Genomic DNA, 106,175 nt, shown 5'->3' on the forward strand with positions numbered 1-106,175 from the left:
CCGGGGAGATCTTCGAGTTTGGGGCTGCCTGCAGATGCCGGCGACGGGGAACGAGCATGGATGCCTGCTCCTGAGGCATGGACGTGGCGATGGGAACGTGCAGGCTGGGCCAATGCCTAGTTTTTTTTTAATGTGAAAAATGATATCAGTGTCGGTCCCTACAAGGCCTGCCATTGATGTGCATAACATCAGCAACGGGCTAACCGCCCGTCACTGATGTACCCCACATTACTAGCAGGAAGTTAGTGACGGACGGTCTGCCCGTTACTGATAGCCATTTTTGATTTTTACTGATAAACGTTTTTGTAGTAGTGATGAGAGCAGCTTCTCGGAGAAGCCGGTACATGAAGCCGAAAATAACTGGCCCGAATTTAGTTCCACTTCCATCCCTGGCTAATGGCGATAGCAATAGTTGCCGCCTCAAACAACTCACATGATTTCTTCCGTATTTGAAGATCAAATTGTTGCCAAGGATTGCAACCAGCTCCACCTGGTTCTCACGGCCCAGGTTAGGAATATCAAGTCCCCCAATCCTTCTTGGAGAGCAGACCGAATTCCAAGCAATCAGACAATTTCCTCCGTTGATATTCCTATTGCCCTTCCACAAAAACCCTCGACAAATCTTTTCAATGTTGACATGGATCATTAAAGAGGGCCTCATTAATCATTATCTTCATTACCGATTAATCATCATCTTCATTATCAACTAATGGCATTCTAGTTTTGCCCAAACATATTGACATACGCTTCGTCGCAAAAAAAAAAACATACGCCTCTCCCGGCGTCACGGGAGCTATGTACGTTCATGTTGTACATGGATCTTATTCGAAATTAACTCTACATGCAACAATGCAATGATATGCTCTCCGGAGCCGCAATCTCAGATGGAGATGCTGTTGGGGATGCCCCTCCCGGTGACCCCTGGCCCCGAGAACGGCTTGAGCAGCTCATATGGCACGATCCCGGCGCCACACCTGTTCTTGTTGTCCTGGTTATTGTTTCGCTCGTCGATGGTGCCTTCCACCTCCTTGAGCCTTCCATTGAACTTCTCGAACGCCGCCTTGATCATGGGCTCCGCCAACCACGCCGATTCCGCGTACTCTCCCATGTACTCCTCGTCGGGGGAGTGCGAGGAGAGGATGTCAAGCGTCGCCATCACCTTGATAGCCTGCATCTGCGAGGGAAGGCTCTCCAGCAGCACCTCCTCCGGCTTGGCCATGAACCTCCTCATCTCGTCCTCCTTGTTCTCCTCCACCGGTATGTTCTTCCGCACCACCGTGGGCCGGTTCGGGAAGTACCCGCCGTAGTGGTACTGCCCGAAGTTGACGGCGGCGTGGTGCCCTGACGTGACCCACATGATGATGGTAAGGATCTGCACGAGGTTGTCCCGGGAGTCGCACACCGGCCACCACTGCTCGTCCTTCTTGTCGGCGTGTCCCTTGGTGCGCACCTCCTCCCACCAAGCCTGCACCTCCTTGTCTCCGGTGACATCCTTGTCGGACTTGTAGTAGAACTTGACGTAGTCGGACGCCCATTGCTTGATGGAGTTCCAGATGAGGAGCCCGTCATTGGCGTACGGGTAGTCCTTGATGGTGAGCTCGAGCTCCCCGTCGTTCCCACGCACGGCGAGGCCCCGTGAGACGAGGTCCTCCGGCAGGGCCTCCGTGTCGAATCGCCAAGTGGCGGCGTAGGCAACGGAGCTGAGCTCGATGGAGTACTTCCCTGGCCAAAAGGCGTCCTCGATGATGCCGTCGGCGTTTACGAGGGCCTCCCTGGCCAGCGCGTTGATCTCCATTGTGTAGCGGAAGTGCGGGTGCAGGAGGCGGTACACCGGGTGCATCCGGCTGAGCTGCCGGTTGGCGGCGATGATGTAGGGCTCCACGGAGGCGTGCGTGCGCAGCCAGTGGCTGACCAGCTGGTGGTAGCCCGTGTCGTGGGTGAGCACGTGCGCCTTGGCCAGCTTCCACAACCACGAGTCGGTGGCGTCGTGGCCGTGCGTGAAGGCACGCTTCCACTGTGGCTTGGTGGGGGACTGCGGGCGAGTCAGCTCGATGGCGAGCGGCATCAGTGTGCCTTGGTCGGTGAGGAAGAAGACGGTACGGGAGCCGTAGAGCGTGGTGTCGGGAAGCTCCCGGACCCTGTGCACGTATGGCAGGAACACGTCGTGGTAGTCCAGGATGAAGAGCCTCTTCCGCTCCACCGCCTCCTCCACCGTCATGGGGTTTAGGCCGCTCATCATCTTCTCCAGGAGCTCCTTGGTAAGCGCCGACTCTGCCGGCCCGTACACCGCCGGGTCCAGCTTGCTCATGATGGGGAATTCCTGTATGCACACACATCACGATGATTAATAACTTGAAATTAATCCTGTATTCCTTCAGTTACTAAATTCTTGTCATGTTTTTTAGTTTAAATTTAAACTAAATCCACGACAAGAATTTAAAAATCGAGTGAGTAGTACTTAATCAATCCTAGCAAATTAATTAGTTACCGTGAGGAGGCGGATGCAGATAGGGTTGAGGCCTGCGAGCGTCTGCCTGGCGAACTCCTCGTCTCTGAACCACGAGAACCTGTCCCCTGCAAATGAAGCCCCATATATGTTATGCTTAACCCGGGCCATGCTAGCTAGGCATGGGCCGCATGGAAGAGCTAATTACTGGACAGTGGTGCTCACTCTCGACCATCTGGGGGACCTCGAAGCGGAGTACGTGCTCGGTGGTGTCCTCGATCATGCGCACGACGCGCGGGATGACGCTGGCGAAGGAGGAGGCGCCGGCGACGTCGCCGGGCAGCGGGATGCCGTCGTCGTAGAGCGCGTCGATGGCCGGGAAGTGCGAGAACGTCGGGGAGTTGTTGATGAGCGGGCTGAGGGCCGGCAGGACGGCGTGCAGCCCCGACCGGAGCGTCGTCGCGCTGAACGTCAGCCCCTTGATGCCCGAGAACTGCTCGTCCCTCGGCACGTATACCGACGAGCTCCTCTTCTCCGTCTCCGGGCCTGCCAATCAAATTGCATCTTCGATCATTATCTCCGTCCGGAATCCCGATTGTAGTAAGTAATTCTGCTTCTTAGATTTGATTTTCTGTGCTGTGCGTATATACTGCGAAGGGTCTTGGGGCGTCCTGTGCGGCAGCGGCGAGGGTAGGGGTGCTCTTTGCCGCCCAGAACTGGCCGCAGGTGCTCGATGTTCTTGTCCGGGTCACCCAGGTCGTTGTACGTGTCATAGTCGTAGACCCGCTCATGGAACTTGCGCTCGCCGGTCCCGTCGCCACGCAGCGTCTCCAGCTCCTTCCTCCGCAACGCCTCGATCCCTGGCGGCGTCTGCGACGGCAGGTACGACTGCATGCACATACACGCCCATGCATGCTAAGCTAATTAGTGGAGTGTGCCATGCATGGGAATGGGGGATTGGCTCTGGCTGAATTAGTCATGTACCCTGACGGAGAAGAAAACGCGTGGGTCAGGGTTGTCGAACTTGGAGTGGACCCAGGAGCCGACGTGGAAGGCGACGGCAGAGCTCTCGTCGCCGCCGGTGACGAGTTTGATGTCCTTTATGAACATCTCCTTGTGGTGCTCGTTCTCCACCACCACCGCCCCCACCGGGCCGAAAGACGCCGGCACCGACATCTTCGTCTCGTAGACCCCATCCTTGATGGTCATGTGCGCGAAACCCTTCACCCTCTCCTTCTCCATCCCCGTCTCTGCGCTCCCAAAAGTTATTTATTCATCAAAACTCAATAACGTAATGAATATGGTACATTTAATTGATATATATTATATGAATGTATATTTAAAAATTTTGTCAAAGTTAAGACATCCTTTGTTGGACGGACTGGACAGAGGGAGTATATGATATATGAACGATACATTTAATTAATTGGTATATCGATCAAAAACATGTGAGTCCCATTGGACGCCACTTGACACTGCGTGGCTGGCTGCATGGTGCCGGCAGATGACGGACCCGGTAGCCGGTACACTAGAAAAGAGATTTCGGAGCTGCTTGCCACTGTTAGATAGTAGAGAGAAATTTAACTTACTGGGGTCGAGGTCGGAGCTGACAAGTTGGAGCAGGAGCGTCTTGCCGAAGAGGTCCTTTAGGTCGTCGAGGCCGCGGGCGATGTACATGGAGCCGATGGGCGCCAACGCCGTCACGGTAGCCGTCACCGTCAGAGCCCTCTCCCTCTCCCTCTCCGCCGCCGGCGTCGTTGTCGTCGTCACGGTACTGACGGCCTGCTCGGTCGCCGCGCAGCGGATCGTCCTGCGCGCTCGTCTGATTTGCTGGCCGCTCGTCGCCGCCGGCGTGGCGAAGAGCGGCATGGGGCCGACATTGCCGCTCTGCGCGGAGAGCGTCAGAGGCTGCTTCAGATGGATCATGGCTAGAGCTACTTGGCTAGCTAGCCGCTTTAGACTAAAATAGATCGAGCTGCTAATATAAGTGTACGTGTTAATTATATGTCCTTGCTTGGTGATTGATCGATCAGCTAGCTAGCTAGCTGCTGGCACAGAGCATAGCAGCTAGCAGAAGAGATTGAAGGAGGGAAATGGCCAGAGGATTTCTCTGCCTCTCTGGTTGTGCTGTGTTGTGTGGATGTGCATATGTGCCTCTATGCTGGAGTATATATATGGTGCCCGGCCAGTGGTTGATGATCACTCAGAATCTCCTACATGGCGTCGTGTTTCACGCGTACGCGCATGTGTCTGACTGCCTGTGTGTTTCTGAAGCAGTGTACAGTTAAACGATACAAAACGGCTTTTTTCACCGGTGCTAGTGCGCCACGTGGCGCCCATCCGTCTCCTGCTTCTCTGCGGATTAACACATTGAGGAATGGTATATGAATGATATATCGGTGAAATAACAACGGTATTAAATTTTGATAACACACCAATGAATATGCAAATGGAATTTCAATGATATATCGGTGAAATTTCATTAAAAATCGTAATTTTATTGATACATTTGATGATGTTTTGTTAATATATCATTGACATTTTGTTAATATATCATTCCTAAGATCAGATGGGCCTGGTTGGCCGTCACGTACTCACGTGGAGACGCATCAGTGTGTGGGTTGATCCGCACCGGTAAAAAAAGTTACTTTCGCAGATAACAAGGCCATGATGTTCTGTTGCCTAGAAGGGTTGAGAAGAAATATTAAGGACCAAGCGGTACCAAGAAAAACAGTAACACTACACAGCTTGGGTGCATATCTGTTTTCTCCTCCACAACAACGCCTTCACGAAGGTTTTTTTTTTCCGAAAATGAAAGCTTTTATTGATCTCAAAATTATATCAAATGATACGACCAAAGAGTATCACACCCCCGGCCTCTGTGCCGAACCACACACAGCCACACGAGTACGGAACAAAACTCAATTATTATAACGAAAATAAAATAAAAACTCTAAGCGGGCTCAATCCGTAAACTAGACCGCCATCTATAATGGGTAAAAAAGTTCCTGACGACTTGCTCCAAACTGCCACACGCCATCAAAGCCAGCTGGTGATCCATAGGCTTGAGGAGAGTAGACCAAGTACGGAGCCAATGAGTGCACGAATATAAGACCTGTATAGGAGAAGTTAAGTTCTTTTTATTAAAAACAATATCATTTCTGCATAGCCAAATTGCCCAACATAAAGCAGCAGTCCCAACCATTAGGAGCGCTCAACCTTTTATTAACCCCTCGTAATCAGGACCCAAACATGTGAGTAGCATCACGAGGGAGAAAAAGATTGGATGCTATTTGGACCATTGACCACACAGAGCGAGAGACACGAGAACGGAAAAAAAGATATGCAATAGTCTCATCTTCATGACAAAAAACGTATTTTGAACTGCACTTCCAATTCCGCTTTAACAGGTTGTCTTTAGTTAAAGTGACCCCCGCAGCAAGAACCAAAGGAAAATTTTAATCTTGAGAGGAACCTTTAGTTTCCACAAGCTATTGCTGGCAATTGGAACATCATGATGAACCAAAGCCTGGTACATGGATTTGACTGAAAACACGCCACTGGCATGAAGATTCCATCGGAACTCGTCAAGCCCAGGGGATAGGTTCACATTAATAAGGCGATCAAGTAGCTCAGTCCAGGCGATCAATTTGGGTGCAACAAGGCTACGCCTGAAAGACACATTCGGGGGAAAGGCAGCGAGAACCTGAGCCAAAGTGTCACGCTTATTACGCACAATGAGAAACAGAGACGGATATTGCTCTCGGAGGGGGCGTCCCCCGAGCCAAGAGTCCTCCCAGAATCTCACTTGAGAGCCGTCCTTAATTGAGAAAGATTCGAAACGGAAAAAAAAAACCGTTTGGCTTTCATCAGACCTCCCCAGAAATGAGAGTCACCTGGTCTCCATTCAACCTGAGACAAAGCCTGAGAACCAATGTATTTATTTCGTATCAAGTCCTGTCACATACCATCCTCAGACAAAAGTTTGAATAACCATTTGCTGAGAAGTGCGGTATTTTTGGCATCAAGATCCTGAATACCTAACCCCCCTTGGTCATTTGGCCTGCACAGGACACTCCATTTAGCAAGTCTATATTTCTTCTGATGACTATCATTCTGCCAGAAAAATCTGGACCGAAAATGAAGCCTCTTGAGGACTCCACGTGGAATCTCAAAGAAAAACATCATAAAAATGACCATACTACTAAGGAACTGAGTTGATGAGCACAAGGCGCCCCCCCATCGAGAGGTGCTTGCCCTTCCAACTCGCAAGTTGCTTTTCAAGGCTCTCTTCCACACCCTTCCATTCGGCATTTGTCAATTTCCGATGATGGACTGGGATGCCCAAGTAACGAAGGCCTGCTTGCCATCCACACCAGAATAGATAGAGTTTTCCGAAGAAACCTGCTAGTGGAGGAAGGCCTCCTAGGGATAAGAGACATAGGGCTAAAGAGAGAGCGACCCCATCGCGCAACCAAACAACTCAGAGTATTGTTGGGCAGAGTTCGACGCCTCGCCGAAGCAATAGAGTTCATTCTTGTGAAAATTGATTTTTAATCCCGACAGCTGCTCGAAAATACAAAGCACCAGTTTGAGATTTCAGGCTTTATCCAAATCATGGTTCATGAAGAGGATCGTGTCATCTGCATATTGCAAAATAGACAAACCACCATCAACAAGATGAGGGGCCACTCCACAAATTAGGCCGTCATCACGTGCTCTCTCAATCAAAATTGCAAGCATACCTGCAACAATGTTGAAGAGAATAGGAGACAGAGGATCCCCTGCCGCAGACCTTTCTGAGTTTGGAAAAAATTGCCGGTGACGTCATTGAGCTTGAGAGCCACACTTTCCCCCGAGACGAAGCTCTCGATCCAAGAACATCACTTGGAGAAGAAATCTTTCATCGGTAGGGTCTGTAAAATAAATGATCAATTCACCTTATCATAGACCCTTCTCAAAATCAATCTTAAAAATCACAGACTTTTTTTTTCCATGGAGCTCGTGGACGGTCTCACGTGAAACTACTACCCATCAAGAATAGAACGACCTTGTACTACCGCCGTTGTCACCCAACAATCTCGCTGGCCTGGTTGGACACCACGTGGCTGCGGCGCGTGGGCGGGCGGGCAGTGTATGGAAGAGAAGGCCGGTGACCCGAGTTTGTCACTTCCCGCTGCTGCACGCGACTGCCAAAAGAATACGTACCACGTGGTAAACGTAGCGAGTTTTACTGTATCGTCCAAACACAAATGTGAAGACTGCTCACAGAACACTCGCGGTTCGTATATACCTCTCCCCGATGTGTACGTACGATCTCTCTCTTTGCGCCACACGCAGGCAGGCGCATGTGGATGTGATGTGCCAATGCAACGTGACAGAGACGTACGGCCGGCCGCCAGCCCACGCCCGCTGGATCCGAGTGTACCTTATCTCCACAGGCTTTTCATCTGCGGACGGGCCGCGGTCTGTGGATATTTGTGTTGTTTTACACACAAAAAAAACGAGATTCCCATGCATATATGTATAGACTCGTCTACGGCCAAGGAAAAATATACACACATTTGTTGAGAAATTAACTAAATCTTTCTTCTTGTTTTGCACGGGGGCTCATATATCACAATAGCTACCGCGAAATATGTACAGTAATGGAACCGGGAGGCGCCTCCTGTCGATAAAAAAAAAAGAAAAAATATATCTACAGTAGCTTGGAAAGCTGCGGGTACTCCAAGCTTGGATCAGAGGGAGTACAAAGTAGAAGCTGTTTTGAAACAACAGACAAATTTCTTCCGAGCTTCCTCAGGCCGGAGCTTCTTTCCACTTTTAAGCTAAACCAGTTTCTATTTTCTCTTTTTTTCTTTCTTTTTTTTTGCGGAGCCAGTTTCTGCACAAGCCTTAGCTGCGTAGACGGGGGCAGCCAAATACCGTATAGGACCGCTGCAAAATTAAGCACGCACACTTGCGAAGGATCCGCTGGAAACTGTAGCTAGCTAGCACCCTCTCGTCAAGCAACGACACCGTGTACTGATCTATATGCATCTTTGTTGCTTTCCAGTGTGCCCACCGTGCCACCGTGTACTGATAGCTACATATGTGGCAGCTAGCTAGTCGACGTACGCCCAAATCAACCCATGCATCTAATACTTCCATCAGTGATGGTTGTTCTGTCAATGCCAAAGCATGCAAAAGCCAGAGAGGGAGGAGGAAAGAATCCTATTGTGTCGCGACAGGCGAAAAGATGGATGGATTTCGCCATCGGCCCTTTGCCCCTTTCTCCAGGCCGCCGCCAGAACTTATCTGTAGGAGCTGATTCTGTGGCTGCCAATCAGGATCAGCTAATAGCTGCTGGCCCGGCATGGGTTGCTTTTCAATCTAGGGAGTACCCCATCGGGATCTCTGTACTGTAACCGTTCCCGTGAAGTACACGTCAGCAGGACCACTTTAGTCTGTGCTGTGGTGGTGATATGACTTTCTCGATCTGCGCCAATGGTGAGAAGCTGTCTTCTCGTAAACAAAACACAACAAAACACGTTGTACAATGGATCTCACATCACTTATGGGACAAACATTGCATTTTCAATATTAGGTTGGGTAAATATACTGTAATTTGTTTAATAATTTTTACTATCTCTGATCCATAAAAATGTCATCCACTTAATAAAAAATGGGCGACATTTTTTATGAATCGAAGAGAGTAATAAATAAGGATTTTAAAACTATTGGATGGCTACTAAATATTTTTATATATTTAAATAACTGTGGCTCAAAATTTCTTCTTCTTTTCGAAATGTACCTGGACGTATTACATGTTTTTATATGAAATTATACGCAGAAAGAATATGACCATTTTTTGTATTTTGCACATCAGACCGGAAAATGGCTAATGATCTAATATAGCACTATACACATACAATTTTTTCCTCTTTTTGGACGTTTTAACAAACGGCCATATTTTTTTGAAAGCCTGGTTTCAAGCGCTCATACTAAAAGCATACATTTCTACATCTATGAATTTATTCACACTAGCAGGTGTGCCCGCGCGTTGCTATGGGTCAATAAAATCACAAACTATTTATTTTCATTTTCTGTGTAGGCAACTCGTGACGCTATCGAGGTCGGCATGCGGGTGTGGTGGCGTCGTTTGTAAGATGGAGTAGAAAAATCATGAAAAAACTAGAAGAAAAGAAAATAACGGACAGTGGCATATTGGTTGTAATTTTAACCGGAAGAAAAGTGTAATTTTAACGAAGTTAACCATCACCACCAATTCCAATTTAATAGATAATATATAATATAATAGATTATTTTCCGAAAACACACAGAATGGGTTAAGGTGCCCTGGTTGCGGGTTCTGGCTCAGGAGTCAGAAACACCCGGCTTGGTCCATCCCTTGCTCATGCACGTGCTACGGGCCTACGGCAAATCAGCAATGGGCTGGAAATATAACAAATTTGGATTGGATATTAATGTTGGAATACAGTAGGAATGCGACGATAAGAAATAAAATGTTTATTCGTTTTCCAAAGTCGAGTGATTGACAATCCGTGTTACATATTCGTGGAACTTCTGGAGGGGCAAAAAAAAAAAACACTGCAACTACCGGAAAACCCAGATCAGCATCCTAACGACTGACCTCACAGCAAAGGGAAAAAACTGGTGGACAGAGATGAAGCTACTTTGAAAAAAAAAAAAAAAGGTAACACGTTCTTTTTTACATTCTTCTTTTGGTACTACTACAGGGCTGAAGAGCTAGCAGAAACCACTCCTGGGAGTAAGGTCAGCTTCAACGACACGTCGTCGAATGTTTTGGGAGTCGCACCGGTGGTTGGCAAAGGATGAACAATCTCGTGTACACATTCGTTGTCGAAGCAGCTCGTCGCATGGTTAGTCGCCTTGCAGACAGTAAAGCTGGCGGATATTGCCTGTGGCTGAAGCCATGGACCGAAAGTGTTTCCAGTTACACAGTGCACAAGATAGAACAGAACTGAGTTTAAAGCAAAACAAAAACAAATCTGTGCTTCACAAAAGATTGGGAGCTGCCTACAGTATCAAGTAAATTATGCTTCTAGCTATTGTAGGCACAAAATTGAAGCCATACCAACGTGGAATTGGAAATCGCTAGGTATTAGTGCTACCTAGCTACCTAGGATGTTAAATGCCAGTCATCTTTATAAAACCAGGCGGTCGTTTGGTTGGCATCAACCACCAGTAGATTATCCTTATACTACCGATAAAAGATGGTAACAGCCAATGTTTTGACTAGAGATGAATAAACACGAGAAGATTTCAAACGAATTTTGGCATTCAAATTTTTCCTATGTTGGTTGCTTGATTTGAAGGACTGTATTCCATAGGAACTTTTCCTATAGGGTCTTCTGTATTCTACTCCCTCCATTCCTAAATTCTTGTCGCTGTTTTAGTACAAATTTGAACTAAAACAACAACAAGAATTTAGGAACAGAGGGAGTACTTCGAAGGAGCATTTTCCAATGCTGCATTTTGGAATCCTGTGAATCAAAGAGGCCCTAAAAGTGGCTATGTTACTAAATCTCAGTCCTGGTCTATTTTCACCTGTTATCATGCTCACCTGGCCCCAATTTTCAAAATAACTATTTAAATAAACTGCACAAATGATGTCAGGACCTTCCAGGTCAGAATCCTGTTTGGAACACCGAAGCAACAAAGCAGACTAAATAAAGTTAGGCCTTCTTTAGTTCAAAGCAACAAAGCAGACTAAATGGTTACATCTGGGACGTTACTAGAGCACGAGGAGAGCAGCTGCAAGCAATAAATCTAGTATTAGATGCAAATAATTACTATTTTCCTTCTCGTTGCATTTCATGGGCATTAAGGAACTTAGTTGACACAAGACTTGCTGCATTCAATTAGTTAAATTATATTGGATTGCATCCTAATCTTTAGTTCAAGTTGTCCTATCTCTCTCTACAGAAGGGTAGGTAAGAACTCTCCAGGCGGTGTTTACCCTGTAACTGCAATCTATCCGGCACCGATACAGATCCGTGTATCGGTATTGGACAGATGCAGATACGGGGATTCACCAATTTTCCAAAATGCAGATACACGTATACGTTTGAGTACTTTAAAGCTATAAACTAATAATTCAATACAAACATGAAACTGTGAAATGATCAAATGAAGTTCAAGTTCAGCATACAAGCACAAGATAGCAAAGTAGCAAACAGGTCTACTTAACTACTTATCATTATTATACTGTTATACAACATAGTAAGTGATTGGATACTCTAGAGAAGCTACTCGAGGTAACCATTCAACAACACTTGCATTTCCATTTGGTAGTTCCTCCCCTACTCAAGCTTTCGCTAAAACAGTAACATGGTCCCATAATGGACCATGAGAGTGAGGCAGGGGCATTGGGCAATAATGGCCACTGCCTCATTGGTATTAATGTAATGAGGGGTAGAGTTTCTTATTGGGCTGGGCCGTATCATAAAAGCATCTCATATGTATCCACCAAGTATCCATCTTTATAAATCATTTTTTCCTTATTCAACCGATACTCCAGGGGTACGTATGAATTGAAGTGTATCGGATACATATCGATATCGGATACTGATATGCAACCTAAGTGAAGTATCGGTGTTTTTTAGACTACAATATGTATTCTAAAAGACTGATGGAGATAAAAGCACCAACTATAAGCATCAACATACAAAAAGGAGGGGTATAGATGATTTTTTTACCGTATAGCCAATCTTTGAATTGTGCATGAAGGGCATTTGCTAATTCCTTTTTCCTGTTTTCATCAATTTGCAGCTCCCGGATAGTTTTTTGAGTATCTTCCAGAACAGCATGCTGAAGATAATATGCATGTTTATGAATGTGTGACTTTTAGGAATAACTAAACAGTAAAATATACATAAGTGAACAAACTGCACCCAAACAACTTCAACAAATCAATATGATTTGCATTATGGCCCTAGGTAGTGTGATTTACACTAGATAGCTTTAGGATTAAACTGCAAGAGAGGCATCTTTCTAAGAAGGTCAAGCTCAATTGAATTTAATCATGTAATATACCTTCTTGATTTGCGATGCCTGATACAATTCAGGCAACGGGAAAGGATTGCATTTTGTAGGTTCTTGTACTTCATCCTCAAACCAATTAGGAATCTGCAGGAGATAAAAGCATGCTTTAAAACTTATACAAGAGAAAATTATTGTGAAAATGTTGAATAGTTGTTGCTGGACAGTTAGTGGGCTGTGTAGTTGGCCCGTGTGGCCCATATACCTTTCCCTGTACTACTATATATATATCCCACTGAGGGAACCCTAGAGGTGTGAGAGAATAGAAGGTTAGCCCCCATCTCTTGTACTTCATGGTATCAGAGCTTGTGGAGACAGAGGTGGTGGTGCTGCTGGTGAAGATTACCACCATGGAGTGACTAGATCTGCTTCAAGGGGTGGCAGATCCGGGCGTCCTGCTGCAAGGGGTGGCAGATCCGGGCGTCCTGCTTCTAGGAGTCCAAGGGGAGAGCTGTGGTGAGAGTGAGGCATGGCGGAAGACCTGGCAAAGGCGCTGGACACGCTGGCAGAACTGATAACCAGCAAGAGTGCGGAAACTGCTGCTGCTGCTGTAGCGGTGGCTCTGGCCAAGACAGCAGATGGAACACTTCCATCTGCTTTGGGAGCTAGTTCTGCACAGACAGAAGGGCTGCAGAAACTTGAGTTGCCACCAAATGAAGTGAAGTTGGAAGGGGTAAACAACTACCTGAGCTGGTCAAGGAGAGGATTGCTTCTGTTGAAGATGAAGGCCTTGGAGGGATATGTTCTGGGCGAGGTTAGTGAACCTGAAGACAAGAAAGGGGGTGAATGGAAGAAGTGGAGCACTACAGATTCGGGTATTCTTGCGTGGCTCCTGAATTCTTTAACCCCATCTGTGGCTGCGTCAGTTGAAGCTCTTACAACTGCTCGTGAGGTGTGGGATGCTCTGTCCCAGATGTACTCAGGCAAAGAAAACGTGATGCTTGTTTCTCGGCTTGAAGATAAGGTTCATGACCTAACTCAGGGGGAGAGGATGGTGATGACTTATGTGGGAGAGTTGAAGCAACTGTGGGCTGATCTTGATTTTTTAAATCCTCTGGTATTAGCTCATCCTGAATGTGTGGCGGCAGCAAAGAAGTGGATTGAAGGCAAGCGAGTTCTGAAATTTTTGAAGGGATTAAATTCAGAATTTGAAAATAGAAGAGCATCCTTGATGCAGAATCATGCACAATTACCATCACTTGAGGAAGCTATTGCAGCCATTGCTCAAGAGGAAACAAGGTTGAAGAGCACTGGAAAAGGAGAATCTGCCCCTAGACCCACATGCTTTGTGTCTGAGAAACCCGAAACTAGAGACTGTTACAATTGTGTGCTGCAAGGGCATCTTAGTTGGCAATGTCCTGGTCCACCACGTCAAGTCAGGGGAGGTTATAGAGGAGGCAGACCAGGCAGAGGTGGTTACAGAGGTGTTAGAGGCCGAACAGGGGGGGAGATACAATCAGAATTACAACCAGAATCAGAATTTTTCACAAGGGGGAAATAGAGCAAACATGACTGTTGAAGACCAGGGAGGACAATCAAATGCATCTCAAGGCGAAGCAAAGAAAAATGAGAAGCAGGGGGAGAGTTCCTTCGGTCAGTTTGCCCATTTTGTCTACACCAATGAAGGTAATTCTGAAAATGTCTCTCTCACCACTCACCAGCTTGAATCTGAGTGGGTTTTGGATTCAGGTGCCTCTAAGCATGTTACTGGTAACATTAGAGAATTTGAAACATATAACCAGTATTCTCTTAATTGTCAACAAACCCTGCGGATGGAACTGCTCAACTAGTAAAAGGTGTTGGAACTGTGAAATGTTCTCCAGGCATACAACTACTGTGTTACATGTACCTGCTTTCCCAGTTAACTTAATATCCCTGAGCAGTCTTATTGATCAGATTGATTGTTCTGTCACTCTTAACAAGAAAGGATGTTTGATTCAGGAGGGGGAAACTGGCAGGAAGATTGGGGAAGGAACGTAGGGGGCTATGGTACCTGGACCGAGAGAAGAATGGAGGGCAAGAATCATCATTGATACTTGCAGCGGTCCAGGGTGATAAGGAGACAACGGGACATGTTTCTTTTGATAAAATGAACAAAGTTTATCCTGCTGTAATGAGTAAGGTAGATTTGAGTAAACTAAAGTGTGATGCGTGCGAGTATGCAAAACACACTAGGATCTCTTATGTGAGCAGAGGACTAAGGAGTATAACTCCCTTTATGTTGGTGCATTCTGATGTTTGGACATGTCCTGTTCTGTCCATTAACGGAATGAAGTATTTTGTGACTTTCATTGATTGCTATACTCGTATGACTTGGATATATCTCTTGCGTCACAAGGATGAAGTGTTTGAATGCTTCCAAAACTTTTATGCATATGTGAGTACTCAATTCAAGGTGCAGGTATAGATGCTTAGAACTGATAATGGGACTGAATATGTGAACAAGAGGTTTGGAACATTCCTGTCAGAAAAGGGCATTATGCATCAGACCTCCTGCCCTAATACTCCTCAAAATGGTGTGGCTGAAAGGAAAAATCGTCACATTTTAGAGGTAACTCGCTCTCTCATGTATACGATGAATGTTCCAAAAATTTTGTGGGGAGAAGCTGTTCTAACTGCTACTTTCCTTATTAATCGCATGCCATCTCGAATTCTGAATATGAAATCCCCATGTGAGCTCTTGTTTGGTGAAAACAAGTTTCCTGTTGCTCCCAAGATGTTTGGCTGCACTTGCTTCGTCCGGGATCACCGCCTTTCAGTGAATAAGCTTGACCCAAGAGCAGTAAAGTGCATTTTTATAGGCTATCCGTCTGGGCAGCAAGGGTATAAGTGTTGGAATCCAGCCGAGAGAAGGACTTTTGTCAGCATGGATGTTACCTTTCGTGAAGCCGAGCCTTTCTATGGGGAACCAACAGATTTGAGTGTGCTATTTGAAGGTCTTGATCATCAATTGTGTTTGCTTGATGCTCAAGAGGGGGAGAATGTGAGTCGATCAGGTGCTCAAGCTCAAGCTCAACCTCGTGTTCAAAATGTGAGTCAATCAGGTGCTCAAGCTCAAGCTCAACCTCGTGTTCAAGCTCAAGCTCAACCTCAACCTGTATTAATTGGTTCCATCCCTATTTCTGTTCCTTGTCCACCGGCTTTAGAATCTGAACATCGCATGATTGCTCGGCAACAAAGGGATCAAGAGGGTGAGAGGCCATTACGGGTTTACTCATGGAGGAGGAAAATAGATGTAAATGAGGCACAAGGGGAGCAAGCTGAACAGGGGGAGAATGATATTCAGGTGCAAGGGGAGCCACATGTGCATGAGGAACATTCATCTGGAGATAGCACGTCAGATGCTTTGGATGTGCAATCTGATGCTAGCAAAGAATCTATAGACTGGCCAATTGCTTTGAGGAAAGGGAGACAAGCGGCTGCATCAAAACCTGTGAACAGATATGGCTTTGAACATAACATAGCTAACTATTTGTCATATGATGGACTCTCATTCTCATACAAGGCATTTATAGCATCACTTCAAAGTGTTTCTGTACCAACTAATTGGAAGATAGCAAAACAAGACCCAAAATGGTGTGAGGCCATGAGAGAAGAATTGGAAGCACTGAAGAAGAATCAAACTTGGGAGATGACTGAACTTCCAACAGGGAAGAAAGCTGTTGGGTGCAAGTGGATTTTTACAGTCAAACAAAGTCCAGAAGGAAAGATAGAGAGATATAAGGCACGATTGGTTGCAAGGGGATATAGTCAGACATATGGAATTGACTATGATGAGACGTTTGCTCCCGTGGCAAAGATGAGCACTGTTAGAATCTTGATATCATCTTGATATCTTGTGCAGCAAACTTTGGATGGCCTCTCCATCAGTTGGATGTGAAGAATGCTTTTCTGCATGGAGATCTTCAGGAGGAGGTATACATGGAGGTACCACCAGGAATGGCTGCAGCTGGAAATGAAGGAAAAGTATGTAGACTGAAGAAATCTCTTTATGGACTGAAACAATCTCCTAGAGCTTGGTTTGATAGATTCAGACGTGCCGTTTGTGACATAGGGTATAGACAGTGTAATGGAGACAACATTGTGTTCTATAGGCATTCAAACAAGAAGATCACCATCTTGGCGGTTTATGTGGATGATATTATAATTACAGGTGATGATGAGGCAGAAATAGTCGAGTTGAAAAAATGTTTGAGAAATGCCTTTGAAGTAAAAGATCTTGGACAGCTAAAGTACTTTCTTGGCATTGAGATAGCTCGATCGAGGAAGGGAATTGTGTTGTGTCAACGCAAGTATATTCTGGATCTCCTAGATAAAACAGGAATGACACAATGTCATGCAGCTGCAATCCCCATAGACCAGAATAATAAGATAACTGCGGAGACTGGTGAACTGGTTGACAAAGAAAGATATCAGAAGTTGGTGGGAAAACTTTTGTATCTTTGCCATACTAGACCTGATATTGCATATGCAGTAAGCATTGTCAGCAGGTATATGCAGGAGCCTAGAACGGGTCATTTGGATGCTGTGTATAGAATTTTGAGATATCTAAAAGGAAGCCCAAGAAAGGGATTGTGGTTTAGGAGCAATGGTCATCTTGAGATTGATGGATACAGCGACGCAGATTGGGGAAGCTGCCTTGATGATAGGAGGTCAACTTCTGGGTATTGTGTATTTGTGGGAGGAAATCTTGTGTCATGGAGAAGCAAGAAACAATCTGTTGTATCAAAATCTACAGCAGCGGCAGAGTACCGAGCTATGTCACAAGGTCTGAGTGACATGTTATGGGTAAGGCATCTTTTAGGAGAGTTAAAGGTACTAAGGGAAGGCTGTCTAAATGTCTGGTGTGATAATAAGTCAGCCATATGCATAGCAAATAATCCAGTTCAGCATGACCGAACCAAACATGTGGAGATTGACAGATTTTTCATCAAAGAAAAATTGGATGCAGGAATTATTCAGATTGGATATGTAAGTACTGGACGACAGATTGCGGACTGCTTAACAAAGGGGTTGGGAGCTAAGGAATGCAAGTTGGCATGTGACAAGATGGGAATGATAGACATCTATCATCCATCTTGAGGGGGAGTGTTGAATAGTTATTGCTGGACAGTTAGTGGGCTGTGTAGTTGGCCCATGTGGCCCATATACCTTTCCCTGTACTACTATATATATATATATATATATCCCACTGAGGGAACCCTAGAGGTGTGAGAGAATAGAAGGTTAGCCCCCATCTCTTGTACTTCAGAAAACGACAGCCAAGGCCCAATTTCAGCAGCCAAGGCCCGACTTCAGCATACTATAATGCATTCATGTTATTGCCTCATATTCCGACCACAGGCTGGCAGCTATGATCAACATGAGATTGCATAATAACCTCTATATCTCAATTTTCAAGTGGAAGGAGATGGAAAATACAAGAAAGATCAATGAATAAGTACAGTGTGTGACAGTTGCCATACACAATTCCATCAAGACAGGCAATCTAAAATGGTAAGGTGATTAGGTGACAGACTGATGCTCTACATAGCTAAAAGCTTCCAATATAGTTGACGTACCAAAAAGTTCGTGAATAGATCAGGATCTACACAAGTAGCAGATTCAGCTTGAACATCAGAAACCCCAGCAGGATGGGACAATGAATCATGTGGATCAACAACACCCAATACAAAAGGTTGATCCCATTTGTTTGTAGAGGGATCTACACCAACTTGCATCATGTGCTCACCCAATCTTGGATAGTAAGTATTAAATGGAGCAATCTGTTGATGCATGAAAGGAGAAATTTCACAATATTGAAATTTTAAACATTAAAAGCATTGTTTTTACTCTATCGTAGTATCGTGTCAATAAGTTCAACGTTGAACATACATTTTCCAACTGTAAGCTGCATATGATGATATATTCAGTGGCCATGAATGGTTACCAGTCCATTAGGCGATTAATCTTCTGTTTTTCAGTTAAATGTAACAAGAGATGTTCACTTGCAAATACAGTTTACTGATCCTAGTCCTAGGTGTAATGACATACATAATATGTACCGCATATGTGATGTGTGAACAATGGAATATAGTCCCCTCCTTTTCTCAAAGCACGGCATAAAAATGTATAGAAAAACAAATCAACATCTTCAATACCAAATGAAAAGAAATAGATCCACCACGAAATATGTTTTCATAGTGTATTTATTTGGTATTTTAGATGCTGGTATCTTTATCCATAAACATGGTCAAAGTTTAAAAATGTTTTACTTAGGACAAAACTTATATGGCCAATTTTGAGAAAAGGAGGGAGTACATATGGTCTAACACTCTAAATATATATATCTATATGCTAGTCATATGTAGCGATACAACATATCACAGTCCTCATAAAATGATTATTCTAACACTCTAAATATATATATGTATATCAATGTGTTATTAAGAATTTACAACTGTCCATTAATGTCTAGGCAGCAATCAGTGAGTCCATATGTGCAACCAGTATATACCTTCTATTATACTGTTTACAACCAAAAGAGTAACAGAACCTCACATGTAATTTATGGTTATCCCCCACAATAAGAGGCTGGTGATTTACTCCCAAGTAGAAGATGCACTCACGGCAGTTGGCAATACATATTCGTTTTGCAGCTGCAATAATATGCACTCTTTCACAATGCTCCACCTTTACAACCTGACAACACGAAACATTATGTATTTGCCAAGTGTAATTAGCAGAGTACAGGCATAAAAACAGCAAAATGGAAATGACCAGACCAGCCTTTATCTATCTTCAAGCAGAGGGTTTCTCATTTCCCTCTTCACTAATATATAGCATATCCAGGATCACATTCTGTAAATTAACTCGGAGCACTTTTTATATATGCCACAAGACTTTTCCAGCAATGCAGATAAAGAAGAATATCAGGTCTATTTATGGTCCATGTAACTATATATGTATGAACCACCACTAGGTAACATGTAGGCTGCAGTCACGCTTTCTTGTTGCATCTGAACATTATCAAATCTAATATCTTTCATATAATAAAAGCTGGCAATGTGTGACTTACATCTGTTTGCTGGAACACATCATGTCCCCAAAAGACTCCTCGGCTCACTACTCTAATTATATGGGCCAACACACACTAAGTTCTATGCATGGAGTTACCATTAGCCCCATGTAACATGCAAAGACTTAAAGAACTTACACAGTCAAGATTACTTCCAACATTCTCCACCCTAATCTTGACTTGTCGATTCTTGTTTAGCATCGGCAATGCGACATCACACTGGCCCTCACTCTAACAATGGTGTCGGATAGCATCACATCACCATTGGTTGCGTCACGTGAACTCTCATGTGACAAATGGCATCATACCACCATCATTGGCATCACACCAACAGTCGGTGTGATACCATCGTCAGAAGGAAGGCCGGCATGATGCTGATGTCAAGCAAGAATCGACGGGTCAAGATTAGGAGAGAGAATGTACAAACTAATATTGATTGTCTAAGTATTTCGAGTAGATTGTGTTGCATGTGGCTAATGGTTAGGTGCATTAACAGAAGTTAGCGTATGTTGGACCAAATAACTACTTGCCTAGATTAGTGTAAGTGTTGCACGAGAAGACTAACGGACCAAGGAGCTTTGGAAATATGCCGTGCATCAGGGAGGTAATTCTTGATTTGGAGTAGACATGCTGTCAAATTTAGATTGATTGTAGCAGCTGAGTCTGTGAGCGCGGCAGGAGTTGTGTGATGCAACTTTAACAATCATAATATTTAAGACAACTATCCTGGAAAATAGAAAGCATCTGGCCCTGAATTGGTGGACCAAAATATTAAAGGCTTAGGTTTGATAGTAGGATTAGAGAGAGATATTCTTGCAGTACAAATATAATACAAAGGTTGGAAGTGAGTAAATTAGCTAGACAGACCTACCTCCTAATCTTCTCTTCCATAAAAGAGACAGATTTCAAATGTATCTATTTGGAAAATAGGTGTTTCAAATTCTGAAGCTGTGGAAGATAACTTTAGACGTCATACTATACAGCACTACTTCAATGGCAAGTTGTATGCTACTTAGCTGGTACCAAGACCAAACTGTAAATTATCAACAAAGTCCGTGCAGCTCAAATAGACATGTTGCAATTTCAAGTATAGAAAAAGCTGTAGAATCTATCTACAAAAATCTACGTTGGAATGATTAGTAAGACAACAACAAAGAAAATCTAATCTACAAAACAGAGGGTATGGGGAACAACAGAATGACATGCATACCTTACCAACAGCACCCAGAACAACAGTAGTATCAGAACATCCATAGACGGTAGCATACTTCAACGGTGCTAAGATGTAGATAACAGAATCATGGCAGTTCAAAACCTACAAACACAGTTTGCAGCTTGTGTTAAACAATACTGACAATATCCAGCTCTGAGGTTCCATTATTGAACAAACAAAAAAGCTACTTGGTTAGATCATTAGGACACAGAGGTGGGAGTTCCTTGAAACAACATTAAACATTAACACTGACAGTAAGAGAGGTAGATGTGTTCCAAAGTGTCCAGCATGACAAGTGGTTTCATATTGGTTCCCCCCAGATCAGATCAATGGCCTGCACATTTCTGTTCTGCATTAACCTTCTACATACCCTGACCCAAGTATGCTACTTTGCATGATTATCTCCTTAATTATGCAGATGTTGCTCCATAGTATTTTTTTCCCTTCTAAGAAGCAGGAATGCTCCACTGCATATACAATGATCAAACGATTGTTTACTATGCTTACAGTGGCACATTAGCACCAGCAAGACTAAATTCAAGCACCCAATGACTCATGGAACTAGATTTTGCATAAACAATTTCTTAATATCATGCGACATTACATTGCATATTGAGTGGGGGCAATGCAAACATGTTGGGAACTTAGTACAAGAGAGTCAAACCTCTTTGTTCCTATCAACATGCAAGTTGGCTAAGTAAGGAATTTCAGTACTAATACTAATATAACTATGATCCATACCTTCACTGAATGTCCTTTGACATCAGATGCATGCTTGACAACAGAAGTTTTGGAGAAACCCTCCACAAATGTAGAATTTCTATGGAATGCAGGATTGACACCAGTAGGTGTGGTGTTCCTTGAATGACTTGTATTGGCATCAGCCATGGTAACATCGAGATCAGATGCGATCTGCTGGCTCCCTTCCTTTGCTATGGATTTCTCAGTATAAAACTCCAATGAAGAAGCGATATTCTGCAAAATCCAATCATGGACCTGAGCCGCGGATACCGGAGCAGCAGGCATGTCTGGATCAGAATTTGCAAAAAATGTTGCTGCCTGGCTTAGAGATGTTCCTTGTGAGAAATGCAATAGAAATCCAAGGTGCTCAAAAGTCTCCATTGTCAGTACCTGTACAAAAGTGGGTGTAATGTAGACTTCAGAGCTTAATTGAAAGCATACATATCATGATAATTTTTCATGTTTCCTACGTCAAAGAGAAAAGCAGCTAATTGGTTCTGTGGAATCCAAACTGAGTTATTTTGTTAAGTTCAAAGAGATAATTACCTTCAGAAAATGCCCTCAAATGTAAGGACGCATCTATTCTCAGTTCCATACAAAGACAAGATCTCACTTGAGTAATATCTATTTAACTGGATCAGCTAAGCATTATCCTTTATTTTTTGTTTTTATTTGTTTCATACAATTTGTTTGTAGACATATATGTCTGCGTTGTTCCCACAATCCCACCTTGATCTTATGTTTTATTTGCTTGACACGAGTTGTTTAGACATATCAATCCATGTATGGTTCTCACCTTTGGATACAATTAACACCTAACATGTCAAAACTCATAGTTCGCAATCCATTTGTAGGTATATAACTATCAACAAACTCCACTGTTTAAAACAAATACTGTGTTTATATCACATTATCTCCCATATATACATTCACTCAACTAGGACAATAAGGTGGAGAATGAGGAATAGCCAACACATAATGAATAGGAATAAGTTGAGTAACTTTGTGACATACCAGAGAATCATCCCCCTCCCCCTCAACAGAATCAGCCAATAGAGTAAGAATATTAGCCATATGCTTTTGAAGATAAGATAACTGGTGAATTTCTTCATCTGCTTGAGAAGGTATAAACCGACGGCTATTACTGCGTACAAGCTACAAAAAATATAAATAGAATTACTAAGCGAAAAGATGATGTAAAAAACTATAGATATGCTACCTAGTTGTAACTGCATTACAAGAACACTTATATGGTAATTAGTGATCTGGGTTAATAAAAAATGGAACATGCCCTGATAACCCAAATGGAACATATATCAAACAAAGACAATACATAACATAAGCCAAGGTTGCTAAAAGACACCAAATATGCAAGTAGAACAGATAAGAAACCCGTCAAATCCAATTACAGATGTATTATATAAAAATGCAGGTGTATAGAGTCTATGCATGTAGCTTTGAGAATGCAAAGGAACATCTATAAGTAGCATACCATGGAGTAGCGCATAGCAAACATATACTTGATTAAATCCCAAACAAAGAGGTCATTAGTTCATAGTAAGGCATTTAAAGTTTTAATTTTATAATGAACATGCAAATTTCAGTCTCACAAACAACCCGATAGTTCTATTTATGCAGTCACTCGTTCACAATGGCCACCACAGAAGACAGAGAGCCTGGATTTACTAGTCAAGAAATGACCATGTTCAGAGTATGAATCCAGCAGCAACTTTACAGATCAGTATACTTTTATCATTTATTATGAAACCAAGTAATGTCAGGCTCTCTGGCTGCACGGAATGAACAGAAGCAACAGGATGTCGTCTGGAGGACAGGGTTCCCACAGCACCAACCCCAATTGGCCACCTAATTAAGGTTATGCAATGAGAATATGTGCTTCAGAGATTTATGGTGATCGCGCAAAATCACAATGTTACAAAGTCTCAGAAGTTTTTGGGTCATGGAGTTCCAAGTCCCCATCTATATGGGGACGGTTTACTAGCCCAGTAAATAGGTCAGGGATACAATTGCTGGAGCACTTGAGGTTATGAAAGAAATGCTTGACAAAACAGGTTACCTGCTTCGTCTAAAAGCATGTCAGTTCGCTTCATATGAGCAGTAGAAAGCCAAGCGAGTAATTTGGCAGATCATGTAGCAGGAATTTCGATAATAGGTTTCCCATGGCACCAGCGCCATTTGAGTTTGCCAATACATGTTTGCCCGCATTAAACAGCTTCGGCGCAGTCAAAAAAATACATCCATGGAAAGGTAAGGTACAGTTGTTTCATTTATTTAATGCCCCAGTTCCGCTGTCAATAGTATTGCCATATAGAGTTTCCAAATGGATGGCAATTGGTAACTTAAGTGCTTTAATCGTTCCAGCCCCTAGCTATTCTTTTCTTACACGGAGTAGTATATAGGAGCAGCAATACCCTAGCAGAAGCATTAGAATCAGCGGGGCCATATCCTGACCTGGATCGGGGAGAGGGCGGACAGGTAGCCGTCGAACGCGGAGGTGGAGGGCCAGACGTCGGCGACGGCCGGCGAGTCCTTGTGCGGGCGCGGGACGAGGCGCTTGTACGACTGGATGTAGAGGAAGAGCAGCACGTCGCGGAGGTCCGCGCTGCCGTCCCCGCCGGCGCCCAGCGCGGGGTCATCGGCGGGGTGGACCGCCGCGAGCATGCCGAGCGCGAGCGCCGCCTGGTCGGGCGGGATCTGCAGCGCGTCCGCGAGCGCCGCGGCGCTCACGCGCCCGTCGACGGCGGCGGGCGCGAGCTTGTCCTTGAGCTGGGAGAGGGTCTGCGCCAGCGCGCCCTCCGGGAAGATGAGCTTGGGGATGGGCAGGAGGCCGTGCTCGAACGCCACGCGCCGCGGGCGGAGGAGGGGCGCGGGGGCCGCCACCGCCGATGCCGGCGTCGGCGGCGGCGGGTCGAGGGGCTCGTCAGCCATCGCCGCGAGAGAGGCGGGGAAGGAGATCTGGGAGAGGGACGATGCGAGACTGAGGAAGTGCGATTCAACCGTGGAAACGGTGAAAGGGCTCTCCTCCGTGTGCCTCGGCCGTGTATTTTAAAAAAAAAATTACTGCTATTTTCATTTTTTATTGGTACGTATAATATATTTCAGTGTATATTTTCTAATTTCAGACTATTCCAAACATGATGGAAATATACACATCGTTGTCACATTTCTGCATCAGGTGGTGGATTAAGAAGATAGTTTGGTCTCCACAAGAAAAGAATGTAAAGTTAGTGTTTTGTTTAAGCCTCTTAAATATGGATGTAAGCCATGTAGGACACTTGGACAATGTTCCAACCAAGCAGTTAAAAAGTCCCTTTTACCTTGTAGCGGGTAATCATGGTATATCTAATAATTGTTCATATATAAAAATTATGGGCTATGAGCCTGTAGTATAACCCACAAACCGATCTGAACGGCGACATTTTTTAACCAAGCAGAAACTGCTTGGATACAATATCAATATTAAAAAATCATGGATTATACCGCTATAGTTTACAAAAACGTCAAAAACGATGATTTTTTTGGTAACCGTGAATCGAGAGGTCACGATACGTGAAAAATGACCGCAGCCTCAAAAGTCATGTACTTTAGTCACAAAAGATAATGGCAATAATTTTGTCAATTGGCCAAAAATTGTTTATAATAGTACATTGCACTGGTGTTCTCGATATCCAGGAATCCCCGGTATTAAAAAGTCGAACAACGATATTTTCTAATCATGCGGAAACTGCTTGTAGGGGGTTAACAATATCCAAAAAAGTTATTTGAATATCCAAAAATCGTGGGCTACAGTCTATGAAAACGCACAGAGCGGTGATATTTTCTCATCGTAGACGTGTACCAAGGATCACGAATTCACGATACATGAAAATCGTCCGGCGACCTGAAAATCTTGGGCTATACCGTACAAAGAAAGACGAATTTTTCAAGAGGGCAAAACCTGTCCATAACCGTAACCGTGTACCGAGGGTCACGAAACATGAAATAGTCCATGAAACGTTCTAACGGCGATCATCTAGGTAACCAAAAATCGTAGGCTATATTCCATCGAAACACACTGAAGCGATATTTTTCGACCGGACAATGACCGTCCGTAATAAACGTGTTTGTAACAATGTGGATTTTCCGGCACCTCGTCTTCAGAAGCCTTTCGACATGACAGCTCGCGATCAAGGTTTGTGTTTGTGATCTGTCTAGTCTCGGTATTGCAACGCCCTTTGATAGCGTCCGTGGACCAACTCCCAGTGTCAGCAACTCTCTCCAGCCATCAAGGATGGTGTATGTGGCGTAGTCTCGATGGCATGATACCCTGATAACATTCGTTGACTTGTTGATGTTTGGATACCCTTTGCCGCCAAGCAAGCGGGTGGAGCATGTGCATATGGTGTTAATTCGGCAATGGCATGCCCTTGCACGATATCGGAAGCACTCCTCTCGTGGGTGTCGGAGATATGGTGGGGGAGCTGTACGGGGAAACTATAGCCGCGAGCTGTGACTCGTTCTGCTAACAAATGTGTTAGTTGTTGATCTAAAAATGCCAGGTCCCACATCTGCATATCGTACGGCCGGCCGTGCGGTGATGGTCAAACGGTCCGAGATTGAAGGCGTGGTACGGCCGAGCTCAGCTGAGCTTTTTCCCTAAAATAAACCTCCTTGCTCTTCGATCATGGATTCATGCGAGCAACATGCATGCAAGGACTAGCTAGACCTGTTGTAGTCGGAGGAGTCCATGTGGGAGCTGTACGAGAGTCAGAGGAATTCAGGAAGAACCGTGTAGTTCTTAGTTCTTAGTACAAAATTCCCGCGATAAGCCTCTAGCGTAGACACGGAAGTACGGAACCATTTATATTACTACGTAACATTTTGCGCTGACTATTAATCAACATTTTTTGTATGGACTTCTGAACCTAGCTTTTAGACTTGACTCGAGTGAAAGACTGCAACACCTTCCTCTGACCTCCTACTGCCTTCTTGGTGCTTTCGCTTCCGACATTTTCCGCAGTTCTCGTTGCTTTAACTTCTGACATCAACGGGCCACCCTTCGTCTTGTAGGCAACCAGGACGACAGCATCGCAGATCTTGAGATAATCTGAAACGATTGGTTTTTCCTGCCGTTGACATTAATTGTTTTATTATATTCGCACAATGGTGCTTGCTTTTCTTTCTCAAACTTGGCTCCATGCGTTTGATGGAAGAATATTAATTGGAAGAAGAAGAAAACAACTCGGTGGGGATCTTCTGGTAAGACTAGGCACCGGTCGTTTTATTAAAAAAGAAAACAGCATAGGCATCGGTTCATGACTCCGTGCATAAAGATCAACAGTTATGATTGTGTGCATCAATCGGTGTAGAACTGCGGACGATGATTATCCTCCTTTCCAAAAAAAAAACAGAGATCAGTAGCGGGAGTGAGGAGTTAATAGTAAAACTAATCCAAAGTTGTAAATGTTGGTATCTTTTTATGATTTTCAAATTTCAAAAAGGTTGGGGTTAGGAAAAATCTGGCTGTAATAATATACTCCTTCCGTTTCAAATAAGTGTACTTCTAGGTTTGTTTTAAGTCAAAGATAATAAAAGTTTGACTGGCTTTATTGAAAAATGTATCAACACTATGACACTAAATTGGTATCATTAGATCCGTTTTTGAAATGTAATTTCATAATATACTGATTTGATGACATGCTACATTTTTCAACAAAGCTGGTCGAACCTAAAAAAGTTTGACTTAGGACAAAACCTAAAGTACACTTATTTGTGGACATAGCGAGTATGCATCGGTCGATGTAGAGGGTGAGGTTTATCCTCATTTCCGAAAAAGTGACAAATCTAGAAAATTTTATATTTAGGAATGAGAAAGTACTAAATAGTGTGCTGTCAAGTGCCCCTCGGGTTTCGCCAATACTACAAAATACTCGATGTCTATAAGTTACATATTGTAGTTATCAGTTAATGTGATTTTTTAAATACTTTTCAACCATCTGGACATAGCCGCAATTGGTTAGTACGTGACGTCATGATTATGTTTGGCGAACAAATGAATAGTTGCGGTCATGCTTTGCAGATTATGATGCGTTTGGTTCAGGACCAAAGCCAATCTTATTAATATTTTGTCCATGACTAATTTTTTACCCTCCTTTGGATGGTTGCCAATATTTTGACAAGCCATTGCTTTATAACCATCTGTAGATTATTTTACTACCATTTGTAGTTTATTTTATTTTTGTCAATATTGCCAAATGTTGGACAACTAAAACCTTGGCCAAAATATGGCTAGCTAATTTTTTTTTGTTAGGTATACTTGTGGTAAACAAACATGCCCATAAAGGAAAGGCCAAGCCGAAAACGTCGAATGGAGCTCCGGAGTACTATCTCCTAAAAATTGTTCTCTCAAAATGTTTCTAGCTAGAAATTCTCATTAATTAGATTCTCACATGTAGACATGACTCAGTATTATTTGCAATTTTCAAGTTTCCTGAAAACGAAAAGATCCTTTTGGCCTATTAAAAAGACATAAAGCTCACAATTTGTTTTCTATGCAAGCTATAAATCAATAATTTAGGATTGGAGGGAGTAGTATCTATGTGCATGCCAGATCTTTATTTTATTTTCTCGTTTAATTTAACCCATTATTGAATCTCTTGAAGAACACATGAGCCAAAGCTAGCGAGTACGCAACACGGGGGTTAGGGTAGTAGGTTTTGTTTTGTGTTGCAGAATTTGGTAAGTCGTGTCTGGAATCTGGATTAATAGTGGAGTCGTTAACAGTTTTTGTGCATATATGATTAACCAAAGTAAAGTGACAGGTAGCTGTCAAACAAATAACAATTCAACAGGTAAAAGGACGAAGCGATCGACTAGCCGATGGTGACAGGTGGGCTAGCGTAGTTTGCATCGTCAGCCTGACGTCATTTGATCCATTCGGCCTTCGTGTCCGTCGATCGATCAGTCTTGATCATAGATCTGATCTGCCCAAACTAGCCGCCCTTTACAATTTATTTTAGCTTAATTCGTACCATATCATGTCATATCATTCGTTCCTTTGCTGGTTGAATTTTAATGATATCTAATCAAGCTGATCTTCCATTTCCTTGCTTTGTGTTTTAAGAAGAGAGGATGGATGAAGAATGCGCGTAGATGCAGTGCATCATCCGAGGTCAACTAGCTTAGTTGGACATATGTATATGCATGAGTATTATTTGACTCCGACAACACGCAGAACGAAGAACTATATATGTGCATGGCGATTAATAATGCGCCGATGACTCTAGTGGGCCGGAGAACTCAGAACGCAGTTCTTTTTTATGCTTAACATACCGCAGAAAAACCCCTGTTCCTAATTGTCTGGAATATGATTACTTGAAAGAGCTAACGGGTGACACGTCCGTTTTGCGTCAGACAAGAGTGTTTTGACGTGTCAGAAATAAGTGATTATGTAGCAGTGTGACGTGGCAAAAAAAAGGCCCACCTGGCCACCTGTCATATGACCTGCGGGACTCACATGTCAGAAACTCTGTCAAAAGACCTAAACTGGTTCATTTGGATTGTTCGAGAATGCCTGCCTGAAGATCAGTGATTCTGTTTGAAGATTAGCAACAAGTGTTGTTCCGTGAAACCATAGTCACAAAAGGTGTGGTTTTATGAAATTCAACTCGTTTGGCAACCTTTGTTTCATTTGGTATAAATGAAATGCTATCAACTTCAGATATGGTTTTCATTTTATTGTTGAATTCTAGATTAAAGTCATGTTTGTCTGCACATGGATTTATAGATTGTCTCGAGAGAAATAATGTCTTTTAGAGAGTAATATTAAGATTAAGTATAGGTGTGATAATGGTTCATGTATCCAATTTCGTGTCAGCCAAACAAATTGGTTCTTGAATCCAAAATAAATTCCAAAACCAAATAATGAGAGCCAAACGAGTTATATAATAGTTGTAATATATGCCTTCGGTAAACACACATCTCTGCACAACCCCAAAAAAAATATATGCAGTGTCAATCGTCGTCGAATGTTGATTGATTCATTGTTGCTGTCCAATCCATGGTTGATTCGTTTTCAAGGACCCAACTAATCCCCAAACACATCATGGTCCTGACAAAATAGTAAGTCGAAAAAAAGGATAAGTTTCTCGATCACTCCATCCAAACAAATCAAACAACGGCTAAAATAGTACTAATCCACTATTCCAAACATTTGACAAAGCAAGTACACGAAACCAGCCATCGATCCCTACCGACTCGATCCAATTAATCACACATCGTATTCTTGTGCCCACCCCTTTAATAAAAAAAGTCTAATTATTGTCTGCCTTTTTCCAAGGTTTGCAACCACTCCCCTTATATTTCTTGTGCAAGCACTCCACCTCATGCTACAAGTCCTCCTCCTCCCCTTTGCCAGCTTCCGGTCAGAGGAATAAGCGACGAATCCTTCTAGTAACAAGCTAGGGGATGATCGAGAAGCTATAGCTACGAAGTGAGAAAAGGAATTGCGGCGAATCGCGGTTACTGGTGATTAATTATATTTCCGCTGGGTCGATCGGGGGCGGCGCTCTACATGTGAAGAACAAGAACAAGGAGCCGGTTCGTGGATAGGTTTTGCTGGCGGATTGAGGTGATTAGTTGAGAAGACAGTAGCTAGCTTGGAGAGTTTTGCATGGGGGATAGGCCATGGCAGCAGCCTCATGAGCAGCTGGCTGCTTCCTGTTCAGCACACACCGGGATGATCCAAGCTTCTTCTGCTGCTGCTGCTACCTCCTCCATCCATGGAAACATCATGTAAACCCTAACACGCCATGAAGAGTCCTTCCTTTTCTTTGCAAGTAATTAATTAAAGTTCTCCTGATACCATTTATGTTACTTTTGTTCTTGGTGGAAAAAAGAATCTTGAGCTTTGGAGTTGCTCATGTATTGGAGTAGTTATGATATGCCTGCATGAGTAACTTAAGATGGTCTAATATGGAGGCTTGGGGATGAAGTAATTAAGCATCTTTGATTGAAGGCTATAGTACTTCAGGGTTTGTTGACTTATTTTGATATTGTTTGGTCCAAATTTAAAGAAGGCGATGGTACAACTAAATAGCTAGACTTGGTACCATAAGAAACTTTCGTTTCCTTGATGATCTCTCTCCCAAGAATTTTAGCCTTTCTCTTCAGTTAACTAGACTGAAATGAATTGAAGGTGTCATAGCAGAACATTCTGGTGGATTTGTTAATTAAGAATCTCAAAGCTTGATTGATCCAGCATTTTATCCTCTTAATATCTTGGAGTGTTGCTTCTCTCTGATTGACACCTTAAAATATGTGTGGGCTAGCAACTAACTTAACAATGATGATCGGTAATCATTTTGTAATTCTCGGCTATATTAATTTGTGCAAGTGCAGCAGAAAGGACCCTGGCGGAGGATACGACGACATGGCAGAACTTGATCAAGCCCTCTTCCTCTATCTCAACAGCCAGGATCAAACATCGGTTCAAGAACAACCACGTACGTAAGACATGCTTACATAATTAATTGCATCTTTCATGGAACTTCAGAAAATATCATAAATTATCAAAATGAATTAATGTAGCGCGCCCTGAATAACTAGTATTGATTTGAGAAGGCTATATATATAGCCGATAAATTAATATCATTTCTATATATATACATTATGTACTGTAAAGTTTAGCTCTTTCTTTAGCGATACCTAAACTTTACTTCTTGAACCATAAGTTTCATACATGGCATATGTCTACTGCGATTTGACATGCATGCATGTCTGGTTGAGTTTCGGCATAGGCAAATAATGAAATCTTATGTTCTTTTTTCCTTCTTTTCGCTCAAAGGCTTCTGTTCTCCGACATGTCAACTGTTCCCCCCCAGAAAAACCTATTTGGAGGAGAGTGACGTGTAACAAACACCTGCTGATCGATGTTCTTGTATTCTTGCAAAAAGGATGATCTTACTTTGCCAGAAGAAGGCTGCAGAAACATTTTTTCTCTTGGCTTTCTTTGCCCATCACATTATATATTTCCATGCTTACAAATTAACTATACATACCCATGAGTGTGAAACCATATTACATTGGGAATCTAACATTTCACCGTGTGCATGCGCAGTCATGCACACGTGTGAACGTTCCGTATGCACGTCGAAAATATACGTGTTATCTACGTAACTTCAGAAACGCGACGAGCAGATAGACTTATACTCAGTTCTTCCTCTTAATTCTTCTTTCACTTGTGCATGCAGAGACTCTGAACATCTTCCCTTCCCGGCCGATGCACGTCGTCGTCGAACCTTCTCCGAGGGCCGCAGCTAACCCGCCGCCGAACGTCGCCGCCGGTTCATCGAAGCAGCAGCCGTCGAGGCCGGCGGCTCCGGCGCCGGGGAAGAACGGCAAGGCAGCCGTCAAGGTTAATTAACTATAGTACTCCCTTATAGTGCTACTATACTCGACTGCTTTGTGACACCGTCAAAGAGTATAATTAGTCAGTTTACAAGCTAGCTTGTGATATTGTGTTGTAAGTGACGAATTGTGGTATGGCTATATGATTAATCAGAGAGAAGGAAGCGGCGGCGGGGGCGGCACGCCGTCGACCTCGGAGCAGGAGGGCCCCAGAACGCCCAACGCCAAGACTCTCAGGAGGCTTGCCCAGAACCGGGAGGCCGCCAGGAAGAGCAGGCTCAGGAAGAAGGTACTTATTGCAGTAATCTATAGTTAGTTTCTGCTAATTGCAGTCATTAACTTTATGATTAAAACATGGAGTAGTAGCTGTTTGGTGCTTATATAGGAGCATACAATTAGGCTGATTGATGAAGTTAACCTGCCACCTAAAAGTGCATATGTGTGTGTTTGTACATGTCTTATTGCTAGCTAGCTAGGGCCGGCCGGCCCCAAAAGGTTTTCACATTTTTGTACGACAAGTCGACAAGTACATTTTCCCTAAGACTTTGGTGCATGTATGATGATTGGTGTTTGATTTGTCTTGTCTGCCAACGTGTAGGCTTACATTCAAAACTTGGAGACGAGCAGGATCAGGCTGTCCCAGATGGAACAGGAGATGCAAAGATGCAGCGCTCAGGTAAGCATACAAGCCGTGACTCATGAATATCATGTACTACTTCGTCTGATTCATAATAAGTGTTTCAAATTTAATACAAAGTTAGTACAAAGCTGTACCAAACATGAGACACTTATTATGAATCGGAGGGAGTATTAGAGATAATTAAGTTAGGAGATTGAGATTTTTCTACAATGCAACAATATATTTAGAACATAAGAGGGGGGCAAATCCCCTTTACGGAACTTGGAACCCTAACGATCGACCACCAAAGCTACCCTCTCTCTTCGCCTCTTCCCCTTAATTCATCGTTGCTGGAAGACTCCACGGACATGCACGACGGACGGCAACAGTGGGATCATATATACCCTTGCGTGACAGCAAGGTCGCTTCCCCTTGCATGATCATCATGGAGGGCTGGCATGACAACGGTTGCACGGTGGGCATGGTGTGTGTCACCATTGGTAGTGTTGCGGTACAAGGCGATAGTGGATTGGGGCGGTAGCTGATCTGGCGTTCTCTGGTGCTTGAAGATTGTGGTGGTGTGTGTGTGTGTGCCCCTGCCATGGCTCTCTTATTCGTGGGGCTTGCGACTACAACACGGGATGCGGCTTAATTCGAGAATCAATGTCGTCGATTGCATGACTTATGGTTCTAGGTGTGGCTCCTCCACGGCTTCGTTGATCTACGACAGCCATTGTGGTTGGCTGGACCTGTAGGGGTTGGGTTCGAGGCTCGGTGTGTTCGCCATGGACGAGGTCGGTACTTCCTGATCTTTGGTCCATGGAATGTGTGCACATACATACATGGCAATCTGGCTTTTGTGGCGGCGTTTTATTCCCTAATCACATCATCTTAATTGACTAATCAGACCGCTGGTAAGGTCATGCCTTCCTAGACATACCTTCGCTTGAACGACAGTAGTCACTCATACTTTAGCGACCCCTAGATGATCTTGTTTAGACATGTCACACGAATGTCATGTGCGAGGCCTATGACTTTATTGTTCCCGACTAGTTCCTAGAAAGACGGGTCTCTATAGGCATATGGGGCATTATGTTGTGTTTGGCTGCTAGCCATCAAGGTTGGAGGCATGGCAATGTTGTCTCGACAAGAGTGATGGCGGCTTTACATGGTGACTTCTGTCTGGTGGCGCTCGATGTTCGAGTATTGGGTCTTGAGCTCTTGAGGAAAATCTCTTGCGTCTAGCTAGTATAAAAGTTACGAAGAATTGGTCGCGTCATCCATCCCAATAGGTGAGAACCTTAGATCGGTAGACATGCAGTGGGTAGGGACACATAGTACTGTTGAAAACCCGAATCCCTTGTATAGTAACATCCCTTGCAAAGGTAGGCTGTCAAACCGATGATTCATTCCCCGTAGTACTGTTGAAGAACCTTGTGGTTATGAGTAGTTTACTGAGAAATAATTATTTCCAAATCGACCGATATATATAGTCATTCTTATTGGATCTAGTATCTTGAGAGAAACTACTTATAAATGTGCATGCTACACTTGAACAAGAAGCTGTATACAAGCCTAAGAGAAAAACATGATTGTATTATCTTTTTTTATTCTAGTACTGGCTAATTAGTTTGTTTCATTTCCGTATTTCTGCAACAAAAGGGTGCAATCTTGGGCGGTGGAGCTGGCATCGGAGGACTAAGCCCAGGCACGCACTGAACCAGCTACTGAACCTAAACTCTTCAACACCATGCATCATCACAAACAAATTATAAACTGCTTCCTTATTCAACTTAGTAGCTAGTCACAGAATTCCCTGTTTATATAATGATATGTTTATGCAAAAATGGAATGAATGACAATTAGCAGAGGCGGCGTGGTTCGACGGGGAGCACGCTCGGTGGGTGGAGGAGCACGAGAGGATGATGCGGCACCTGCGGGCGGCCGTGGAGCTGGACGATAACAACCTGCAGCATCAGCAGGGTCATCAGGACGATGGAGGGCAGCTGCGGCAGCTGGTGGACGCGGCGGCGGCGCACCACGTGGTGCTGGCGGAGCTCAAGTCGGCCGTGGCCAGGGCCGACGTCTTCCACCTCGTCTCCGGGACGTGGCTCCCCGCCGCAGAGCGCTGCTTCCTCTGGATCGGCGGCTCCCGCCCCTCCGACCTCGTCAAGGTACGTATATTTGCCCTTATTACCTCGTAGTGTGCACGCATGCAATGTAACCTCTCTTATTCTTTTACTTTGTTGGATAAATAATGAATGCTTAGGATTGAAACAGAACTAAAAACTTCTTGGCCCGTTTTGAAATAGCTAGACATTCTAAAAAGGATATTTCCCTAGCTAAATGGTGCAATACTTGTTTTGGATACATTGATACGGTCTCTAATATAACACTTTAACCATTAACTGATTTTCTCACAAAAAACTTTTCAAAAAAAGTAAACTGCACAAAAACACACCTTCGAGCTATTGAGTACTCTCTACAATTCATAATAAGTGTCTGAAATTAGTATAATTTTGTATTAAATTCCAGACACTTGTTATGGATCGGAGGGAGTAACTAAAAACAAAACAAGTACTTCAAGATATTTTAACAAAAGAAACACAACTTTTATATGCAAACTATAATTGTCAAGGTGAACGGAGAAACCACGTTTTTTTCTAGAACATTAGGTAGAGAGAGAGAGACATATATGCGATGGATTAGCTAGCTATCTCACTAGCTAATCTTAAGTAGGTGAAAGGTCCCCAGAACGTTGATGGAACAGTTAGGCTTTTGCAAGTCTTTGGCTAAGATTGATTACTAGAGATGCTTGTAGTTGTTATTTTCTCTGTGGGAAGGTGTACGTGGTGATGTGCAAGAGAAAGTTGGTGAAGGAGGGAAGTACGTTAGATATAGGATGTAGACGGGGGATGGATCAGGACGTGTGTACATAAGGTTAGCCAATGAATAATTTCTAGACGGAACTGATGGGGCGACTAAAGCTGAGGCGAAATATTAATTAGGTTCGTTGGACTGCATGAATGACAATCCTAAATATGAGACAAATAAGCTTAGAGGAGACATTAATTGAAACTTGTACAAACAATCTAATTCAAAAGTTTTGCCTATTCATGTGTCTCAGATATATATGATGCTATGTCCTTCGTTTCTAAATATAAGAAGTCATATCTTCTTGCTTCATGCTCCATAGACATATTATGTATCATCTTTTTCGCTAGTTGATTTTTGTATCCACGTTATGTGATCCATGAATTGTAATATGTTAATACTTTAATACGAACTTCGTAATAAAGATGGTTATGCGCATCGATTGATGCATGCAGAGGCTGGGGCTTATCCCTTTTCGAAAAAGGAGAAGTCATATCTTTGATTTAAGCCGAACTTCTTCATATTTTGATCAAGTTTATAAAAAATCTACCAACATTTAGAACCCAAATTAGTTTTATTACTGTCCTTGTAACACATTTTAAAAATATACTCATTTGATATTGATGATCTTAGTAGATTTTTCTATCATCTTGTGAAATTTTGACTAAGCACAAAACTATTTTTTTTTGAAAATTTAGGACAACATTATGACTTCTTATATTTAAGAACGGAGTACTCATTGTTCTTTTTTATAAAATTCTAGTCGTTTATTCAACCTTTTTTTAAGTATGACCAAAAATATATACAGGTTGTTTTGCGACACGTGGAGCCGCTGACGGAGCAACAGGTGGCGAGCGTGTGCGACGTGCAGCGGTGGGTGCGGGAGCGGGAGGAGGCGCTGGACCAGGAGCTGCAGGCGGCGCGCCTCTCCCTCTCCGACGTCGTCTGCTCCGACGCCCTGCTGTCCCCTTACCCCGACATGGCCGCCTACATGGCCCACATGTCACTCGCCATCGCCAACCTCTCCTCCCTCGAAGCCTTCGTCAGACAGGTAGAGTAACAAGACAACAGCCACCCATGCACTGCAAATGCAGCTGCTACGCTACATTGGCTAGCTATCTGTATATTGATTCTTCTTCTTCGTTTGATATGATGATCGCAGGCAGACACGCTGAGGCTGCAGATGCTGCACAGGCTGCCGCAGATCCTGACGGCGAGGCAGGCGGCGCGGTGCTTCCTCGCCATCGCCGACTACTCGCAGCGCCTCCGGGCTCTCAGCTCCCTCTGGCTCGCGCGGCCGCGCCAGGGCCAGGGTGGCCAGCCCACCCCGCCCGGCGCCGGCGGCCGGATCCACCCATAAATTTCTACATCCCCCTTAGCTAGCTGCATACACACACACCTAGAACAGATTGTTTAGATTCACAGTATATAGAGATGATCAGATGATGATCCATTTCTTGCTGCTTTGACGAGAGCTTGGTTAGTTTGTGTAATTGTGTATATATATCAAGAGTAAGTTCCAATGCGTACTAGCTGATAACTAGCTAGGCAGTATAAAAATAAGAGCTGCTTCATCCAGACACGATGGAGTTGGCTTTGTGAATGATCTTATTGCCAGTTAAAAGAATCAACAGGACACACTGTATTGCTGTTACATGTTACAATTGTGATCTACAACCATTGTCCCAACCTGAGGGAAACATATTAATTAAGTTACAACAACTAATTAATGTGCCATTTCTCAGCTCTCTTTAAAAAAAATATGAACAAGAGATGCATGCGTCATGAGCTCACGGAGTTCAACTGGTGTAATATCCCTCCTGGGTACACAAGAATCACAAAGAAACAGGGATGAGCAGCCTCCACTGCCGCTATAACCTGTCAAGGCCGTCGACGATGGCCTTGCGAAACGAGTCATTGTGGAGTAAAAAAGAGGACACGTGGCCTCCTGTTACCCACCGGACCTCTGAGCCCGGCCATGCCTTCTGGAGCTGCATGACGGAGTGTCTGGGGATGTAACCGTCGTCCTGAACGAGAATATTGCTTTAGACCCGAAACAAGTTCCAATGGTAGAAATTCTGATATCTGATATTAGCAAAAAGGTTTCAGCTTCGAAACACTAATGACACAGAAAAGACATCTATTCTCACTTTTCAAGTAATGGAGAAATATGGTATGCTGCTGGAATAGTAGTAATAAAGCCCATATTGAACTAGTAATGTAAGCTGATGGTGAGTTACTCCTACTTCGGAAGGAATCTACCAAGTAGGTTGAGACTAGAAGTCCCAGTTGGCATTATCATATGTGGATGTGGATCATATATATGTGATAAATAAACTGTAGAGTGGAACTAACCGTTGCACCAACAAAAATGACAGCCTGTGGTTTCTTTGGTACTGGAAATCGAGTGACGTCAGTCAGAGAGAGCACCGACCGTAACCTGTCTTTTACTTGCTCAATAGTGATTCCAGATTTCTGTGCCGCATCTTCTGTCAAAGAAGTTGCATCTTGAGCTAATGCTGCTGCATCTTCCATCAATGCATCCCAAGCAGTGGCATGCCTGTAAAGTCCTTCACAAAAAGGTACCACAGCAGAATGTGGAGCAAGAAATGGTAGTGTGGCAATTGGTGTAGGATGCAAGGATCCAACCATTGCAGCATGTACGCCACCTGTTATTAATAAACAATGCTTATGAGCATAAACGGCAAAACATTTCATATATAGTTTCTGTAAGCTCAGGATAAAGTTTCTGAAGTAAAAACAACGCTCATATCATATTATTCATATGACACTTTTTTCTAATAGAGATAGGAGATAGGAGATTTCTTTAAGCAAACTCATATTTATTGCCAGTTTGCCACCACTTTGTAAGGTGAATTTTAGAAGGTAAAAAGTACATGAATCTTGGAAAACCAGGTTAAGCCACTGCAGATCCTTTGTACATACCCATGCTGAGGCCGCATATGCCCATCTTGCCATAACCAGCCTCAGACTGCAACCAGTACAATAGACTGCGAGCTTCATCGATAGTGGCTTTTCCTAAGAGTAGCAAATCACTCACACATTGAAGCTTTGACCCATGCTGCATGCTAGGACGTCGTTGTCCATAATATGGGCTGCATTTCATTTGAGATGTCAGCCCCTGCAAGTTACTTGGGATGATTCGGTATCAGAGGAAAAATGTTAGATAACCCTACTACACAAACCTCACCTCTCAAGAACCATAGTTGCAATGTTGTCCTTCAAAAGAGGTGCACCAAGCCGCAACCTTCTCTCAAATGAGTGATCACCAGTGCCTACATTATTGAATTTTTTTTACCTAGATTAATAATTACGAGTCTCTGATCAAATTTCTTTGTAAGTAGAGATAATCAGTGTGCAAAACTCCAGGAAAAACAAAGAACATCATTATCTTGCTTGTGAGTTAGAAGTGAATCTGATCGTGCAAACAGGAGTTCTAGGACCAGAAAGATTGCTAGTCATTTAACTCAAGTAATTGTAAGACGGAAACGTTGGATCTGCTACATTTTAGAAGTCTACTTATCCTGATTTGAGTAAATGAGGTGAGGGGAACTAAATGCCTCAGAACTACATAGGCATCAGATATTACCAATCAATCTAGTGTCCAACCAGTAATATGTAAATGCCAAAGGCACGAAAAGTAAATTCTCTCATTGGAAGGAGATTTATCTAGCGAGATGACAGTGGTACATCACCCCGGGCAGCTGCCAGGTCTCCTGGTTGAATTTTTGTGTAAACTAGAGTAAATATGATGTTTAAATTAGTAAAAATGTATGGGCAAATGCTAGCTTAGGCTTAGATATTGCCCAGGCTTCACAAATTGGCTGGCTTCGACACTGGGTACATCAAGATAAATTAGGATGGAAATAAAAACTCTGTACCTGCCAGATGGACCACGCACGCCATCTTCTCTGGCGAGACAGACTTGGGTGTAAGAAAAGCAACTCTTGCATTGTGACTCTCAGGAGGCAATGCGTCGATTAGTCGCTCATCACATGTGGTCCTGAAAACACCCTCTCGTAGAGAAGAATTCTTTGTCTCCCAAACTGTTTTCCATATGGGCTGCACCGCAGTTGGTGGCCAGTTTTGACTAGGTGCTTCTGGGAATAGCTGCTTGACCATCCTCTCTAACAAAACAAGTCTGGTACCTCCCCATCCTTTTGAGAAAAACGGTGTCCCTAATTTCGTGCGATGAAGGACAGTCCCATATATGTGGTCCAAAACATAATGTACCAACCCAAGATTCACTGATACCATATTCAATGGATGTCTGCTAATGTTGATTACTGATACTTTATTAGTTGACACTGAGAGATGCCTGCACCAAAAATATTTAACAGTAACCAAAGTCAGCATATCCTAAGAAATTTGACGTATGAGGGACATTTCACAATTAATGGCAAAAGAGTGGCTTTCAGCATATTAAGCATCACATGCTCACTTATTTGGATAAAACTTGATGCAAGCACAGAACAAAGCAAATAAACCCACTAGTTTGGAATTTGGATAAAGCATAGCAACAACATGGAGGCATTTGGCGCATATACACAACACAATAGTTTGACAGTATCAATTCAGAAACTATGGCCAGAATTGAGAACTGTCAAAGAAGAGTTGCGGATTATGAAACTAGACTCACAAGCACACATTTAAAGTTGACGTTCACCTTTTCCTTACACAAAAAAACATAACAGGACCATAAGGATGGAAATAAAAGCCCCAGGAGATGAGGATTTTCATTTATACACTACGAGTAGCATTCCCCAGATCAATGTATCATCATATCCAGGCGTAGCCACACCATATATCGAGGACAGCAAAAAAAACGACGACGTCTGCACAGGAACGCACCTAATCGAGGCAGATCTGGAAGAAATTTGCCTGACCTCCGGGACGTTCAATGCAGGTACGCCATATGCTCTCTACCGCGTACAAGGCATCATCGCATCTAACTATATAAAGTTTCAGACCAGGAATCCGCCTCGCAATCCAACACTGCGTCCCTCAGCCAAGCAGACGCCGAATCGCTTAAGAAACCACCGAAACACACAACACACGGGCGGTTCGGACACAATCCGCGGTGGAAGGAGACGCGAACCCGTGGGGGAAATCAAATCCCCCCTCGTGAGGAATCGGCGCAGATTCGCACCGAGATCCACGGGCGGCGAGAGGAGGAGGGGGGAGTGGAGAGAGGGGAGGGTTAGGGGAATGGAGGAGACCCGCGCGCGCGGCGACGCGCCGAGAATTACCTCGTTGGATCCGCGGCGCCGCGAGGAAGACGGCGGGAGGGTCGGATGCGGCTCTGTCGCTGGCGTCGGGATTGAACTTTTGGCCGGGGCGGATGGATTGGATTTGGAGGAACGCTTTTGGTTGCGTTGTCGGGCGCGAGACGGTGGGCGACGGCCGGGGCCGGCCGTGCCGAAAGTTTTGACGTTGCACGTGGTTTGTTTTGGTTTGGGTCCGGACGGTACGCAGGGGGTTGATTACGTGGCGGATAAGATGGGGGTACAAACCTCTTTACGCTTATCCAGTCCATCTTAAAAGCCCCGACAGTAAAAAATTAGGTTGCTTGTAAAAGAAAAAAGTTGCTACACATGTTGAGTTTATATTGTAATCTGACATCATAAATGGTAAAAATGGATGGGGCAAAAGCAAATATGAGACCCCAGTGCAATACCAGACACGACCTTAGTTAAGGTGATCGAAATATATGCACAATTTAGCCTTTGTACTTGCAACGGGAGGGAGGAATGCTCGTTCTTTATGTTGTGACATCATTGCGGCCAAGCTGTTGATGTGCCTTCCGATCGAACCACTCTGATCACCCTATTTAGGGGCGGAGACAAGCCCCGGGCAACCAGGGTTGTGGCCTGGGGCGTGAAAAGTTTTTCTTTGATAAATTTTAAAGGATTTTAAATTTGGAATGGGGTTTTCTTGTTTGATTTGTTCTTTTCAGAACTATTATATATATCTGGCCTTCGTCTTCATTACATCCTTGCTCTGTCACTGGCGCAATTCGCCTCGTTGCGAATGAGAGAGATGGGATGCTATTTTGTTCACGATGTGATGGGTTTCAGGCCAAAGCGTGAAAAATTCCTAACCCTTGCTCGAGTTTGACTATACTGGGTGTCTGAACCAGCGCTCATGCCGATTCAAGAAGTCACGGTGTTAAAAAAAACTAAATTGTCAAACAAATTACAAGTTTAGGTACTTGTTATATATAAGAAGGGGGTGGGGTGGGGGGGAGCTAGATGGAAGAAGGTTAATGACACATGGAAAAGGGCAAGGATCCATGACCAACCATGAACCACCCTCTCTCTCATTTGGTATCCCATGATAGCATGGACCAAGTTCTTCACATTGTGCTCATTTTCCACTCCCGTAAGGTGAAATTTGTCATTTGCCGAGTACCACTAGTTGTATAAACCTCATATCTCACCATATAGAATTAACTCAAGGAGAAAGCATATCATTTTCTTGAGTTCTTAGCCTACATACTTAGAAAGACAACTCACCATCTCAGGTCGATGGCCGAGTCTATAGCACCTTCCAGCTCTAGCATCAACATCTGAAAATACTCTATACCTCCTCGTCTTCATTTACTATTTGTATCTTTGTGGTTGTGTACTATCAGTTACTTATGTTTCAGTTATCATCTGATATATAATCACAGGATTGGACGACCATCAGAGGTTAGTGTTTTTTTTTACAGCATGTCAAAGGTTAGTGGTTGTACAACAGTTCAAAACACATTCATGCCCATGTGAGTGTTCGTCTGTCTTTGAAAGAAAAACTAGACGAGCAAGCGTGCTTCGTTATGCCGTATTTTTAATGTGTCAAAGCAATTTGGAAGCAAAGTTAACGAACACAACAGTTGGTCTTTCACGTAACAAAGTTTCAGCAGCTACATGATAAGCAACGTTATTGGTTGACATGTGTCAACCATTGCTATAAACTCGTATCCTCGTCCGGATTCTAAACAATGACAAGTCTGAACCATACCCAAAAACTCTTGTTGTACTGTCAAAAGGAACATACCACAGATGACGAGAGTTCGTTGACAGCACTCTACTGTACGAGCCCCAACTACTGTATACGTTCTCATCCAGAACGGTGAACACGGCCGGTACCGGAGGAGGAGGAGATCACAGGCTCACGGCCGTGGTCCGTTCTGAATTTGCGCTGTTTATCGTCAGTCTTTTATCACTTTTTTCTTTGACGGAACGGTTTATCCTGGGTTTGTGAATCCAAGAACAGGGTTAGCAGTGGGGAATCTGCCGCTCAAGTGAATCTGCGACCGCGATTTGCGAAAGCTGACATCGACCGCTGCCGTTGGACGATCGTCGTCAGATAGACACCGTTTGTCCAACGAACGCTCCGACGTGCAAGCAAGCGGAAGCTGTTAGCGGCCGCTGCCATGCCGTAGGATGCTTCTTGCGGCCCGTAGGATGCAAGAATCTCTCCCTGCCACCATCAACCGTCGCTCTCATGCCTCCCCCTCGATGCGTATCTCTCGCGTCTTCCCCGATGATGATGATCCGTCCACGGGCTCGCGCACGAACGGAAGCAAACAACGATAATTCCATCTCTCGTTCGCTCGCCTAGTCGCCTCCCGGCTCTCGGAGTGAGTGGCTGACGGCTGACCTGTGATTTGGGCTTGCTTAGCGTGCAATTCTCGGCTAATCTTGGCGATTATCCGCCTCTCTGATTGCCCTTGTTGCCGTCGCTTGGTAGTTAATCCTGCCGCCGACGCCGTGGTGTCCGGTCATAATTAAAGCGGTGGGGATTCTTGTAAATTCCCCTTCTTCCCCTATGCGCTGTCGCCGCGGTGGTAGTCGAGTGGGGACTAAAGAGTGAGCGAGATTTCTCGGCGAGGCGAGAGGAGAGATGGCGCTGGCGGCGTTTGGGGTGGTGGCGGTGCTTCTGGCCACCGCCGTCCTCCGTGGCGCGGAGGCGAAGGTCTGCACCAACACGTTCCCGGCGTCGGGGTCGGCGTCGCACACGGAGCGTGCGGCGGCGCAGCTGCGGGCAGCGGAGTCGGAGGACGCCGCGCTGCGGCTGCCAGGGCTCGTTGACCATGGCCACGGACACGAGCAGCACCTCATCCCTACCGACGAGTCCGCCTGGATGGCGCTCATGCCGCGGAGGCTCCTAGCCGGCGGAGCCGGCGGCAACGGGGCCCCGCCGCGCGAGGCGTTCGACTGGCTGATGCTCTACCGCAAGCTCCGCGGCGGAGGCGACGGGGCCATTGACGGCCCGGCGGCGGCGGCGGCGGGGCCGTTCCTCTCGGAGGCGTCGCTGCACGACGTGCGGCTGCAGCCGGGCACCGTGTACTGGCAGGCCCAGCAGACCAACCTGGAGTACCTGCTCCTCCTGGACGCCGACCGCCTAGTCTGGAGCTTCCGGACCCAGGCCGGCCTGCCGGCCACAGGGACGCCCTACGGCGGATGGGAGGGCCCCTCCGTCGAGCTCCGAGGACACTTTGTCGGTGCGCCGTCGCACATTCTTACAGTGCTGCTCATTCAACTGAATTTCTGTTGGCCTGACCCTGATGATGGTCTTTGCATTGCAGGGCACTACCTGACTGCCGCCGCCAAGATGTGGGCGAGCACTCACAATGACACCCTCCGCACCAAGATGTCGTCGGTCATTGACACGCTCTATGACTGCCAGAAGAAGATGGGCATGGGGTACCTGTCGGCCTTCCCGACCGAGTTCTTTGACCGCGCCGAGGCCCTCACCACTGTTTGGGCTCCTTACTACACAATCCACAAGGTATAGAAATTCAGTCTTTTAATTGTGTCAGGCTGTGATCCAAAATTCCAAATCATTGTTTGCCATCATGTTTTCTGTGTCATCCTCGATTCCCTGTGATTCTAACACGTTGTCCTACTGCTTGAGTGCGAATTTTGGTCTGCAGATTATGCAAGGGCTTCTTGATCAGTATACAGTGGCTGGAAGCTCCAAGGCCCTTGAGATGGTTGTGGGGATGGCTGATTACTTCAGTGGCCGTGTGAAGAATGTCATACAGAAATACAGCATCGAGAGGCACTGGGCATCGCTGAATGAGGAGACTGGGGGCATGAATGATGTGCTATACCAACTCTACGCGATAACGGTGATATTTGCCGATTATGTGTAGTTTGCTGTCTGCTTTAGAAGCATGTTTTGGATGTAGTTCTGACTTGCTTGTTTCTCTAACTTGGGCAGAATGATTTGAAGCACCTGACACTGGCTCACCTCTTTGACAAACCATGCTTTCTTGGCTTGCTTGCAGTTCAGGTCTGCTGATTTGTTCTCCTAGCCGTGACTCCTCTGATAATTTGAGTAACAGTAAGGACTGTGTGTTAGTTCATTGTAAATGATTCACCATCCTTTTGTCTCGTTTACACCTAGCATTATGTCCATGTTATATCATAGCTTAATATGTCAAATATTTGGATGAGTTCATGCTTGGTTTAATTTAATTGTTGTCAGCATACCAAATAGATCGCTGCTGCAATGAAGTGTTTATTGAATATGTAGAATATAGTAAACTCACAATTTTTCAATGCGTACCTACATAAAAATTGAAATTGGCCTCCTTTTGTCTGACTCTTAATTCACAGAATACAAGAATACTATTGCTAATCCTATTGCAGGAGTTTCTTGGGATTGAGAGTTATCGAGTGTTATGTTTCTGTTTCAGGCTGACAGTATTTCTGGCTTCCATTCTAATACGCACATTCCAGTTGTCATTGGTGCACAAATGAGATATGAAGTTACTGGTGATGTTCTTTACAAGGTAAAAGAATGCAAACCTTAATTTCTGGAGAGCTGAAGTACTTCACAATGTTGATGGAGAAAATTTTGTCCAGAGATATGATCACAAGTATATAGTTCAATATTGGCAACTCTTTCGGAATGAAAACAATATCTTGTTTCACTTCTAGTGTGTGTAGGCCTCTCGCCAGTAATGGTAAATATGCAAATGGGTCTGGGAAGTTGGGATAGCTTAACCTGGTGTAGAAGATATTAAATGCTAGACTGTGTCCACTTGGTATAATTCTTTGGGGTGTGGCGGGCTGAAGGAAGGAATGCTTGATTATGCTGCTTTATTTACTTCTTCGTGTCATTTTTGTGTCAGCTTCATGTCAAAGATTCTGTTGGTATTTTACTGAAGTTGTGTCATCTGCTTTCTTCTTCTCTCATTTTGGCTCCATTTGGGTGAAGCTAAACTGACCGTAATCCTAATGCTTGAAACAGCAAATTGCGTCATCCTTTATGGACATGATAAATTCTTCTCATAGCTATGCAACTGGTGGGACATCTGCAGGCGAATTCTGGTGCTATTACTCAGATGCTTGATTTCAATACTAAATGACCACAGTTATCTTTGGGATATGAGCTTATAGCCTAACCGTTTTTCAGGTATGATCCAAAACGTTTAGCTGCGACTCTGAGTACCGAGAACGAGGAATCTTGCACTACCTACAACATGCTCAAGGTTTACAATTATCAAATCGTTCCGTGAAACTTTTTTCTCTCTCCCATAAACATGTAATATGCAAACGGTATGCAGGTTTCCCGCAACCTTTTCAGATGGACAAAGGAAATATCATATGCGGACTATTATGAAAGGGCACTGATAAATGGTGTGTTAAGCATCCAGAGAGGGACGGATCCGGGTGTGATGATTTACATGCTACCACAGGCTCCTGGACGATCTAAAGCAGTGGGCTATCATGGTTGGGGAACACTGTATGATTCATTCTGGTGTTGTTATGGGACAGGTAATGCTGTAAATCTGCTGACTACTGCTTACTATGACATTGCTGCCTTCATGTGAAATGAAGCAACTATGGCATTTTTCTAATTTTGACTTCTCTGCTATATCTTTTTTTTTTTTTTGCATTTTGTTCTAAGTTGTAATTCGAAATTACGAAGTCCTTGTGAGTTTTCGTTTTGCATTTGCAGGTATAGAATCATTTTCGAAACTTGGCGACTCCATTTACTTTGAGGAGAAAGGACATGCGCCAGCACTCAACATCATTCAGTACATACCAAGCACTTTTAACTGGAAAACAGCTGGGCTTACCGTTACTCAACAACTTGAATCCCTTAGCTCTTCGGACCCGTATCTTCGAGTTTCACTCTCTGTCTCTGCAAAGGTAAATTCTTCTCAAACTTCTTTACATGAAATTTTTATGAAAGCATAATAACTTAGCTAGTTAGCTTTCTTATTTCTATTGGATAAAGGGTCAATCTGCAACATTGAATGTAAGAATACCAACATGGACATCTGCCAATGGGACAAAAGCAACTTTAACTGGCAAAGATTTGGGATTAGTAACTCCAGGTATAATCATTTGAATGAAGGAATCTCAAAATTACCAGTTCAGTTACTTAGTATCACTTTCCATTTGGAAACAAGTGTTTTATTTGATATTATTGTTTGGACAGGAACTTTGCTCTCAATAAGCAAACAATGGAACTCAGATGAACACTTGTCACTGCAATTCCCCATCTCCCTAAGGACGGAAGCAATAAAAGGTAAAAAGAAAGTAGAAAATTTCAACTACTATGAAATACTATATTCGTCGCTATATATTGGAAGTTAAAGCAGCATGTAGCTAGTTTTTCTGATGCAGTTTAGCACGATAACTCGTCATGTCAACCAATGACAATGGAAAACTGCTGTGTTGCTGTACGATAACTACTGTGTTTTATTTTAGCTGAAATCTTTGATCAGTTACTAATTGCCAACCATGCTACAGATGATCGACCGCAGTATGCATCTCTTCAAGCAATTCTATTTGGTCCGTTTGTTCTTGCGGGTCTCTCCTCTGGTGATTGGGATGCGAAAGCGAGCAGTGCAGTTTCAGACTGGATCACTGCAGTACCTTCATCGTACAACTCACAACTGATGACCTTCACGCAAGAATCAAATGGAAAGACATTTGTTCTGTCAAGCTCAAATGGCTCTCTGACAATGCAAGAACGACCTTCAATTGACGGCACCGACACTGCTGTCCATGCGACATTTAGAGTACACTCTCAGGACTCTACAAGCCAGCAGGGCACGTACAACGCAGCCCTGAAAGGCACCCCTGTGCAGATTGAACCATTCGACCTGCCAGGAACGGTGATCACCAACAACCTTACCTTCTCTGCGCAGAAGAGCTCAGCTTCCTTCTTCGACATAGTACCTGGGCTCGATGGGAAGCCGAACTCAGTTTCACTCGAGCTCGGGACAAAATCGGGATGCTTCATGGTGTCTGGAGCAGATTACTCTGCTGGGACAAAAATTCAGGTCAGCTGCAAGAGTTCTCTTCAGAGCATCGGCGGGATATTTGAGCAGGCGGCAAGCTTTGTGCAGGCCACTCCACTTCGGCAGTACCATCCGATCAGCTTTGTCGCGAAGGGGGTGAGGAGGAACTTCCTCTTGGAGCCATTGTACAGCTTGAGGGACGAATTCTACACGGTTTACTTCAACCTTGTGGCCTGAGCCTGCAAGATTACTTACTAGAAACTGTCAAGAATGAGACACGACCTCTTTCTTCTCGTGTGTGTATATATAATGTAGTTTAGAACAACACCATAAGAGGAACTGAGTTGTTTCTGCTGAAATAATAATCTTATATGAGATTACAGTTGAGTGCAATACTGGGAATTTCTTCAGCGAGTCGGTTACTTCTGATTTGTCTGAATTTTATTGTTTGCAGGAGGAACATATCCCTGAGTTGCTCAATACTGCCATGATCTTTTTTCTTTTTCCTTTTTTTCGGTTTCTGTATGTTGGCAACTGAAGCTGCTGCTGAATATATGCTACTGTCTATCCTGGTAATAGATAGATAAATAATGGGAGCAGGTAACAACGCCTAATCCAGCCCATGCGCCTAATCATCATCTAATTAGAATACATCTCCAGCTATTGGGAGGAGAGCAAAGTCTAGGATCCTATCCGCTCTCATAAACAAATACAGGAGAATCTCAACTGATCAGAGCTCCTCGTCAGTGCCTGCATTGTTTAACACATCTCTGCTCAACACCCGGCAAAAGAGTTGATCAATGTGCACATCATGGCCCTAAAACCACAAATCAAGCAAAAGAAAATTCATCTCCTGCAGAGAATATTTTGGCACAACTAATTGGCTTCTTTACTAGAGACAATCATGCCATGCCACGACGGCTCCGTAATGATGTCAACCCATGTGTTAAGCAATTGTGTAGAGATGTTAGGGCGCAAGATTTGGCATTAGACAACTGAATTTGTGGAATGTCCCTTTGCATCACAACGGGAAAAAAATGCAAAATGAATTTTCAGTGCATTGTATACATGTACTGCAACGAAGAACCAATCGGCATCCCCAACAAACAAAGTTGAACCATGATTCGAACGAAGAAAGAAAATTATCAGGAGTCTTAATTCACGGCATCCTGGATTACTTATGCAGATGCCAATAGCTTGGAATGTCAAACATTCAGGTGTATTTGCTTCAGCTTCATAGGATCCCGGATTACTAAAAGCAGAGGTCCATTTAGGTGTATATGCATCAGTTCTAACCCACGGTGCAAAAGGGCATAGATCGATATCCTGAGAACCACAATCATACTCCCTTTTCTCTCTGAATTGGGCAATCTAGAGCACGAAGCTAACCGTCTGCAAATGCAAAACAACACACACATGCAGCCATAAACATTATATAACACATTTGATTTGAACGCTTGTCAGATAATGGTGCATATTGAACATTAGAGTGAAATCAAGAAATGAACTCATGAGCAATATAATGAACCATTGCTGATTACTATTACTGATTGGAATGTAACACACATGGGACAATAGAAGTACATTACAGCGCTAGCTATATGAGACGCCACAATACTGACCAAGAAACCACCATGAATAAAGTTACACAACACGCAAACCATTCAGAATCGACTGACAGGACTGAGTTCTTGCAGCTGCCAAGATGCAGTATGCACCACAATGCTGAACACCTTGAGAAATGTAGCAGCCAACAAGAAAGAGGAGCAAGGATGACACCGCAAAGGCAGATGATGAAATTTCATAGATTTGCAACCCATTTCTTCCATGTAGGCCACTTAGATCTTGTCAAGCTTCTCTGCCTTCACCACTGGATTGGCCTTGGCGATGGCATCCCTAGCTGCAGTCCGGTAGTCGAACTGGCAGTCATGCTTGTCAGAGTAGCGGTGCATTGAACAGTACATGTTACCGCATCGGCAGTTGAATCCTGTCAGCCCAACCCTCTTCCTGCAGGTAGAACACCGATTCGGCCCCTCCTTCCTCTTGGGGCGTACAGCAACAGCCTCGCTGGTGCCTGCTACATCGGTAGACTGCACAACGAGCTTCTCCACCTCAACCTGAGCAACCGCCACCTCCACAGTTGCAGCAACAACAGGGCCTTTCCCACTGTCGCTACCATTGACAATGCTATCGAAGGAGGAGGCAGCTTGCTTGGCCTGCTCCTCCTTCATGACCATCTCCTTATGGCACTTAGAGCACATGTTCATGGTGGCCGCACTACCAAAGAAGCCACAGTTATTGACGCATAGGATTGGGCCCTCTGGCTGCTGGCAACCTGCCTCCTTGTGTTCCATTTTGAATGACTGTAAGCTGCAGACACAAAAGAAAAATCACTACACAGAGTAAGGAAGAATTATAATCTTCATAGAACAAGCGCCAAACCAAATCAAGCCACGCAACCATCTAACAGGCATCAGGTAGTTAAACTTCCAGGCTAAAATTATACTACGGCTTGTATATTTCCATACTATAATCAACAATCGTTGCAGGGAGCTCACCGCTATGAAACGAGATCCTGATTTCCAGGAAGATGGACACAATCAATACCTCAAAAGCGACTTTTTCCTGACAAACTGCTAATAATCAGACGGACAAATTATTTTCATTTCGCCGACAGTTACACGAAGAACAGGGCACCGAATTCGAATCACAAAAACTGCGAATTTATGCCGAGGGATTGTAAATCGAACACACCACGCACCAAATCTGCCGCGTGATTCGACTAATCCCAACAACCACGACTCGACAAAACGCAAATCTAATCATTTCGCACAGACCGAAAGGAAAAAAACCGACGCCCAGAGATTTCTGCCGGAACCGGACCCAACCACCAAATCGAACCACGGAAACACGCCCCGCTGCGCACCGCCCTCCCGCCGATCCCTGCGCGGGGCGAAATAATCACCCAACAGGACCACCCAAAAGTCCCATCCCAGGAACAAAACCCAAACGGATCGACCGGGGACGCGGAATCAAAGCGCCTAACCCAACAGATCAAACCAGGCAAGGAGAGAGAGGGAGGAAGGGAGAGAACCCTAACCCTGTGCGCGGCGGCGGCGGCGGCTGGGCACAAGGAGGCGGAGGAGGAGGCGTGCGGGGATTGGGAATCGCGAGGAGCTCGGCTCGATTGGGGGCGTCACCAGGGGCGAGGACCGGGAGGTGGGGGAGAGAGAGATAAAAGAGAGCGAGGCGCCGACGGGAAAGTACCATCCTGCCCCTCCTGGCTGCGGAGCATTTACGCGTAACGTGTCTGGCAGATCCTGGCTGCGTGTCGGTGCCTCAGCCGTCGGATCGCAGCGGGAGTAGACAGGTGGGCGGCTGGGATCGCGGTGGGTGCGGTTTTGCGTCCGGGTCCCCGGAAGATGGCCGGCTCGTAAAGGGAGGCTTTTCTTTCGTGTTCGGGAAGAAGAAGAAAGGATCGTGTCGCTTTCTCATCTTTATGGTGTGAATACTTGCTCTTGTTGATGGCGCTGCGTCGTTTGTTGCGTTTCCTCTTTTGAATCGTGGAGCGGATCTTGTGGTCGTACTAATGCTTTTCCTTGTGTGTGAGCACAAAAATCTGTTTTCAGTTTGATTTTGGTACCAACTCTAACATCGTTCAAATTAGATCATCGAAGTATGAAATGGATGGGGATTGTGTTCAAATCCAACCGGCTCCGGTTTCGATCATCGACGGTTTTGACTTTGATCATGAATAAGTTGTCATCCCTCGACCATTTTGTGTGTGTAAAAAATATACTTGCCTTATTCTCCGGCCACTACTTTTCCTGAGTTCGTTCTTCCATTTATCATGTCTTTGAAATTGTTGTTGTTGACGTGAGAAAAGTACATCGTGTGCCTTTTTTCACAAGTCCATTGCATCGTCAAAAGTTACTTTTTGTGGATCTTGGTAATTTGCACCCTTGAATGAAAGAGAGGGGTCATATACCCACTTCTCCCATCGTGTAGACAGAATGACCCGGAGGCAAACGCATACATCTTGGTTATAGGACGAGAGTTTCTGAGCATACCCCCCCCCCCCCCCCGCCATGGCTGGTAAGTGCTAACGTCCAGTGCAAACATGCCATCATGATCATTCTCGACAACGGAATTATGACCCGCATACCTATGCCTGATACACAACACAAATAGGCAATAGTGTGAGGATGGATGTTAACATGTGCAATATGTATAGTATGATGATGTGAGTTAACTTGTCATAGTGAGCTAATGTACTAATATGTAGGGTTGCACATTTAAATATGTCGTGCAACTTATACAGACAATTTAAGAGCTTGGGCCAATCTAAAACATTTAAATAAGTTTGTAACCCACTATACTCTGACTAAGGAAACAATTTGGCTCCATCTTTTACTATATAAATGTTTGGATTGGGGCCAGTAGATATAAGTATTGTCCTGTGACGTGTCATATGTGTCTCGAGTATCATCACTCCATTGCTTGATGAACATCACGTCCCATTGGTGTGTGGCTACTCATCTTCCGAGGATCAATGGGATAGGCTTCTACAAGCTCTTTATGCAACGGCAAAACCAGACAGGGCTACTGAGGTCATTTTACTTGTCTACGTTACGACTCTTCACGAACAACAAGACAAAGACGATATTAATGAGGTATTTATATATTCCAATGGGTTCATTCGAACCCAACCGTTGTATTCCAGTTTCGCTCGTGCATTTTCATGTCAATCATCATAAGTGCATCAACCGCTCCATACCGTAATGCACGGTATTAATGACTGGCACAAGTGTCCAATGTACAAGGAGAATTTTTAAATGTAATTTCCGAAAGGCGATGGATTTCTCCATCAATTTGCACCAACTATTTATTCAAGTCAACAAATGTGTTATATTTTTTTCCACAACCTATCCTACTTGTCATACTCATATTTGTATGCGATTTGGTGCGATAGATTTTGGCTTATAATGACATATGTGCCGTATTCTATACCAATATATTAAACTCGAGTTGGTGGTGATGGTACGGTCGTCGCGGTACGTCAATTCATTAAAATTACGCTAAATATGCCACCGCACATCCTCGGTCCCGAAAAACATCCGTCTGACCCCCGAGCCCTAGCCGCTGCGAGCTTCCTCGAACTCTATCCCTCTCGCTCTCGTCCCCTCTTCTTGTCCTGCCCTTGTCTCGCCCGCACACTCCGTGTTGTGCCTCTCTCCTCCCGGTCGAGCCACCCCGTCGCTGGGCCAGCCGCGCCTGTGCGCTGCCGCCTGTCCCACGCCACCTTTGCCGCCGCCGCGCCCCGCTTCTGCCGCACGCTGGCGTCCTACAGTTTCGGCCACCGTCGCTCCTGCTGGCCGCCGCATGGGGAAGAGGAGGTAGGGGGCAGCACTGCATGCATGGAAAGTGCCGAAGAGGAGGTAGGGAGCCGTCAGCGCACTGGCAAGATGAGGTCGGGGCGCTGTCGATGGAATATTTCGACCAAGGAAGGGCTGCCGCTGACGGGGGAGATGGAGAAGGGAAGGGGCCACTGCTGCTGCTCGTGCTGAGGAAGAAGAAGATGGGACGCTGCTGCTTCTTGTGCTGAGAAAAAAAAAGGGATTGGCGCGGCGTTGCTGCTGCTCGTGTTGAGGAAGGAGGGGATGGGTAGCTGCTGCTGCTCGTGCTGAGAGAGAGGAGGATGGAGGGGAGGGGAAGGGATGCCGTATTTGGCCCTCGCCAGTAAGGAGCTGGAGCCTGAGAAGGGGAATTGATGTCGAAGTCGGAGCACGTCCGACATCGCTGCACGGGCACAACCACCGCGTGGCCTCAAGTCCATCTTCGATATGAATTCCTGGGCCTCCCCGGCCACGCTCAAGGACGTACAGTTTGAGCCCAAGGTAAGTATGCACTTTGTCGGATGCTGCTGCTTGATCTGGTTCGGGGTTAGTAGGTTACAGCCATGTTGCGGTGTTAGTTTACTCGGCCAAATGGCGAAGATAAATTTCTAGATCCTAATAATCAGTTTGGCATTTTCCTTCGTTGATGTATACTTGCATTCAATTCAATGACCTTCAAGTTGCTACAAGCAGAACACTGCATTTGCAGCTCATTTTTTTTCTTCATATTTTTATACAGTTCTCTTTTCTTATTTATTGTACGACTCAAACAAATCGAAAAGATAATTTTGACCTTCGAGTGTACTTTTTTTTGTTGCTCCGTTGCAATGCACGGACACTTTCAGCTAGTAATCATAATATGGGTACTTTCAAAACATTTATACACGATCAAAACTATTTTTTCATAATTGGAATGCAATGCTTCTGCCTGTACGTTGAAATGTTTCGCAATCTCTCCGCAAAAAGAAAGAAACGAAAAAGTCCTTTAATCCACACCAACACAGTTCTCTCAACGAACAAAAACAGCATATCCGACGTGGCAGATTTCATCTCTGCTCAGCCCCGGCAGGGCAGCAGCACAACATTCTGATCGCTGCCACCACGCCACGCGACGGGAGTTCGCCAATTTCCGGCGCGCGGGAAAACTTCCCGCTCTCGCGGCTCGGCTCGCCGGCCTCTATAAGGTACCCATCACCACGGGCCTCCGCTTGTTCCACTTCGCATTTTCCCCAATTCGCCTCACACCAAATGGGCCGCAAGAGAAAGGCTAGGGTTTCCGACGACTGCGACGGCGCCGACATGAACGGGGAAGAGGCGGCCGCCGGCCCCGCTGACGCGCAGAGCAAGAGCCTCTACGAGGTAAAGACCGCTCAAACCCTAGTTTAGTTTGACCCACGGCGTCCGGTTCTAGTGTTCGGTCGAATCCTGTATGGGAGGAGGGCATGGGATTCCTCCATGAGCCGCAAGGGCGTGTTGGATAGTGCGCTGGTTCGATGCCGCGGTTTTGTGTTTAGTTCATCCGCGGTTTTGTCAGCTGGTTTCCGATAGTGATTTCTCTGGATCTCCACTGCGAATCACTCGGGAGTTTAATCGATCTGGTTACTTGCTTGATGAGACGGAGCTGACTACGAGTCATTGGGTTCACCAATTGCAAATTATTTGATAAGCTAGTGATGATTACTATTCCTCAATGAATATGTCACCAGTCCAATAGAGGTAAATCCAGGGCATATTTCGGCTGCTGCCATGTTGTGTGTAATCTGCACATGCATCTGCCGCATTTTCGTCCCTTTTCAACATGGAAAACAGTAGAATTGTAAGGTTATACAGCTAGCAAACCCAAATTACTCGTGTATCTGGGATGTGAGGTATGCAATTGCAGGGAAAGGATTAAAGGGTCACCTTTTTGCATGTGAAGATGACAGCGCCAGATGAATACACTGTAGCGAGGGTGCTTAATGACTTAATTGTCTTCTGCATCTGCCCTCTACCCACCTTGGCAGCATCCTTGGCTTGAAGCAGTCCTGTCTTAGGGGATTCTTCTTAGTTCTCGCTCTATTTCAGCTGAGCTACCAGTGGAAGCTATGAAGGCCCATTCAACGGTTAACTTTTATTCTGGAAGCTACAAATACCCATTTGATGGTTAAATTTTATCCTTGCCCTGTTTTTGGAGTTAAACAATTGTGTGGCTGGATGTGAAATGGTAGATGGTTGCTTGGGAGTTAGGATTTGCTAGGCTGATCTATGTATGTTGATTCAGTAACATATGATCTGAGTTTAAGGTGGTTCTTCTCATGTAAATCATATGCTATCACATAGGACAAGGTCTGTCCAGTCGATAGATCAGACATCACCTGAGTAGCGTGTTTAGGAGGCACAATGAGTTCGTGGTTGATGGTTCATGCCTAGTTTTTTCAGTACAACAAAAGCTGTAGTGCTGAACCTTATTTGCACCCACATTTTTTTTACTATTTCTTCACAGTTCTTAAAAGGTCTATGCTAGTTTTTTTTTACTTAGCGTAGTAGAAAGCCTAAGCTCAAATAATGTGCTGAAGAGCTGAAATGGTACATGCGGTCCATGGCATCAACTCAAATGGGACCAAGTCTGATTTTTTAAAGAGCAGAACTAACTTGACTTTCCTGGTCCCTCTTCCATAGAACAGATAACTAATTGGATATGAATTTTTTTCCTTCATTCTCAGATCTTAGGGGTTGAGAGGACAGCTTCACAACAGGAGATAAAAAAGGCATATCACAAGTTGGCCTTGCGCCTTCACCCAGATAAGAATCCTGGAGATGAGGTAGGATCTCAACTACAAACCTTTGTTTTGGAGCAAGTAAGTGCAGGTATCTCAATTGGAAAATGATGTGATTTCAGGAAGCCAACGAAAAATTTCAGCAGCTGCAGAAGGTGATATCTATTCTTGGAGACGAGGAGAAAAGGGCATTGTATGATGAGACTGGCATCACTGATGATGATGTGAGCACCTAGTCCTAGTAGTTTGGTTTTGACCTTCAAGTTTCTGTTATTCTAAAATCTAATGTTTCCTCTCAGGCACTGGTTGGAGAAGCTGCAGACAATCTTCAAGAGTTCTTCAGAACACTGTATAAAAAAGTATGTGTTTTCTTTATCAATGGGAAGCTTGTTGTCCTTTCTCATGTTCAATATGTGATGATAGCTTTACTCTGTAAATAATTCCCAGTTTACTGAGGCTGACATTGAAGATTTTGAAGCTAAGTACAGAGGGTCAGATTCTGAGAAAAAGGATTTGAAGGACCTCTATACAAAATTTAAGGGCAAGATGAACAGGTGAGTGTTGCAAATTTGTTGTGCTTTTAGACTCGATAAAATTTTGTTTCCAAAAGCTTGTAAACTGCCAGCGGATATTTCATATGTACTTTTAACTCACTGTCATGTTGGGCAGGCTTTTCTGTTCAATGATTTGCTCAGATGCCAAGCTTGATTCCCACCGCTTTAAGGACATAATTGATCAGGCAATTGCTGGAGGTAGTAATAATATGCTGTTGTCATATATTCTAACTGATTGCTTGTTCCATTTCATTCCTGATGAATTGCTGGCAGAGTTCTTAGCTAATGCATGTTTCACTAAACCTGCTCCTTGAACTTCTGTATGGGCAACAAATCTTACCATTTGCTTCCTTTCGCAGGTGAGCTGAAGTCCACCAAATCATATGAGAAATGGGCTAAAAAGATATCTGAGATAGAGCCACCCACAAATCCACTAAAACGGAGAGTGAAGTAAGTTCTCACCATTACCCCTGTTCGACACTTATCCCCAGTTTGACCCTTTCAAGATGGGAGTATTACTTGCCATCACCTGCTTACTAGTTATAATTGCTTCTTTTTTGCCTAAACTGTAACAGGAAAAAGAAAAGCGAGGAGAGCGATCTCATACTGGCGATCTCACAGCGCAGGGCGGAAAGGAAGGATCGGTTCGACTCTGTTCTCTCATCCATAATGTCCAAATGCGACTCCAAGGCGAGCAGCAGCTCAGAGCCCACTGAGGAAGAGTTTGAGCGTGCGCGGCAGAGGCTGGAGAAGAAGCGTGCCAAAGGGCGCAAATGATGCAGATGTGCCGAAGGTTATGGTTGGGCTGATGACCCTGTTTTGAGGAAAACAAGCAGTGGAGTGGAGCGAGGCGCAGTACTACAAACTCGTACTAGCAAGTAGATGTTCTCTGAATCTCTGATGTGATCCCCATGAATGGAATCCTCGTCATACCGGTAGGATGGTATGGCTTGATACTTGCTTTGTGATTCATGTCGTAATGGAAGATGATGATGGGTCGGTCTATTGAGACGCGTCTCTTTTCTTTACGAATCTACTCTTGGTACCTGCTGTCGTAACAAATGGCAAATACAAGCTACATTTCTTTTGTGGCAAAGACAGTTCGATTTGCCATGATGCCATATGTTTCAAACAGAAGAAATGAAGCTAACGGCCGCTTGTTTTTTTCCCTTGGCAAGAACACAATTTTAAATTCATTTTTATGTGCAATGCGGAAGGACAACCGTTGGATAACTCAAATCGTCAGGCTTTAATCTGATTCATCACCAAATCCGCGCTCGATCACAAGCTTCTCATTTTCTTTAATCGTCCCACAGGCCACAAGACAAGGTTCCAATCATCACCGGCCATTGGTGCCAGATTTCCAGCGAAGGCCTAATCATCAACCCCGCCGCGCGCTAATGGCGGCCAGGCCAACCGGAGCCAGCCAGCGACTGTCCACCCTAATTTCGGCAAAGCGCCCCAACCGACGGCCACCCGAGCTCCTCTCCCCGCCGCTCCCCCGCCCTACAAATCGCCGCCCCGCGCCTCGCCACCCTCTACCAGGCCCCGCATAAGCGATCGAGAGATCATCCCCCACCCCACCTTCCCCCGCTCCGATCCGCCAGAATAAACCACGCCATCCTCGCCGCCGGCCCCCTCCGATCGACTCTGACCTCCTCCTCGAGCGGTGAGTAGTATTTTTCTCGCGCAGGCTCGTCGCAAGGAGTCGACCAACGGTATCCGAGGAGAGAGAGCCGGAGAGCCAGGGGGGCGTAGAAGAGATGGAGATGGAGATGAAGAAGATCGCCTGCGCCGCGCTCGTCGCCGTGGCGGCCTCCGCGTCCGCGGTCGCGGCGTCCGAGGGCCCCGCCGGCGCGCCGGGGCCGTCCACTAGCGGCGCCGCGTTCGGGGCCGCGCCCGCCGCCGCCGCGCTCCTCCTCTCCCTCCTCGCATACTACCTCCACTGAGACGGGAGACGGAACACAGAGAGGCCGCCGGCTTCCTTCAACCGAGGGCGCGACGTAATGCGTTGGTTAATTAATCTATTAATTAATTAATTATTACGATTAATTATGAATTTTATGCGTATGTAATTTTTTCTTCTTCTTCTTCTTCTTTTTGATTGATTCGTTTGGTACGTCCAATGATCCAATTCACATTTTGTAACCGTACGTGTCCGATGGCGCAGTCTTATTATTTGACTTGAATTGGTATCTGCTGCAACTCGTTCAGTTCGTTCTGGTTTCTCTGTGAAAATTGTTTGTGCTGGTTCGTTTGGCTAATTATCTTCCTAGTGCTCTAATGGATAATTCGTCAGGCTGCTTCCAACTCGTCGTCACTCTGACTTGTATATATACTCTAAATGTATACGTTTACGAGTTCTTTCGGTTTGCAGGCTGGACCATAAATTGGTACAAATGACCTATCGCTTTATTTAATTTTTTTGCTGTTTCAAATTTTATACACCATGAAAATTATATACAAATTCCGTTCAGAATAAAAAATGGATGCGATGATTGTGCGTTGAGCATCATGATTCATGCCGCTCGGATCAGTGGAATCCACGGCAAGACCAGCGCCTGCTGCCGTGATCAGAGAAAAAAATGGGAAGTGTGGTTTCACCACTAATTGCCTTGCTTATTAAATATCTCCAAAATTTGTGACTGGATAAACATACCACAAGACCAAATTTGCCATCGGCGAAAAGAAGAGAAGGAAAGTCAAGCCAAGACAAATCCGCCTTGTTTTGATTTGTTTCAACCGCTCCTCGTGATAACTCCCCCCATTCCTCTTCCCCTCCCGGCTCCCACCTCGCTCCCCAAACCCTAGCGGGAGCACTGAGCCGCGGCGGAATGGAGTCGCACGTGTGGGTGGCGCTCGCCCTCTCCTTCGTCGGCGGCCTGAGCACCTCCCTTGGTAAGCGCCTCCCGCCATAGATTCCTCACTCCCCCCCAACTCGGTTGCTCGCTGGCTTCTTCCTGCCTGCCTGCCTGCCGCCAGCATCCGGTGTCCAGGGGATTCGTCGGTCGCTCTGCTGCTTGCACTCTCACTCCTTGGCTTGCCCAACTTGATTGGTTCTTAGTGTTTCTGTAGCTTGTTTTCATTGAAATGGACGAAAAAGAATCCAGCGCCTTGCACTCTTGCTATTTGTTTGGTGATGGAATTCCTTGCCATTTAAGCTAAGGTTGCCATGAGCCGAATGCTACGTAGTATCGTTTTTTCAGCAGCATTGCCGGATACTGGAATTCAGCAGCATTGCCGGATACTGGAATCATATCGTAGGATCATGGTAACGCTTTTTTTTAATTTTAAGAATATAATTAATTTATGTATTACTCCAAATACCTCAAATGGACTTAGTAACACAATTTTGTCGGAAACCATAGCATATGTTTGTACTTAGATCAAAATAATAATTAACTGCCTGCAAAATAAAAGGATAATAATTAATTCAAAGTGAATGCATAAGTTCTAGACAAATGAAAGACATAGCGCACTGCTCACCTTGCAGCCATTCAAAAATGCCATGGGCTTTTTCTTGTTAGCTGATAAGAAAAAGATTCGGCCCAATGCCGCATAAATGAAACCGAAACAATGGATCAAGGGTTTAGTACCAAATCGTCCAATAACATACGCATTGCCTGCCTTATAAGCTTCCGTGTGACCATGCCTCCAGGAAGTTGTAATAATCGACCTGAATGGAGTAGGTTGTGGCTCTTTATTTTTTCTGGTATCTCCTAAAAAAATTGTATCAAAATCCACATGATTTTACCTATAGGATCGCTGTCTGATAAAGATACCACCAAACTGCAATCCAAGATGTGATACTTGTTGTTTGATTCTAGTAGGGTTGTCGAATTGTACGGTGAGTAGTGCTATACGTACGGAATTTTTAGTACGATTTTCATACGATGGCAGTCTTTTGCACCTGCCTGAGCAGCAGCTTCTATCAGGTGGCAGGTGCAACCAACAGATCGTAAGAAAATCGAAACTCTAATATCGTACGTGAAGCACTTTCATTGTACGATACTACAATCTGTATCGTGACACTAACAATTGCCTGCACCTGGCGTTCATCAGAATGTGTAGCACAAGCAACTCTAGTGACCTATCAGGCAAATATTCAAGGTTGACCTGAGTCTCAAAGTTAGTTCCACAGTTTTAGGGACTACTGGACTAGGGATGTGGTTTCCTCTTGTTTTTAGGGACGAGGGATGCGGTTTACATAATACATTTAGGTTATTCGCTTCCACATCGTACTAGTTCAGTTTTAGTTAACAAATCGCAATTCACACCTGTGAAACAATTCAAGATGTTGCATAAATTGTTTTTCAAGTTGGTTCCTAAAGGTTCTGATGCTTCTACTAGATATACTGCAAGGCTTCTTTGCAAACGTGTGACCGCTTCAGCTAAGCTCAGATTTTGTATTTTCAGGCGCGCTGCTTGTGATCTTGAATCCTACTCCTGACCTTAAGAGGCTCGGGCTCCTCCAGGTTAACAACTTATTCTTTTCTGAGTTATTGAGTAACTTTACTGTCATCTATGCAAGTAATTATCTAATTACTCATGCTCTGTATATTGCCCATACTGCTTACAGGGTTTTGCTGCCGGACTTATGTTGAGCATTTCGTTTCTAGACTTGGCACACAATGCACTCAATTCTATTGGCTTCTTGAAGGCCAACCTTTGGGTGAGTCAGATTTTGTTGTAACTCTAGAATCCATGCCATGCAATGTTGTTCTACCTCAGATAACAAATTACGAACTTCTGCAGTTTTTTGCAGGAGTTCTTTTCTTTGGTTTCATTGTCAAGTTTATTCCAGAGCCAACCTTTGTGCCAACAGACGATGTGATTAGGAAAAAGGTTGGAATGAACAACCCTTCCCTTGGGGATGTTTACAGCATCATACCAATCTGTTTTCTTACTAAATCCGGAGGGCTGAATATAATTTAGTTCATTTTTGAGAAAAGCAGACTGACGATGATGGCTCGGGTAAAGATATGATGAAAAAGCATCGTCGGCAAGTCTTGTTCAGTGGTATCATCACTGCTGTTGGTAAGAAACTAAGAATGCTTCTAAATAATTAAGCTCCTTTGTTTTATCGGGCCTGCACTCTATATAACTTGCTTTCAGGAGACATGGTTATTTGAACTGAGGTTCCTTGAGAAATCTTGTGAAGATTTGATTACTTGAAGCTACAACCATTTGACTTCATACTTATTCTGAACTGCAGGAATTAGCTTGCACAATTTTCCTGAGGGAATAGCTGTATTTCTTGGATCCGTGAAGGTAATGCCTTTGTGATTCATGTCATTATAGTGGCATCATGATCTGCTAAAGAGGGGTTGGCTCTGCACCTTGCATTTTGTTCTAATAGAGAAGTTACTGAGGTTTAGCTTGGTCATTTGGTTTGCCAAGTGTCCATTTACCATGTATGGCCATTTAGCTTGCACTGATTGTATTTGGTTATAATGAAACAAAAAATGCAGGGTCTTCGCGTGGGAATTAACTTGGCTATTGCTATTGCTTTACACAACATACCCGAGGTACAGAAATCAACTTATCAGCTGTTCTTTCTGTTTAAGTAACCTCAGAGTTCTTATCTGCAGTTGCATTCTTCCACTTAGGATAGCCCTTCCACGCTCTTTGCAATAAGATTCAACTGTCAGCAAAAATTTGCATTGTTTATAAGGCCAGGGAGTCCATATATGAGTAATATGAAAGCCCAGTTCATGGCAAACTAATTTACTAATTCATGACAAGGCAAAATGGTCTTGATGATTCTCATCAGTGCTTATGCCTTTCAGCTTTGGTCATTTTGATATTTACTAGCTCTCACACTATCCAACTTATATACTCCTTTTAATCCGTCTATTTCAGTGTGACGCTGAGTGGTCATAACAGAATTGGGTGGCATCAAACATATTAGTACATCAAGGGAGAAATTTGCAAATTGTGTTATCAGGATCTCCAATTTTGAATACAAAATATTGCAGGAAAAATTTAAGTATTTAATTTACAGAGAAACTTTTAGGGAAGCTATAGTTTTACAAATCATATATCTGAGAGACTGCTGACATATTTCCGATTTATCATTTAGGTTCATTTAGCATGTGCAGTAATTATGTTAATTTTTCATCAATGTTGACTGAAATAACTGCAAGTCTTCAAAACATCAATTAACTTTACAAAGTATTGTTCATTTTGTGCAACTTACTATCCTAGCTTTTCCAATCCAGTATCCTAACTAGGTGGCACTTTGTTACCTTCTCAGGGTGTTGCTGTAGCCCTGCCACTCTATTTTGCTACAAAAAGGTACATGTTCTCCTCACTTAGAGATGAATAATAGATGAAATTTGTTGTTCACGTCAGCCTTCAATAATGACCACTAACGTATATGTTATGGATTCTTAGGTTTTCTATAACAGAAGATTATAGTTGGGTTATACAAATATACCTTGTGGATGTATTATTTTATGGCATACAATTTTAGAACTTCCCATAGATGGAACCATTCTTATCTTGGCTATGTGAGCTTCACCTGTTTCTCCTGTCTTAAAGTGTGAGAACAACTATTGGGGGTTCCAGTGTCATACAAAGCGTGAAATGTTTGTACTTCAGAAATAAGGCAAATTAACATTTCCCTTTTTGGCTCATTATTTCCTAATGTCATTGTTGAACCTACTTTTCTTTTTGCAGTGGATAATATCTATGTTTTTCCTTTTCTTTTGCATATCTAAGCAAATGGCAAGCATTTAAGTATGCAACACTCTCTGGTTTTGCTGAGCCACTAGGAGTGGTTTTTGTAGGTATGCTATTTCTTATGAGCTTTTTCTGTATTTTTTTAATTTATGTCTAATTATCTATTGAGACTGATATAAATGTGGTACTGCAGCTGTCTTTTTTCCGAGCAACTTAAACCCTGAAATTCTTGAAGGCCTACTTGCATCAGGTTGGTCTGTTACTACTTACTACTCCCTCCGATCCATATTACTTGTCGAAATATTACATGTGTCTAGATGCTTTTTAAACATGGATACATCCACATTTGGGCAAATTTGGGACAAGTACTCCCTCCGTTTAAGTTGGAACGGAGGGAGTAATATGGATCGGAGGGAGTAGTACTTTAGGCTCAGTTTGGCATTGCTGAACTGCGTTGCGCTGAACTTATTTTATAATCTACTGTGAAACAATACACACAAAAGCATGGATAAGTTGGTTAGCCAAACACAAAAATAGGCAAAAACTGGTTGGAAAAACTGGATTATCATAATCCACTTCAATGCCAAACTCACCCTTAGGCTCAGTTTGTCATTGCTGAACTGTGCTGCGCTGAACTTATTTTATAATCTGCTGCGGAGAAATACACACAAAAGTAGGAAAAATTTGGTTAGCCAAACACGAAAATAGTGAAAAGCGGGTGAAAAAACAGGATTATGATAATCTACCGCAATGCCAAACAGAGCCTTAGTAGAGCTAAAAACTGATATCCATGCTTAGCAATGTATTAACTTCCTGTTTGCTTATATGCAGTTGGTGGTGTTATGGCTTTCCTCACTTTGCATGAATTGTTACCGCTAGCATTTGACTATGCTGGTCAGAAGCAAGCTGTCAAAGCAGTCTTTGTTGGCATGGCCATCATGTCTGCAAGGTTTGTTGATGTTTCAAACTAAATACTCTAATATGTTTCCATGGTGATCAATGTGGACTTGTTTCTCAATAGAAGACTTGATGGTACAGTTTTGATGCACATTTATACTGGGATTTGAGAAAATTAAGCAAAATCAATGTTCATAGGGTACTAATGGAGATATCATATCTAGACATGATTTAGGATAGTACCACAGCAAATTGACGTCATATGTTGGCTGTTAGGACATCAAAGAGAATATCATGTTAGTTCTATCATCTATAGGGTGATTTTATGGCATGGTGGTTGCAATAGCACAATAATATGTTTGCTTTTGACTATAAATTTTAAATTACTGACCTTTCACCCAGTCAAAAATATCAACCTGAGTGTTGTTACCATCAATGATCATTTGTCAAATGCATCAGTGTCACATGAATATTCGCATTATTGGAATGCATGAAGTGTCATATGCATTCACAATAGAAATGCATAACCTGTCATATGCCTTTACAGAATCACAATACATTTTTTTTTGCGGGGATACAGAATCACAATACTAATTTTGACAAAAGCACTATTTCATATTACGCTGTTATGCATGGCTTTCTCTTTATACCTAATTCGTGACTCCGCATTGGCAGCTTGTATTTCCTGGAGATCAGCCTGCCAGAGGAGATCGGCTTGTAGCATATGACTACACCACTGTAACCATACCAGTTTTTCACAGTATCTCTGAAGAGCGAGAGCTTTGCCGTAGATGTTCCTTAATCATGGGGACGGAGCACTCGTCGTTCAGAAACAAGAATTATGGCTAGATTGTTGCACTGGCCATGCGTATGCAATTACTTCTGGTCATGGCGTCTGACCATTTTACAATGTATACAAACGACAGTACTGCCACCCATTTGGGGTGGCGTGAGAAAAGAACAGAATCAAAATGCGTCCACCAGATAATTAGTTGTCAGGTAACAGGGTGCAGATTCACCGTCTGCCACTAATTGACGGTGTGGTTAAAAACATCAATGTTTGCCCATTCGGCTTCTCATTTCCTGACGAGCCTTCTCTTGCCTAGTTTTTCTTTTGGCGGGAAATTTTTGCATTTGCCATGGATGGGGCACTACCGCACTAGCCTGTTGGGACTTCAAGGAGGCTGCTGTTAGAAATACCACTTGAAAAGATATTTTGTGCCACCGTGGGTTGTGATGCTATCGTGCTATCATTAGCACGATCATTTTTTCCAGAAAATCTGCAACTTTTTAGTTCATTGCCATAATAGACATATGTACGAAATAAAAGAGAAATCCTATGGCGACTAGTAGCATCTCCTGCGAACAGTATTTTTCACTAATTTCTGTTTCTCGCTCAAATTTCATATCTCGCTCTGATGTACCAGCTGGAAGCTCTTTTCTCTGATTCAGCTTCCAGGAACGTTTATACAGAAAAAGAAGAAAAAAGCTATATATTACAACAAGGCATTCTGGGCTGAACAAAATTTGCTTTGCAAGACTTGTATCAACATTGCAAAGATAGGAGGAAGAAAGAAATGACACTACCTCTACCAGGCGCCAAATCTCAGACAATCAAATGTAGGATCGCAGATTAAAGCTGCTTGGATAGGTCAATTTCTGTGGCCAACCCCAAAGTGAAATCGTCTTGCTTGTTTATCATTGAAGGCGTACTCAAGTCTAAGAGGTCCAAGTGGGGAATCCACACGGATGCCGACACCATACCCATAACCACTTCCTGGCTTCCCTCGGGCTCCTGCTGGGTCACCTATAGAACAAAACCACCAGAGATTGCAAACATGACAAGGGGCAAAAGCAATATAGTAGTAATTCTTTATTCTGAACCGGAACAGGAGATTATTCTTCAAACCAAATACGAGGCTTACAGAATTTTGAGTACTATACATGTAGCTTCAGAACTAAACGTCAAATATATGGACTACAAATATATTGCAGCAAAATGACAGCACAACATGACTTACCAGGAACCTTTGGACCAGATCCAAGATCACTGCCATAGTCACCAAAGACCACACCTTCCAATGGACCAAACTACACAGAAACGACTACTGTGAGCAATCAAAACAATGGTTTATAAGGCATATTTTTTTTCTTTAATGCCTATTCATACAGCAAGCACCACATTAGAGTAGCACAGTAATTAGTAAAATGCATTGATGCCATTGCAGGTAGATATCACCAGTAGTACACAGATACAGTACTAATTTTTCAGCCATACATCGTGCATGATAAGCAACAAAGTCACACTAATCGTTAAAAAATAAATGGAAGTCACTTGAAATAGTTATTATTGAAACAAGCCGAAAACGAAGATAAATAATGTTAACGTTTGCATCAGGTGGGTGAGGGGAACAATACTAGGAAAGGAGAACCACAAATAGAGGCAAGTTAGTGAGGGTTATGAAATTTCTTTAGTTAATTCTTCAAGTACCCTTCTAGGCATGGCTAAGCAGGCCCATACAAGCACAGACACCAGGTTATGCTTGTATGAAACGATTAATATATGTCCACCATGGATTGGATATGTTACACTGATCTGACATGTATATATTTAGAGTCGGTTGATCTGTATGTTTTGTCTTGAACAAAATAATTGATTCATTGATACAACTGGCATATTTCATATTTGGCAGTATATCAACAAACATACATAACCACATTCTTAAATACACAGAATCCATCAACACCAATCTTTAAATTTCAAGCTAATTCAAATACTACAATCTTAGTTTTTTCTGGATATATGTGTGACTGTATATTGATGTTGTCGGCCAGGTATTTCTGAGAAAATTAGCATCAGGTTGTGTCTAGGTTTTCTACAGGAGTTTCACGTCAATGTTATTTAATGAAGACATATAACTTAATATTGCAGAAAAAAGAGGCAAAGCCTACCATGCGGCAAGAGACTTCTCCACTACCAACTGCATATGAACGGCCAGAACCAACTGCACCTTCTTCATATCCTCTTACACTATTTGTCCCACCAATTGCGAATGCTTCATGTGGCGAAAAGTTTCCCTCCACATGACCTCCAGAAGCACTAGATCACAGAATATGTAATATAGGAAGTAACATAACAACAAAATGTAAGTACCACTGGCCACTGCTATGCAAAACCTCCAGGTAACGTTCACATTTTCATTTCAGGTCCAATGGCACGATATGCACTAAAACATACCTCAGAAGAAGTCTAGCAGGACCAATTTCATAGCCCTGTCTCAAACGTGCTGTCACTCTGTTGAAACTAAGCCACTCTGGAAGAATTGGCAGACCTTGCTCGACGTTGAAAACAAACTGGAAGCAGTAACAATGGTAGGATATAACAAATTATCATGATAGAATTAGACAGCAGTAGAATGAAGTACTACCGCCGTCGTGGATTTGTATAGATTCCTATACAAACCCAAGTCACTTATTTTGGGACGGAGGGAGTAGAATAAATACTAACCATTGTAGAGCTATGATCTCCAGAGTCTGTGTAGACACCTTCAAGCTTAGCGAGTACTGTGTCATCATAAGGATTTCCGCTGCATTGTCACAACATGATTATCAGGTTTCAAACATTAATCCAATTCAACAACTGTATCTATATACTCAAATCAAAGATATATGAGATATCAAGATCTAGGACCTGGCAGTTAACTGGCTGTTATAGGAATCTCTGATCACTGGGTTGCCTTTGTCATCACGAGCACCAGCATGCTGCATAGGAAGTGTCAATAGAACACATTTTTTAGGCTATTTATATGAAGAAGTAAACAAAGGAAATATTGAAGTCAAAGCAATCCTTCGTTTCCCTTGTTTCTTCAACCAGTACACGACTATGCTCATGTATATTTATCCTCAACATAGTACTAACATCAGATGAGTACATGACCATGCCTGGTTTGAGCTTTTGTCCCAGGCCAGGCAGGGGGAATACAAAATATGGTTCACGTGTTTACCTGGAATATCAAACCAAGTGTACCACTCCATTTAGGCCTGAATGGTCGACTATATTCAATGCCAGCAGTTACTCGTCCAATTATGATAGCCCCATGGTCAGGATGGTCCCCACCATGGATAAGTGTTCCTGGAGTCCTAGAGTTCTGGCAAATAAGATCATGTACATGATTCTTAACTGATAAAATCAAGGAACTGTGAAGACAATAATATCACACTAAAGGTAACTACCTGAACCATGACTGTTCTGGAGGTCCTCTTATTGTCACCGTCAATCCAGGGGTCAGTGTAGTTTAAACGAAATATAGAATCTATTTGGCCCCTCTCTAGTGAAAGATTCAACTTCTTGTTCCTCCCAAAAACATTCCGATGAGAATATGCAAAGCTGTTTAAAACCTCCAGTGAGAAAAAATTGATGTAGAATTTCTGTTTATCCTGGCAGGTATTTGTCAGCAAGGCTACGATAAATTAGAAAAATTTAAATCAATGTCTAGAATTGCCAGTCCCTAAGGCCTGTTGGGTTTTGGAAGGTCATCTTAACATAGACACCCCTACGTCCAAACATAGTGTGATGCTGAGGCCTGAGGACAGCTCATATCATAAACATGAACACCTTTCTAACGGATATATGCTCTTGGAATTTTTCATTTCAAAAAGGCTCAAATCCAACTGGAGCTTAAGAAACACAATCTCCAAAATATTACCATGACAATATCACATAAGAAACAAACTACACTTCAGAGAAAATAAGATAACATTGAATGTGAAAGAGCCTACTGACCTGCCAATTAGCCCAGAAAGAGGCCCATTTGTTATCCTGCAGAAAAATGACATAATATATATGTTAAGAAAAATATCAAATGTAATTTGCATATATGCTACACGCCTACACATGTAATAACAATTCAGTACGTAATACTAAGCAAGCAGTTGAGTACGACCTAAGCACATTACAGGCTAAGAACCAAATTTATGAAAGCATACTAAGCAAGCAGGAGTACTTGTACTAACCCACTTGAAATGCCACCACCAGCAGAGAAACCACCAGAAGGGCGCTCAACAAGATTCATGACAAGATCAACTTTATTAGAATCTGCACAAGACCATAAGAACACAGGTACTTGAGAAAAGAAAGACATACTTTAAAAAAGGTAAATAAATAAATTAGTTTCACCTCCAACTGGCTGTGGAATTATTGTAACATCCTCCATAATTCCCATAGTAAGTATTGTTTCCACATCTCTTTTCACTTGTGCTCTATTGTAAGCCTATTTTCACCATTAGAAGTTAACATGGATAAGAAGTCCATCACAGCATCAATTTTACATGACATCAGTATCAAACTGACATCAAACCAAATCGACATACACAAAACTATACAAGCATGATTCGACCACACTTGCTGAATGCACTGTAACAATAGTACTTGTAGTTTTGGTTATAGCATTTGCATAGCAACTTCAATACACGCTAAATCAATGCTTCAGTGTACATCATGTATTACCAGGCATGAAATGACAATGGTTCTTAAAATCACACCATCCAAAACCATACACTAAAGGAGATAATGGAAACAAACATTTATAAATATCATCAGTAATGATGCATTGGATAGACGAAACAAAAATATGGTAAGGGAACTTCTAATGATGATCTGACCTGACCCTTCTTGGTGGTAAGTTGCCGGAGTATTGTATCTGGTTGTGTCTTTCCAATAGTTGGTTCACCACTAGAGATAGAGAGAAATTGAAAGAGAAAGAAGATAAGAATGATCAGAATACTGCATGGCTATAGAACAGCAACCAGTGAAGAGAATCTCACTAAGTCAAGCTATGATTCTCACGTTCTTCTATCGAGAAAGCGAATATTGATATTATTAACCTCGGCTTCAGAAACTTGTAACCTCAGAATTCCTCCAGAAAGGATCTCAGCATAGGAAACCTGAAGCCAGATCAAGCACCTTTACTGATTTATCATTACCAAGAAAATATCTATTACTAGTAAAAACTGCAATGTTGCTTCTGACCGAAAATGGTAGGCACCTGAACTTTGGTAATGTCAATTAACAGGTTAGCAAGTGCCGCACATTCACATTATCTCACATCATGTTTCTAGTTCTCTTACTATTAAGAACATGCAGAACCAAAAGCACAGCTCTAGTGTTAAGTTCTATATACATAGCAGGAAGTAGCGAACAATCCGTTCGCCCTACCAATTTGATAGTAGTGAGATGTAAACAACGGAAAGTGCATTATGAAAATACAAGATTGACAACAAGTTTTGTGGTAGGCCTCTAGAATGCCAAGAAGTTACAAAGTGTGTTTGGTTGTTCCTTAAGACAGGGGGAGCAGATGCTACTTGCTCAGCTATGTTCTCAAGCAAATTCACAAAATAGCAGAAAGCTGAAATTATGCACAATAGTAGAACATGAGTTATAAATATAATCTCCCCCGCATACCATGCCAGTAAGACCACGCTCCTGATACCATCCATTAACAGATTTTATCACTTGATCTAAATGTCTTATGTTGATTATTTTCCCTGCAGAATGTAACAGCAATAAGTAAATTAGGTCTCAAGAACTAAATTAGCTAATGAAAGTATACTAAGATTACAACGGTAAATGAAGGAAAATGCAGGAGGAACTACATATTCTGTTACGTTAAAAAACAAATAAACACCTAAATGAACCTAGATTGTGGAACTATACATTCACCCGCCCCGCTCGACTGAGATCCACGCATTTCCAACTTCAGGAATTCTATATCATTTTGCTATAAGAAAGGATACCGATAGATTGTGTGGTGGTAGATGGATCTATGTTACCACAGATTTCTGTGATTAAACTAAAAACTAACAAGAACAATACGAGACTACATAAAACGTGTGCTTCATTTGTTGTGTAACCTTTACATTGTGATTTTCTCAGAATTATGCCACATATTGTAATAATCTAGTGAAATCATAATATGACCAAAGCTCAAAAGGAGTGATTATTCTCAATGCAGACCCCATTCTAGACCAATGTTACATTAGATGAGATATGCAGGGTATTGATCAATGTTATGCACTTTTGATAACTCTCTGCCAAACAAATTTATACACTTGTAATGCTTACAGCTAAAATGTAGTAACAATTCATGTAACATTGTGCAAAGTAAATCAACCAAATATAACATACTCAGTTAAATTAATATGTACCGTCATTCTAACTCATTACACATAACAGAAACTCCTAAGCATGGGAACAACTAAAATGACTAACATGTCGATCACAAGACGAGTCATCCAGGAACTTACCATGTCGATCACGAAATGAGTCATCCAGGAACTTGGAAGGCAGCATGTTGGCACCCTCACAGACCAGACCATGGAAGTCCTGGTTCGGCTCCACCTAAATCACAAATTAAGCCAATTTTGCAACCTTCAGTTCCAAAAAGGCAAAAATAAGCCATGGAAGGGGATAGGGAACTGACCTCAAAGACAAGGCGAATGCCGTCACGGGTGTCGACCGCGACAGGCATACAGGAGCGGAAGAGGCCGCTCTCCACGACGCGGTGCACATCCTCCTGCACCTCCCGCACCGTGAGCGCAGCGTTGGGGCGGCACGCGCGCAGAGCCGCGGCGGCCGCCTCCTCCAGCTCGGGCCGTTCCAGGGGCTCCCCGTCCTTGCCGCGAACCGCCACCTCGCTGATCAGCACCCGCTCCTCGCCCCCGCCCCCGTCCTTCCCGTGCCTCCGCGGCAAGGGCGCGGCCGCCGTCTCGGCCCGCGCGGCTGGGACGCGGGGAAACGATGCGGCAACGCGGCGGGCCGCAGCGTCGATGGCGCGGCCGATGTGCGCGAACGGGAGCGCGGCGGAGAGGAGGGCGTGCGCCGGGGCAGGGTCCGGGGCCGGGGAGGCGCACGGGAGCTTGACGGCGGAGGAGATGAAGCGGACGTCTCGACGGGGCCCCATGGCGGCGGCGGCGGCGGCGGAAGCGCCCGCCGCGCCGGATGTGCGAATTAGGGTGGCGGAACTGGAGGTCGGGTAGGGTTTAGGGTTTTGGTGACGAGGCTTGCGGGGCCGCGAGGGTATCGTCCGCCATGGGCGATGGATGATGAGGGGAAGGAGGCGTGGACGGAATGGCGGCGAAGGAAATGTGTTCCAGGGCTTCGCGTTTTCGGCTTCCTCGTCGTGTTCTTGTCTGGGGAAGACGAGAGCCGTTCGATGTGGTGTCGAGATGTACGGGGAAGCCTCTGAGTGCATCCGGTCCGTTGGCTGCTACTATCAAGAATTTTGAACAAATGAGAGCCTGTTTGATTGAAGGAAATTCAAATGAATTTTGTAGGGTTTTTGAAAGGGCTTCTAGTCCATGGATTTTTTTTTTGAAAGGGCTTCTAGTCCATGGATTTTTTTTGAAAGGGCTGCTAATCCATGGATTTTTTTTTGAAAGGGCTTCTAGTCCATTGATTTTTCTTTGGTTCAAAGGAATGTATCCTATAAATAAAATTTCTATGCATTGCTCTCCTACACTTCATTTCCATATGATTTCTAGCGAGAGGTTGGTCTTTTTCAACTAGCAGGGAAAAGTAATTTTCGAAATAGGTTATTGGTTTATCAATCGGGCACTTTTGATAATCGTATCAGTTCATATGGAGGATTTAGGAGTTGGTTTCGCATGAACAAACTACAAAGAAGGATGCATGAAAGATATTTCTGGACTAGTGGCCTGGAAGCTTATTTATACTCAAAATCCTGGGAAACAAAGTTGCCTGCCATTACAGCTAGTCACATAGGAATCTAAAGCTGCATGTAATATCATTATCTTAGAGGGTTATTGTTTTTAAAGCAGTTTGTCATATCTCTTATACTAGACAATTACTGACGGGAGCCATCTAGCATGAGCTATTTTTATAGACAACTCTAGGGAATTTTTGACTCATAGGAAACCCACAGGAAAATGAAGGGAAAAATTCTTCGATGACACTATTCATTTGGTTCAAATTTTCCTTTGATACCAGTTTCAAATTAAAGGGAAAAGACTGGATTTCTACAATCCAAACCGGATCTCCATTTTGAATTCTTTTATAGACAATTTGGACCTTCTTCGTACACGACGTTATCAAACCGATCTCAACACTGACCACTCTGCCATTTTCTGGTGATAGGTTAGAATACAAGGCACGGTGGGTGGGGATGATATATTAACCTAATGTTTCAAGTCTTATTTTGACTTGCACTCTTGTGCTTTTGATGCCCGTTCCTTCCTATCTTCCCCTACAAGGAACCAAATTAGTTAGTGCTTCCTCAAGAACGGATCATGTGCTCATCAACAAGTCACACCTCCTTGTATATATCTTGAGGCAGTGGCTACTTAGGGGCACAACTTGTCATTGATGATTCAATAGCTCACCCGCATGGCTTGAACTCACAATGCCGGCCTCGGCACCAGATTGCTTAGGTGGACGGAAGAGACACTCGTGGACCACCATTAAAAGACTTACAACACAAGAGTTAATTAAAAAAATCATAATTTATTGTAAGTTCATATAGAACTCATGCATCGATCAACCAGGTTCTCACATGTCCTCAAGAATGTGACGAACTACGTACCCACGATCCCTAGCCAATCATAGTCACCGTGCATGAGCATAATGTTTGATGATACGGTCAGAGCAAATTAAATAGTTAATCCACTAACAAACATAGAGCAGAGATCAACATGCAAATCAATATTGAGAATAATTTACTAGCTTCAATCTCTACGATAAAATGTCCCAAGCAGGTTGGGAACACCAACAGTCCTCAATGCACCATTGTTGTTTCCGGTGGTACACACCAAATCGTTGCAAACCAAATAGAGATCGGGCACTGCCACCTCACCCCTCCATCAGGAGGGCAAGAACCGCCAGCTTGAAGACCCACGCACTGCTTGTGCTTGGATACACAAAGCCCCCACCAGATTCACATAGGCTCCGACCGTCTAATCCTTGGGAGGCAATGCCGAAGATGCATCCATTGTTGGTTGTCAAATTCATAACTGCGTCAACTGTGATCCCATGTGTGTCATCACAAGAAGCGCTATGCATTTAGGAACCACGGATGAGGAGATCAGCAGAGGATTATGTAGCTCCACTCTAAATAGTGACAGTGCAAAAAGCCCTCACGACCATACTCACGAGTTGGTGGAGGTGTACACAGTTTAGATAAAAAAACCAGTGGAGATTTATACAAAATCAATTAAGTGTAGATACATAACACAATATAAATAAAAAATACGGTGGTGAAGGTTTGGGAATAAACACAACTATGTATACGGAATCTGAAAGCACGCAACATTGTATTTTTTTTTCAGGGCAAGATGATACTTTCAAAAGAAATTCCCGGGGCTAGAGAGAAAGTATTAATTAGCACCAAAGAAAGCTATGTTTATATACTAAATTAGAAGCACATATTAGTTGTCACGGATGAAAGGATACAATCGATCGTGTGCTTGCATATCCTTTCGTACAACATTTAGGTATTAATTAATACATGATACACACTAAGATGTAAAAACGAATCGTAAAACAAATCAGAGAATGGATGGAGGGAGCACGCGTACTAGCCGTTTGAAACAAACACAAAACAGTATAGAGAAGCCGTTTCCCGCGCAGAATTTCCTATTTTAGCCGCATGAACCTAATTAAGCAGTGGGGTTACACCACCTGATGCTGACACTACATATATACCACCGCGAGCTAGAATACATTCATCTCACAAGGAACTAGCTTGCTCCATCCATCGAGATCTCTCATTCTATTCCTCTCGCTCTCTGAATTCCTTAGCCAGGATCCTTAATTTGCTAAATTCCTTCTGACGGCTTACACCGTCCGCGAGGTGCTGTATCTGTACAGCGTTGCCCGCGCCGCCTACAAGCGTTTCATATCCATCTGCGGCAATGAGGAGCAGGCGAGAAACGCCGTGGCGTTGCTGGTCTGGCTTGACCAGGGCACGGTGTCAGCCATTCATCACATCTCAAGAATCAGCCCCAGCGCCGTGAACGAGGTGGCAGTAGAGGACAACAATCCTCGGTTGCCTTCGTCACCAGGCGTCCATTCTGCCCACCATTCCTTTGATCTCCGCGCTTTGTCAGGACGGCGACATCGACCCGCGCTTCTTCGCATTCCACCAGGATCTCGTCGTCAGGGGCGTCACTGAGTTCCTCGATGGTGTCGGGAAGCTCATATTCGACGACCGTCTACACCTTCTGCTGCGACTCTACGAGACTGGTCTTGTTGGCAACCCACCGGAGCTAATGGCTCCCTACGATAGCCAACCTGTCACCGTGCCTGAGGACTGCCGCTCGATGTTCATCACCTTCTCCAAGGGGATGCCCATCGAGCGGGAGGAGATATTCAAATATTTCAGACAGTAAGTCGATCTCCCTAGCTGCATGCCATCTTCGGTATTTGGATTAGTAGCTAGGATTTTTTTTGTCATATATATAAGTACTATCAAATAATCACATATGGTTTTGATGTTGAATGCAGGAAGTGGGGCGACTGTGTTGTGCGTGTTCTCATGGAGAAGACGACGGGTGGCATGGCACCCAAGTACGGTCGGATCATCTTCAAGAGCGAGGCATTCCTCAGACTCGGGCTCAATGGCAAGCGACTTGTCAAGATCACCATGGGCCACCGTTAGATATGGCTCCGCAAGTATCTTCCAAGGCCGTCAAACACCTAATCATCGACCTCAGATCTATATTCCTCATCGTCCGATCGCCGTGCATCATCATTTAATTACGTTTTCCGATCTCTATGCATGTAGTTGTCAGTAGCCTAGCCAGCCAGCCATACAGACACAGGTGATAGGTCCATCCATATGTAATGGCCGATTGAACCAATCATCATTTTTTTTAAAGGGATATTAATTTGTTGAACTAATAAGACGCCACATCAAGAAGATACTTCAAACAGAGTTCGCACCTGACTTCTACATAAGGATATGCACATAGCCAAATGGTCCAGAAAAAGCGGAACACCGTGAATTAATACAAATCAACAATAAGCAAATTAAGCATGTGCAACTTCCATGCATATACCGTTTTGGATCGTCACGGTAAGAGCTTTGGACCGTTGGATCAAGGCATCAAACCACATACCAGGCTGCCAGTATACCCCACATGAAATATATGTTAATGTTGTATTGAGTTATATTCCACTGATAATCGATCTCTTGGGCATATCCCCCGCCAGACCCTCGAGCTTCATATGCAATTCATTCTGCCCACGATCAGAACTATTTGCGTCCTTGAGATCGCCACTGCTATCTTCTCAGTGCTAGATGGAGTATCCTTCATATCATCCTCTTTATCTAAATCGGATGAGTGCTTATATGCCCCGTGTCGATCTTTGCCCTACCGCCTTGAGCTCAGGACCTCCTTGTCAGCCAAGCAATGGCATATGTACCTAAGGAAAGACTCGTCGATGACACTCTCCACTTTGCCAAAAGCCACTAGCCATACTTGATTTTCTCTGGTTCATGCACCACATTGATTCCTGCATTCCTCCTCCTCCTTATTCTGACCCATCACTCCACATAACACACACAAATATCATCCAATCTTCTCATACTTTAGGTCCATATGTTGTTGCATGGTCCAAGGTAATATGTAGCACCTCGATTGGACCAGTCGTCATACTCCTCTAGCACAAGCATCAAACCACGAAAGAGCCAAGGCCCTTGAAACATTGCTTCTTTCCAAATCCCCCAAACCGAGAAAAAACTTGAACAAAAAACGGTTATCATCAATCTCCCGCAGCACCAATTCCTGCTCCTTCCCCCAGACGAATCACATCGTGTTGAACACGCTAGCCACGTTGCAAGGCTTCGTCGTGTTTACTCTTGCCAGGATCTCAGGAGATATATACCATCCTAATTAATGAATAGGAAAAGCTTATATCATCCCTTACTTAAACAAAGGACCACCTATTTAATTTGTCTAAAACATAGAAAATTTAGGGCATATTTGCTTCGCATCTAACGGTGTTTAAAGTGCATGGATAGTGTAGTTAGTAAAGTGGCCACCACATGTGTCATGGTTTGGCAAGAAAAGTCAACAAGCCACATGTGTGGCAATGAAGGAAACACATGTCTAAGGTATTGTCGCATGGCGGTTAGGCGTGGAAACCTTAGGTCCCTAATAACACTTTCTTATAAATCTACGCGACATGTAGTCCATATAGCTAAGAAAGTTAATGAGCCACACTTGTGACAATAAAGGAAACACATGTCTCTAAATTAAGGTGTTGTAGCACGACAGTTAGGCGTGGAAACCTTAGGTCCCAAATAAAACTTCCTTATTAGTCTATGACATGCAGTTCATATGGCATAGAAAGTTAACAAGCCACACGTGTGCCAATGAAGGAAACACATCATGTCTAAGGTATTGTAGCACGGCTTTAGGCGTGGAAATATTAGGTCCCAAATAACACTTCTTATTACTGTATGACATGTGGTCCATATGGATATTAGAAAGTTAACAATCCACATGTGTGGCAATGAAGGAAACACGTACGTGACTTAAGGTACTGTAGCACAACGGTTAGGCATGTAAACCTTAGGTCCCATATAACACTTCCTTATTAGTCAACAAGCTAGGGTCTCGTACACGAGAAAAACACTTGTCCAAATCATGAACAAGTTAATACAATGAGTTGGCGCTAGCATTTATGGCATATTTATATTGGTCCCGTATTATTATAGTTGAATCAGAACACAAAACATCGGTAAGATCAGGAAACCAAATCCCATAGAGTGTTGACAATACAAACTGACTGAAAGGTGCCCTAGTTGGTTCATCTGTAAAAGCTAAATAGGATAGTGCTACAATTTTAGGCGGCTCAGTTTATAAACCGACGGAGATGCTTTCCAAGCAGGTTGGTTTATTAACCCGTTCAGAGGTAATAACTTTCTAAATAGGTTATTTATTTTCAACCCGGCCTTTCTAATAATCAAGGGTTTAGGATTCAGTTTCACATGAACCAACTAAAAGGGAGGGTGCATATATAAATCCGTTTGTGGTATAGTGGTTTGGAAGCTTATTAATTTACATCCAAATTCCTGAAAAACAAAGTTGGCCGCCATAGTAACTAGTCACATATGAATCTAAAGCCGCATGCAGTATCAATATCTTCGAGGGTTATTCTTCAAAGTCGTCTGCGATAACTCTTTATGCTATAGAAAATTATTGAGAGCCTTCAAGCATGAGCTATATATTTGCTAGACAACTCTCAGGGATTATTGGATTGACAGAAACCATAGGAAATAGGAAACAATTTCTTTGATGGCACAATTCATCGATTTTGTTCAAATGTCCTCCGATGCTAGTTTCAAAAATAAAACAAATGATTTCTATGATCCATTGGGATCACTTAATTATTTTGCATGAAAAAGGAGACGATTTGAACCTTGTTCCTACAAGGCGTAATCGAATCGATTGATCTCAACAAAGGCCACTCTCCCATTTTGGCTTGGTTAGAATACCATCAGGGATTGGGTTGGGGTGGGGTGGGGTGGGTGGTAGGGCCGGGGGAGGGCTATCTTAACCTAACATGCCTTGGACGTCCGTTTTGTCCTACCGTCCCCTCCCAACTTACCTTTGCCGTCCTGCGGACCTAGGTGTGGAGGTGTGGCAAGCACTAACAGGGAGCCAGACTAGCTAGTTTGTGCTTTCTCTCCCAAACACCCTGCGTGTGCTCATCAAGAAGTCCAGGTATCCTTGGTTCCTGTCCCAAACACCCTGTGTGTCCTCATCAAGAAGTCATGTATCCTTGTATCTTCAAGCAGTGGCTCGTGCAGGATGATTTTTTTTGGGCACCATTCATCGTTGATGATTCAAGCTCACCCACATTGCTTGACCTCACAATGGGGGCCCTGGCCTAGATACTTAGGTGGACTCCTAAGGGAAAAGCAACTCATGGACCACCATTAGAGACTTGCAACATTAGAGTAAATTAAACAAATTATAATTCATTGCCAGTTCATATAGAATCAAACGGCCGGGTTTCTCCCATGTCCCCAAGAATGTGACGAACTACGTACTCACTATCCTCAGCCAATCACAGTCACATGCATGAGCATAATGAATGGTGATACAATCGGAACAAAGTATCTACTAAAGAATCTACAGTAAAGATCAACAACATGCAAGTAAAGATCAACAACATGCAAATCAATATTGAGAATAGTTCACTAGCTTCAGTCTACGAGAAAATGTCCAAGCAGGTTTAAAACATAACACCAACAGTCGTCAACGCACCATTGTCGTTTCCAGTCGTACACACCAATTCATTGCAACCAGAACCAGACTGTGCACTGCCACCGCACCCCTCCGCGAGGAGGACAAAATTAAAACCACCGGCTTGATCGCATGCACCCTCGCACTTGGATACACAAAGGCCCCGCCAGATTCACATAGGTTCCACCCGCCCGCCGTGGAAGCCGCCGCCAAAGATTCAAACCGCGTCACCAGCCATCCCATGTGTCTGTACAAGAAACACGGCAGAGTTGAGGAACCATGAATAAGGATAATCAAAGTGTTATGGAGCTTCACTCTTAAGTAGTGGAAATGCAGAACCCTCACGACCATACTCGTGAAGCAATTTCCACTGAAGCTGTCCCAGCTAGACGACATGTCACACCCACTTCTACCGGCGTAGGATGACCCATCATGGCAATAAACGACCTTTGCAGTGAGAACGTTGATGGGCGAGGTTGAGGTCTGGTGGTTGGCTTCCCCGATAGTCACCGGGGTTGTTGAGGGTGATAATCAGACCGAGAACGGATGGCACAATCAAGTATATATATGGGCATAACAAAATTTAGATAAAAAATTATTGGTGCGGGCGCTTACAAAAAAAAATTAAGCTTACGTACATAACACAATATAAATAAAAAATCCGGTGGCGAAGGTTTATGGAAATAAACACAACTATGCATATGGAATCTGAAAGCAGATGGTTCTATATATGCATATGAAATTGGCTAGACAGCAAAGGTGTATATATGTTACATTTGAACGTAGTTTTTTTAGGGCAAGATGGTACTTTCATATATTTTTTCAGGGCGAGAAGAAAGTATTAATTAGCGCCCAGGAAAGATATATCTATATGCTAATAAGAAGCAAGTATTAGTTGTCATCAAATGAAAGGATACAATCCATTGTGTGCATGCATATCCTTTCATACATTTTTTAGGTAGTAATTAATACGTAATACCAGATAAGGATGTAAAAACGAATCCTAAAGCAAACTAGAAAGTGGATGGACGGAGCACGTGTACTGGCCGTTTGAAACGAACACAAAACAGTATAGAGACGCTGTTTCCCGCGCAGGGTTTCCTATTTTGGAGTTAAACCACCCGACGCTGGCACTACAAATACCACCGCCGGGCAGAATCCATTCATCTCACAAGGCACTAGCTTGCTCCATCCATCGATATTTCTCATTCAATTTCTCTCGCTCTCTGAATTCCTTTGCTAATTTCCTTTGATGGCTTACACCGTTCGCGAGGTGTTGTATCTGTATAGCGTTGCACGTGCCGCCTACGAGCGTTTCCTCTCCATCTGCGGCAATGAGGAGCAGGCAAGGAACGCCGTGGCGTTGTTGGTCTGGCTCGACCAGGGAACGGTGTCAGCCATTCATCACATCCCAACCATCAGCCCTAGCGCTGTGAACGAGGTGGCAGCAGAGGCCAACTCCATCCTCGAGTGCCTTCGTCACCAAGAGCCCATTCTGCCCGCCATTCCTTTGATCTCCGCGCTCTGCCAAGACGGCGACATCGACCCACGCTTCTTCGCGTTCCACCAAGATCTTGTCGTCAGGGGCGTCGCAGAGTTCCTCGATGGGGTCGGTAAGCTCATCTTTGATGAACGTCTGTACATGCTGCTGCGTCGCTACGAGACTGGTCTCGTCGGAAACCCGCCGGAGCTGATGGCTCCGTACGACAGCCAACCCGTCTCCGTGCCTGAGGACTGCCGCTCGATGTTCATCACCTTCTCCAAGGGGATGCCCATCGAGCGGGAGGAGATATTCGAATATTTCAGACAGTAAGTCGATCTCCCCTACGATTATTTTATTTATCATATAATATGTATGTCAAATATTCACATATATGGTTTTGGAAGCAGAAAGTGGGGCGATTGTGTTGTGCGTGTTCTCATGGAGAAGACGGTGGGTGGCACGGTGCCCATGTACGGTCGGATCATCTTCAAGAGTGAGGCGTTCGTCGGGCTTGTACTCAACGGCGAGCGACTTGTCAAGATAACCATCGGCTACCGTCAGATCTGGCTCCGCAAGTATGTTCCGAGGCCGGCAAACATCTGATCGTTGACCTCGTCTCCATATCTTCCTCATTGTATCCCGGCCGGCCGACGTGCATCACCTTTACCTTTTTTGCTTATTACAGTAGATCTCTATATGCATGTAGTATATAGTCGCTAGCTAGATAGCTAGTCACACAGATCCATCGATATGTAATGGCCGGTTCAACCCATGAGTTTTCATTTTTATAATATTTGTTACAAAGTGGTTTCTTCTTGTTAAGATGAAGTTTTCTAATTACGATATGTTCTATAAGAAATCATATGTCGTGGCCTCATCATCATTTTCTTGATTTCTCCCCCGAAATCGATCTGCATGGAGGCTCCAGGATTTGTTTTGAACTTGAATAAGCACGTCCTACTTGCATATACCGCTTTTGGATCATCACGGAAAGAACTTTGGACCGTTGGATCAAGCTAGCCACATACCAACGTACAATTGCCGTATATGGATCCGCTCACAATTGATTCTGCCACCATTACGTACGTTTCGTTCCCCACTTGTTCTCCTTTGGGCCATTGCATAGATCATGCCAAATAAACGTATAGCGATGTGAGAGTTATCCAGTGTTAAGTTTCTTCTTGAGTGTGCATCGATTTCGTTACTAAGAACTGCACCTGCATCTAAACAAAGACATGTCTGATAATAATCCCATTTTCCCATTTGCTTTCCCTCCTCTAGCTCACAATATATCTATATATCTTTTCTCGTCTCTCTATGCATCACACCTCGTCGAAAGACGAAAGTCACAAATATCCGCCCCGTCGTCGATCAGTGTAAATCTTCAATCCTTGTTCTCCCTATGCATGACACCGGCCAACTCACTGGAAGCCACTCTCACCGCTTCACAGAGGGACATGCCTAATTAAAGCTTGGCGTTACGCATGACGGCAGAGGTGGGGTACTTTTATGTTCTAAACGTCTGATTATTTGTTTTTGCCTTACAGTTTTCTGCCTAGAATCAAGTATTTAGGGTTCTCTGAATGTTGTCAACTCGTCATCACACGCAAAAACTAATTGAATTGTGGAAAGCATTCCAGTGACAGCAACATTCTGCGTTTGGTAACTGCCATGGATATAACTATTATGGCAAAGGTGATGATATATTTTATGATCCGAACTTCTGATTCTCATAAACAAAGAGAAATGAATCCTTGTGAAACCTATCATTTGAGTGAGTTTAAATTAAGGTTAGTACGGAACTTGTGAGAAATATAATTTATGGTTAACTAATGTACTGCTTTTATTAATTATAGTTCTCTTCCGGGGGTTTTTAATATTATTATTGTGAATCATCATGTAATAAGTAAACAATAAGATGACAGTGAACTAATCATCACTTGACAAGCTTTATCAATCCAGGTTATCTGATTTGTAGGCACAGAAATAACATCATATAAATAACCACAGCTATTGTTGTGTTGTTGGATGATAATACTTCTGATGGTTGTTGCTTTGAAGTGTTTGAGATACAGATAAATGATGCGGTAGAGAGAGGTTGCACGCTTTCTGTGTGTTGCAGTCTCAGTTGTTATGGACATTCCTCTCAACAATATATTATACCAAGAGAGGATGCCTTTGTTGTTGTGCTTATTTCTCCAAAAATATCATGAGATAGGAATTGGTAGATCAGGGCAGTTAAATTAGAAATATTGTTTTATTGTCAGAGTACCTGTAATGCTCATTAGTATTACTTACGTGCCATTATATTGATTGACACCTAATTACATCTTTATTTTTACTGTTTGCAATTTATCCTCATATCGGACGAGAATCGCTAGCTAGAAGTAAATATGTTTCTATTTTTATTTATCTAACACTATGTATAAACCAAGTTTCTATTCCCGTGTCACCATTATTTCGGTATTTTGATCTTCACTTTTCTTACCACATTGGACATGATGGACATAAAAATCATATGCATTTCGTTGCAACGTGCGGGCACCTTACTAGTTATATATAGTAGAATCATTACACCAAACCAATCGGGAAACCAAATCCCGTAGAGTGTTGATAATATGAACTTATACTGAAAGAGGTGCCCTAGTGGGTTTGTATGTACAAACTAATTAGGATAGCATGACTATTTCAGCAGGCTCATTAATAAACCGACTGAGATACGCCGAGCAGGTCGTCGGTTGACCGGGGAAAGTCACTTTCTAGATAGGCTATTTATTTTCAATCAGGTCCTTCTAATACTCGGATCAACTCAATATGGAGGATTAGGAGTCGGTTTCGGATGAATCTACTGCAAGGGAGGGTACATAAAAGCCATTTCTGGTGTAGTGTTCTGGGAAGCTTATTTACTAGTCACATACAAATCTATAAAGCCGCATGTGATATCAGTATCTTGGAGGGTTATTGTTTAAAGCCATTTGAGATAACTCTTATATATGCATGTTTGACAATTATTAATGGGAGCCATCAAACATGAGCTATTTGGTAGACAACATTAAGGCCTTGTTCAGTTTACAAGATTTAGTTTTAGGTCACAAGAATTAATAGGAAAACTATATATCATTTTATGCAACTACTAAAACTTTTTATTTGATGGAGAGGACCTACGTACTAAAACTTAGCAGGGAAGAAACAAATAAGTGAGGTCATATTTTGGACATAAAACCCGATCGAACACCTTAGGCCTTGTTTGGCATTAGTGTTTTTTTTTAGTGTTTCTAGAACTTTATACACTTAAAATTCAAAACACTAAAAACAAAACTATTTGTTTGGTAGGGAGAGATTACAAGGGATTATCCCTATGTTTCCCCCATGAAACACCTCATTTTTGTATCAATTAAAAAAACTTCTCATAATACTGTTTTGGGTGGAAGGATTTTTTTAGAGTATTGGGTGAAAACTAATCCCCTCAGAATCCAATACAGTTGTGACTAAAAAATACACCAGTGCCAAATAATGTCTTAGGAGGTCTCTCATGCACCTAACCTCCCGAGTTGCTTGTTTTCGCAATCTGGCCGTTCGATGATCGGTGAGTAAGGTTAGAGCACAGGGTTCTCCTCCTGTCGTGCGCCACTCCTAGGGCTGACGGTCGACCTCGCCATGCTCCTGCTTGGCGTCAGCACATGCGTCCTTGCCGTTGTAGTCCTCAGGTTGACACGCTTCTGCTCCTCTTCCTCGCCCCGCCCCCGCCGTGCATGCTTGGGGCATCGCCGCCATGCCATGGTGGATGGAAGTGCCAAGCGCGACGCAGTCAGATGCGAAAGGGAAAGAAGCGCAAGGGCCAATTTGATGCTTTGAGAAGAAGAGAAAATTCTTGGGCTAAAAAGAAGAAGAGAAAATTCCTAAAAATACTAAAAACAAAAATTATGGGTATTCTCAAAATATGGATGTGTTTGGAGATGCTCTGAGCCTGAGATAGCTTTTTACTTTTTTTGTCCTAGCCTCGTGCACCGATTTGGTTGACTGGAACTTTTCTGTGATTCTTGAGACAAAATGAAACCGAGGTTGTCACAGAGAAGTTAAGCCCAAATCATGTGAGAAGGCATCATTCCATTATGTAAGGCCCAAGGTGCAAAATTTGCCAGAAAATCGAGTCTTGAGACTCAGACTACAAGCCCAGGTTATGTATTCTATAAAAACAAGCCGAGGTTCTATTCGAGTGTTCCCGGAAAGAAAAAAAAGATCACACCCGAATGAATTAAGAAACAACTAATAGAAAACAAAACTTGCCGCATCATGTTACAACGTAGTCAATTAATTGCTTCTTCAGACAAATGGCAGGCCAGAATGCCAAAGAATAAAACGAAGCAAATTATTAGAGAGATCTTTTGGGCACCCTTTCTTTGTGGAGGTGGCTGCCATGAGTTGCTGGCATATTTGGAATCAGCGCAATAGATGCATCTTTAAGGGTATTAGGCCTAGTTTTAGAACTTGAAAGAGAGACTTTGTTGAGGATATTTCTCTTCTTCAACATAGATTTAAACCACCCCGGGTGGCTCCTTTTCTTCAATGGCTGAGATCTTTACCTTAGCTCTGTAATTATCCCTTTGTACATAACTTTGGTTAATGAAATAGATTTACTGTCTGGGCCTCCCCTACAGTCAAAAAAATAGTAGGCTAGAATGCCAAAGAATAAAACGAAGTTGAATCTCTTCTATGGGTGAGTAAAAAAAGAAAAAGAAAAAGATTTCACCTCCGTACTGGCTAGTGGCTACACAAATGCAACCACAACCGAATCCTCACGGTGGCTGAGAACAGTGAGAATTCCCTCGCAAAAATAAAAAGCTCATTGAGAGAGAGAGAAAGAGAGACTTGATAAGCACATTATGCTAATCCCGTTTGTGTAACAATCCTCTATTTTAGAATTGCCTTGCATACGACGGCAAGGGTACGATCTGCATACGATCAGATACGAGTACGCTTTTTACACAACCCCACAAACTGACTTGGTGTTGATGCGAGTTTTGTCGTAGGAGACTGTCATACGAAATCCATACATGTTGCATTGCTTTTTCTATTTTAGTACCTACCCTTTTCATAGCATATACAACAATAGGATCAACACAGTATGTAACTTACCCACCATGAATTGAATTAAAAAACCTTTTAACCAGGGGTTACCCAATGGCTGTGTGCATTGGTTGATGCAGAAGCCGGGTTTTTCCCTTTTTGAAAAAAAACTCGGGGTTATCCATCTTTTCGGAGAAAAAAACCCTCTTAAGGCTTTCTTAAAACTACATCACCAGATTGGTTAATTATATTTCTGCTGAAGTTTGCGTTCCAAGTATCAGCATCGCATCACGTGGGTTCCAATAATTGGGGGCCTTTTTGCAGCTTTGTTGATTTTGCCCCAGTCTTTAAAGCCTCCCACTTTTTCCTATCCTGGCACAAAGGTGAAGAACAGACAATAAACTAGTGGAATGTGACAAGGAATGCTGCCCCGGGCGTGTGTTATATTTCGATCAACGCATAGCAATAATTTGGCCCTATTGATTGGAAGTAGTTCAAGTGACATCCATCTTTCCTTATACTGTTCTTGAAAGAAAATGAGATGGGACAATAGATGGTGCTCCGGCCGTTTCCTTTATAAGATGTTTTAGTGTTTAAGTAGAACAAATTAGGTCTGATCCAAGTTATAGAAATTATATTAATTAATATCTAGATGGAGTTAATAAAACTAATTTAGAGTTATAAATGTTGGCAGGTTTTTTTATAAATCCGTGCATGGTGTTGTGATGGACTTCCAGCGAACAACTCTCGGTCTCCTAGTGATTTGGCCTCTAGATTTGGCTGGGTCGAATCGGCGTATTTTACAATAAACACATCATTGAACGGATTCGGTGCCGGGGGGGGGGGGGGGTGTTCTCACTCAGGCGTGGGGCAGGACGAGTTTTTTTTTCTAACCCAGCCTCTAATATTTAGGGTAGAAACTCGTTGGCAATCTAGAGATAAGAGAGACGAATTTAGCGTGAAAACCCTTGTGGAGAAAAAACACGGACGCCCGAAGGCGCAATTTCACTATAACATAGGATTACAAACACGAGACGACAAGTTGTCTTTAGGTGCGACTACATGGGGTATATATAGTGGGGAATAAACATGAGTCCAATAGGACAAGAAAAACTAATTGTACTCGTATACGTTGGTCGGTTGGTACCAAAGCAATCCACCAAGAGTTGTTAAACGATTCAGATCACGTTTCAACCGCTGCAATATGCTTTCAGCGATTTCTCCAACAACATGAACTAGACGTGTGAGCAGGTGCTGATGGTAGCAAAGTTGGATGACAAACATCGGTGGCGACAATGAGTACGAGCAGGGGCGTATCCAGCTTGTAGGCTGTGGGGGTAGCTGCCCCCACTCAATTTTCAGTTTCTTCATACTAAACCTACTGTGTATACAGGTTGCCCCCACTCTCAAGTGTCTAATTGGTTCATGAAAACATTTTTGCCCCCTCTCAATTTGTATCCTGGCTCCGCCCATGAGTACTAGGGTTCTCAGGATGAAAACCTGTAGTTTAGCCTTTTTTTTGTTGGTCTTGACTTACATATGTTGTACCTCTATTGAAGATGTTGGATCCAAGTTTCTCTTCAAATGAGACAGCCTTGTGTTTGGTCTCTTACCTAAGAATATTGGAGTGCGGGTGACGATTCTTTTCTAAAAGCGTCATCTTTATGTAGTAGGACGCTCTTTGTTTGATTTCGGTCAGTAGGTTTGTTGTAAGAAATTAAAATGTTAGTTGTGTCACAAGACCATACTTTGGTCTCTTTTTTCACATATATAAAATGATGGGTTGGCTTGAATTTTTGTCATATTTGTACTAAATTATATTCTTTTAGCCCTCTTCGTTTCATGGCACGTACATTTCCACTGCACCGACAGCATACAGACGCCGCAAGATTTTAATAAAGAAACGCTCTCGATACATCGGTATCCCTCTGAGGCTCTGAGACGATGAGATCCTCGTCGACTTCGCATGATACAACTGGATTTTAGCTCACGTAGTAGTACTTTTCTTTCCAAACAAACGGATTGCCACGAGAGCCAAACAACCCCGGCCAGGCACCCACATGCCACAGGCCGCAGCAGCAGCAGCAATTTTTTTTATTTTGCGATGATCATCTTTTTCCTGATCGGCCCCTGCGCACCACGTCTGCCGTCGGCCGTGTACGTGTGGCGGTAGGCTGTGGCATCGTCGTCTCGAAAGCCGCGATGTTTTGACGCTGATTCCGGCGCGTGTCCTGGTCGGAAAGCGAGCCGCTCAGAGGAGCACGCGATAGTGCACTGTACTAGCGACAAAACCAAAGCAAAAGGCACGTCATACTCGGACACGAAGAACCGCACCAGCACGAGCTGTTGGCATCCATCGGCCCGGGAGAGATTGAAGGGGCCGTCCCACCTACTCGCGCTATGGCCCGTTTATTTTCGGCTGCAGCTTCTCCAGAAACCAAACAGTCTCAGCTGAATTTTCGAGGAAAGCTGTTTTTATGGGAAGTTGTTTTGATTTTTTTTCTTCTAAAATTGCAGCTTATTATCTGATTTGGGTAGGAAATGTCTGTAACGTTCCTAGGTTTCAATTATTTCATGTTTAATTCATAATATCATTATTTTCACTGTTTTAATCACAGAATTGACCGATAAGATGAATTCTAAGAAAAAAATTGCTAAGTAGATAATAATGAAAACATAATCACATTGTTTTCTTTGAACAAAGTCTGTACAACAATTCTGTTTATGCACAAACTACCTACTCCACAGCAGTTTTGAAAATTTCTTCTATACAACAATATTAATCTACAATATTCTGATTCACTATATACAACAATATTAATCAACCTCGGAGAGCATACTGATTGAGAAAAGAAAATGAATTGTCCCATGCTTTAGAGAAAAGAATCATAGCACAACATGCAGATTACATATGCATCCACAAACCCAAAAGAATGTTATTTGCATGAACACGGGCAGGGAACAACACTAGCAGTCGCATCTCTCTGCAGCTCGATCTAGATTTTGTCGTAGTCTCGCAGAGGCTAGCTCGTGGAGGCGGGAAGGGGCAGCGGTAGGGAGAGATGTGGATCTGTGGGAGGCGGGAGGCAGAGCGGCGCGTTCGGGGGAGATGTGGAGGGCCGGGACGAGCTCCAGGCCGCACGGCCGGCCGTCGGCGACGAGCTCCGGGAGAGATGGGGAGAGGAAGGTGGGCGGAGATTCGGGGGAGATGGGGGCGGCACTCACCCGAGAGATTGGGATGGAGGGAGGGCGGCGGCCAGCTATCGGGATCGGGAGGGTGGCGGGCGGCGTTGGGGAAACCGGCGGGCGCCCGAGATCAGCGGCGGCGCAGTGGAGAGGAGCGAGTTAGGGTTGGGCGCGGCCGTGCGGGACGAGTGCGAGGGGTCGGGCGGGTCCGGGCTGGGGTTTTCCCTGTTAACTCGGCGGTGGCAATTTCGCCGCAATAACGGTTCGCCTGAGGGCAAATTATTTTTTCCTTGTGCGGAGAAGCTCGGAAAGCTGGTCGAGCGTAGCCGCCCTTTTTACACGTGATTTGAATTGGGCTTCTCGTTGCAGCCCGTTTTTTCTTTTCAAATTCGGCTGGCTGGAACCTACAAGCTGGGCCCATAAGCTGAGGGGCTTATAGGGTCCCTTTGTTTAGGCTGAGGCTTGTGCTTATTTGGCTTCTAGGACCAACAAGCTAACAAGCCAAAACAAACAACAAAAAGTAAGCTAACTGCAAACAACAAGCTCCAGCCTTTTTTTGTACTACCGAGCAGAAGCACCTCCTCGTTCCGGTTGGAGCTGGAGATAAAATCCCATGCCCTTTTGCCCTTACCACTTAATCAGTATTTACCCAAAACTGTCACTCGCAGACGAAACGTTTTTTCTCTCTCGTTGTCCTCCCCACCCCGTCGACACAACTCCCGACTTCCCGAGCGAACCAATCTCGCGCCGCCTGCCCGCCTCCACCGTTTCCGCCCCCGCCGGCCCGCCCCCGCGTGGCCCGCCTCCTGCTCCTCCCCCGTCGGCCCTCCTCCTGCTCCATCGACCCACGGTCCTCCACCAGCCCGCCTCCGCCGGTTCCGCCCCCGCGGCCCGCCTCCTGCTCCTCCCCCGCCTCATTCCTCACTCCGTAATGTAATTGAGCGCTCATTTGGTGTGTTGAAGCAAAAGTGGCGCATCTTACTGGATATCCTGAGTTACCCAGTAAAGAAGCAAACCAAGATTATCATCGCTTGCATGGCACTTCATAACTTCATTAGAGAGAGTGAGATATTCAATGAGGATTTTGATAAGTGTGACCGTGATGAGAACTACATGCCACCAGGGCATGTGGTTGTCACAAATGGGTGGAACCATGAGGGACAAGGCAATGTGAACATGAATGCCACTCGTGAAGCTATTGCGGATGGACTGATGGCCGATAGGAAATAATTAAGATATGGAAAAATGTACTTAATATTAGTATTCTCTGTTATGACATTGTATGGTTCACTTTTGGACTACGATTAATTATGACAGTGGATCCATTAGTAGTATATTTCTCATTGTTAAAGTAAAATAATACTATTTTACGCCAAAACTGACTCTTAAACTCGTCATTTGCGCTTACATCATCAAACTCAACGTTTAATCAACAATTGCAGCTTACAAGGGTATTACAGACATTCTACTTTCATACAGGAGCAGCCACAGTTTCTCTGTCATGCTAAACGAACAGCAAGTCAGGTTCAGCTCCAGCAGAAAATTAGTTTTTTCCAGCTCCAGCTAGCTTGAGTTCAGCTACAGCGTAAACAAACAAAGGCAGCATATTCCTCCCCCTTTGCTCCCGGTCCTGCATGCGCGATCGATCCAACAAGACATCACCAATCCACTGCAGCGTGTATCTCTACTTCTCGTTTTGTCTTCGTTTGTTGTTGGTCAGTCGGATACATTCACCGAGTTAATTAGGAGTGTTGTCGCGTGTAGTATCCACCAAGTATATTCCCCGCCCCCCGTAAGTAAAACCAGCAGCAACCTGCAGTCGTATCTCACAAATACACGTATACGTACGAGTATGCACAAAAGACAAGCACACGTACACGTATACGACTATGCTCCGTATAATATATCCACAAAGCGTGCTAGTAGTAATTTAGTTTGGCCTATTTTTACCAAGCGTCTCGCGTGTCGGTTATTCTGCAACGGAATCATCATCCTTGTCTTGTCTCGTTACATTTCTCAGTAAACATTGTTTATGAGACGGCGTAAAAGAGACTTTGTTCCATTGATGTGACATGATCCGTGTCATTCTTTCCCATCGCTGGCTGCGACGTGACCGCCGCGTTTCGGAGTTTCGAGGTTGGGACTTTTTTTTTCACTCACACTATATTTTGCAAAACTGTTTTTCGTTTTTGCCTGCTTGCGTCACCACATAGGTCAACTCGTAGGAACGCGTCTTTGTTTTCGTAGGGAGAAAGGTGGGAGCAGTATAGTGCATGCCGCCCGTAAGGCATGGAATATGCCGTACAGTTTTGTGCTCGGAGTCAGAGGTGAGCTTCTCAACGTATCCGGACAGCATTTCGATCATCAGTTTTTTTTTGTTTTTGGGTTTTCAATCCCGATGTTGACCCACTTTTCTGTCTCTGTAGACAAAAGGCCGGGAATAAATGTCGATGTATGTCCAAATCAGACCTACAAAGTCAAAAAGAATTTAGCGGAATAATGAGTGTTCACTAGTACAAAACAATGTATATCTCACGGCCTATCACTGTCGGTCGCGCTACCGACCGCCACTGATGAATACACAGAGGTCTGTCCATCTTCGACCCGCCAAACATCAGTGACGGGCCACGCGCCCGCCACTGATGATGGGATCATCACTAACGATTGGAGCGACCGTTAGTGATGATGACCATCATTACTGGCAGGAAGTTAGTGACGGCCGTCCTGCCCGTTAGTGATGCGGTTTTTCGACCGTTACTGATGACCTTTTCTGTAGCAGTGGTTTCACAGAATCATACTATACCATGAGCACGGCATAATCTATGTAGAAACAGGCTAGTCCATTCTTACACAACACGCCATCCATAAATATGCTTGAATCGTGCAAAAATCCTTGGCATGCTTGATTTTATTTTTGCACAATTTGAAACCGCATATATGCAAATTATTTCATATAAGATATCCCCTATTAAATTTGGTTCTGGAGATAAGATCAAGTGAATTTCCGTATAAATTTCAGTTTTGTTATTGAGATATCATTTTCTTAGTTATCATGGCCGTTGGATCTTTAGAGAAGAGAGTGAAGATCACCCAGATATTAATTCAACTATTTTGATGTTTCGATCGAGATTAAAGTCTTTTGGTTAAAAGTCTAAGTATAACAAAAAGGGAAGTAGTTTAGTTTGAAAATAAAACGAAACAAGCTCTTAAAATACATTTTTTTAAGAAATAAAAAAATCTCCCAGAGTTCCTATGAAACAGTACTCCCTCTTTTTTGTTATAGATACATTCATATTTGGTCTAATTTGAGTAACTTAGTATGAGAGCGAGTACTACACAAAGACCTGCATTGCAAAACTGGATTAGATAACCAGTGGGGCAACAGAAAGAAAAGCTCAAAAGAGGATACAGAAAAGGAGCGGAGAGAGCGACGGGCGCATGGGGCGCCACTAACAAGCGGCGAGGGAGGGAAATGGGAATCCAAAACCAAATCAAACTCTCTTAAAAACCAAAACGCGACCGAACAAAACAAGAAGGCAGGCAGGCAGGCAGGCATTCATCCCCGTCCAAATTCCACCAAAATCCGAACGAGTCCAAGAATCAAACAAAATAAAACGCGGCCTGACAGACACCACCTCGTCCTCGCCGCCTCCTTCCTCCTCCTCCTCCTCCTCCTCCTGCCGCGGGCGGCCTGCTTCACGCCGCCCCTCCTCTGCTCCCTTCCACCCGCCTCCCGCTTCTTCTAGAGTTCCCCCTTCCGCTCCTATATCCCCAGCAGGCGCGCGCGGGAAGAACCCTAGCTAGAGCGCGGCGCGGACTCTCCCTTCCCCTCCCCCCGCCGCCGCCGCCGCGATCGCCGGATACCGAGGTAACCGCCGCCGTTCGCCGCCTTTGCTGAGTTTTTTGTGCTTTGTTTCTCTGTCTCCATGGGTTTTTGATTCCGCTCGTGGCGTGGAGTTGCCGCCCTCCGTTTTTTTTTCCTGGTTACCCCGTTAAATTTGGTGAATGGAGCTTTTGGCGCCCGTCAGTGGCGGTTATTCTCGAAGCTTGAAATTTAAATGGCGACGCGTTTAATTGGCCGTAGCTTACTTGAGTGGAGCAAGTGAGCAACGCTGCTGCGGGATTTAGTTGGGCGGTAAGTACATAAGAAAAACCGTCGAAGAAACAAAAGATTTTGCAACTTCAGATGCCCCTATTTAACTGAAGATTGGGGGAAGGCAGCAGCTCTGGTTCTGGTTAGTAGCAGTAATCACCTTGGCTGTACCGTGCTCGTGAGATCGAGACAGGCAGTAGACTGTAGTACCTCTAATGCAGATGCTGCTGTCACTCAGTCACCTAGAACAGTAATTGCACTCCGTTAATAGGTTTTGATGATTTCTTGATATTCTGTTCTGCACATGTTCTTGTTGTGACAGATTTTGTAACAGGGATGGCGCGGAATGGAGAGAGCAATCTCAAACAACCGCTTCTCCGAGCCGCTGATGGGCCCGCCAGCGCTTCTCCTCACGGGAAGTCTCCACGGAAGGAGAGGAAGACGAGGAAGGTCATGTTCAATGTCCGGGGCATCTCGTGCGCTTCCTGTGCAGTGTCGATTGAGACGGTGGTGGCAGGATTGAAGGGGGTTGAGAGCGTCCAGGTCTCAGTCCTTCAGGGCCAGGCTGTTGTTCAGTACAGCCCGGAGGAGACCGATGTAAGCTTTCCTTGATCTGATCATGTTGTTCGCTTTGCTGTATTTGGAGATAGAGCAATAGTATGGAAAGACTTGCTCGGTTTTCATAAAAGGGCTTGTTGAATGCTAATGATAGCTTCTCCTTGTCTTGTTCTTAATTCAAGTTACCAGTTATGCTATCAGAATCGGAACATTTGTTTACATGTATTTATTGTAATCAAGGAAATTTTTGGGTTTCAGGAGATGAATTTTGTCCTATAAATGCTGATTTGAGTGCCAGGTCAAATTTACACAGGCTGAGTACTACCAACTAGTTTAACAACCTTCTGTTGGTGTGGGCCAATCTTTTGACAGCGACTGTTCATTCATGGGACAGTTGAATCTTCATAAATGAATTCCTGAGGAACCATAAGATCCCAACAATGACTATTCCTTGATTTAAAATGCTTACTGTTGTGATCATAAATGAACTGCCTATCATATTTTACTTTTTTACCGCTGAGATTTTTACGGGACAATTTGATTTGAAGTGCGTACTTGATTTCTATCACGAGCATGCACTTTCGGTTCACTAAACTTGCGGCCTTGCACATGCTTCACATTGTTCTCCACAAAGTAGTGATGAAAATGTTACATCTTAGGTGTTATTTTATATGTTCTCTCATTAAGGATTCTTATTCTCCCAGGCAAAAACCATAAAAGAAGCTATTGAAGATATCAACTTTGAGGTCGATGAACTCCAAGAACAAGAAATTGCTGTATGCAGACTCCGGATAAAAGGAATGGCATGCACAAGCTGTTCTGAATCTATTGAACGGGCACTTCTGATGGTACCTGGAGTGAAGAAAGCTGTAGTGGGGCTTGCCCTGGAAGAAGCCAAGGTGCACTTTGATCCAAATATAACCAGTCGTGATCTTATAATTGAGGCTATTGAGGACGCTGGATTTGGGGCTGATCTCATCAGTTCTGGGGATGATGTGAACAAAATGCACCTTCAGCTTGAGGGTGTGAGTTCTCCAGAAGACACCAAACTCATTCAGTCGGTACTGGAAACTGTAGAGGGAGTGAATAATGTTGAATGGGACACAGTGGGCCAAACAATTAAAGTTGCATATGACCCTGATATCACTGGTCCACGGTTACTTATTCAGCGGATTCAGGAAGCTGCGCAGCCCCCCAAATGCTATAATGCCAGCTTGTACTCACCACCAAAGCAAAGAGAAGTAGAACGCCGTCATGAAATTTTGAATTACAGGAACCAATTTCTTTGGAGTTGCCTCTTTTCTATTCCTGTATTCCTGTTCTCGATGGTTCTGCCAATGCTTCCTCCTTTTGGGGATTGGCTGGTTTATAGAATCTGCAACAACATGACGATTGGTATGCTACTGCGGTGGTTGCTATGTTCTCCAGTTCAGTTCATTATTGGTTGGAGGTACAGTCTCAACTTGGCAACAACTTATTTATGTTGTTTCCTTTTTCTGCTTGAAACATTAGCCTCTTTCGTTTCAAAAGGGTTGTTACATAACTTGATTGGTATCATGTTGTTTGGGAATGATAGAAATACTGCAAAGATTGATGAACAAGATTGCTTTTACACTTCCTTCACTGCACATTCATTTATAAATCACTGCACATTTATTCCATAATATGTCTCTTATGTGTTTCACTATATATCCATTTCCTTGCCAGATTTTACGTTGGAGCTTATCATGCATTGAAACGAGGATACTCTAACATGGACGTGCTGGTCGCTTTGGGAACAAATGCTGCATACTTCTATTCCGTGTATATAATTTTGAAGGCACTAACATCAGACTCGTTTGAAGGACAAGATTTGTTTGAAACTAGTTCTATGTTGGTGTCTTTTATATTGCTCGGAAAATACCTTGAGGTGGTGGCAAAGGGGAAGACATCAGATGCTTTGTCAAAGTTGACAGAACTTGCACCAGAAACAGCTGTACTTGTCACGTTGGACAAGGATGGGAATGCCATTTCAGAAATGGAGATCAGCACCCAGTTACTTCAAAGAAATGATGTTATTAAGATTGTCCCTGGTGAAAAAGTCCCTGTTGATGGTGTGGTCATCAAAGGCCAAAGCCATGTTAATGAAAGTATGATAACTGGGGAAGCAAGACCCATAGCGAAAAAACCTGGAGACAAGGTTGGTAGTTTTTAGAATCTGATGGTAGTTGTTTACTCCGTATATCTACTGAATCTGATGCTTCTATTGCAAAAAATTTAACAGGTTATTGGTGGTACTGTAAATGATAATGGTTGCATAATTGTTAAGGCTACTCATGTTGGGTCGGAAACGGCTCTGTCGCAGATAGTTCAGCTAGTTGAAGCAGCTCAATTGGCAAGAGCTCCAGTGCAGAGGTTGGCAGACAAGATTTCACGTTTTTTCGTTCCAACTGTAAGTTTTCTGTTACTTTCTCCTTCAAATTATCTTCCAGCTATGTTATCTCTGCACCACCATTTGTATAATCAGAAATTGGTCAGATCCTACCTGCCCAAGTGGTTCATATCTGGTTACCGCAGTAATTTCTCCTATTATTACGCACCTGATAAATATGAGTAGTCAGCGCCTTCTACTGAAAAATTCAGCTGAACTTGGTTGAACTCAGTCAGCATTCAGCTTAAAAGCCTTCTAACTGTGTACTCCTGTTGGTTGAACTTGTTAGGATCAAATTAATTTTTTATTTGGTAAACTAGCTAGTGTAACCCTGTTTGTTACCGATCTGATCGGTTTTCCAGTAGTAAACACTAAACAGTAGATTTGTTATGGGAACCATTCCCTGCTTGGTACTTGCAATTTTGCCAGTATGTTCTTTCTGTCAAGCTATCTCTAGAGAAGAAAATCTCATACTGTTTCTTCTCATTTCAAGGTTGTGGTGGCTGCATTTCTTACATGGCTTGGTTGGTTCATACCTGGGCAACTTCACCTCTACCCCCAGGAATGGATTCCAAAGGCAATGGATAGCTTTGAGCTTGCTCTGCAATTTGGAATATCTGTACTGGTCGTTGCATGCCCGTGCGCTCTGGGATTAGCTACACCAACTGCTGTTATGGTTGCCACTGGAAAAGGTGCATCTCAAGGTGTTCTTATTAAGGGTGGCAATGCACTTGAGAAAGCTCACAAGGTAATCATGAGATTTTTTTTGTGCGTATGTATTCCGTGCGCATGCACGTGCCACAGGCGCCTGCGTAAGGAGTATGTTTTCTCTTCCTTCTCTGAATCAACTCTAGTGTGCTAGACAGGCATACTGAACTATCCTTTTCACTCCATTTGCAGGTTAAAACTATCATATTTGATAAAACTGGAACCCTGACTCTCGGCAAACCTTCTGTCGTTCAAACAAAGATCTTCTCGAAGATACCACTTCTAGAATTGTGTGATTTGACTGCTAGTGCAGAGGTTGGTCTGTTAACCACTTGTCTCTTTCCACATTATGTTGGCCAACATCATAATATATTCATAGTTATTATTATTATATTGCTACAAACCTTTGCTCCTGATTTCTGTTTCTACTTTGATGAAAAAGTTCGTCCATAACCTTTTCAGGCAAACAGTGAGCATCCCCTATCAAAGGCTATTGTTGAGTACACAAAGAAGCTCAGAGAACAATATGGATCTCACAGTGATAACATGATTGAATCCAAGGATTTTGAGGTGCATCCAGGGGCAGGGGTCAGTGCGAATGTCGAAGGCAAGCTGGTTTTGGTTGGTAACAAAAGGCTCATGCAAGAATTTGAAGCTCCCATGAGCTCCGAAGTGGAGGAATACATGTCTGAAATGGAAGACCTTGCTAGGACCTGTGTGCTTGTTGCTATTGATAGGATTATCTGCGGAGCTCTTGCTGTGTCGGATCCTCTTAAGCCTGAGGCAGGCCGTGTCATTTCATATCTCAGCTCAATGGGCATCACGAGTATCATGGTGACAGGCGACAATTGGGCTACAGCTAAATCCATAGCAAAGGAAGTCGGGATCAACACTGTATTTGCTGAGATCGATCCAGTTGGAAAAGCTGAGAAGATCAAGGACTTGCAGGTACAATATTTTCTCCTTTCTTTTGGGGGTAGACCTTACTTTGTGACTACTCTTTGAATTCCTGCTTATACCATTTCTGCACAGATGCAAGGACTGACTGTAGCAATGGTTGGCGATGGGGTAAACGACTCGCCAGCCCTGGCCGCAGCAGATGTAGGCATGGCCATCGGTGCTGGCACAGACGTCGCCATCGAGGCCGCCGACATCGTCCTGATGAAGAGCAGCCTGGAGGATGTGATCACCGCCATTGACCTCTCGCGGAAGACACTCTCGAGGATCCGAATCAACTATGTCTGGGCCCTGGGCTACAACGTCCTGGGTATGCCGATAGCTGCCGGTGTCCTATTCCCTTTCACTGGCATCCGGCTTCCCCCCTGGCTTGCTGGGGCATGCATGGCAGCCTCGTCAGTGAGTGTCGTCTGCTCGTCGCTGCTGCTCCAGCTCTACAAGAAGCCATTGCACATCGAGGCCACGCCGAGGCCAGCAGGACCCGCTGATGGCGGCTCCAATCTGGTCTGACTGAAGATGGCGCCCGTTCCTTCCACCGTCTCGCTGTGCTACTAACGGAACTATTGCTGTCGCCGTCGTTGGTAGGGTACAGCTTTTGCTGGTATGCACCAAGCCATGAACTGACGAACTGCTGCTGATTGCAAACACCCTGTTTGGTGTGGCCATCCTGATTGATTCGTGTGCATAAGCAATTTTTAGCAACTTTTGTCTTTATTTTTGTTTGTAGTGCTGGATTTTGTGATTTTGTTTGAATAATAATCCGGGAGGCTTAACTGTTAGCTATTCGCAGATGAATATGCATGAAATGGTACTCTTTAGGATTTCTGTCTTTTTTGTCACGAAATGATTCTAGTCGACTCAGTTCTCTTTTTGTTCTCCTCTCTGCCAAGTGGCTCCTCCTCCATGTCTTCTCTTCCTCCTCTAGCTCCACCTCTTCCTCCGTCATTGGCCCTAGTAGATGCTAGTCGTAGATCTCGTACGTGGAGGTTCCTCTTCCTCCTTTTCATGAAGTTTGTACCATGGAGGATTTCATAGAGCTTGAGTTTGTGCCACTGAGCTTTAGAAGGAACCGAGACCGAGGGAAATGGGTTTAGATTGCTGAATACGGCTCCAATGAAACTCCGACAAGCCGAGTTCATCGCTGGTTAGCCCAAATCGACGATGGTCCGTGCCTCCAATGTTGGCGATGGAGGTCAGTTTAACTTTGATTTCTAATTTTTGTTGCATGCATTGTTTCGGCATGCTCTAAATTATCTTACGGCGGGCTCTAATTTCTAGATTAAAGGCCAATTTAGACAATTCTCAAAGGCTATCTTAATGGTGTTGTTAGTTACGGCTGGAGAAAAAAAAAAGGAAAAATACCATCAATTTAGGCCAGCAGTTGCGGCAATCGTTTTCAATTATCAGAGGCATGTTCCTAATTGATCAACAGTTTCCTTAATCAAAGTGCATCTTTCTTTGCTCCTTCCCACGACAGCTCCCAGCGGCTCCGTCAAGCCCCCGGCGGCCAAGGTCGATGCAACCAAAAACGCAAACGCTTCAGAGTTAGAAGAATTCAATCCGGCTGTCTCCCCGCGAGGAAATCGTTCCCGCGCCCGGCTGCGACCATGCTGGACGACTTGGAGAACTGTCCGGCACTCCGGACGTCCTTGACGGCGGCTACGGGCAACGGCGTCCACCTGCCGCACGGCAGCTTCATGCCGAGGACTAAAAGCTAGCACGGGAAAAGACCAATTTACCCAAACGCAATTACAATTTTGCCCTCCAAATCGAGGTACTCCATTGATTTCAAGCTTGGTACTCCATGCATGGAGTTAGCGATGGAGTACCAGACAATACCGGTCACAAGATACAGAGAAATAAACGGTCTATATTAAATCCAGGGTACCGTAAAAGAGCTCTTAGAATAACTAAACATGGTGATTAAAATTGATAGATTTTTGTGGGCAAATTCTAGTTCAGAAGAAGGACATGAGCTTTGCCGAGGCTCCATTGACCACTGGTCGTGTGTACATAAACATTACGTCGCAATGACTCTCGACATCTGCTACAAGGGTTGTTTCCATTCCATGCCGCACAACATGGTTTTTCTTTGTTGCATGAGCTGTTTCACTATGCTACATGATTTCATTTTTTGTGTTGCAGCCTCTTTTCAACATTTTTATGGCAACAAAATGAGAATTCGTCGCTTCATGCATGTGTTTGGAATACATCAAGATTTTCAAAATACTTTTCCCGTACATCCATTCGGTAGAGGGCGCGCCTGGGAGGAAACTGGTCTTAGAGTGGACCGACCACGGCGAGGAAACGAGAGCCAGCGGTCATGTCATGGGAATTGGGAAGAGCAAGAAACACACACACCCATCCTTTCCTTTCCTTTCGGGGTGGATCCTGCACCACACGCATCACACACCCGGGTAAGCCAGCCAGCCAGCCAACCAAACAACACCTGTTTTGTAGCACCATTCCTCCGTGGATCCAGGCTGACCAAATGAAGCTCAGATGGACCGGTGAGACACGCGCGAGACCCAGACCGGCAGACCACGGCGCGACAAAACGTCCGGAGCAGCCGCGCGCGCCCATCCGCCCGTCGAAACAGCCCGAAATGGAAGCCAAAGCTCCCCCTCCGCCGTATATAAGCCGCGCGCCCGTCCGTCGTCCTCACAGGAACCTCACAACCAAATAAAGAAAGAGCCAATTAATCCCGGAATAAATTAACCAGCCATGGCAAGAGCAACGGCAGCAGGGCGGAGATCTTGGGCCGCGGCGCGGTGCATCGTCGCGCTGTACTGCGCCGCCGCGCTAACGACGGCGCCAGCGGCGGCGACATACGCGGCAGCTGGCGGGCCGCCGTCGGTCCCGGCAGGCCCGCTGGACATCGTGCTGCTGGGCGCCAAGGGCGACGGCAAGACGGACGCGACGGAGGCGGTCCAGAAGGCGTGGAAGAACGCGTGCGCGGCCACGGGGGTCCAGAAGATCATCATCCCGCCCGGCAACTTCTTGATCGGCGCCCTGGCTCTCGAGGGCCCCTGCACCAGCTCCATCATCATCCGGCTCGACGGCAACCTCCTGGGAACCGGCGACCTCAACGCCTACAAGAAGAACTGGATCGAGGTCATGCACGTCGACAACTTCGCCATCAACGGCCACGGCACCATCGACGGCCAGGGCCCCCTCGTCTGGCAGAAGAACCAGTGCAACAAGAACTACAACTGCAAGATCCTCCCCAACGTCCGTACCGGCCTCTACATTCTCTCCATCCATCCAAATTACTAGCATTATGCATGTTTAATTTGAGCTTCATTTTTATATATATAGAGCTTGGTGCTGGACTACGTGACGAACGCGAGCATCAGGGGCGTGACGCTCAAGAACGCGAAATTCTTCCACATGAACCTCTTCAACTGCAAGAACGTGGTGGTGGACAAGGTGAACATCACGGCGCCCGGGGACAGCCCCAACACGGACGGGATCCACATGGGTGACTCGGACAACATCACAATCACCAACACCAACATCGGCGTCGGCGACGACTGCATCTCCATCGGGCCCGGGACCCAGCGCGTGCGCGTGCACGGGTCCCGGTGCGGCCCGGGACACGGCATCAGCGTCGGGTCCCTGGGGAGGTACAAGGACGAGAAGAACGTGGAGGACATCCAGGTGACCAACTGCACCATCAAGGGCGCCACCAACGGGCTCCGGATCAAGTCCTACGAGGACTCCAAGTCCGTGCTCAAGGCCTCCAGGTTCGTCTACGACCAGATCGTCATGGACAACGTCTCCTTCCCCATCGTCATCGACCAGAAGTACTGCCCCAATAACATTTGTAACAAGAATGGGCAGTCCACGGTCACCATCCAGGACATCGTGTTCAAGAACATTGTCGGGACGTCGGCCACGCCGGAGGCCGTCACGTTGAACTGCCCGAATAACTTGCCTTGCCAGGGCGTGCAGCTCGTCAATGTGAATCTCAAGTATGTCGGGGCGAGAAACAACAAGACCATGGCCGTCTGCCACAACGCCGTCGGCAAGTCCACCAACGTCGCCAAGGAGCTCGCCTGCCTCTGAACTCTCCATCACTCTTCGTATCTTCTTCTTCTTCTTTTTTCATTTTGGACTCCATTGATTTCATTCATTCATGTTTCCTTCTTCTCACATCGATCCATCCATGTACATTTTTTCTTCTCTCCTTTCGTTTGTTTTTTGAAATGAATTGATGTAAGCGCCTGACAATTGACTTGTTGAACTGAAGAGTGGATTAATTAATTTCTGATTTGATCTGAATTCTCCCGTGCATGTTAACTTCGTGATGGCATGCATGGCCCCCGGTGATATGGTACTTAGCTAACAATCACCGGTTATTCTACCTGTGCGTGCGTCTCGCACAGGAAACCCAACGAAATTTCAAACCAACTTGGGAACACAACCAGCAGGACGCACCATTGAATCACGACAATATACGTCTAAAGATAAAATTATATTATCACTGGGGAACATTGCTTCCCTTCTCCTAAAGTTCAGAGAAACACATCCCATGTTATTTACCATTCCTAATAAGACCTTAAAAGATACAATGCACGCTTTCTTGCGAGATTATTTGATGCACTGAAGAATTGGAGACCGTCTTAGCTCATGGAAGCGCTGGCAGAATCTTTCCAGTGCAGGTACCGAATCCGACGTTGTAGTCCTCGCCCTGTAAAACCAGTAGATGGCATCAAGATACAAGATACAGCACATCATCTTCAAACAGATCGAGATTTTTGAAAAGAAAAACGAGTTTACTGAACCTTGCAGCAAGCTGTCAATATGACTTCATCCCCGTCTTCGAGGAACTTGCGGATTGAATTCCCAACCGATATCTCCTTCTGCCCGTTCCATGTTATCTCCAGCAAACATCCCAGAGAGTCTGGTTCCTGAAAGAAGGGGAGATTTTCAGTGTACTGTAATTTGTAAATTGGCATGTTTCTAATCATATTGCAATGGTAACTCCATACAGGTCCACTGAGGGTGCCAGTTGCAAACATATCCCCTGGTCTCAGATTGCATCCATTAACAGTGTGGTGCGCTAGTTGCTGCGTCACAGTCCAATACCTGCAAATCAGTTTACAGAAATGTGCATTGATTAAACACCGGGGCAAAAAAGGTATTTCACATGTTCAACAAGAGTGCTCAGTGCCCTACATCAAGGTAATACTAAATCGAATCAAATGGTAACAAAACCAATGGAAACCTTATAAATATATACAGAGAAATGACTAGCACATTTTGAGTAAAAATATATGCACACCATGGATTGAAAAATGGTATTATTAAGAAGTAAAAAGGAGATTGCTATTGAAAAAGGCATGATGATTTTTCGTCAAAAAAAGAAAAGAAAAACATGATGGGGGTTCTTACATATGCTTGAAATTGGTCTTTGTCACAACTGATGGATCGCTTTGCTCTTTGGGCTTAATCCAAGCCTTGCATGGAAAAGAAAATGCAATGATCAGATTGACTTCAGCAAAACGTAACCAACAGGCCCGTCAAAAAAAACAATACTAGCAACAATGTGAAAGACTGTACCTCAAGAGGAATATCATAGTTGATGTGATTCTTTTCAGCTAAGTAAGGCAAAGGCTCAGGTTCCTGTAACATACAGCAAATTAGTTCTTCGCAGAACAACAAAGTGATTATTAGCAAAAGAAACAATACTAGCAACAAAAAAGAACTAATTGCTTACCTGCTTAGGAGCCTCACAGGCAAAAGGCTTCAGGGCATCAAGGGTCACAATCCAAGGTGATACAGATGTACCTAGAGAAATTCAATTTACAAAATGGAAAGAAAACCTGTTATGTAGAGAAAAAGAATACTGCTTCACAATGCATTACAGCATTGCAGAAGATTCCACCTAGCATATTGATAGACTGAAACAGAAATATGGAACTCATAACTGAAAATAACTGAAGAATTTAATTACTCCCTCCGTCCCATATTAAGTGACTCAAATTTGTCTAAAAATGGATGTATCTGTATACTAAAATACGTCTAGATACATGTAATATTTCGACACTTAATATGGGACAGAGGGAGTACATATTAACACTAGTAAAAATAACCAAGATACGTGCAAGACTTCCAGATTTTGCACAACGCATGATTCAATTCTTATGGTTAACAAAATTATATTAATGCATTAGCTGTCTTACTGAAGCTTTTGCCAAGGAAAGGTCCAAGAGGTATGGTCTCCCAAGCTTGGATATCTCTGGCTGCAAGATTATACAAAAGTCAGTACAGGTACAGTGGGAAAATAATCTACAACGAATAAACTTGAAAAGGATACATACCACTCCAATCATTCATTACCACTAAGCCAAATATATGATCCTCGGCATTATCAATACTAATAGGTTTGCCCAATTCATTCCCTGGTCCAACAATGGCAGCCTGAAAGCAACAAGTGTTATGGCACAGCGAATCAAGGAGAGATTTCATGCCAAGCATGTTCATAGTAGCTACAAGAACATCTATAATACAATTGCGAATTTTTTTAAGAAGCTAACCATCTCAAGTTCGAAATCAAGCTTCTTAGAAGGGCCGAAAGAAGGTTGAGAGCTTGCTGTTGGATGGCTTTGTCCTCTAATAAAACAAGCGAAAGAGATTGTTATCAGCATATCAAGTGACAGCCCAACAGAAATTGGTCATACAGGTACTAGTAATACACGAATATATAATCAAGTTCAGAAAGTTAAATGAAACTTGAAACAGCTAATGGTCATTACTCAATTCACCATTATCATATTCCAATAGTGATAGAACTCTCCTAGGACAGGACATTCAAATAAACATTTGATCAAGTATTTGGAATATTTTGGACTTGTACCTGGGTCGAATGATGTCTGTTCCAGATATGATTACAGATGATGCCCGACCATGATAACCAACTGGTAAATGAAACCTGAGTAAAACAAGTGAATGTTTCAGGTTAGTGACATAATGAACAACACCTGTGTATTAGTATCAAATAAATGTGTGGTAACAAACGACTGAACAACATGCAGAAAAATGCACAAACTTCATCAGTCTGTAACGCATGAAATTTTAGCAGCAGTAACAAAAACTCATATTATATATGCTTAGGTCCAGGGCATATAACCCAAACCTTAACTGTATGACCATGACAAGAATCTTCATATTAGCTGGGCTCCAATTTGGATCCAGCAGAATCAGATTGCACCAAGTGCATTGCCCATACATGACGAGAGCATGATTTTTTTTCCCCAGAGAACAGAAAAGCAGAGTTCATACACAATCCTAAAGTAAACTGATTGACATACTTGATCTAATCATAGTGTCGAGTCGTCGACAAAATATATGGTCAAAGAGAAAAAAAATTACCAATTTGGATTGACTGGAGTCTGTGGTCCACGGAAGATGAACCCACAATTCCTTGCATGGTGCACGGAACAAAAGAAATCTGTGTAGTCTCCTACCGTGATCGGTAAAAGCATCTCTGCATCACTCTGCATGATTGAAACAGGACATCAGCTATTTCATTAATACTCCTTTTGTTTCTCTCAGAAGAGAAAAAGACTATATCCGTGTCAAGCTCACCATTGGCACAAGGCAGTTCTTCCTCAAGGCCTCGTTATCACGCAAGACTGGCTCGTCAGCTGCAAGGAAACATGCAAGTGAAAATCAGGAAAAACATTCCTTCAAGATCTTTACATCTCCTCTTTCAACAACTATGTTATGTGCGCCACAGAAAAACACATAACTATAATCAACAGAAACAAAGCTAAGACCACAACACAATCTCTTTTTCGAAAGAAAAACCACATTATACGAACAGGCCATGAGCACTATTGAAACTTGCACTTGTTTGCAAGTCATGATAGATTACATCAGCATCATAGCCAGCAACCCTCGCTACGAGTAGACTATCATGATTACTCGCCACAATCACCATGTTAGCATTGCAGCAGTAATAACAAAGTAAAAAATCACACGCCCGAAAAATAATAACCAAAGCTAGAAATTATGAGAAGGAAAATTTACCTGAGAGAATTTTCTGGAGCGTGGCGCGCGCCTCCTTCCAGGCCGGCCGCCCCATCCCCAAGAACATGTTGAGCGTTTCCTGCGCGCACGCAGCAGTAAATATAATAACGCAACCAAATCACCCACTATACTAGTGTACTAGCTACTGCAACAACTTCCGCAATTCCCCAAATAACCAATCTATGTAACCACCAATTAGTTCGAAAATTAAGATGAGCAGCAATCGCTCTCTGAACCCGTCGTAAGCAGCAGCGACCTCAGATGGTGCGGAGGGAGCAACCAAGCAAGCAGGCAGGTAGGTAGGCGGGGCGCGGGTAGATAGAGTACCTGGCGGAAGCATGGCGACCCGGAGAGCACGGGCCCGTCGAAGAGTCCCGCGGCGGAGACGGAGGCGAGGTCGAGCGCGAAGCCCCCGATGGCCACCGCCGG

The 106,175-nt window shown here is 44.0% G+C and overlaps 12 protein-coding genes and 3 long non-coding RNA genes across 26 annotated transcripts in view; 6 read left to right on the forward strand and 9 right to left on the reverse strand.

Annotated features, from left to right (window-relative positions):
* Nucleotides 1–640: 640 nt before the first annotated feature.
* Nucleotides 641–4,610, reverse strand: LOC100824090 (lipoxygenase 2.3, chloroplastic). The gene is made up of 6 exons (XM_003571021.4): nt 4,036–4,610; nt 3,431–3,696; nt 3,097–3,334; nt 2,672–2,992; nt 2,489–2,574; nt 641–2,320 (listed from the first exon to the last, which is right to left on the reverse strand). Exons 1-6 carry the CDS (start codon nt 4,370–4,372, stop codon nt 881–883), a joined length of 2,688 nt encoding a protein of 895 aa, XP_003571069.1. The 5' UTR covers nt 4,373–4,610; the 3' UTR covers nt 641–880.
* A 1,093-nt stretch (nt 4,611–5,703) lies between these two features.
* On the reverse strand, nt 5,704–7,680 carry LOC112271874. Its single transcript, XR_002965392.1, has 3 exons — nt 7,431–7,680; nt 7,192–7,346; nt 5,704–7,089 (listed from the first exon to the last, which is right to left on the reverse strand). It is a non-coding gene; the product is annotated as an uncharacterized LOC112271874 (long non-coding RNA).
* A 2,252-nt stretch (nt 7,681–9,932) lies between these two features.
* On the reverse strand, nt 9,933–24,553 carry LOC100837269 (TBCC domain-containing protein 1). 3 transcript variants are annotated; one of them, XM_003571191.4, is made up of 9 exons: nt 23,995–24,545; nt 22,537–22,677; nt 21,523–21,912; nt 20,779–20,883; nt 19,052–19,192; nt 18,073–18,276; nt 12,506–12,598; nt 12,169–12,280; nt 9,933–10,374 (listed from the first exon to the last, which is right to left on the reverse strand). In XM_003571191.4, exons 1-9 carry the CDS (start codon nt 24,469–24,471, stop codon nt 10,331–10,333), a joined length of 1,707 nt encoding a protein of 568 aa, XP_003571239.1. In that variant the 5' UTR covers nt 24,472–24,545; the 3' UTR covers nt 9,933–10,330. The 3 variants fall into 3 exon arrangements, with proteins under 3 accessions (XP_003571239.1, XP_010233970.1, XP_024317362.1); XM_010235668.3 differs by lacking the exon at nt 9,933–10,374 and adding an exon at nt 11,035–11,224 and having other exon boundaries at nt 23,995–24,547; XM_024461594.1 differs by lacking the exons at nt 9,933–10,374; nt 12,169–12,280; nt 12,506–12,598 and having other exon boundaries at nt 18,080–18,276; nt 19,008–19,192; nt 23,995–24,553.
* A 5,309-nt stretch (nt 24,554–29,862) lies between these two features.
* LOC100839004 (transcription factor TGAL9) lies at nt 29,863–37,076 on the forward strand. 2 transcript variants are annotated; one of them, XM_010235669.3, is made up of 9 exons: nt 29,863–30,315; nt 30,925–31,025; nt 31,773–31,936; nt 32,084–32,218; nt 32,528–32,605; nt 34,211–34,256; nt 34,418–34,722; nt 36,231–36,473; nt 36,585–37,076. In XM_010235669.3, exons 1-9 carry the CDS (start codon nt 30,194–30,196, stop codon nt 36,780–36,782), a joined length of 1,392 nt encoding a protein of 463 aa, XP_010233971.1. In that variant the 5' UTR covers nt 29,863–30,193; the 3' UTR covers nt 36,783–37,076. The 2 variants fall into 2 exon arrangements, with proteins under 2 accessions (XP_010233971.1, XP_003571241.1); XM_003571193.4 differs by having other exon boundaries at nt 29,864–30,315; nt 30,922–31,025.
* Nucleotides 37,013–40,994, reverse strand: LOC100840532 (protein ABHD18). 2 transcript variants are annotated; one of them, XM_003571197.4, is made up of 6 exons: nt 40,693–40,994; nt 39,325–39,761; nt 38,634–38,718; nt 38,369–38,538; nt 37,778–38,091; nt 37,013–37,449 (listed from the first exon to the last, which is right to left on the reverse strand). In XM_003571197.4, the coding sequence occupies exons 1-6, from the start codon at nt 40,977–40,979 to the stop codon at nt 37,294–37,296; spliced, it is 1,449 nt and encodes a 482-aa protein (XP_003571245.2). In that variant the 5' UTR covers nt 40,980–40,994; the 3' UTR covers nt 37,013–37,293. The 2 variants fall into 2 exon arrangements, with proteins under 2 accessions (XP_003571245.2, XP_024317460.1); XM_024461692.1 differs by lacking the exon at nt 40,693–40,994 and adding an exon at nt 40,295–40,636.
* A 1,440-nt stretch (nt 40,995–42,434) lies between these two features.
* On the forward strand, nt 42,435–48,103 carry LOC100841742. Of its 3 annotated transcripts, none has more exons than XM_024460827.1 (13): nt 42,435–42,607; nt 42,701–43,931; nt 44,016–44,218; nt 44,364–44,561; nt 44,654–44,725; nt 45,132–45,227; nt 45,689–45,768; nt 45,854–45,929; nt 46,005–46,215; nt 46,400–46,593; nt 46,658–46,781; nt 46,886–46,975; nt 47,200–48,103. In XM_024460827.1, exons 2-13 carry the CDS (start codon nt 43,331–43,333, stop codon nt 47,928–47,930), a joined length of 2,676 nt encoding a protein of 891 aa, XP_024316595.1. In that variant the 5' UTR covers nt 42,435–42,607; nt 42,701–43,330; the 3' UTR covers nt 47,931–48,103. The 3 variants fall into 3 exon arrangements, with proteins under 3 accessions (XP_024316595.1, XP_010233973.1, XP_003571249.1); XM_010235671.3 differs by having other exon boundaries at nt 42,436–42,607; nt 46,676–46,781; XM_003571201.4 differs by having other exon boundaries at nt 42,438–42,607; nt 46,682–46,781.
* Nucleotides 48,104–49,204: 1,101 nt separating this feature from the next.
* Nucleotides 49,205–50,948, reverse strand: LOC100824398 (zinc finger A20 and AN1 domain-containing stress-associated protein 8). Of its 2 annotated transcripts, none has more exons than XM_003571022.4 (2): nt 50,794–50,948; nt 49,205–50,063 (listed from the first exon to the last, which is right to left on the reverse strand). In XM_003571022.4, exon 2 carries the CDS (start codon nt 50,045–50,047, stop codon nt 49,532–49,534), a length of 516 nt encoding a protein of 171 aa, XP_003571070.2. In that variant the 5' UTR covers nt 50,048–50,063; nt 50,794–50,948; the 3' UTR covers nt 49,205–49,531. The 2 variants fall into 2 exon arrangements, with proteins under 2 accessions (XP_003571070.2, XP_024316596.1); XM_024460828.1 differs by lacking the exon at nt 50,794–50,948 and adding an exon at nt 50,252–50,711.
* Nucleotides 50,949–54,110: 3,162 nt separating this feature from the next.
* Nucleotides 54,111–57,433, forward strand: LOC100843570 (chaperone protein dnaJ 6). Of its 2 annotated transcripts, XM_024460699.1 has the most exons (9): nt 54,111–54,273; nt 54,350–54,448; nt 55,792–55,890; nt 55,968–56,069; nt 56,145–56,204; nt 56,293–56,399; nt 56,515–56,597; nt 56,759–56,849; nt 56,975–57,433. In XM_024460699.1, exons 2-9 carry the CDS (start codon nt 54,389–54,391, stop codon nt 57,174–57,176), a joined length of 804 nt encoding a protein of 267 aa, XP_024316467.1. In that variant the 5' UTR covers nt 54,111–54,273; nt 54,350–54,388; the 3' UTR covers nt 57,177–57,433. The 2 variants fall into 2 exon arrangements, with proteins under 2 accessions (XP_024316467.1, XP_003571253.1); XM_003571205.4 differs by having other exon boundaries at nt 54,113–54,448.
* A 1,630-nt stretch (nt 57,434–59,063) lies between these two features.
* Nucleotides 59,064–65,077, forward strand: LOC100844783 (zinc transporter ZTP29). 2 transcript variants are annotated; one of them, XM_010235674.3, is made up of 12 exons: nt 59,064–59,297; nt 60,816–60,874; nt 60,979–61,071; nt 61,155–61,244; nt 61,352–61,436; nt 61,615–61,670; nt 61,871–61,927; nt 62,656–62,696; nt 63,123–63,190; nt 63,277–63,333; nt 63,915–64,032; nt 64,656–65,077. In XM_010235674.3, exons 1-12 carry the CDS (start codon nt 59,234–59,236, stop codon nt 64,699–64,701), a joined length of 834 nt encoding a protein of 277 aa, XP_010233976.1. In that variant the 5' UTR covers nt 59,064–59,233; the 3' UTR covers nt 64,702–65,077. The 2 variants fall into 2 exon arrangements, with proteins under 2 accessions (XP_010233976.1, XP_003571256.1); XM_003571208.4 differs by having other exon boundaries at nt 59,066–59,297; nt 61,355–61,436.
* Nucleotides 59,308–63,733, reverse strand: LOC112271504. Its single transcript, XR_002964587.1, has 3 exons — nt 63,677–63,733; nt 59,886–60,118; nt 59,308–59,805 (listed from the first exon to the last, which is right to left on the reverse strand). It is a non-coding gene; the product is annotated as an uncharacterized LOC112271504 (long non-coding RNA).
* Nucleotides 65,078–65,335: 258 nt separating the features above from the next.
* LOC100846614 (outer envelope protein 80, chloroplastic) lies at nt 65,336–72,131 on the reverse strand. The gene is made up of 16 exons (XM_003571209.3): nt 71,459–72,131; nt 71,283–71,376; nt 70,441–70,523; nt 69,826–69,923; nt 69,642–69,711; nt 69,157–69,250; nt 68,994–69,075; nt 68,764–68,799; nt 68,214–68,367; nt 67,985–68,128; nt 67,672–67,742; nt 67,489–67,567; nt 67,219–67,334; nt 66,933–67,080; nt 66,002–66,071; nt 65,336–65,787 (listed from the first exon to the last, which is right to left on the reverse strand). The coding sequence occupies exons 1-16, from the start codon at nt 71,936–71,938 to the stop codon at nt 65,633–65,635; spliced, it is 1,974 nt and encodes a 657-aa protein (XP_003571257.1). The 5' UTR covers nt 71,939–72,131; the 3' UTR covers nt 65,336–65,632.
* Nucleotides 72,132–78,959: 6,828 nt separating this feature from the next.
* LOC112271884 lies at nt 78,960–79,663 on the reverse strand. The gene is made up of 2 exons (XR_002965404.1): nt 79,601–79,663; nt 78,960–79,494 (listed from the first exon to the last, which is right to left on the reverse strand). It is a non-coding gene; the product is annotated as an uncharacterized LOC112271884 (long non-coding RNA).
* Nucleotides 79,664–92,528: 12,865 nt separating this feature from the next.
* LOC100822339 (copper-transporting ATPase HMA4) lies at nt 92,529–98,534 on the forward strand. 2 transcript variants are annotated; one of them, XM_010235675.3, is made up of 9 exons: nt 92,529–92,851; nt 93,399–93,673; nt 94,339–95,084; nt 95,342–95,813; nt 95,898–96,065; nt 96,538–96,792; nt 96,945–97,067; nt 97,215–97,700; nt 97,785–98,534. In XM_010235675.3, exons 2-9 carry the CDS (start codon nt 93,413–93,415, stop codon nt 98,217–98,219), a joined length of 2,946 nt encoding a protein of 981 aa, XP_010233977.1. In that variant the 5' UTR covers nt 92,529–92,851; nt 93,399–93,412; the 3' UTR covers nt 98,220–98,534. The 2 variants fall into 2 exon arrangements, with proteins under 2 accessions (XP_010233977.1, XP_003571259.1); XM_003571211.4 differs by having other exon boundaries at nt 93,411–93,673.
* Nucleotides 98,535–99,451: 917 nt separating this feature from the next.
* Nucleotides 99,452–101,993, forward strand: LOC100825006 (exopolygalacturonase). 2 transcript variants are annotated; one of them, XM_024462286.1, is made up of 3 exons: nt 99,452–99,483; nt 99,855–100,940; nt 101,028–101,993. In XM_024462286.1, the coding sequence occupies exons 2-3, from the start codon at nt 100,434–100,436 to the stop codon at nt 101,775–101,777; spliced, it is 1,257 nt and encodes a 418-aa protein (XP_024318054.1). In that variant the 5' UTR covers nt 99,452–99,483; nt 99,855–100,433; the 3' UTR covers nt 101,778–101,993. The 2 variants fall into 2 exon arrangements, with proteins under 2 accessions (XP_024318054.1, XP_003571072.1); XM_003571024.3 differs by lacking the exon at nt 99,452–99,483 and having other exon boundaries at nt 99,634–100,940.
* Nucleotides 101,994–102,151: 158 nt separating this feature from the next.
* LOC100826040 (fumarylacetoacetase) overlaps nt 102,152–106,175 on the reverse strand; it is a 4,250-nt gene continuing 226 nt past the window's right edge. Inside the window, exons 1-14 of the mRNA XM_003571213.3 lie at nt 106,074–106,175; nt 105,747–105,825; nt 105,303–105,361; nt 105,087–105,211; nt 104,572–104,646; nt 104,252–104,327; nt 104,036–104,135; nt 103,898–103,957; nt 103,432–103,502; nt 103,275–103,337; nt 103,107–103,171; nt 102,704–102,800; nt 102,497–102,622; nt 102,152–102,402 (exon numbers count right to left, since the gene is read on the reverse strand). The exon at nt 106,074–106,175 is cut by the window's right edge and continues 226 nt beyond it. Of these exons, the coding sequence (XP_003571261.1) occupies nt 102,340–102,402; nt 102,497–102,622; nt 102,704–102,800; nt 103,107–103,171; nt 103,275–103,337; nt 103,432–103,502; nt 103,898–103,957; nt 104,036–104,135; nt 104,252–104,327; nt 104,572–104,646; nt 105,087–105,211; nt 105,303–105,361; nt 105,747–105,825; nt 106,074–106,175 (1,161 nt within the window). The 3' untranslated portion in view covers nt 102,152–102,339. The remainder of the gene's footprint in view (nt 102,403–102,496; nt 102,623–102,703; nt 102,801–103,106; nt 103,172–103,274; nt 103,338–103,431; nt 103,503–103,897; nt 103,958–104,035; nt 104,136–104,251; nt 104,328–104,571; nt 104,647–105,086; nt 105,212–105,302; nt 105,362–105,746; nt 105,826–106,073) is intronic.

This window comes from Brachypodium distachyon, chromosome 3 (genome assembly GCF_000005505.3).
Source record: "Brachypodium distachyon strain Bd21 chromosome 3, Brachypodium_distachyon_v3.0, whole genome shotgun sequence".
Taxonomy (NCBI): Eukaryota; Viridiplantae; Streptophyta; class Magnoliopsida; order Poales; family Poaceae; genus Brachypodium; species Brachypodium distachyon.

Bases quoted from the DNA above. Each gene is read 5' to 3' on its own strand.
- LOC100824090 (XM_003571021.4), bottom strand. From the start codon at position 4,372: ATGATCCATCTGAAGCAGCCTCTGACGCTCTCCGCGCAGAGCGGCAAT. The intron at 3,335-3,430 runs GTACATGACTAA...ATGTGCATGCAG, and splicing joins GCGTTTTCTTCTCCGTCAGG to TCGTACCTGCCGTCGCAGAC. The intron at 2,993-3,096 runs GTATATACGCAC...TTTGATTGGCAG, and splicing joins ACGCCCCAAGACCCTTCGCA to GCCCGGAGACGGAGAAGAGG.
- LOC100837269 (XM_003571191.4), bottom strand. From the start codon at position 24,471: ATGGCTGACGAGCCCCTCGACCCGCCGCCGCCGACGCCGGCATCGGCG. The intron at 22,678-23,994 runs GTCAGGATATGG...TATTTTTTGTAG, and splicing joins CCGCCCTCTCCCCGATCCAG to CTTGTACGCAGTAATAGCCG. The intron at 20,884-21,522 runs GTATGGATCATA...CTGTGTTTGTAG, and splicing joins TCAAAGGACATTCAGTGAAG to GTTTTGAACTGCCATGATTC.
- LOC100839004 (XM_003571193.4), top strand. From the start codon at position 30,194: ATGGGGGATAGGCCATGGCAGCAGCCTCATGAGCAGCTGGCTGCTTCC. The intron at 31,026-31,772 runs GTACGTAAGACA...TTGTGCATGCAG, and splicing joins ATCGGTTCAAGAACAACCAC to AGACTCTGAACATCTTCCCT. The intron at 34,257-34,417 runs GCACGCACTGAA...GACAATTAGCAG, and splicing joins CATCGGAGGACTAAGCCCAG to AGGCGGCGTGGTTCGACGGG.
- LOC100840532 (XM_003571197.4), bottom strand. From the start codon at position 40,979: ATGGACTGGATAAGCGTAAAGAGGTTTGTACCCCCATCTTATCCGCCA. The intron at 39,762-40,692 runs GTAATTCTCGGC...TTTTTGGTGCAG, and splicing joins GGCGCCGCGGATCCAACGAG to GCATCTCTCAGTGTCAACTA. The intron at 38,719-39,324 runs GTACAGAGTTTT...TCAATAATGTAG, and splicing joins GTGCGTGGTCCATCTGGCAG to GCACTGGTGATCACTCATTT.
- LOC100841742 (XM_024460827.1), top strand. From the start codon at position 43,331: ATGGCGCTGGCGGCGTTTGGGGTGGTGGCGGTGCTTCTGGCCACCGCC. The intron at 46,594-46,657 runs GTAAATTCTTCT...TTAGCTAGTTAG, and splicing joins CACTCTCTGTCTCTGCAAAG to CTTTCTTATTTCTATTGGAT. The intron at 46,976-47,199 runs GTAAAAAGAAAG...ACCATGCTACAG, and splicing joins AAGGACGGAAGCAATAAAAG to ATGATCGACCGCAGTATGCA.
- LOC100824398 (XM_003571022.4), bottom strand. From the start codon at position 50,047: ATGGAACACAAGGAGGCAGGTTGCCAGCAGCCAGAGGGCCCAATCCTA.
- LOC100843570 (XM_003571205.4), top strand. From the start codon at position 54,338: ATGGGCCGCAAGAGAAAGGCTAGGGTTTCCGACGACTGCGACGGCGCC. The intron at 55,891-55,967 runs GTAGGATCTCAA...ATGTGATTTCAG, and splicing joins ATAAGAATCCTGGAGATGAG to GAAGCCAACGAAAAATTTCA. The intron at 56,070-56,144 runs GTGAGCACCTAG...GTTTCCTCTCAG, and splicing joins CTGGCATCACTGATGATGAT to GCACTGGTTGGAGAAGCTGC.
- LOC100844783 (XM_010235674.3), top strand. From the start codon at position 59,234: ATGGAGTCGCACGTGTGGGTGGCGCTCGCCCTCTCCTTCGTCGGCGGC. The intron at 61,245-61,351 runs GTTGGAATGAAC...TTTTGAGAAAAG, and splicing joins ACGATGTGATTAGGAAAAAG to CAGACTGACGATGATGGCTC. The intron at 63,334-63,914 runs GTTGGTCTGTTA...GCTTATATGCAG, and splicing joins TGAAGGCCTACTTGCATCAG to TTGGTGGTGTTATGGCTTTC.
- LOC100846614 (XM_003571209.3), bottom strand. From the start codon at position 71,938: ATGGGGCCCCGTCGAGACGTCCGCTTCATCTCCTCCGCCGTCAAGCTC. The intron at 68,800-68,993 runs GTTAGTACAAGT...ATTTTTCTGCAG, and splicing joins GGTGGTGGCATTTCAAGTGG to GATAACAAATGGGCCTCTTT. The intron at 68,368-68,763 runs GTCAGTAGGCTC...GGTTTTAAACAG, and splicing joins CTTTCTGGGCTAATTGGCAG to CTTTGCATATTCTCATCGGA.
- LOC100822339 (XM_010235675.3), top strand. From the start codon at position 93,413: ATGGCGCGGAATGGAGAGAGCAATCTCAAACAACCGCTTCTCCGAGCC. The intron at 95,814-95,897 runs GTTGGTAGTTTT...AAAATTTAACAG, and splicing joins CGAAAAAACCTGGAGACAAG to GTTATTGGTGGTACTGTAAA. The intron at 97,701-97,784 runs GTACAATATTTT...ATTTCTGCACAG, and splicing joins AGAAGATCAAGGACTTGCAG to ATGCAAGGACTGACTGTAGC.
- LOC100825006 (XM_024462286.1), top strand. From the start codon at position 100,434: ATGGCAAGAGCAACGGCAGCAGGGCGGAGATCTTGGGCCGCGGCGCGG. The intron at 100,941-101,027 runs GTCCGTACCGGC...TTATATATATAG, and splicing joins ACTGCAAGATCCTCCCCAAC to AGCTTGGTGCTGGACTACGT.